The following is a 144,179-nucleotide window of genomic DNA, read 5'->3' as shown; positions in this document are numbered from 1 at the left end:
AGGGGCCGTAGGGGGAGTGGGGGCCAACTCCTACTGTAGATGTAGCAATCGACCACTGTACATACGATCCAGAACCAGGAAAGGGCTCAATGCTCGTGATTTCACTAAGACTAAGACAAGCTGTCGACTATTTGGTCACACTACCAGACATGAAAGAACACCTAGATAAAATATACTGTTTCATTAGGACGGGGGACCCGAGTGTATAGAACAGACCATGGAACACAGAAAGGTAGGGGTCAAGAACTACATCCTCCGTTTTATGATTAACTGCCTGATCAGGGAACAAGACGAAAAAGACGGAGCTGTAAAGCCAGGTTTGATAGAATGGAGTGATAACATAGATGCCGGTCGGCATGATAAACAGGGACAGACAGATAGCATGTACAAGAAAATACGAAAGGAAATATTAGCAATACACAGAGTAGAGTCTGACGAGAAGGGTGAGTCATCATCGAAAGAGTTAGAAAACGAGGCAAAGGTCAAAATGAATTATGTAGGCAAGGCGCGACAGTTTGACATGCCCAAGTGCCTCGACTACCGCAAACAGGGACAGGCTATAAAAGAAAGATATTCCCGTGAAAATCTATTCCAAGCTACTGAAAAAGCCCTGAAACGACGGATAGAGAGCGAGCGTTCTCACACCCCACACAAAATGGAATTGGCCCGGTCAGCCACCCAGTGGGTGTCCAATTCCAATTTATATAGCAATGATATAGTGGCTCAGACTTTCTTGAGCCTTCCGCCGAACGAACAGCGTTTGGCCGGTATTTACATGGTCCAACATTTAATAACGTTGTATGAGCATCAATATTCTGATCCCGGTCCATTGTATAAATTACTGGACGACATACTTCTAGAAAGATGGACAGGCCTGGGTACTGACTTAATTAACGTCATCCTGGATCAACAACATAAGTACTTAAATTCTCTGACCACATGCATGCTTCCCGCCCCACACCACGACAGAAAGCACCTATACATAGACAGACAGAACCCCCTACGAGAGGTACATCCCGTCAAAAATGCAAACGGTGAGCTTCAACGAGTGTATGTTTACACCCCCTTGACGAAATTAGAAATACTGGAAATGAAAAAGATGCTGCCCTGCCATGATAAAGACCCGGGGGGGTTTCACCGAGAATTAAAAGACATTCTCCGCATCGGAGATTATACGTACGCTGACATTCTGAAACTATTGAAAGTACTGTTGCATGCTGGTATTTATGAAAAGCTTAAGGAAAAAGACTGGGAGGTGGGAGAGAAAAAGTTAAGTTGGACAGAATTGGAAACAGAGGATAAAGCCAGGCTTCCGGGGGTTGGTCTTGGAGACAAAGCTAAAGAACTACCTGAACTCCTAATACAGGTTTTGCCGAGACTATTGATTACTAAAAAGGAAGACTGGGATGCTATTTCAGCCTGTAAACAGAAACCAGACGAGGACACAAGGGATTTCTATTCTAGATTCGAGAAATGCTTTGCCATTAATAGTGGCCTTAAGCCCAGTAGCGAATCATATCCTCATCTTTTCGTGAGCAAATTAGTAGAGAATTCCCTACCACAGATCAAGAATAGAGTACTGAAGGTTGAGAGTACTTGGCAAGCAAACAGCCCTTCACAAATGTTACAAATGCTACAATATCACCAGTACAGGATTAGCGAAGAGCAGGATCAAGAAAAGAAACGCATGAAAGAGACAAAAATGAACGTGCTGGTTGCCCAATCGGTACCGGCAAATACGAACAAAAATGGCACGACACTTGTTAAGGGGAATTGTAATTATTGCAAACAACCAGGTCGCTTTGTAAAAGATTGTGCTGTCCTGAAACACAATATAGCTACAGGCAAGACAAAAGAACGACCACACGTTCCAAGGCAAAATAGCACCCCACAGAACGCACAACAGACAGTAGCGAATTTTCCACCCCCACCACCGCCTGTTCATGCCACACAACAAATGTATCAGTACACACAGTCAGACTATCCAGAATACCAATCGTTCTCATGAAACAGCCTTGAGAGGGAAGTTGGCTTGCCCCTTATTGAGGTTCCGGTAGATCAAGAGGGTCCGTATCTACATAGTCGTGTATTGGGAAAGGACAGAAAATTTCTGATTGACACAGGGGCGAGCAGAACTACCATCAGCGATGACGAGGTTCCAGGGGCGCCCCTCTCGGGCTCACAGAATGTTTCCCTGGGATTTTCAGGAAAGCCTATTGTTATGAAGTATCGAAACCAGTCTCCCTAGGGGTCGGTCCATTGTCACGTACCACAGACTTGCTACTTACTAAATCATGTCCAGAAAACGTACTTGGTATAAAGACATTAAAAGAACTAGGAGCAGTTATCTGTTGTTCTCCGGAGGGAGTACGACTGTTCTTACGTGATTTTAAGGGACATTATGTGTTGAAAGATTTTGACCACAGACTCCAGAATGTACCACAGCACCTATGGGCACAAGGTCCGACTGACGTAGGTTACATGGACATAACACCACACCGTGTCACTCTCAAAGCAGGAGTAGTACTACCACGTATACGACAATACAAGTTACCACCTGAGGCCGAAGTGGCCTTATTGAAAATTGTTGACGAACTCATTGCACAAGGGGTGGTAGTGGAAACTGATTAGAATGTATGTAACTCACCTGTCATTCCTATCCTTAAACGAACAGACCCTAATGCACCACCAGTTTACAGACTAGTTGTTGACCTTCGAGAATTGAACAAATGTGTAGTCCCTCAATACCCAGTGGTCCCAGACATTTCCTCATTACTGACTGCTATTGATTCTGAGGCAACGTTCTTTACAGTCATTGACTTGAAGAATGCTTTCTTTAGCATTCCAATTCATCCAGACAGCCAGTATCTCTTCGGATTCAGTTTAAGTGGACGCAGCTTTAAATTTACGAGAGCTCCTCAAGGTTTTACAGAGAGTCCTAGCATTTACAGTCAAGCATTAAAAAGACAGCTGGACAGTATTAACATGCCAACCAACACTGCATTGCTCCAGTACGTAGACGACATCCTAATTACAGCACGATCAGAACCAGACTGCGAAAATGCATCACTGACGGTTTTGCACTTTCTGGCAGACAAGGGGCACAAAGTGTCCCCTTCGAAGCTACAATTCTGTGCACAGCAAGTGGTGTACCTTGGACACTTGCTGTCCAAGAGGGGAGACAGCTGACACAAGAACGCATTCAGTTAATTGCTAACCTTTCACAGCCCAAGACACAAAAGGAAGTGCGGGCCTTCATTGGCCTCACTTCATACTGCAGGCAGTGGATTCCCCAGTATGCCTATCTAGCCAAACCACTCATACAGTTGACAACACAGGAGGCAGCGTCTTCGACTGTCCTCCCTTGGACACAATAACATACCTTGGCATTTGAAGAATTAAAAAGAGCCTTATGTCAAGCACCAGTTTTAGCGACTCCTAGTTACAGCAAACCCTTTATGCTTTTCGTAACTGAATGAGATGGAACAGCATTATCTGTCCTCACAAAAGATCAAGCAGGAAAACACAAGCCTTGTGCTTATTTTTCTAGTACACTGGACCCAGTGGCCCAGGCTCTGCCTGCGTGCCTGAAATCAGTTGCAGCAACAGCCCTAGCCATAAGACAAAGTGACTCGATTGTGCTGGGACACCCCCTGATAGTACAGGTACCACATGCAGTGGAAGTTCTCTTGAACAGGACACAGACACAACACTTGACCGTAGCGAGACTGACAGGATATGAGCTGACGTTATTTCAGCCACACATAGAGATCAGACGATGCAACATTCTGAACCCTGCTACACTTTTGCCCTCAAGTACAGTAGACACTGCACCACATGACTGTGTGGAAGTAATGAATACAGTGACGAAACCAAGACAAGACCTGACAGATATTGCACTGCCAGACCCTGACCTGACACTCTATGTAGATGGTTCATGCATGAGAACGAGTACGGGAGAGTTAGTGGCAGCATATGCCGTGACCACTGCTACTGAAGTCATAGAGACACAAAGAATAGACACACTATCAGCACAAGCAGCAGAGCTCATCGCTCTGACACAAGCCTGCATAAGAGCCAAGCACTTGAAAGTGAACATTTATACAGATTCACAATATGCATTCGGCGTAGTTCATGACTTCGGAGTATTATGGAGGGAGAGAGGTTTCTTGACCTCTCATGGGGCTAAAATTCAGCACGGCCCGCTTATTCAGGCTCTGTTAGAAGCAATACATTTACCTGCAGCCATAGCTATCCTGAAATGCAAAGCACACACCAAAGTTACAGACACCATTTCCCAGGGTAATGACCTGGCAGACCGAACTGCTAAAGTTACAGCCCAGACACCAACAGACACGACAAAGACAGAGGTACCATTACTGACAAAAAGTATGACAGTCAGGGATCATTCACAAGATGTACTCGACATACAGACACATGCCACTTCAGATGAAATAAAGAAATGGACTGAACAAGGAGGGGTCCAGACTGACCAAGGTTGGATGACTAAAGGCAAAGCAACATGGTTTCTACCAGACTCGATGGTACAAGTGATCATAAACACAGCACATAGTCCAGCACACTTGGGAGAGAAGGCAATGTTAGACAGCTTACAGAATATCTGGTTTAACAAGCACCTACGTGCACCAGCGAAACAAAAAGTAAGAACATGTATGATCTGTTGCCAGTTCAATCCAGGTAAAGGCATTCCGGTGGAACAAGGCGGATTTCATCCTCCTGACCATCCTTTTGAGGTCCTCCAGATGGATTATATCCAAATGGACAGATGTAGAGGTAACAAGTATGTCTTGGTAGTTGTGTGTGCACTAACTAGATGGACAGAAGCGTACCCAGTCCCTGATTATACTGCTGTGACAACCGCCAGGCAATTGGTGCGAGAATTCTTCCCTAGATACGGATTGCCCTGTGTCATGTACTCAGACAATGGTCAGCCTTTTTCTTCTGAATTAATGAAACAAGTGTCCCTCCTGTTAGGTTATACTTGGAAGTTTCATTGTGTACGGCATCCTGAAGCAGCAGGCCTTGTCGAAAGGCATAATCAGACAATAAAGACGAAACTAGCAAAGATCTGTGCAGAAAAAGGCGTGGATTGGATGGTAGCCTTGCCGGTTGCCCTCTTTTACATGCGTATGGTAGCTCATTCCAGAACAGGCCTATCTCCGTATGAAGTGGTGTTCGGTAGACCGCCGAATATGTGGGGTACGCCTATGCCTAAGAAAATAACTGATGTTGACAGTAACATGCTGACAGATTACCTGGCTTCCTTGATGTCTGCACTACTCTCTTGTCGTTCACAGGTTGCCGCCGCCTTCCCTGACAACACCCAGGTCAAGGAGCACGCCATAGTCCCTGGTGATTTCGTCCTCGTGCGGAATTTTGATCGATCAAGCCCCCTTGAGCCGTGTTGGAAGACGCCGAAATTAGTATTACTGACCACGAGGACAGCCATCAAGGTCGAAGGAAGAAAAGGGTGGCTCCATGCCCATCACTGCAAAAAGTACTTTGGAGACTCTGGAACTTTGGTAAAGAACAATGACATTACAGACTTTGAGCCCCCTTTGCTAGAAAAGACTCCGCAGCAAGAGTACAAGTCCAAATTACGATCTAGAAAGTCAGACAGCGTTTAATTGTTTAAGTCCACTAGGTGGTGAATCGGTTAGGCAAGTTTCTGACATGTATAGGATCGCGGACCAGAATAGTAAAAAGAGCAAAATGAAAGAAAAATACTGCAAGATATTACAAAGTATAGTGACTCTGATTTTTCTGTCTCTTCTGTGCATCACTATAATCTGTATCAGCTTAATACTACATGTTTTCTTTCCTCCTATTGCCTCACATTTACACTTTTCCATAAATGACACTGTAGAGCATACATTTAGTGATCTGCCACCCCATGAACTGTCATATCGACTAGCCCTGCGCAACAATACTTTTATTCGGATGTTGCACCGTTCTCATCAGACCAGCAGTGCAACAGATTGCTGGGTATGTGGCCAACTCCCACCTTATCAAAAGACGAAGGGAGTTCTGCCCTTCTTCCCTTTTCCGTTGTCGCACAATGGTTCGTGCGGAGCATGGTTTGCCTTAATGTCATCACTAGACAGAACGTCCACAGTTTACCAGGGTGACTGGATATGGGGAAACTTGAATAAAATAATGAATGAGGCATGTTTTACAGACAAAGACGGTTTTCCCCAAAGGAAGGGGACCGATCTAGAAAATGAAGAGTACGAGCAAGGAAATGCTTCCCTCAGCTTTATGATGCTGAATGTTCAGCCCGTGCAAAATGCAGGTCCACCGACTATTACAGTCCTACCAGTAAAAGGTGATTTGTGCGTTAGAAAGAAAGGATCAGTACATATGGGACACAGCAAGTGTAAAGCTGTAGTCGAGTTTAATGATAAAGGAAAGTCTTCTTTCAAAGCATCTCGCCATACCTATTTCATTTGCGGTCAGACAGCCTATGTACATCTGCCCTTAGACTGGGGTGGGACATGTTATATAGCGTTCCTGCTGCCACCCGTCTTTCTGGCCCCATCCCATTATCATCGAGATTCACAACTAGAGCATGTTAGACACAGGAGAGAGACCGATTCCCCAGTGATTGATCAGACTGAGACAGCCTGGGAGCAATATACAGATTTCAATAGAGGATTCTTTTTCTTCATAGGTCCCGTCCAAAACAGTAAACTCATACGCAGGTTAACAAGAACTCTGGAAGCAGTTGTGAATGAGACTGCATCTGCCCTGGCTAACTTGACCCAGGAGCAGTCTGCCATGCGACTTGTTGTTCTTCAGAACCGCCTTGTTCTTGACGTCATCCTGGCAGATAGGGGCGGGGCTTGTAGAGTGATCGGCTCCAGTTGCTGCGTTTTCATACCAAATAACGCGCCATCTGTGTACACAGCAATAACAAGGCTCCACAAAATTGCTCATGATATACATCAAGACCCAGGCACATGGACTTGGTCCAGTTGGCTCTGGGGTGTAATATCGGCATGGGTATGGAAAGTGTTGTCGTTCCTAGGAATGATACTGCTTATGTTATTCGGCTGCTGTCTCTGTCTGCAGTGTGGCCCGGCGATTTGCGGCCTGTGTGCCACTGCCTGTGTTCCCCATCCACGTATACAAAAGATAAAAGATGAACAAATGATGCTGTATGATCAAATATACGGTCTCATGAATATAGATATGTCCTGAAGGGTACAGTAGGGGACAAGGAGGGAATGAGGAAAATGAAATTTTACATGGCCAATGTGTCCCCTGTGTGTACCCCACGTTTAGTGTATGTGCATGTCATCAATGCATTTTCCCTCTATGGCCTGCAATAATAATGCCTCTGCATTTCCGTCCCACATTAGGATGTCAGTTACCAAGTCTCCCATGAAAGAAACGTTAATTTTGCATTGAGGCCCATGTTGCCCATGTGTTTGCATTGTGCACTTTTTAAATCGAGATGAACCCATTTTGTGGCTCAGCCTGAGCCAGTCTCCGAATTAAGGTTTCAGGCCTCCAGACACTCTAAGGGCTGCAGCTACGCATCCCTGACCTTTGCATACTTTTGTCTAAGCCGAGAGGGGCCCAGCCCGGGGTGCCAAGACAGTATTTTGCACAACAGTTATCTGCTTGCTCTACAGAATCACATTCCTGCCTGGTGAAGAAGGTAAACAGAACCCGTCTGCAGAGATAGGGCCTAGCCTTTCTGTCTCCGTTTAAGTGATTTGCAGAGCTCGCATCCATAGAAAGCCCACGGCCCCCACGCAATGAACGAAGAAATATATGCCCACACTGGCTCTTGGTGATGAGCAACTTTTGCTTGAGCGACCTTTGCTTCAGATAATACATCTCCGGACCTAAGATATCAGATAATACCAGACGTGCAGGTTGTCCTGACACTGAAGGCCTCCCTACCAGACCGAAAGTCAGCTTCCCCCCAATTACACGTTAGTTACACGTCATGACCAAGTTGCGCACACAAGTAGGGTAAAGGTTCCAGCTGGCCATGCAGACCCCCTCCATGTATCCACCCACCTATGACTCACCTATGACTCCTCAAGTGAACGCCCACGTGTACGCCCTTATGCACGCCCACATGCTCTTATCTCTTTCTTTCTCTTGCTCTGCCTGGAGCTCTCCTCCTTCTCTATGCAATTCAATGTATAAATATTGTACTCTGTGAATAAAGTTTAGAAGACCCTTCCTGAACCTTAGTGGTGATGGAACCGATTCTCCCTTAACTCGAGTTACTGAAATAAAGCCCTTTTGAATCGGACACCACGGACTCTGCCTCTCATTATATGCATGACCCTTTGTTTAAGTATAGAAATTATGACAGGGTAATACTTTATTTACTACATAAATCTGGCGCCCGAACAGGAACAAATCCCCTTCCCCACGCGCCGGAGATGTAGGTCCAGTCCTTGCCCCCTTCTACAGCCGTGACGGACTTCAAAGTGTACACGCCAGCGGGACTTCCTGCTTACTCCCTCAGGCCCACGGAGGAGACGGACTGCGACCAGGCATCCACACGAGGCGGTGAGGATCGCGGATCATCCCAACCAGAGACCAAACCCGTGAGAGAGCAAGGTCCGAGGTTTCCGAAGGTCCACCTGTTCCGCGGCGCATGCGCAGTATCAAGTTTCCGAGGCCTTCAAGTTCTGCTTCCCGGTGAGTACCGCTATTAGGAATGCATAAAGATTAAAGACGGGTTCATTTATTTGAGCTCGGTAAAGACGTGTCCGTTCACACGAACACGGTCAAGATGGGTTTATTTGCGTGGACACGGTCAAGACGTGTCTCTTTACGAGACCGGTATGGTTGTACTGTATTCCAGTGCATAGAGTTAACTGTTTTCAAGTACATAGAGTTGAACTGTATCTGTTTTAGTGTTTTAGTGTTTTAGTGTGAATGATTTGTCTATTTTGTGTGTATTGTGTTTTCATTACGTTGGTTTCAACATGCCACTGTTTTCGAAATTACGTCAGATAGGGACTAGGAAAGGCATACTCGAAGAGTCAGTTAACATCCCGCCTAGAGACACACCTGGTCATTATATGTATAATAGGCACGGGCTAGACGCCATATTGTTTTTAGACTTATGGGTAGATTACACGAAGGATTTAGAGGAAAAGTACAGATGGCCTGCCTCGGGAACTTGGGATTCTGAATGCATTATGAGAGTAGAGGAAGCGCTATGGAAAAGGAAATCAAGACCCTCTCAGAAAGATGCCATTGAGTTATGGCGTAAAGAGTCACATAGGAGAACAGAGAAAGAATTCCACCAAGCATAGAGAAGTAAACAAGCAGCGGAAAAGGCCAAAGAAAGAGAACTGCGGGAGGAGGGGGAACGGGTCAAGGCAGAACAGGCTGATAGAGAAAGAAATGCCGTCGTTGCTGGTATTTATCCCGTCCTCTCAGAAGAACTAGCTAGAGTGACCCCCTCAGAAACACCCCGTAGGTCGCGAACGCCACCACCTGTACCCTACAGAGTACGTAGAAAAAAGCCGACAGCCTCGGAGGCTTTTATTTCCTCCTATCTAGAAGAGACCCCACCGGACTACGTAAACGCAGATTTCCCTCCGCCCCCATCGGCGGATCAGCTCCAACAGCTCCAGCAGGTCGTGAAAGACGACGTAGGGCCAGGGGCCGTAGGGGGAGTGGGGGCCAACTCCTACTGTAGATGTAGCAATCGACCACTGTACATACGATCCAGAACCAGGAAAGGGCTCAATGCTCGTGATTTCACTAAGACTAAGACAAGCTGTCGACTATTTGGTCACACTACCAGACATGAAAGAACACCTAGATAAAATATACTGTTTCATTAGGACGGGGGACCCGAGTGTATAGAACAGACCATGGAACACAGAAAGGTAGGGGTCAAGAACTACATCCTCCGTTTTATGATTAACTGCCTGATCAGGGAACAAGACGAAAAAGACGGAGATGTAAAGCCAGGTTTGATAGAATGGAGTGATAACATAGATGCCGGTCGGCATGATAAACAGGGACAGACAGATAGCATGTACAAGAAAATACGAAAGGAAATATTAGCAATACACAGAGTAGAGTCTGACGAGAAGGGTGAGTCATCATCGAAAGAGTTAGAAAACGAGGCAAAGGACAAAATGAATTATGTAGGCAAGGCGCGACAGTTTGACATGCCCAAGTGCCTCGACTACCGCAAACAGGGACAGGCTATAAAAGAAAGATATTCCTGTGAAAATCTATTCCAAGCTACTGAAAAAGCCCTGAAACGACGGATAGAGAGCGAGCGTTCTCACACCCCACACAAAATGGAATTGGCCCGGTCAGCCACCCAGTGGGTGTCCAATTCCAATTTATATAGCAATGATATAGTGGCTCAGACTTTCTTGAGCCTTCCGCCGAACGAACAGCGTTTGGCCGGTATTTACATGGTCCAACATTTAATAACGTTGTATGAGCATCAATATTCTGATCCCGGTCCATTGTATAAATTACTGGACGACATACTTCTAGAAAGATGGACAGGCCTGGGTACTGACTTAATTAACGTCATCCTGGATCAACAACATAAGTACTTAAATTCTCTGACCACATGCATGCTTCCCGCCCCACACCACGACAGAAAGCACCTATACATAGACAGACAGAACCCCCTACGAGAGGTACATCCCGTCAAAAATGCAAACGGTGAGCTTCAACGAGTGTATGTTTACACCCCCTTGACGAAATTAGAAATACTGGAAATGAAAAAGATGCTGCCCTGCCATGATAAAGACCCGGGGGGGTTTCACCGAGAATTAAAAGACATTCTCCGCATCGGAGATTATACGTACGCTGACATTCTGAAACTATTGAAAGTACTGTTGCATGCTGGTATTTATGAAAAGCTTAAGGAAAAAGACTGGGAGGTGGGAGAGAAAAAGTTAAGTTGGACAGAATTGGAAACAGAGGATAAAGCCAGGCTTCCGGGGGTTGGTCTTGGAGACAAAGCTAAAGAACTACCTGAACTCCTAATACAGGTTTTGCCGAGACTATTGATTACTAAAAAGGAAGACTGGGATGCTATTTCAGCCTGTAAACAGAAACCAGACGAGGACACAAGTGATTTCTATTCTAGGTTCGAGAAATGCTTTGCCATTAATAGTGGCCTTAAGCCCAGTAGCGAATCATATCCTCATCTTTTCGTGAGCAAATTAGTAGAGAATTCCCTACCACAGATCAAGAATAGAGTACTGAAGGTTGAGAGTACTTGGCAAGCAAACAGCCCTTCACAAATGTTACCAATGCTACAATATCACCAGTACAGGATTAGAGAAGAGCAGGATCAGGAAAAGAAACGCATGAAAGAGACAAAAATGAACGTGCTGGTTGCCCAATCGGTACCGCCAAATACGAACAAAAATGGCACAACACTTGTTAAGGGGAATTGTAATTATTGCAAACAACCAGGTCGCTTTGTAAAAGATTGTGCTGTCCTGAAACACAATATAGCTACAGGCAAGACAAAAGAACGACCACACGTTCCAAGGCAAAATAGCACCCCACAGAACGCACAACAGACAGTAGCGAATTTTCCACCCCCACCACCGCCTGTTCATGCCACACAACAAATGTATCAGTACACACAGTCAGACTATCCAGAATACCAATCGTTCTCATGAAACAGCCTTGAGAGGGAAGTTGGCTTGCCCCTTATTGAGGTTCCGGTAGATCAAGAGGGTCCGTATGTACATAGTCGTGTATTGGGAAAGGACAGAAAATTTCTGATTGACACATGGGCGAGCAGAACTACCATCAGCGATGACGAGGTTCCAGGGGCGCCCCTCTCGGGCTCACAGAATGTTTCCCTGGGATTTTCAGGAAAGCCTATTGTTATGAAGTATCGAAACCAGTCTCCCTAGGGGTCGGTCCATTGTCACGTACCACAGACTTGCTACTTACTAAATCATGTCCAGAAAACGTACTTGGTATAAAGACATTAAAAGAACTAGGAGCAGTTATCTGTTGTTCTCCGGAGGGAGTACGACTGTTCTTACGTGATTTTAAGGGACATTATGTGTTGAAAGATTTTGACCACAGACTCCAGAATGTACCACAGCACCTATGGGCACAAGGTCCGACTGACGTAGGTTACATGGACATAACACCACACCGTGTCACTCTCAAAGCAGGAGTAGTACTACCACGTATACGACAATACAAGTTACCACCTGAGGCCGAAGTGGCCTTATTGAAAATTGTTGACGAACTCATTGCACAAGGGGTGGTAGTGGAAACTGATTAGAATGTATGTAACTCACCTGTCATTCCTATCCTTAAACGAACAGACCCTAATGCACCACCAGTTTACAGACTAGTTGTTGACCTTCGAGAATTGAACAAATGTGTAGTCCCTCAATACCCAGTGGTCCCAGACATTTCCTCATTACTGACTGCTATTGATTCTGAGGCAACGTTCTTTACAGTCATTGACTTGAAGAATGCTTTCTTTAGCGTTCCAATTCATCCAGACAGCCAGTATCTCTTCGGATTCAGTTTAAGTGGACGCAGCTTTAAATTTACGAGAGCTCCTCAAGGTTTTACAGAGAGTCCTAGCATTTACAGTCAAGCATTAAAAAGACAGCTGGACAGTATTAACATGCCAACCAACACTGCATTGCTCCAGTACGTAGACGACATCCTAATTACAGCACGATCAGAACCAGACTGCGAAAATGCATCACTGACGGTTTTGCACTTTCTGGCAGACAAGGGGCACAAAGTGTCCCCTTCGAAGCTACAATTCTGTGCACAGCAAGTGGTGTACCTTGGACACTTGCTGTCCAAGAGGGGAGACAGCTGACACAAGAACGCATTCAGTTAATTGCTAACCTTTCACAGCCCAAGACACAAAAGGAAGTGCGGGCCTTCATTGGCCTCACTTCATACTGCAGGCAGTGGATTCCCCAGTATGCCTATCTAGCCAAACCACTCATACAGTTGACAACACAGGAGGCAGCGTCTTCGACTGTCCTCCCTTGGACACAATAACATACCTTGGCATTTGAAGAATTAAAAAGAGCCTTATGTCAAGCACCAGTTTTAGCGACTCCTAGTTACAGCAAACCCTTTATGCTTTTCGTAACTGAATGAGATGGAACAGCATTATCTGTCCTCACAAAAGATCAAGCAGGAAAACACAAGCCTTGTGCTTATTTTTCTAGTACACTGGACCCAGTGGCCCAGGCTCTGCCTGCGTGCCTGAAATCAGTTGCAGCAACAGCCCTAGCCATAAGACAAAGTGACTCGATTGTGCTGGGACACCCCCTGATAGTACAGGTACCACATGCAGTGGAAGTTCTCTTGAACAGGACACAGACACAACACTTGACCGTAGCGAGACTGACAGGATATGAGCTGACGTTATTTCAGCCACACATAGAGATCAGACGATGCAACATTCTGAACCCTGCTACACTTTTGCCCTCAAGTACAGTAGACACTGCACCACATGACTGTGTGGAAGTAATGAATACAGTGACGAAACCAAGACAAGACCTGACAGATATTGCACTGCCAGACCCTGACCTGACACTCTATGTAGATGGTTCATGCATGAGAACGAGTACGGGAGAGTTAGTGGCAGCATATGCCGTGACCACTGCTACTGAAGTCATAGAGACACAAAGAATAGACACACTATCAGCACAAGCAGCAGAGCTCATCGCTCTGACACAAGCCTGCATAAGAGCCAAGCACTTGAAAGTGAACATTTATACAGATTCACAATATGCATTCGGCGTAGTTCATGACTTCGGAGTATTATGGAGGGAGAGAGGTTTCTTGACCTCTCATGGGGCTAAAATTCAGCACGGCCCGCTTATTCAGGCTCTGTTAGAAGCAATACATTTACCTGCAGCCATAGCTATCCTGAAATGCAAAGCACACACCAAAGTTACAGACACCATTTCCCAGGGTAATGACCTGGCAGACCGAACTGCTAAACTTACAGCCCAGACACCAACAGACACGACAAAGACAGAGGTACCATTACTGACAAAAAGTATGACAGTCAGGGATCATTCACAAGATGTACTCGACATACAGACACATGCCACTTCAGATGAAATAAAGAAATGGACTGAACAAGGAGGGGTCCAGACTGACCAAGGTTGGATGACTAAAGGCAAAGCAACATGGTTTCTACCAGACTCGATGGTACAAGTGATCATAAACACAGCACATAGTCCAGCACACTTGGGAGAGAAGGCAATGTTAGACAGCTTACAGAATATCTGGTTTAACAAGCACCTACGTGCACCAGCGAAACAAAAAGTAAGAACATGTATGATCTGTTGCCAGTTCAATCCAGGTAAAGGCATTCCGGTGGAACAAGGCGGATTTCATCCTCCTGACCATCCTTTTGAGGTCCTCCAGATGGATTATATCCAAATGGACAGATGTAGAGGTAACAAGTATGTCTTGGTAGTTGTGTGTGCACTAACTAGATGGACAGAAGCGTACCCTGTCCCTGATTATACTGCTGTGACAACCGCCAGGCAATTGGTGCGAGAATTCTTCCCTAGATACGGATTGCCCTGTGTCATGTACTCAGACAATGGTCAGCCTTTTTCTTCTGAATTAATGAAACAAGTGTCCCTCCTGTTAGGTTATACTTGGAAGTTTCATTGTGTACGGCATCCTGAAGCAGCAGGCCTTGTCGAAAGGCATAATCAGACAATAAAGACGAAACTAGCAAAGATCTGTGCAGAAAAAGGCGTGGATTGGATGGTAGCCTTGCCGGTTGCCCTCTTTTACATGCGTATGGTAGCTCATTCCAGAACAGGCCTATCTCCGTATGAAGTGGTGTTCGGTAGACCGCCGAATATGTGGGGTACGCCTATGCCTAAGAAAATAACTGATGTTGACAGTAACATGCTGACAGATTACCTGGCTTCCTTGATGTCTGCACTACTCTCTTGTCGTTCACAGGTTGCCGCCGCCTTCCCTGACAACACCCAGGTCAAGGAGCACGCCATAGTCCCTGGTGATTTCGTCCTCGTGCGGAATTTTGATCGATCAAGCCCCCTTGAGCCGTGTTGGAAGACGCCGAAATTAGTATTACTGACCACGAGGACAGCCATCAAGGTCGAAGGAAGAAAAGGGTGGCTCCATGCCCATCACTGCAAAAAGTACTTTGGAGACTCTGGAACTTTGGTAAAGAACAATGACATTACAGACTTTGAGCCCCCTTTGCTAGAAAAGACTCCGCAGCAAGAGTACAAGTCCAAATTACGATCTAGAAAGTCAGACAGCGTTTAATTGTTTAAGTCCACTAGGTGGTGAATCGGTTAGGCAAGTTTCTGACATGTATAGGATCGCGGACCAGAATAGTAAAAAGAGCAAAATGAAAGAAAAATACTGCAAGATATTACAAAGTATAGTGACTCTGATTTTTCTGTCTCTTCTGTGCATCACTATAATCTGTATCAGCTTAATACTACATGTTTTCTTTCCTCCTATTGCCTCACATATACACTTTTCCATAAATGACACTGTAGAGCATACATTTAGTGATCTGCCACCCCATGAACTGTCATATCGACTAGCCCTGCGCAACAATACTTTTATTCGGATGTTGCACCGTTCTCATCAGACCAGCAGTGCAACAGATTGCTGGGTATGTGGCCAACTCCCACCTTATCAAAAGACGAAGGGAGTTCTGCCCTTCTTCCCTATTCCGTTGTCGCACAATGGTTCGTGCGGAGCATGGTTTGCCTTAATGTCATCACTAGACAGAACGTCCACAGTTTACCAGGGTGACTGGATATGGGGAAACTTGAATAAAATAATGAATGAGGCATGTTTTACAGACAAAGACGGTTTTCCCCAAAGGAAGGGGACCGATCTAGAAAATGAAGAGTACGAGCAAGGAAATGCTTCCCTCAGCTTTATGATGCTGAATGTTCAGCCCGTGCAAAATGCAGGTCCACTGACTATTACAGTCCTACCAGTAAAAGGTGATTTGTGCGTTAGAAAGAAAGGATCAGTACATATGGGACACAGCAAGTGTAAAGCTGTAGTCGAGTTTAATGATAAAGGAAAGTCTTCTTTCAAAGCATCTCGCCATACCTATTTCATTTGTGGTCAGACAGCCTATGTACATCTGCCCTTAGACTGGGGTGGGACATGTTATATAGCGTTCCTGCTGCCACCCGTCTTTCTGGCCCCATCCCATTATCATCGAGATTCACAACTAGAGCATGTTAGACACAGGAGAGAGACCGATTCCCCAGTGATTGATCAGACTGAGACAGCCTGGGAGCAATATACAGATTTCAATAGAGGATTCTTTTTCTTCATAGGTCCCGTCCAAAACAGTAAACTCATACGCAGGTTAACAAGAACTCTGGAAGCAGTTGTGAATGAGACTGCATCTGCCCTGGCTAACTTGACCCAGGAGCAGTCTGCCATGCGACTTGTTGTTCTTCAGAACCGCCTTGTTCTTGACGTCATCCTGGCAGATAGGGGCGGGGCTTGTAGAGTGATCGGCTCCAGTTGCTGCGTTTTCATACCAAATAACGCGCCATCTGTGTACACAGCAATAACAAGGCTCCACAAAATTGCTCATGATATACATCAAGACCCAGGCACATGGACTTGGTCCAGTTGGCTCTGGGGTGTAATATCGGCATGGGTATGGAAAGTGTTGTCGTTCCTAGGAATGATACTGCTTATGTTATTCGGCTGCTGTCTCTGTCTGCAGTGTGGCCCGGCGATTTGCGGCCTGTGTGCCACTGCCTGTGTTCCCCATCCACGTATACAAAAGATAAAAGATGAACAAATGATGCTGTATGATCAAATATACGGTCTCATGAATATAGATATGTCCTGAAGGGTACAGTAGGGGACAAGGAGGGAATGAGGAAAATGAAATTTTACATGGCCAATGTGTCCCCTGTGTGTACCCCACGTTTAGTGTATGTGCATGTCATCAATGCATTTTCCCTCTATGGCCTGCAATAATAATGCCTCTGCATTTCCGTCCCACATTAGGATGTCAGTTACCAAGTCTCCCATGAAAGAAACGTTAATTTTGCATTGAGGCCCATGTTGCCCATGTGTTTGCATTGTGCACTTTTTAAATCGAGATGAACCCATTTTGTGGCTCAGCCTGAGCCAGTCTCCGAATTAAGGTTTCAGGCCTCCAGACACTCTGAGGGCTGCAGCTACGCATCCCTGACCTTTGCATACTTTTGTCTAAGCCGAGAGGGGCCCAGCCCGGGGTGCCAAGACAGTATTTTGCACAACAGTTATCTGCTTGCTCTACAGAATCACATTCCTGCCTGGTGAAGAAGGTAAACAGAACCCGTCTGCAGAGATAGGGCCTAGCCTTTCTGTCTCCGTTTAAGTGATTTGCAGAGGTCGCATCCATAGAAAGCCCACGGCCCCCACGCAATGAACTAAGAAATATATGCCCACACTGGCTCTTGGTGATGAGCAACTTTTGCTTGAGCGACCTTTGCTTCAGATAATACATCTCCGGACCTAAGATATCAGATAATACCAGACGTGCAGGTCGTCCTGACACTGAAGGCCTCCCTACCAGACCGAAAGTCAGCTTCCCCCCAGTTACACGTTAGTTGCACGTCATGACCAAATTGCGCACACAAGTAGGGTAAAGGTTCCAGCTGGCCATGCAGACCCCCTCCATGTATCCACCCACCTATGACTCACCTATGACTCCTCAAGTGAACGCCCACATGTACGCCCTTATGCACGCCCACATGCTCTTATCTCTTTCTTTCTCTTGCTCTGCCTGGAGCGCTCCTCCTTCTCTATGCAATTCAATGTATAAATATTGTACTCTGTGAATAAAGTTTAGAAGACCCTTCCTGAACCTTAGTGGTGATAGAACCGATTCTCCCTTAACTTGAGTTACTGAAATAAAGCCCTTTTGAAAAGGACACCACGGACTCTGCCTCTCATTATATGCATGACCCTTTGTTTAAGTATAGAAATTATGACAGGGTAATACTTTATTTACCACAAACTTTTGACCCAATCCGTTCCGCTCGCGGATTTTGCGGGAAATTCGCGAATCTCACGGATTGCGAATTTACCGAAAACCTGCAAAATCCACGAGCGGAACGGATTTTCCGCTCATGCTTAGTAATTATTGTTTTGGAAAAGTTTGAGCATATGCAGTAAATCCACGTTTGATTTTATCGGAATTAGCTGGTGCAATAAAATCACATGCATCTGCAGAATTATGTGAAAACATTAGAATAGTTTTTTCAAGTATGCAGTGATGCCCCGTCCGAGTGACAACTCGCTGCCTGTCTGTGTGCCCACCCTAACTCTGTAGTCTACATCATGTCAGGCATACGTTTCCTTCCTGGGGGTCTGTGTGGGCTGACAATTTTAAGTTCTCCAATTAATAGGCAGCAAGCCGGCCCTAAAGAGGTCGCGTGCTCTTACAGCACACTATCATTTTTTATTTGAGTGACATTATTAGCATTGTGTTGTAAATAACGAAACACTGAAAGTTAGGTGGGGGCTGGCTTACTTATTGAGTGACCTGCTGCTGCCCAGCCATGATGTGCAGCACAGTGACTGCCTTTACTGCCAGTCTTCATCCAGGCAGAGCTGCTGCTGTCCACTCGAGTCACCGGATACTCCTCACCTCGGACGCCCCCCCACCTGCGGCGGCCGCGCTCGTCCTCCTTGTGGGCTGGCCAGCCCAGAGCTGACTTTCGCCGGCTCAGCTGGCAGGAGGTCAACTGCCGCTGCAGCCTGGTCGGGGCGCAGGCGGCCGCCCGCCTGTGCCGCAATCGATTCATGCGCCCCCCTGCGGCCGCGGCGGGCGGCCTGCCATCATGGCATGAGAGAGGCTGTCTCGTGAGCAGGCAGCCTGCACTCTCAGATTACCCCGCTGCTTTACTTCCTGTTCCGGACGTGAAGGCACTCTACCGCCGCACATCGGACATTTAATCCCGGCCCCCTGGTGACACGGTTGGTGGTTGGCTGCAGTATCGGACTGAGAGGGCAGGCAGCCAGGCCCCCCCTGCTGTGTCATGAGCCGCGCTGGTGCCACATCTGCACCATAATTTGCCGCATTCTGTTTCCAGAGCAACAGGCAGCTCCGGGCAGAGTGCAGTCGATACATTTGTAGCGCTCTCTCAGAGATGAGAGCTGCAGCAGTCTGTTAACTGTTTAGGAACACGACGGAAGCAGGCGCACCTCTCTCGGAGCAGCAGTGAGAGCCCGGGCACCGTGACAGGCGCCGCTGGTGGCTCGCCTGGTAGCAGGTGGCAAAATGCGTGACAATGCTTTTCAGTGCGGTGATGTGGATCACCGCACTGAAATGAGTGAGCGTCACACCTGTTGCGTGACGCTTGGCAGGACTGGCTCTTCTTGTAAAGATGCTCTGCCCCCACAGATGACACAGCAACCTTCTGGAGTCAGTATTGGTTTATTTATTCAAATCGCGCAGAGAGCGCCGAGCCTGCTGCCTCCCGCACTAAAACCTTTCGCGCGCTTACACAAGATGGCGGGTCGGCGTGCTACGCCATCGCGCCGACCCGAGCACTAGAGCACTAACTCTACATATCTCCCCCTTTTATATACATTCAACATAATATAGAGTCACTGTCCATCACCCATCTCATAGTCCCGAAATCTGGCTGGCCTCATCACGGCCCTTCCCCTTCTTGTACACCTTACCGGGGTGGATGTCACTTCTCTCCCGCTGGATCTTCCCGGAGTGTTTTCTCTACCTTCTTGACTGCTTCCCGCCTTCGGGCTCTCCTGTTACCTCTGTTCCTGCCGGGGCATCTCTTCGCTGGGTGATCTCACCGCCCCTAGCTCGCCCCTTATGTTTCCTTCATCGGTCTCTCCTTCCTCCATTGTCTGTTCATACTCCACCCTGCTTCTCTCCATTCCTTCCTGATCTTGATCCACAATGTCCCACTGTAGTATTTTGTTGCATCTCGCCATGCAGTCTTGGGACCATACGTTTCCGTCGCTCAGCAGGGCAGCCCTGTCATACACCTCCTTGACTTGGAGAGGTCTACTGTACTTGCTGTCCCCCTTTCTCTGCAGCACCGCCAACTTGACTCTCACCCATTCTCCTTCTTCTAATCCCGTGTCTCTCACGTTCCTTCTAGCATTGTAGTGTTGTGAGTACACTGCTTGGGCTTTTTCCAAATTCGCTTGAACCACAGCTGGTGACCATTTGCTGGTCACCGTTTTCTCCTTCCACGCCCTGTTGTCCTTCGTGAATGGATCTCGGCCCCTCAATATCTGGAATGGGCTGTACCCCGTGCTCGTAGGGGTGATACGATACGCCCATATCATTTGCCAAATCTATCTTTCCCAGTCCTTGTCTCTCATTATTGCTGCTTGTATGGATCCCATCAGGACACGGTTAAACCGTTCCACCAGTCCATCTCCCGCTGGGTGACATATAGCTGTGTGCTTCGAAACTATGCCATTTCTTTCCATGAATTTGGCCCACTTATCTGAAGTGAACTGTGGACCATTGTCACTCAGTATAAGTTTGGGGATCCCTTCCCTCAGAAAGGTGTCCGTGAGGAATTTGAGTACGGTTTCAGTGTCCATTTCTTCTTCCACTCTCATGTCTGGCCACTTGGAGTACCTGTCCATAAGCACACACACATATTTCTGTGTTCCTTGTCCATCGAGAATCGGACCTAAAATGTCAATTGATAACTCTTCCCACGGATTTGTGGGGGTGTCGAATTTGCCTAAGGCTGGCCTGAGTGGTTTTAGGGTCTTGTTCGCTTGTTGACATTGGGAACACTCCCTGTTCTGCTTGTATGTCCATGCCCGGCCACCAGTACCCTTCTCTGGCTCTCAATTTAGTCTTTCCGATTCCCAAGTGACCTTCGTGTAGTAGCCAAGTAGTCTGGGGATGATTCCTCTTGGTGGTATCACCTTGTCTCCTCTGTATATGAACACCCCCTTGTCATCTACCGAGAGTTCTTCTCTCACCTCATAGTGCCTCCGCAGGTTCCCATTCAGATGTTTTTTCTCGGGCCACCCACTCACTATGCATTTCACTACCTCCTGTAGATCCTGGTCTTCTCTGAAGGCTTCCTCCCATTCTTGGTTGCGGATGACCCTCTCATGATCCTCCATAAGAGCTACCATATCTTCCATGGTGTCCCAATCCTCTTCTTCTTTTTCCATCAGTGCCGCTCGGCTTAAGTATTCTGCTACCTTGTTTCTGTTTCAAGGGATGTATTCCACATCGTACCTATATTCTAGTAGCTTCAACGTCATCTTTGCAATCCTGGGCGTGGCGCTAGCACGTAAGTACCTTTACCAGAGGCTTGTGGTCTGTTTTTAGCTGGAATCTTGTTCCCCATAGAAATTGTCTGTATCTGGTCATAGCCCATACCACAGCTAGCATCTCTTTCTCTATGACGCTGAATTTCTTTTCTGTTTCACTCGGTATGCGAAGCTCAGCGTCTCCACCACTCCTTGCCCCCTGTCTTGCATCAGGACTGCTCCCAGTCCCTTGTCGCTGGCATCGGTGGTGAGGATTGTACTCCCCTGAGGGTCGTATCCCTGCAACGGTTTGGCCTGCACCCCCTCTCTCTTTATGCTCTCGAACTCTCCCTGGGCTTCCTCCGTCCATCTGAACACCGTCTTCTCCCGTGTTAACTGTCTCATATGGTGGGTCTTTGTCGCGAAGTGAGGGACAAATTTCCTATAATATTCGGCCATTCCTAAGAACGATCTGACCTCTTCCTTGTTGGACGGTGGTGGTGCTTCACGGATGGCCCTCACGTTTTCCGTCTTCGGGATGATTCCTTGTACCCAGATCTCATGTCCTAGGTAGGTCACCTTCTCCATTCCTAGCTGGCACTTCTCCCACTCTGCCGTTAATCCTCTCTCTTCCAGCACTCGCAGAACCTTAGACAGCTTGGCATCATGATCCATTCTGTCCTTACCCATCACCAGTATGTCGTCCTGGAAGTACTGGATGACCTCCATGTTCTTGAAGAGTTGATGCATCAATTTTTGGAATACCGCCGACGCCGACGCCAATCCGAACGGCATCCTACAGAACTGGTAGCACCCAAAGGGTGTGATGAAGGACGTGAGTTTCCTGCTCTCCGGATGCAGCGCTATCTGATGATAGGCCGAGGTTAAGTCGATAGTGGAGTACCACTTGATTCCTCTGGTCTTTGCCAACATCTCCTCGATACATGGTAGTGGGAACTTCTCCACCACGATGTTCTTGTTCAGTTCACTCAGGTCAACGCAGAGCCTGACCTTGCCGCTTGGTTTCATCACCACCACCAATGGTGCCAGCCACTCCGCGCACGTAATAGGCTCAATTATGCCTTTCTTCTCCAGCTCCTGAAGTTCGATTTGCACCGCTTCCTTCACCGCCAATGGCACATTCCTCACTCTGTGTGCTACCGGTTTCGCATCTGTTTTCAAGATGATTTTATGCGCAAACTTCTCCAGCTTCCCTACTTTCCCGCCGAATACCCTGGGGTAGTCTTCCTTCCATTTCTCCAGGTTCGGCCATTGTTCCGGTTCCGTCAGCAAGACTTGCACTGCTCCTCCTGGGTCCAATTTGATGCCTTGGTCCATCCATCCCAGCACCGACGGTCCCTTCTCTGAGACATACAGTTTGCAGACTGCACAGCGTCCCTCGAACTCAAACTTGAGTGGTCTAAAGCCCACCATGGATATGCGGTCTCCATTATACGATACAGGCCTTATGTCCAGCTTCTCCAGCTCTGGGCCCAGTTGTGGCCTGAACTTCTCATTCCATAACGCCTGTTGCACTATTGTGTAGGGTGACCCCGAGTCTGCCACTATGCTGATTGGTACTCCTCCGATGTGCATGCCCAACACTGGTTTGCTTGATCTCTTGGCGTCCACACCTAACACCTGGTCGTAGATGCAAAGGACTGTGTCATGCTCTTCATGATCGCTTCCTTCCTGGTCATCTAGCCCCTGGTCCACAAATTTCACCACATTCCTGGTCGCCTTCCTCCGACACACCTTCTCATAGTGTCCTACGATCCCGCAGAACAGGCACTTGGCGCGGAATGCCGGGCACTTCCTGTTGTGCGCTTCGTGCATCATGCTGCTGCACTGGTAACACGGGTTGTTGGCGCCCTTTGAATGGCCTCCAGGCGGCCCTGGATTTCCTTGCCACTTGTTCTGGCCTCTCTGTGGTGTCCCCTTTATCCTGTTTTCTCTCCAGGGTGTCTTCTCTTCAATTCTATTTACCATGGGCCTGGCTAGCGTTTCCTTTCTTGCCGCCTGTGCACACCGCCTCGCCAATTCTGCCTTTTTGACGATCGCCATTACTTTTTTCAGGGAGGAGTCCCCACTGGCCCACAACTTGTCCTGTACCGCTTTACTCGTCGTGTGCATCACTATCTGATCCTTTATGAATTTGTCGTGGAAATTCGCATATTTGTACGTGGACGCAAACTTCTTGAGTGCTGCGACATATTCATAGATCGATTCTCCCACTTCCTGTTTCCGTTGTTGGAAGTTGTATCGGTCTATTGAGACACAGAACGCTGGTCTATAATGTTCATTTAGTTCTTCTATCGCATGGGCATATACGTCGTCATCAGTATCCTGTCTCTGTTTGGGTATCAAGTTCTTGAACACCTCCAGCCCCTCCGGGCCCAAATTATGAAGCAGTATCCTCCTTTTCCTTCTACTTGTAAACGGTTCTTCATTCTCATCCTCCAACACCTCAATGTAGTTGGAAATATATTCCCTCCAGTCCTCCCACTTCATTAGGGGTTCGCCTGGTTTGGGTAGAAACGGTACGGGCGCTGTTGTGGAGGACGCCTGCGCACACATGGTTTCGCGCTTCTCTCCTGGAGGCGTATCCTCTTGTCCCTTGGGGCTCCCTGGTGTGTTTTCCTTATCCTCCCCTTCTCTTTTCGGGCGTAATGGAGTGCTTCGGGCCTCACCACCTTCTCTGCTCCCTGAGGTCGCCAGTGCTATTCTCCCGCTGGACACGCAACAGGTTTAGGTGGTCCTTTATCTTTGCACTTCCGTCCACTAATGGCTGTGTGGCAGCGTGCTCTGTCTGCCCTGCTGTCGTGGTTTGGTGGGTCTCCACTGCCCTTACCCTTCTTGCCTGGGCTTCCTAAAACTGGGCCACCCTGTACCTGTTTTTTCCGGCTGTGGGGTGCACTCTGCAGCCTGAGGACTACAATTACGGCCCTGCCGCGCTCTCTGCGCCGTGGAGTGCTGTAGAGGTGGTCTCCAGCGTTTGCTGTGCTGTGGTTGACACTACTGGTGTGTACACTCTGCACGTGGGTTCGTTGCACCTTCCTTCATGTTTTTGCTGGTTCCGATTTTTTTTTAATCTTATGATCCTGTTTTTGCTGGTTCCGATTTTTTTTTTAATCTTAGGATCCGGGCCTCGTCGCCATTGTAAAGATGCTCTGCCCCCACAGATGACACAACAATCTTCTGGAGTCAGTATTGATTTATTTATCCAAATCGCGCAGAGAGCACCGAGCCTGCCGCCTCCCTGGCTCCGGCACCCGCACTAAAACCTTTTGCGCGCTTACACAAGATGACGGGTCGGCGTGCTACGTCACCGCGCCGACCCGAGCACTACAGCGCTAACTCTACACTTCTCTCTACACATATCGTAAGTTGAGCATTTGCTAATGTCTGGCTTACTTTTAGTTTTCATGGACGCTTTTACTCAGGCCACATCTCTGCGCAGGCGCATTGATTGGCAGAGCAGTTTGCCGTCTCCTTTTGTACCCCACCCCTGTTAGTGCAGTTTACTTTAATGACTCTTAAGAGTTTCTTGGTGCTCAAATGGGTGTCATTTCGGATATTTATATGTTTATTTGCTTGATTTTTGCTTGCGAGAAAGTGTCACTCATAATCGTTGAAATGTCACTCATAATTTCACTAAAATTATTAAAATGTCACACATGGCAATCTGAAGCCTTGGCAGCTTTGAATATGAAAAAACACCCAAAACAGTGTTATTTTTGCTCAGGCAGCGTTGGAGATGCGGTCTGACAGGGCGCATGCGCAGACAGGCGCATCTGTGGTAGATGGGCGTGGCCAGCCGCGTATCAACACACTGATCAGGCGCATATGACCTTCTCTGTGCCAAGAGCGTGACCGCGGGCTGCGCGATCATACTGAGCACGCGCACTACGCACAGTTGGAATAATTAAAGCATGCGCAGACGAGCAATGTCTCTCTAGTGGGCGGTCGGCGCTCTATCATACCGCGCATGCGTAGGCTCGCGTAACTTCAGTTAAGCGCTTCTTCAGTTCAGCGCTTCTAGCTGGATCATCCACACTGAGCATGCGCAAAAGAAGAACTGTAACTAGGCGTGGTCTGGCTATATTCTGGCTAAATTCTACCGGCGAGCATGCGCGGATGGGGCTGTCTCCACATGCGCTTCTGTCTCCTCTACGCATGCGCGGAAGTTTAGTGTCTCCGGGATGTGTCTGTCCTCCTCTGCGCATGCGTAGGTCGTTGGTTGTGTCACGTGTAGGCGCCAGGGTCTCTTCTGCGCATGCGGCACCGAGGCTGATAGTGAAGTCTGCAGTCACCGACCCTGACCCTTCACTCTGAGGCCTCTGAGCCGAGACACCATGAGAGGCCGAGGAGAGCAGCAGAGCCCGGGGGAGGAGAGGAGAGAGCTGTGCCAGCAGGCCCCAGATGAGGTGAGTGCAGCAGGATGGGTGGAGAGGAGAGAGCTGTGCCAGCAGGCCCCAGGGGAGGTGAGTGCAGCAGGATGGGAGAGGAGAGAGCTGTGCCAGCAGGCCCCAGATGAGGTGAGTGCAGCAGGATGGGTGGAGAGGAGAGAGCTGTGCCAGCAGGCCCCGGGGAGGTGAGTGCAGAGGATGGGAGAGGAGAGAGCTGTGCCGGCAGGCCCCAGGGGAGGTGAGTGCAGAGGATGAGAGGAGAGAGCTGTGCCAGCAGGCCCCAGGGGAGGTGAGTGCAGAGGAAGGGAGAGGAGAGAGCTGTGCCAGCAGGTCCCCGGGGAGGTGAGTGCAGAGGATGGGTGGAGAGGAGAGCGCTGCAGGCCCCGGGGGAGGTGAGTGCAGAGGAAGGGAGAGGAGAGAGCTGTCAGCAGGCCCCGGGGGAGGTGAGTGCATAGGATGAGAGAGGAGAGAGCTGTGCCAGCAGGCCCTGGGGAGGTGAGTGCAGAGGATGGGAGATGAGAGGAGAGAGCTGTGCCAGCAGGCCCCAGGGGAGGTGAGTGCAGAGGAAGGGAGAGGAGAGAGCTGCGCCAACAGGCCCCAGGGGGGGTGAGTGCAGAGGATGAGAGAGGAGAGAGCTGTGCCAGCAGGCCCCGGGGAGGTGAGTGCAGGGGATGGGAGATGAGAGGAGAGAGCTGTGCCAGCAGGCCCCAGGGGAGGTGAGTGCAGAGGAAGGGAGAGGAGAGAGCTGCGCCAACAGGCCCCAGGGGGGGTGAGTGCAGAGGATGAGAGAGGAGAGAGCTGTGCCAGCTGGCCCCAGGGGAGGTGAGTGCAGAGGATGAGAGAGGAGAGAGCTGTGCCAGCAGGCCCCGGGGGAGGTGAGTGCAGAGGATGGGAGATGAGAGGAGAGAGCTGTGCCAGCAGGCCCCAAGGGGAGGTGAGTGCAGAGGATGGGTGAGGAGAGAGCTGTGCCAGCAGGCCCCCGGGGGAGGTGAGTGCAGAGGATGAGAGAGGAGAGAGCTGTGCCAGCAGGCCCCGGGGAGGTGAGTGCAGAGGATGGGAGATGAGAGGAGAGAGCTGTGCCAGCAGGTCCCAGGGGAGGTGAGTGCAGAGGATGGGAGAGGAGAGAGCTGTGCCAGCAGGCCCCAGGGGAGGTGAGTGCAGAGGATGGGAGAGGAGAGAGCTGTGCCAGCAGGCCCCAGGGGAGGTGAGTGCAGAGGATGAGAGAAGAGAGAGCTGTGCCAGCAGGCCCCAGGGGAGGTGAGTGCAGAGGATGGGAGAGGAGAGAGCTGTGCCAGCAGGCCCCAGATGAGGTCAGTGCAGTGGATGGGAGAGGAGAGAGCTGTGCCAGCAGGCCCCAGGGGAGGTGAGTGCAGAGGATGGGAGAGGAGAGAGCTGTGCCAGCAGGCCCCAGGGGAGGTGAGTGCAGAGGATGGGTGGAGAGGAGAGAGCTGTGCCAGCTGGCCCCAGGGGAGGTGGGTGCACAGGATGGGTGGAGAGGAGAGAGCTGTGCCAGCAGGCCCCGGGGTAGGTGAGTGCAGAGGATGAGAGAGGAGAGAGCTGTGCCAGCAGGCCCCGGGGGAGGTGAGTGCAGAGGATGAGAGAGGAGAGAGCTGTGCCAGCAGGCCCCAGGGGAGGTGAGTGCAGAGGATGAATGAGAAGAGAGCTGTGTCAGCAGGCCCCGGGGAGGTGAGTGCAGAGGATGGGAGAGGAGAGAGCTGTGCCGGCAGGCCCCGGGGGAGGTGAGTGCAGAGGATGAGAGAGGAGAGAGCTGTGCCAGCAGGCCCCAGGAGAGGTGAGTGCAGAGGATGGGAGAGGAGAGAGCTGTGCCCGCAGGCCCCAGGGGAGGTGAGTGCAGAGGATGGGAGAGGAGAGAGCTGTGCCAGCAGGCCCCAGGGGAGGTGAGTGCAGAAGATGGGAGAGGAGAGAGCTGTGCCAGCAGGCCCCAGGGGAGGTGAGTGCAGCAGGATGAGAGAGGAGAGAGCTGTGCCAGCAGGCCCCCGGGGAGGTGAGTGCAGAGGATGGGAGAGGAGAGAGCTGTGCCAGCAGGCCCCGGGGAGGTGAGTGCAGAGGATGGGAGATGAGAGGAGAGAGCTGTGCCAGCAGGCCCCAGGGGAGGTGAGTGCAGAGGAAGGGAGAGGAGAGAGCTGCGCCAGCAGGCCCCAGGGGGGGTGAGTGCAGAGGATGGGAGGAGAGGAGAGAGCTTTGCCAGCAGGCCCCAGGGGAGGTGAGTGCAGAGGATGGGTGGAGAGGAGAGAGCTGTGCCAGCAGGCCCCAGGGGAGGTGAGTGCAGAGGATGAGAGAGGAGAGAGGATGAGAGAGGAGAGAGCTGTGCCAGCAGGCCCCGGGGAGGTGAGTGCAGAGGATGGGAGATGAGAGGAGAGAGCTGTGCCAGCAGGCCCCAGGGGAGGTGAGTGCAGAGGAAGGGAGAGGAGAGAGCTGTGCCAGCAGGCCCCAGGGGAGGTGAGTGCAGAGGATGAGAGAGGAGAGAGCTGTGCCAGCAGGCCCCAGGGGAGGTGAGTGCAGAGGATGAATGAGAAGAGAGCTGTGTCAGCAGGCCCCGGGGAGGTGAGTGCAGAGGATGGGAGAGGAGAGAGCTGTGCCGGCAGGCCCCGGGGGAGGTGAGTGCAGAGGATGAGAGAGGAGAGAGCTGTGCCAGCAGGCCCCAGGAGAGGTGAGTGCAGAGGATTGGAGAGGAGAGAGCTGTGCCCGCAGGCCCCAGGGGAGGTGAGTGCAGAGGATGGGAGAGGAGAGAGCTGTGCCAGCAGGCCCCAGGGGAGGTGAGTGCAGAAGATGGGAGAGGAGAGAGCTGTGCCAGCAGGCCCAGGGGAGGTGAGTGCAGCGGATGAGACAGGAGAGGAGAGAGCTGTGCCAGCAGGCCCCAAGGGAGGTGAGTGCAGAGGATGAATGAGGAGAGAGCTGTGTCAGCAGGCCCCAGGGGAGGTGAGTGCAGAGGATGGGTGGAGAGGAGAGAGCTGTGCCAGCAGGCCCCGGGGAGGTGAGTGCAGAGGATGGGTGGAGAGGAGAGAGCTGCGCCAGCAGGCCCCAGGGGAGGTGAGTGCAGAGGATGAGAGAGGAGAGAGCTGTGCCAGCAGGCCCCAGGGGAGGTGAGTGCAGAGGATTGGTGGAGAGGAGAGAGCTGTGCCAGGAGGCTCCAGGGGAGATGAGTGCAGAGGATGAGAGAGGAGAGAGCTGTGCCCTCAGGCCCCAGAGGAGGTGAGTGCAGAGGATGAGAGAGGAGAGAGCTGTGCCAGCAGGCCCCAGGGGAGGTGAGTGCAGAGGATGAGAGAGGAGAGAGCTGTGCCAGCAGGCCCCAGGGGAGGCGAGTGCAGAGGATGGGAGATGAGAGGAGAGAGCTGTGCCAGCAGGCCCCAGGGGAGGTGAGTGCATAAGAGGAGAGAGGAGAGAGCTGTGCCAGCAGACCCCAGGGAAGGTGAGTGCAGAGTAAGGGAGGGGAGAGAGCTGTGCCAGCAGGCCCCAGGGGAGGTGAGTGCAGAGGATGGCAGAGAGGAGAGAGCTGTGCCAGCAGACCCCGGGGGAGGTGAGTGCAGAGGATGGCAGAGAGGAGAGAGCTGTGCCAGCAGACCCCGGGGGAGGTGAGTGCAGAGGATGAGAGAGGAGGGAGCTGTGCCAGCAGGCCCCAGGGGAGGTGAGTGCAGAGGATGGGAGAGGAGAGAGCTGTGCCCGCAGGCCCCAGAGGATGGGAGAGGAGAGAGCTGTGCCAGCAGGCCCCAGGGGAGGTGAGTGCAGAGGATGGGTGGAGAGGAGAGAGCTGTGCCAGCAGGCCCCAGGGGAGGTGAGTGCAGAGGATGAGAGAGGAGAGAGCTGTGCCAGCACGCCCCAGGGGAGGTGAGTGCAGAGGAGGAGAGAGGAGAGAGCTGTGCCCGCAGGCCCCAGGGGAGGTGAGTGCAGAGGATGAGAGAGGAGAGAGCTGTGCCCGCAGGCCCCAGATGAGGTGAGTGCAGAGGATGAGAGAGGAGAGAGCTGTGCCAGTAGGCCCCAGGGGAGTTGAGTGCAGAGTATGAGAGGAGAGAGCTGTGCCAGCAGGCCCCAGTGAAGGTGAGTGCAGAGGATGGGAGAGGAGAGAGCTGTGCCAGCAGGCCCCAGGGGAGGTGAGTGAAGAGGATGAGAGAGGAGAGGAGAGAGCTGTGCCAGCAGGCCCCAGGGGAGGTGAGTGCAGAGGATGGGAGAGGAGAGAGCTGCGCCAGCAGGCCCCAGGGGAGGTGAGTGCAGAGGATAGGAGAGGTGAGAGCTGTGCCAGCAGGCCCCAGGGGAGGTTAGTGCAGAGGATGAGAGAGGAGAGAGCGGTGCCAGCAGGCCCCAGGGGAGGTGAGTGCAGAGGAAGGGAGAGTAGACAGCTGAGGGAGGAGAGGAGAGAGCTGTGCCACCAGGCCCCAGGGGAGGTGAGTGCAGAGGAGAGAGCTGTACCAGCAGACCCCATGGGAGGTGAGTGCAGAGGATGAGAGAGTAGAGAGCTGTGCCAGCAGGCCCCAGGGGAGGTGAGTGCAGAGGATGGGTGGAGAGAAGAGAGCTGTGCCAGCAGGCCCCAGGGGAGGTGAGTGCAGAGGATGGGAGGAGAGGAGAGAGCTGTGCCAGCAGGCCCCAGGGGAGGTGAGTGCAGAGGATGGGTGGAGAGGAGAGAGCTGTGCCAGCAGGCCCCAGGGGAGGTGAGTGCAGAGGATGAGAGAGGAGAGAGCTGTGCCAGCAGGCCCCGGGAGAGGTGAGTGCAGAGGAAGGGAGAGGAGACAGCTGAGGGAGGAGAGGAGAGAGCTGTGCCACCAGGCCCCAGGGAGGTGAGTGCAGAGGAGAGAGCTGTGCCAGCAGACCCCATGGGAGGTGAGTGCAGAGGATGAGAGAGTAGAGAGCTGTGCCAGCAGGCCCCAGGGGAGGTGAGTGCAGAGGATGGGTGGAGAGAAGAGAGCTGTGCCAGCAGGCCCCAGGGGAGGTGAGTGCAGAGGATGGGTGGAGAGGAGAGAGCTGTGCCAGCAGGCCCCAGGGGAGGTGAGTGCAGAGGATGGGAGATGAGAGGAGAGAGCTGTGCCCGCAGGGCCCAGGGGAGGTGAGTGCAGAGGATGGGAGAGGAGAGAGCTGTGCCAGCAGGCCCCAGGGGAGGTGAGTGCAGAGGATGGGAGAGAAGAGAGCTGTGCCAGCATGCCCCAGGGGAGGTGAGTGCAGAGGATGGGTGGAGAGGAGAGAGCTGTGCCAGCAGGCCCCAGGGGAGGTGAGTGCAGAGGATGAGAGGGGAGAGAGCTGTGCCAGCAGGCCCCAGGGGAGGTGAGTGCAGAGGATGGGTGGAGAGGAGGGAGCTGTGCCAGCAGGCCCCGGGGGAGGTGAGTGCAGAGGATGGGTGGAGAGGAGAGAGCTGTGCCAGCAGGCCCAAGGGAGGTGAGTGCAGAGGATGGGAGAGGACAGAGCTGTGCCAGCAGGCCCCAGGGGAGGTGAGTGCAGAGGATGGGAGATGAGAGGAGAGAGCTGTGCCCGCAGGCCCCAGGGGAGGTGAGTGCAGAGGATGGGAGAGGAGAGAGCTGTGCCAGAAGGCCCCAGGGGAGGTGAGTGCAGAGGAAGGGAGAGGAGAGAGCTGCGCCAACAGGCCCCAGGGGGGGTGAGTGCAGAGGATGAGAGAGGAGAGAGCTGTGCCAGCAGGCCCCGGGGAGGTGAGTGCAGAGGATGGGAGATGAGAGGAGAGAGCTGTGCCAGCAGGCCCCAGGGGAGGTGAGTGCAGAGGAAGGGAGAGGAGAGAGCTGTGCCAGCAGGCCCCAGGGGAGGTGAGTGCAGAGGATGAGAGAGGAGAGAGCTGTGCCAGCAGGCCCCAGGGGAGGTGAGTGCAGAGGATGAATGAGAAGAGAGCTGTGTCAGCAGGCCCCGGGGAGGTGAGTGCAGAGGATGGGAGAGGAGAGAGCTGTGCCGGCAGGCCCCGGGGGAGGTGAGTGCAGAGGATGAGAGAGGAGAGAGCTGTGCCAGCAGGCCCCAGGAGAGGTGAGTGCAGAGGATTGGAGAGGAGAGAGCTGTGCCCGCAGGCCCCAGGGGAGGTGAGTGCAGAGGATGGGAGAGGAGAGAGCTGTGCCAGCAGGCCCCAGGGGAGGTGAGTGCAGAAGATGGGAGAGGAGAGAGCTGTGCCAGCAGGCCCCAGGGGAGGTGAGTGCAGCGGATGAGACAGGAGAGGAGAGAGCTGTGCCAGCAGGCCCCAAGGGAGGTGAGTGCAGAGGATGAATGAGGAGAGAGCTGTGTCAGCAGGCCCCAGGGGAGGTGAGTGCAGAGGATGGGTGGAGAGGAGAGAGCTGTGCCAGCAGGCCCCGGGGAGGTGAGTGCAGAGGATGGGTGGAGAGGAGAGAGCTGCGCCAGCAGGCCCCAGGGGAGGTGAGTGCAGAGGATGAGAGAGGAGAGAGCTGTGCCAGCAGGCCCCAGGGGAGGTGAGTGCAGAGGATTGGTGGAGAGGAGAGAGCTGTGCCAGGAGGCTCCAGGGGAGATGAGTGCAGAGGATGAGAGAGGAGAGAGCTGTGCCCTCAGGCCCCAGAGGAGGTGAGTGCAGAGGATGAGAGAGGAGAGAGCTGTGCCAGCAGGCCCCAGGGGAGGTGAGTGCAGAGGATGAGAGAGGAGAGAGCTGTGCCAGCAGGCCCCAGGGGAGGCGAGTGCAGAGGATGGGAGATGAGAGGAGAGAGCTGTGCCAGCAGGCCCCAGGGGAGGTGAGTGCATAAGAGGAGAGAGGAGAGAGCTGTGCCAGCAGACCCCAGGGAAGGTGAGTGCAGAGGAAGGGAGGGGAGAGAGCTGTGCCAGCAGGCCCCAGGGGAGGTGAGTGCAGAGGATGGCAGAGAGGAGAGAGCTGTGCCAGCAGACCCCGGGGGAGGTGAGTGCAGAGGATGAGAGAGGAGGGAGCTGTGCCAGCAGGCCCCAGGGGAGGTGAGTGCAGAGGATGGGAGAGGAGAGAGCTGTGCCCGCAGGCCCCAGAGGATGGGAGAGGAGAGAGCTGTGCCAGCAGGCCCCAGGGGAGGTGAGTGCAGAGGATGGGTGGAGAGGAGAGAGCTGTGCCAGCAGGCCCCAGGGGAGGTGAGTGCAGAGGATGAGAGAGGAGAGAGCTGTGCCAGCAGGCCCCAGGGGAGGTGAGTGCAGAGGAGGAGAGAGGAGAGAGCTGTGCCCGCAGGCCCCAGGGGAGGTGAGTGCAGAGGATGAGAGAGGAGAGAGCTGTGCCCGCAGGCCCCAGATGAGGTGAGTGCAGAGGATGAGAGAGGAGAGAGCTGTGCCAGTAGGCCCCAGGGGAGGTGAGTGCAGAGTATGAGAGGAGAGAGCTGTGCCAGCAGGCCCCAGTGAAGGTGAGTGCAGAGGATGGGAGAGGAGAGAGCTGTGCCAGCAGGCCCCAGGGGAGGTGAGTGAAGAGGATGAGAGAGGAGAGGAGAGAGCTGTGCCAGCAGGCCCCAGGGGAGGTGAGTGCAGAGGATGGGAGAGGAGAGAGCTGCGCCAGCAGGCCCCAGGGGAGGTGAGTGCAGAGGATAGGAGAGGTGAGAGCTGTGCCAGCAGGCCCCAGGGGAGGTTAGTGCAGAGGATGAGAGAGGAGAGAGCGGTGCCAGCAGGCCCCAGGGGAGGTGAGTGCAGAGGAAGGGAGAGTAGACAGCTGAGGGAGGAGAGGAGAGAGCTGTGCCACCAGGCCCCAGGGGAGGTGAGTGCAGAGGAGAGAGCTGTACCAGCAGACCCCATGGGAGGTGAGTGCAGAGGATGAGAGAGTAGAGAGCTGTGCCAGCAGGCCCCAGGGGAGGTGAGTGCAGAGGATGGGTGGAGAGAAGAGAGCTGTGCCAGCAGGCCCCAGGGGAGGTGAGTGCAGAGGATGGGAGGAGAGGAGAGAGCTGTGCCAGCAGGCCCCAGGGGAGGTGAGTGCAGAGGATGGGTGGAGAGGAGAGAGCTGTGCCAGCAGGCCCCAGGGGAGGTGAGTGCAGAGGATGAGAGAGGAGAGAGCTGTGCCAGCAGACCCCGGGAGAGGTGAGTGCAGAGGAAGGGAGAGGAGACAGCTGAGGGAGGAGAGGAGAGAGCTGTGCCACCAGGCCCCAGGGAGGTGAGTGCAGAGGAGAGAGCTGTGCCAGCAGACCCCATGGGAGGTGAGTGCAGAGGATGAGAGAGTAGAGAGCTGTGCCAGCAGGCCCCAGGGGAGGTGAGTGCAGAGGATGGGTGGAGAGAAGAGAGCTGTGCCAGCAGGCCCCAGGGGAGGTGAGTGCAGAGGATGGGTGGAGAGGAGAGAGCTGTGCCAGCAGGCCCCAGGGGAGGTGAGTGCAGAGGATGGGAGATGAGAGGAGAGAGCTGTGCCCGCAGGGCCCAGGGGAGGTGAGTGCAGAGGATGGGAGAGGAGAGAGCTGTGCCAGCAGGCCCCAGGGGAGGTGAGTGCAGAGGATGGGAGAGAAGAGAGCTGTGCCAGCATGCCCCAGGGGAGGTGAGTGCAGAGGATGGGTGGAGAGGAGAGAGCTGTGCCAGCAGGCCCCAGGGGAGGTGAGTGCAGAGGATGAGAGGGGAGAGAGCTGTGCCAGCAGGCCCCAGGGGAGGTGAGTGCAGAGGATGGGTGGAGAGGAGGGAGCTGTGCCAGCAGGCCCCGGGGGAGGTGAGTGCAGAGGATGGGTGGAGAGGAGAGAGCTGTGCCAGCAGGCCCAAGGGAGATGAGTGCAGAGGATGGGAGAGGACAGAGCTGTGCCAGCAGGCCCCAGGGGAGGTGAGTGCAGAGGATGGGAGATGAGAGGAGAGAGCTGTGCCCGCAGGCCCCAGGGGAGGTGAGTGCAGAGGATGGGAGAGGAGAGAGCTGTGCCAGAAGGCCCCAGGGGAGGTGAGTGCAGAGGAAGGGAGAGGAGAGAGCTGCGCCAACAGGCCCCAGGGGGGGTGAGTGCAGAGGATGAGAGAGGAGAGAGCTGTGCCAGCAGGCCCCGGGGAGGTGAGTGCAGAGGATGGGAGATGAGAGGAGAGAGCTGTGCCAGCAGGCCCCGGGGAGGTGAGTGCAGAGGATGGGAGATGAGAGGAGAGAGCTGTGCCCGCAGGCCCCAGGGGAGGTGAGTGCAGAGGATGGGAGAGGAGAGAGCTGTGCCAGCAGGCCCCAGGGGAGGTGAGTGCAGAGGATGAGAGAGGAGAGAGCTGTGCCAGCTGGCCCCAGGGGAGGTGAGTGCAGAGGATGAGAGAGGAGAGAGATGTGCCAGCAGGCCCCGGGGGAGGTGAGTGCAGAGGATGGGAGGAGAGGAGAGAGCTGTGCCAGCAGGCCCCAGGGGAGGTGAGTGCAGAGGATGGGTGGAGAGGAGAGAGCGGTGCCATCAGGCCCCAGGGGAGGTGAGTGCAGAGGATGGGATCAGAGAGAGCTGTACCAGCAGGCCCCAAGGGGAGGTGAGTGCAGAGGATGAGAGAGGAGAGAGCTGTGCCAGCAGGCCCCGGGGAGGTGAGTGCAGAGGATGAGAGAGGAGAGAGCTGTGCCAGCAGGCCCCGGGGAGGTGAGTGCAGAGGATGGGAGATGAGAGGAGAGAGCTGTGCCAGCAGGTCCCAGGGGAGGTGAGTGCAGAGGATGGGAGAGGAGAGAGCTGTGCCAGCAGGCCCCGGGGAGGTGAGTGCAGAGGATGAGAGAGGAGAGAGCTGTGCCAGCAGGCCCCGGGGAGGTGAGTGCAGAGGATGGGAGATGAGAGGAGAGAGCTGTGCCAGCAGGCCCCGGGGAGGTGAGTGCAGAGGATGGGAGATGAGAGGAGAGAGCTGTGCCAGCAGGTCCCAGGGGAGGTGAGTGCAGAGGATGGGAGAGGAGAGAGCTGTGCCGGCAGGCCCCGGGGGAGGTGAGTGCAGAGGATGAGAGAGGAGAGAGCTGTGCCAGCAGGCCCCAGGGGAGGTGAGTGCAGAGGATGAATGAGAAGAGAGCTGTGTCAGCAGGCCCCAGGGGAGGTGAGTGCAGAGGATGGGAGAGGAGAGAGCTGTGCCAGCAGGCCCCAGGAGAGGTGAGTGCAGAGGATGAGAGAGGAGAGAGCTGTGCCAGCAGGCCCCAGGGGACGTGAGTGCAGAGGATGGGAGAGGAGAGAGCTGTGCCAGCAGGCCCCGGGGAGGTGAGTGCAGAGGATGGGAGATGAGAGGAGAGAGCTGTGCCAGCAGGTCCCAGGGGAGGTGAGTGCAGAGGATGGGAGAGGAGAGAGCTGTGCCGGCAGGCCCCGGGGGAGGTGAGTGCAGAGGATGAGAGAGGAGAGAGCTGTGCCAGCAGGCCCCAGGGGAGGTGAGTGCAGAGGATGAGAGAGGAGAGAGCTGTACCCGCAGGCCCCAGGGGACGTGAGTGCAGAGGATGGGAGAGGAGAGAGCTGTGCCAGCAGACCCCAGGGGAGGTGAGTGCAGAGGATGAGAGAGGAGAGAGCTGTGCCAGCAGGCCCCAGATGAGGTCAGTGCAGAGGATGGGAGAGGAGAGAGCTGTGCCAGCAGGCCCCAGGGGAGGTGAGTGCATAAGAGGAGAGAGGAGAGAGCTGTGCCAGCAGACCCCAGGGAAGGTGAGTGCAGAGGAAGGGAGGGGAGAGAGCTGTGCCAGCAGGCCCCAGGGGAGGTGAGTGCAGAGGATGGCAGAGAGGAGAGAGCTGTGCCAGCAGACCCCGGGGGAGGTGAGTGCAGAGGATGGCAGAGAGGAGAGAGCTGTGCCAGCAGACCCCGGGGGAGGTGAGTGCAGAGGATGAGAGAGGAGGGAGCTGTGCCAGCAGGCCCCAGGGGAGGTGAGTGCAGAAGATGAGAGAGGAGAGAGCTGTGCCAGCAGACCCCGGGGGAGGTGAGTGCAGAGGATGAGAGAGGAGGGAGCTGTGCCAGCAGGCCCCAGGGGAGGTGAATGCAGAGGATGGGAGAGGAGAGAGCTGTGCCCGCAGGCCCCAGAGGATGGGAGAGGAGAGAGCTGTGCCAGCAGGCCCCAGGGGAGGTGAGTGCAGAGGATGGGTGGAGAGGAGAGAGCTGTGCCAGCAGGCCCCAGGGGAGGTGAGTGCAGAGGATGGGAGAGGAGAGAGCCGTGCCAGCAGGCCCCAGGGGAGGTGAGTGCAGAGGATGAGAGAGGAGAGAGCTGTGCCAGCAGGCCCCAGGGGAGGTGAGTGCAGAGGATGGGAGAGGAGAGAGCTGTGTCAGCAGGCCCCAGAGGATGGGAGAGGAGAGAGCTGTGCCAGCAGGCCCCAGGGGAGGTGAGTGCAGAGGATGGGTGGAGAGGAGAGAGCTGTGCCAGCAGGCCCCAGGGGAGGTGAGTGCAGAGGATGGAAGAGGAGAGAGCCATGCCAGCAGGCCCCAGGGGAGGTGAGTGCAGAGGATGGGAGATGAGAGGAGAGAGCTGTGCCCGCAGGGCCCAGGGGAGGTGAGTGCAGAGGATGGGAGAGGAGAGAGCTGTGCCAGCAGGCCCCAGGGGAGGTGAGTGCAGAGGATGGGTGGAGAGGAGAGAGCTGTGCCAGCAGACCCCAGGGAAGGTGAGTGCAGAGGATGAGAGAGGAGAGAGCTGTGCCAGCAGGCCCCAGGGGAGGTGAGTGCAGAGGAGGAGAGAGGAGAGAGCTGTGCCCGCAGGCCCCAGGGGAGGTGAGTGCAGAGGATGAGAGAGGAGAGAGCTGTGCCCGCAGGCCCCAGATGAGGTGAGTGCAGAGGATGAGAGAGGAGAGAGCTGTGCCCGCAGGCCCCAGATGAGGTGAGTGCAGAGGATGAGAGAGGAGAGAGCTGTGCCAGTAGGCCCCAGGGGAGGTGAGTGCAGAGTATGAGAGGAGAGAGCTGTGCCAGCAGGCCCCAGTGAAGGTGAGTGCAGAGGATGGGAGAGGAGAGAGCTGTGCCAGCAGGCCCCAGGGGAGGTGAGTGCAGAGGATGAGAGAGGAGAGGAGAGAGCTGTGCCAGCAGGCCCCAGGGGAGGTGAGTGCAGAGGATGAGAGAGGAGAGGAGAGAGCTGTGCCAGCAGGCCCCAGGGGAGGTGAGTGCAGAGGATGTGAGAGGTGAGAGCTGTGCCAGCAGGCCCAAGGGGAGGTTAGTGCAGAGGATGAGAGAGGAGAGAGCGGTGCCAGCAGGCCCCAGGGGAGGTGAGTGCAGAGGAAGGGATAGTAGACAGCTGAGGGAGGAGAGGAGAGAGCTGTGCCACCAGGCCCCAGGGAGGTGAGTGCAGAGGAGAGAGCTGTGCCAGCAGGCCCCAGGGGAGGTGAGTTCAGAGGATGAGAGAGGAGGGAGCTGTGCCAGCAGGCCCTAGGGGAGGTGAGTGCAGAGGATGGGTGGAGAGGAGAGAGCTGTGCCAGCAGGCCCCAGGGGAGGTGAGTGCAGAGGATGGGAGGAGAGGAGAGAGCTGTGCCAGCAGGCCCCAGGGGAGGTGAGTGCAGAGGATGGGTGGAGAGGAGAGAGCTGTGCCAGCAGGCCCCAGGGGAGGTGAGTGCAGAGGATGAGAGAGGAGAGAGCTGTGCCAGCAGGCCCCGGGAGAGGTGAGTGCAGAGGAAGGGAGAGGAGACAGCTGAGGGAGGAGAGGAGAGAGCTGTGCCACCAGGCCCCAGGGAGGTGAGTGCAGAGGAGAGAGCTGTGCCAGCAGACCCCATGGGAGGTGAGTGCAGAGGATGAGAGAGTAGAGAGCTGTGCCAGCAGGCCCCAGGGGAGGTGAGTGCAGAGGATGGGTGGAGAGAAGAGAGCTGTGCCAGCAGGCCCCAGGGGAGGTGAGTGCAGAGGATGGGTGGAGAGGAGAGAGCTGTGCCAGCAGGCCCCAGGGGAGGTGAGTGCAGAGGATGGGAGATGAGAGGAGAGAGCTGTGCCCGCAGGGCCCAGGGGAGGTGAGTGCAGAGGATGGGAGAGGAGAGAGCTGTGCCAGCAGGCCCCAGGGGAGGTGAGTGCAGAGGATGGGAGAGAAGAGAGCTGTGCCAGCATGCCCCAGGGGAGGTGAGTGCAGAGGATGGGTGGAGAGGAGAGAGCTGTGCCAGCAGGCCCCAGGGGAGGTGAGTGCAGAGGATGAGAGGGGAGAGAGCTGTGCCAGCAGGCCCCAGGGGAGGTGAGTGCAGAGGATGGGTGGAGAGGAGGGAGCTGTGCCAGCAGGCCCCGGGGGAGGTGAGTGCAGAGGATGGGTGGAGAGGAGAGAGCTGTGCCAGCAGGCCCCAGGGGAGGTGAGTGCAGAGGATGGGAGAGGAGAGAGCTGTGCCAGCAGGCCCCGGGGAGGTGAGTGCAGAGGATGAGAGAGGAGAGAGCTGTGCCAGCAGGCCCCGGGGAGGTGAGTGCAGAGGATGGGAGATGAGAGGAGAGAGCTGTGCCAGCAGGCCCCGGGGAGGTGAGTGCAGAGGATGGGAGATGAGAGGAGAGAGCTGTGCCAGCAGGTCCCAGGGGAGGTGAGTGCAGAGGATGGGAGAGGAGAGAGCTGTGCCGTCAGGCCCCGGGGGAGGTGAGTGCAGAGGATGAGAGAGGAGAGAGCTGTGCCAGCAGGCCCCAGGGGAGGTGAGTGCAGAGGATGAATGAGAAGAGAGCTGTGTCAGCAGGCCCCAAGGGAGGTGAGTGCAGAGGATGGGAGAGGAGAGAGCTGTGCCAGCAGGCCCCAGGAGAGGTGAGTGCAGAGGATGAGAGAGGAGAGAGCTGTGCCAGCACGCCCCAGGGGACGTGAGTGCAGAGGATGGGAGAGGAGAGAGCTGTGCCAGCAGGCCCCGGGGAGGTGAGTGCAGAGGATGGGAGATGAGAGGAGAGAGCTGTGCCAGCAGGTCCCAGGGGAGGTGAGTGCAGAGGATGGGAGAGGAGAGAGCTGTGCCGGCAGGCCCCGGGGGAGGTGAGTGCAGAGGATGAGAGAGGAGAGAGCTGTGCCAGCAGGCCCCAGGGGAGGTGAGTGCAGAGGATGAGAGAGGAGAGAGCTGTGCCCGCAGGCCCCAGGGGACGTGAGTGCAGAGGATGGGAGAGGAGAGAGCTGTGCCAGCAGACCCCAGGGGAGGTGAGTGCAGAGGATGAGAGAGGAGAGAGCTGTGCCAGCAGGCCCCAGATGAGGTCAGTGCAGAGGATGGGAGAGGAGAGAGCTGTGCCAGCAGGCCCCAGGGGAGGTGAGTGCATAAGAGGAGAGAGGAGAGAGCTGTGCCAGCAGACCCCAGGGAAGGTGAGTGCAGAGGAAGGGAGGGGAGAGAGCTGTGCCAGCAGGCCCCAGGGGAGGTGAGTGCAGAGGATGGCAGAGAGGAGAGAGCTGTGCCAGCAGACCCCGGGGGAGGTGAGTGCAGAGGATGGCAGAGAGGAGAGAGCTGTGCCAGCAGACCCCGGGGGAGGTGAGTGCAGAGGATGAGAGAGGAGGGAGCTGTGCCAGCAGGCCCCAGGGGAGGTGAGTGCAGAAGATGAGAGAGGAGAGAGCTGTGCCAGCAGACCCCGGGGGAGGTGAGTGCAGAGGATGAGAGAGGAGGGAGCTGTGCCAGCAGGCCCCAGGGGAGGTGAATGCAGAGGATGGGAGAGGAGAGAGCTGTGCCCGCAGGCCCCAGAGGATGGGAGAGGAGACAGCTGTGCCAGCAGGCCCCAGGGGAGGTGAGTGCAGAGGATGGGTGGAGAGGAGAGAGCTGTGCCAGCAGGCCCCAGGGGAGGTGAGTGCAGAGGATGGGAGAGGAGAGAGCCGTGCCAGCAGGCCCCAGGGGAGGTGAGTGCAGAGGATGAGAGAGGAGAGAGCTGTGCCAGCAGGCCCCAGGGGAGGTGAGTGCAGAGGATGAGAGAGGAGAGAGCTGTGCCAGCAGGCCCCAGGGGAGGTGAGTGCAGAGGATGGGAGAGGAGAGAGCTGTGTCAGCAGGCCCCAGAGGATGGGAGAGGAGAGAGCTGTGCCAGCAGGCCCCAGGGGAGGTGAGTGCAGAGGATGGGTGGAGAGGAGAGAGCTGTGCCAGCAGGCCCCAGGGGAGGTGAGTGCAGAGGATGGAAGAGGAGAGAGCCATGCCAGCAGGCCCCAGGGGAGGTGAGTGCAGAGGATGGGAGATGAGAGGAGAGAGCTGTGCCCGCAGGGCCCAGGGGAGGTGAGTGCAGAGGATGGGAGAGGAGAGAGCTGTGCCAGCAGGCCCCAGAGGAGGTGAGTGCAGAGGATGGGTGGAGAGGAGAGAGCTGTGCCAGCAGACCCCAGGGAAGGTGAGTGCAGAGGATGAGAGAGGAGAGAGCTGTGCCAGCAGGCCCCAGGGGAGGTGAGTGCAGAGGAGGAGAGAGGAGAGAGCTGTGCCCGCAGGCCCCAGGGGAGGTGAGTGCAGAGGATGAGAGAGGAGAGAGCTGTGCCCGCAGGCCCCAGATGAGGTGAGTGCAGAGGATGAGAGAGGAGAGAGCTGTGCCAGTAGGCCCCAGGGGAGGTGAGTGCAGAGTATGAGAGGAGAGAGCTGTGCCAGCAGGCCCCAGTGAAGGTGAGTGCAGAGGATGGGAGAGGAGAGAGCTGTGCCAGCAGGCCCCAGGGGAGGTGAGTGCAGAGGATGAGAGAGGAGAGGAGAGAGCTGTGCCAGCAGGCCCCAGTGGAGGTGAGTGCAGAGGATGAGAGAGGAGAGGAGAGAGCTGTGCCAGCAGGCCCCAGGGGAGGTGAGTGCAGAGGATGGGAGAGGTGAGAGCTGTGCCAGCAGGCCCAAGGGGAGGTTAGTGCAGAGGATGAGAGAGGAGAGAGCGGTGCCAGCAGGCCCCAGGGGAGGTGAGTGCAGAGGAAGGGATAGTAGACAGCTGAGGGAGGAGAGGAGAGAGCTGTGCCACCAGGCCCCAGGGGAGGTGAGTGCAGAGGAGAGAGCTGTGCCAGCAGACCCCATGGGAGGTGAGTGCAGAGGATGAGAGAGTAGAGAGCTGTGCCAGCAGGTCCCAGGGGAGGTGAGTGCAGAGGATGGGTGGAGAGAAGAGAGCTGTGCCAGCAGGCCCCAGGGGAGGTGAGTGCAGAGGATGGGAGGAGAGGAGAGAGCTGTGCCAGCAGGCCCCAGGGGAGGTGAGTGCAGAGGATGGGTGGAGAGGAGAGAGCTGTGCCAGCAGGCCCCAGGGAAGGTGAGTGCAGAGGATGAGAGAGGAGAGAGCTGTGCCAGCAGGCCCCAGGGGAGGTGAGTGCAGAGGATGGGTGGAGAGGAGAGAGCTGTGCCAGCAGGCCCCAGGGGAGGTGAGTGCAGAGGATGGGAGATGAGAGGAGAGAGCTGTGCCCGCAGGCCCCAGGAGAGGTGAGTGCAGAGGATGGGAGAGGAGAGAGCTGTGCCAGCAGGCCCCAGGGGAGGTGAGTGCAGAAGATGGGAGAGGAGAGAGCTGTGCCAGCAGGCCCCAGGGGAGGTGAGTGCAGCGGATGAGACAGGAGAGGAGAGAGCTGTGCCAGCTGACCCCCGGGGAGGTGAGTGCAGAGGATGAGAGAGGAGAGAGCTGTGCCCGCAGGCCCCAGATGAGGTGAGTGCAGAGGATGAGAGAGGAGAGAGATGTGCCAGCAGGCCCCAGGGGAGGAGAGGAGAGAGCTGTGTCAGCAGACCCCCGGGGAGGTGAGTGCAGAGGATGAGAGAGGAGAGAGCTGTGCCCGCAGGCCCCAGATGAGGTGAGTGCAGAGGATGAGAGAGGAGAGAGATGTGCCAGCAGGCCCCAAGGGAGGTGAGTGCAGAGGATGAATGAGGAGAGAGCTGTGTCAGCAGGCCCCAGGGGAGGTGAGTGCAGAGGATGGGTGGAGAGGAGAGAGCTGTGCCAGCAGGCCCCGGGGGAGGTGAGAGCAGAGGATGGGTGGAGAGGAGAGAGCTGTGCCAGCAGGCCCCGGGAGAGGTGAGTGCAGAGGATGAGAGAGGAGAGAGCTGTGCCAGCAGGCCCCAGGGGAGGTGAGTGCAGAGGATGGGAGAGGAGAGAGCTGTGCCAGCAGGCCCCAGGGGAGGTGAGTGCAGAGGATGGGTGGAGAGGAGAGAGCTGTGCCAGCAGGCCCCGGGGGAGGTGAGAGCAGAGGATGGGTGGAGAGGAGAGAGCTGTGCCAGCAGACCCCGGGGGAGGTGAGTGCCGAGGATGGGTGGAGAGGAGAGAGCTGTGCCAGTAGGCCCCAGGGGAGGTGAGTTCAGAGGATGAGAGAGGAGGGAGCTGTGCCAGCAGGCCCTAGGGGAGGTGAGTGCAGAGGATGGGTGGAGAGAAGAGAGCTGTGCCAGCAGACCCCGGGGGAGGTGAGTGCCGAGGATGGGTGGAGAGGAGAGAGCTGTGCCAGCAGGCCCCGGGAGAGATGAGTGCAGAGGAAGGGAGAGGAGACAGCTGTGCCAGCGGGCCTCAGGGGAGGTGAGTGCAGAGGATGGGAGAGGCGAGAGCTGTGCCAGTAGGCCCCAGGGGAGGTGAGTGCTGAGGAAGGGAGAGGAGAGAGCTGTGCCAGCAGGCCCCAGGGGAGGTGAGGGCAGAGGATGGGAGAGGAAAGAGCTGTGCCGGTAGGCCCCAGGGGAGTTGAGTGCAGAGGAAGGGAGAGGAGAGAGCTGTGCCAGCAGGCCCCAGGGGAGGTGAGTGCAGAGGATGAGAGAGGAGAGAGCTGTGCCAGTAGGCCCCAGGGGAGGTGAGTGCAGAGGATGGGTGGAGAGGAGAGAGCTGTGCCAGCAGGCCCCGGGAGAGTTGAGTGCAGAGGAAGGGAGAGGAGAGAGCTGTGCCAGCAGGCCCCGGGAGAGTTGAGTGCAGAGGAAGGGAGAGGAGAGAGCTGTGCCAGGAGGCCCCAGGGGAGGTGAGTGCAGAGGAAGGGAGAGGAGAGAGCTGTGCCAGCAGGCCCCGGAGGAGGTGAGTGCAGCAGTATGGGTGGAGAGTAGAGAGCTGTGCCAGCAGGCCCCAGGGGAGGTGAGTGGGGAGGTGAGTGCAGAGGATGGGTGGAGAGGAGAGAGCTGTGCCAGCAGGCCCCAGGGGAGGTGAGTGTAGAGGATGGGTGGAGAGGAGAGAGCTGTGCCAGCAGGCCCCAGGCGAGGTGAGTGCAGAGGATGGGTGGAGAGCAGAGAGCTGTGCCAGCAGGCCCCGGGGGAGGTGAGTGCAGAGGATGAGAGAGGAGAGAGCTGTGCCAGCAGGCCCCAGGGGAGGTGAGTGTAGAGGATGGGTGGAGAGGAGAGAGCTGTGCCAGCAGGCCCCAGGGGAGGTGAGTGCAGAGGATGGGAGAGGAGAGAGCTGTGCCAGCAGGCCCCAAGGGAGGTGAGTGGAGAGAGCTGTGCCAGCAGGCCCCAGGGCAGGTGAGTGCAGCAGTATGGGTGGAGAGGAGAGAGCTGTGCCAGCAGGTCCCAGGGGAGGTGAGTGCAGCAGGATGGGTGGTGAGGAGAGAGCATCACTGTGTCCCCATATAGAAAAAGGAGCTCTTTCTGAAGTGCCTTCTGATCGAATATCGGAGCAATTTCTTAAAATAGCTGGCTGCTTGTGAAATACTGCTGTCGTTTCCTGCAGCCTTGTCCAGAAATGCATTCCAATCACAGCTTTCCAGTTCCCATTTTCCTCTTTTAGCTGCTGAGATCAGCCCTCCATAACTTCAGCTGTTATATGGGTTGGGAGTGGGAGGCTCATTTTGCTCTGGTATTGTCCTGTTATTTATTGGCATGTGGTTGAACTGGTGACTTTGTTCATCAGCTTTGCACGGTCTGCAGGATATCTGTCTGGAAGCCTCAAACCTCTCGCGTTCTGTTGACGAAGCAGCCCATGCCATGTTTAATGCCAATATCTAATCCTGAAATGTTAGTCCTTAAAGGAGGAAGGGGCCCCATACTTTCCACCGAGGCCACTCTGGCTACTTGAACATCACTTCCTCATTGTTCTTTCAGATAGGTTTGCGGAATGTAAACACCACATACATATGTACATATTTATTCAAAAAGTGGTCTGAAAAATGGGGAATAGCTAAAACAGCTAAATGACGCTATAAAAGTATAAACCCATTACCCATACTGGATTAGTGTTTCTGTCCAGTAATGATGTGATTGTCATTTACTGGACATTTGTTTCTCTTGTGAAGGGATTCCAAACTGAGTTTGTGTTTGCTGAAACTTGTATAGTCCTGTGTTCTGTTTTAAGCGAGTTTTGGATTTCTCAAGTTGCTGGATTAGTGTTTCTGTCCAGTAATGATGTGATTGTCCTTTACTGGACATTTGTTTCTGATGTTAAGGGATTCCAAACTGAGTTTGTGTTTTCTGAAACTTGTATAGTCCCGTGTTCTGTTTTAAGCGAGTTTTGGATTTCTCAAGTTGCTGGATTAGTGTTTCTGTCCAGTAATTATGTGATTGTCATTTACTGGGCATTTGTTTCTCTTGTGAAGGGATTCCAAACTGAGTTTTTGTTTGCTGAAACTTGTATAGTCCTGTGTTCTGTTGTAAGCGAGTTTTGGATTTCTCAAGTTGCTGGATTAGTGTTTCTGTCCAGTAATTATGTGATTGTCATTTACTGGACATTTGTTTCTGTTGTGAAGGGATTCCACACTGAGTTTTTGTTTGCTGAAACTTGTATAGTCCTGTGTTCTGTTTTAAGCGAGTGTTGGATTTCTCAAGTTGCTGGATTAGTGTTTCTGTCCAGTAATTATGTGATTGTCATTTACTGGACATTTGTTTCTGTTGTGAAGGGATTCCAAACTGAGTTTTTGTTTGCTGAAACTTGTACAGTCCTGTGTTCTGTTTTAAGCGAGTGTTGGATTTCTCAAGTTGCTGGATTAGTGTTTCTGTCCAGTAATTATGTGATTGTCATTTACTGGACATTTGTTTCCGTTGTGAAGGGATTCCAAACTGAGTTTTTGTTTGCTGAAACTTGTATAGTCCTGTGTTCTGTTTTAAGCGAGTTTTGGATTTCTCAAGTTGCTGGATTAGTGTTTCTGTCCAGTAATGATGTGATTGTCCTTTACTGGACATTTGTTTCTGTTGTGAAGGGATTCCAAACTGAGTTTTTGTTTGCTGAAAATCGTATAGTCCTGTGTTCTGTTTTAAGCGAGTTTTGGATTTCTCAAGTTGCTGGATTAGTGTTTTTGTCCAGTAATTATGTGATTGTCATTTACTGGACATTTGTTTCTGTTGTGAAGGGATTCCACACTGAGTTTTTGTTTGCTGAAACTTGTATAGTCCTGTGTTCTGTTTTAAGCGAGTTTTGGATTTCTCAAGTTGCTGGATTAGTGTTTCTGTCCAGTAATGATGTGATTGTCCTTTACTGGACATTTGTTTCTGGTGTGAAGGGATTCCACACTGAGTTTTTGTTTGCTGAAACTTGTATAGTCCTGTGTTCTGTTTTAAGCGAGTTTTGGATTTCTCAAGTTGCTGGATTAGTGTTTTTTGTCCAGTAATTATGTGATTGTCATTTACTGGACATTTGTTTCTGTTGTGAAGGGATTCCAAACTGAGTTTTTGTTTGCTGAAACTTGTATAGTCCTGCGTTCTGTTTTAAGCGAGTTTTGGATTTCTCAAGTTGCTGGATTAGTGTTTCTGTCCAGTAATTATGTGATTGTCATTTACTGGGCATTTGTTTCTGTTGTGAAGGGATTCCACACTGAGTTTTTGTTTGCTGAAACTTGTACAGTCCTGTGTTCTGTTTTAAGCGAGTGTTGGATTTCTCAAGTTGCTGGATTAGTGTTTCTGTCCAGTAATTATGTGATTGTCATTTACTGGACATTTGTTTCTGTTGTGAAGGGATTCCAAACTGAGTTTTTGTTTGCTGAAACTTGTACAGTCCTGTGTTCTGTTTTAAGCGAGTGTTGGATTTCTCAAGTTGCTGGATTAGTGTTTCTGTCCAGTAATTATGTGATTGTCATTTACTGGGCATTTGTTTCTGTTGTGAAGGGATTCCAAACTGAGTTTGTGTTTGCTGAAACTTGTATAGTCCTGTGTTCTGTTGTAAGCGAGTTTTGGATTTCTCAAGTTGCTGGATTAGTGTTTCTGTCCAGTAATTATGTGATTGTCATTTACTGGACATTTGTTTCTGTTGTGAAGGGATTCCAAACTGAGTTTTTGTTTGCTGAAACTTGTATAGTCCTGCGTTCTGTTTTAAGCGAGTTTTGGATTTCTCAAGTTGCTGGATTAGTGTTTCTGTCCAGTAATGATGTGATTGTCATTTACTGGACATTTGTTTCTGTTGTGAAGGGATTCCAAACTGAGTTTTTGTTTGCTGAAACTTATATAGTCCTGTGTTCTGTTTTAAGCGAGTTTTGGATTTCTCAAGTTGCTGGATTAGTGTTTCTGTCCAGTAATGATGTGATTGTCCTTTACTGGACATTTGTTCCTGTTGTGAAGGGATTCCAAACTGGGTTTTTGTTTGCTGAAACTTGTATAGTCCCGCGTTCTGTTTTAAGCGAGTTTTGGATTTCTCAAGTTGCTGGATTAGTGTTTCTGTCCAGTAATTATGTGATTGTCATTTACTGGACATTTGTTTCTGTTGTGAAGGGATTCCAAACTGAGTTTTTGTTTGCTGAAACTTGTACAGTCCTGTGTTCTGTTTTAAGCGAGTGTTGGATTTCTCAAGTTGCTGGATTAGTGTTTCTGTCCAGTAATTATGTGATTGTCATTTACTGGACATTTGTTTCTGTTGTGAAGGGATTCCAAACTGAGTTTTTGTTTGCTGAAACTCGTATAGTCCTGTGTTCTGTTTTAAGCGAGTTTTGGATTTCTCAAGTTGCTGGATTAGTGTTTCTGTCCAGTAATGATGTGATTGTTCTTTACTGGACATTTGTTTCTGTTGTGAAGGGATTCCACACTGAGTTTTTGTTTGCTGAAACTTGTACAGTCCTGCGTTCTGTTTTAAGCGAGTTTTGGATTTCTCAAGTTGCTGGTTTAGTGTTTCTGTCCAGTAATGATGTGATTGTCATTTACTGGACATTTGTTTCTGTTGTGAAGGGATTCCACACTGAGATTTTGTTTGCTGAAACTTGTATAGTCCTGTGTTCTGTTTTAAGCGAGTTTTGGATTTCTCAAGTTGCTGGATTAGTGTTTCTGTCCAGTAATGATGTGATTGTCCTTTACTGGACATTTGTTTCTCTTGTGAAGGGATTCCAAACTGAGTTTGTGTTTGCTGAAACTTGTACAGTCCTGTGTTCTGTTTTAAGCGAGTGTTGGATTTCTCAAGTTGCTGGATTAGTGTTTCTGTCCAGTAATTATGTGATTGTCATTTACTGGACATTTGTTTCTGGTGTGAAGGGATTCCAAACTGAGTTTTTGTTTGCTGAAACTTGTATAGTCCTGTGTTCTGTTTTAAGCGAGTTTTGGATTTCTCAAGTTGCTGGATTAGTGTTTCTGTCCAGTAATGATGTGATTGTCATTTACTGGACATTTGTTTCCGTTGTGAAGGGATTCCAAGCTGAGTTTTTGTTTGCTGAAACTTGTATAGTCCTGTGTTCTGTTTTAAGCGAGTTTTGGATTTCTCAAGTTGCTGGATTAGTGTTTCTGTCCAGTAATGATGTGATTGTCATTTACTGGACATTTGTTTCTGTTGTGAAGGGATTCCAAACTGAGTTTTTGTTTGCTGAAACTTGTATAGTCCTGTGTTCTGTTTTAAGCGAGTTTTGGATTTCTCAAGTTGCTGGATTAGTGTTTCTGTCCAGTAATGATGTGATTGTCCTTTACTGGACATTTGTTCCTGTTGTGAAGGGATTCCAAACTGGGTTTTTGTTTGCTGAAACTTGTATAGTCCCGCGTTCTGTTTTAAGCGAGTTTTGGATTTCTCAAGTTGCTGGATTAGTGTTTCTGTCCAGTAATTATGTGATTGTCATTTACTGGACATTTGTTTCTGTTGTGAAGGGATTCCAAACTGAGTTTTTGTTTGCTGAAACTTGTACAGTCCTGTGTTCTGTTTTAAGCGAGTGTTGGATTTCTCAAGTTGCTGGATTAGTGTTTCTGTCCAGTAATTATGTGATTGTCATTTACTGGACATTTGTTTCTGTTGTGAAGGGATTCCAAACTGAGTTTTTGTTTGCTGAAACTCGTATAGTCCTGTGTTCTGTTTTAAGCGAGTTTTGGATTTCTCAAGTTGCTGGATTAGTGTTTCTGTCCAGTAATGATGTGATTGTTCTTTACTGGACATTTGTTTCTGTTGTGAAGGGATTCCACACTGAGTTTTTGTTTGCTGAAACTTGTACAGTCCTGCGTTCTGTTTTAAGCGAGTTTTGGATTTCTCAAGTTGCTGGTTTAGTGTTTCTGTCCAGTAATGATGTGATTGTCATTTACTGGACATTTGTTTCTGTTGTGAAGGGATTCCACACTGAGTTTTTGTTTGCTGAAACTTGTATAGTCCTGTGTTCTGTTTTAAGCGAGTTTTGGATTTCTCAAGTTGCTGGATTAGTGTTTCTGTCCAGTAATTATGTGATTGTCATTTACTGGACATTTGTTTCTCTTGTGAAGGGATTCCAAACTGAGTTTGTGTTTGCTGAAACTTGTACAGTCCTGTGTTCTGTTTTAAGCGAGTGTTGGATTTCTCAAGTTGCTGGATTAGTGTTTCTGTCCAGTAATTATGTGATTGTCATTTACTGGACATTTGTTTCCGTTGTGAAGGGATTCCAAACTGAGTTTTTGTTTGCTGAAACTTGTATAGTCCTGTGTTCTGTTTTAAGCGAGTTTTGGATTTCTCAAGTTGCTGGATTAGTGTTTCTGTCCAGTAATGATGTGATTGTCCTTTACTGGACATTTGTTTCTGTTGTGAAGGGATTCCAAACTGAGTTTTTGTTTGCTGAAACTCGTATAGTCCTGTGTTCTGTTTTAAGCGAGTTTTGGATTTCTCAAGTTGCTGGATTAGTGTTTTTGTCCAGTAATTATGTGATTGTCATTTACTGGACATTTGTTTCTGTTGTGAAGGGATTCCACACTGAGTTTTTGTTTGCTGAAACTTGTATAGTCCTGTGTTCTGTTTTAAGCGAGTTTTGGATTTCTCAAGTTGCTGGATTAGTGTTTCTGTCCAGTAATGATGTGATTGTCCTTTACTGGACATTTGTTTCTGGTGTGAAGGGATTCCACACTGAGTTTTTGTTTGCTGAAACTTGTATAGTCCTGTGTTCTGTTTTAAGCGAGTTTTGGATTTCTCAAGTTGCTGGATTAGTGTTTTTTGTCCAGTAATTATGTGATTGTCATTTACTGGACATTTGTTTCTGTTGTGAAGGGATTCCAAACTGAGTTTTTGTTTGCTGAAACTTGTATAGTCCTGCGTTCTGTTTTAAGCGAGTTTTGGATTTCTCAAGTTGCTGGATTAGTGTTTCTGTCCAGTAATTATGTGATTGTCATTTACTGGGCATTTGTTTCTGTTGTGAAGGGATTCCACACTGAGTTTTTGTTTGCTGAAACTTGTATAGTCCTGCGTTCTGTTTTAAGCGAGTTTTGGATTTCTCAAGTTGCTGGATTAGTGTTTCTGTCCAGTAATGATGTGATTGTCATTTACTGGACATTTGTTTCTGTTGTGAAGGGATTCCAAACTGAGTTTTTGTTTGCTGAAACTTGTATAGTCCTGTGTTCTGTTTTAAGCGAGTTTTGGATTTCTCAAGTTGCTGGATTAGTGTTTCTGTCCAGTAATGATGTGATTGTCCTTTACTGGACATTTGTTCCTGTTGTGAAGGGATTCCAAACTGGGTTTTTGTTTGCTGAAACTTGTATAGTCCCGCGTTCTGTTTTAAGCGAGTTTTGGATTTCTCAAGTTGCTGGATTAGTGTTTCTGTCCAGTAATTATGTGATTGTCATTTACTGGACATTTGTTTCTGTTGTGAAGGGATTCCAAACTGGGTTTTTGTTTGCTGAAACTTGTACAGTCCTGTGTTCTGTTTTAAGCGAGTGTTGGATTTCTCAAGTTGCTGGATTAGTGTTTCTGTCCAGTAATTATGTGATTGTCATTTACTGGACATTTGTTTCTGTTGTGAAGGGATTCCAAACTGAGTTTTTGTTTGCTGAAACTCGTATAGTCCTGTGTTCTGTTTTAAGCGAGTTTTGGATTTCTCAAGTTGCTGGATTAGTGTTTCTGTCCAGTAATGATGTGATTGTTCTTTACTGGACATTTGTTTCTGTTGTGAAGGGATTCCACACTGAGTTTTTGTTTGCTGAAACTTGTACAGTCCTGCGTTCTGTTTTAAGCGAGTTTTGGATTTCTCAAGTTGCTGGTTTAGTGTTTCTGTCCAGTAATGATGTGATTGTCATTTACTGGACATTTGTTTCTGTTGTGAAGGGATTCCACACTGAGTTTTTGTTTGCTGAAACTTGTATAGTCCTGTGTTCTGTTTTAAGCGAGTTTTGGATTTCTCAAGTTGCTGGATTAGTGTTTCTGTCCAGTAATGATGTGATTGTCCTTTACTGGACATTTGTTTCTCTTGTGAAGGGATTCCAAACTGAGTTTGTGTTTGCTGAAACTTGTACAGTCCTGTGTTCTGTTTTAAGCGAGTGTTGGATTTCTCAAGTTGCTGGATTAGTGTTTCTGTCCAGTAATTATGTGATTGTCATTTACTGGACATTTGTTTCTGGTGTGAAGGGATTCCAAACTGAGTTTTTGTTTGCTGAAACTTGTATAGTCCTGTGTTCTGTTTTAAGCGAGTTTTGGATTTCTCAAGTTGCTGGATTAGTGTTTCTGTCCAGTAATGATGTGATTGTCATTTACTGGACATTTGTTTCCGTTGTGAAGGGATTCCAAGCTGAGTTTTTGTTTGCTGAAACTTGTATAGTCCTGTGTTCTGTTTTAAGCGAGTTTTGGATTTCTCAAGTTGCTGGATTAGTGTTTCTGTCCAGTAATGATGTGATTGTCATTTACTGGACATTTGTTTCTGTTGTGAAGGGATTCCACACTGAGTTTTTGTTTGCTGAAACTTGTATAGTCCTGTGTTCTGTTTTAAGCGAGTTTTGGATTTCTCAAGTTGCTGGATTAGTGTTTCTGTCCAGTAATGATGTGATTGTCATTTACTGGACATTTGTTTCCGTTGTGAAGGGATTCCAAGCTGAGTTTTTGTTTGCTGAAACTTGTATAGTCCTGCATTCTGTTTTAAGCGAGTTTTGGATTTCTCAAGTTGCTGGATTAGTGTTTCTGTCCAGTAATGATGTGATTGTCATTTACTGGACATTTGTTTCTGTTGTGAAGGGATTCCACACTGAGTTTTTGTTTGCTGAAACTTGTATAGTCCTGCATTCTGTTTTAAGCGAGTTTTGGATTTCTCAAGTTGCTGGATTAGTGTTTCTGTCCAGTAATTATGTGATTGTCATTTACTGGGCATTTGTTTCTCTTGTGAAGGGATTCCAAACTGAGTTTTTGTTTGCTGAAACTTGTATAGTCCTGTGTTCTGTTGTAAGCGAGTTTTGGATTTCTCAAGTTGCTGGATTAGTGTTTCTGTCCAGTAATTATGTGATTGTCATTTACTGGACATTTGTTTCTGTTGTGAAGGGATTCCAAACTGAGTTTTTGTTTGCTGAAACTTGTATAGTCCTGTGTTCTGTTTTAAGCGAGTGTTGGATTTCTCAAGTTGCTGGATTAGTGTTTCTATCCAGTAATTATGTGATTGTCATTTACTGGACATTTGTTTCCGTTGTGAAGGGATTCCAAACTGAGTTTTTGTTTGCTGAAACTTGTATAGTCCTGTGTTCTGTTTTAAGCGAGTGTTGGATTTCTCAAGTTGCTGGATTAGTGTTTCTATCCAGTAATTATGTGATTGTCATTTACTGGACATTTGTTTCCGTTGTGAAGGGATTCCAAACTGAGTTTTTGTTTGCTGAAACTTGTATAGTCCTGCATTCTGTTTTAAGCGAGTTTTGGATTTCTCAAGTTGCTGGATTAGTGTTTCTGTCCAGTAATTATGTGATTGTCATTTACTGGGCATTTGTTTCTCTTGTGAAGGGATTCCAAACTGAGTTTTTGTTTGCTGAAACTTGTATAGTCCTGTGTTCTGTTGTAAGCGAGTTTTGGATTTCTCAAGTTGCTGGATTAGTGTTTCTGTCCAGTAATGATGTGATTGTCCTTTACTGGACATTTGTTTCTGTTGTGAAGGGATTCCACACTGAGTTTTTGTTTGCTGAAACTTGTATAGTCCTGTGTTCTGTTTTAAGCGAGTTTTGGATTTCTCAAGTTGCTGGATTAGTGTTTTTGTCCAGTAATTATGTGATTGTCATTTACTGGACATTTGTTTCTGTTGTGAAGGGATTCCAAACTGAGTTTGTGTTTGCTGAAACTTGTACAGTCCTGTGTTCTGTTTTAAGCGAGTGTTGGATTTCTCAAGTTGCTGGATTAGTGTTTCTGTCCAGTAATGATGTGATTGTCATTTACTGGACATTTGTTTCTGTTGTGAAGGGATTCCACACTGAGTTTTTGTTTGCTGAAAGTTGTATAGTCCCGTGTTCTGTTGTAAGCGAGTTTTGGATTTCTCAAGTTACTGGATTAGTGTTTCTGTCCAGTAATGATGTGATTGTCCTTTACTGGGCATTTGTTCCTGTTGTGAAGGGATTCCAAACTGGGTTTTTGTTTGCTGAAACTTGTATAGTCCTGCGTTCTGTTTTAAGCGAGTTTTGGATTTCTCAAGTTGCTGGATTAGTGTTTCTGTCCAGTAATGATGTGATTGTCATTTACTGGACATTTGTTTCTGTTGTGAAGGGAGTTTTTGTTTGCTGAAACTTGTATAGTCCTGTGTTCTGTTTTAAGCGAGTTTTGGATTTCTCAAGTTGCTGGATTAGTGTTTCTGTCCAGTAATGATGTGATTGTCATTTACTGGACATTTGTTTCTGTTGTGAAGGGATTCCAAACTGAGTTTGTGTTTGCTGAAACTTGTACAGTCCTGTGTTCTGTTTTAAGCGAGTGTTGGATTTCTCAAGTTGCTGGATTAGTGTTTCTGTCCAGTAATGATGTGATTGTCATTTACTGGACATTTGTTTCTGTTGTGAAGGGATTCCAAACTGAGTTTTTGTTTGCTGAAACTTGTATAGTCCCGCGTTCTGTTTTAAGCGAGTTTTGGATTTCTCAAGTTGCTGGATTAGTGTTTCTGTCCAGTAATTATGTGATTGTCATTTACTGGACATTTGTTTCTGTTGTGAAGGGATTCCAAACTGAGTTTTTGTTTGCTGAAACTTGTACAGTCCTGTGTTCTGTTTTAAGCGAGTGTTGGATTTCTCAAGTTGCTGGATTAGTGTTTCTGTCCAGTAATTATGTGATTGTCATTTACTGGACATTTGTTTCTGCTGTGAAGGGATTCCAAACTGAGTTTTTGTTTGCTGAAACTTGTATAGTCCTGTGTTCTGTTTTAAGCGAGTGTTGGATTTCTCAAGTTGCTGGATTAGTGTTTCTGTCCAGTAATTATGTGATTGTCATTTACTGGACATTTGTTTCTGTTGTGAAGGGATTCCAAACTGAGTTTTTGTTTGCTGAAACTTGTATAGTCCTGTGTTCTGTTTTAAGCGAGTGTTGGATTTCTCAAGTTGCTGGATTAGTGTTTCTGTCCAGTAATTATGTGATTGTCATTTACTGGACATTTGTTTCTGTTGTGAAGGGATTCCAAACTGAGTTTTTGTTTGCTGAAACTTGTACAGTCCTGTGTTCTGTTTTAAGCGAGTGTTGGATTTCTCAAGTTGCTGGATTAGTGTTTCTGTCCAGTAATTATGTGATTGTCATTTACTGGACATTTGTTTCTGCTGTGAAGGGATTCCAAACTGAGTTTTTGTTTGCTGAAACTTGTATAGTCCTGTGTTCTGTTTTAAGCGAGTGTTGGATTTCTCAAGTTGCTGGATTAGTGTTTCTGTCCAGTAATTATGTGATTGTCATTTACTGGACATTTGTTTCTGTTGTGAAGGGATTCCAAACTGAGTTTTTGTTTGCTGAAACTTGTACAGTCCTGTGTTCTGTTTTAAGCGAGTGTTGGATTTCTCAAGTTACTGGATTAGTGTTTCTGTCCAGTAATGATGTGATTGTCATTTACTGGACATTTGTTCCTGTTGTGAAGGGATTCCAAACTGAGTTTTTGTTTGCTGAAACTTGTATAGTCCTGCGTTCTGTTTTAAGCGAGTTTTGGATTTCTCAAGTTGCTGGATTAGTGTTTCTATCCAGTAATTATGTGATTGTCATTTACTGGACATTTGTTTCTGTTGTGAAGGGATTCCAAACTGAGTTTTTGTTTGCTGAAACTTGTATAGTCCTGCGTTCTGTTTTAAGCGAGTTTTGGATTTCTCAAGTTGCTGGATTAGTGTTTCTGTCCAGTAATGATGTGATTGTCCTTTACTGGGCATTTGTTCCTGTTGTGAAGGGATTCCAAACTGGGTTTTTGTTTGCTGAAACTTGTATAGTCCTGCGTTCTGTTTTAAGCGAGTTTTGGATTTCTCAAGTTGCTGGATTAGTGTTTCTGTCCAGTAATGATGTGATTGTCATTTACTGGACATTTGTTTCTGTTGTGAAGGGATTCCAAACTGAGTTTTTGTTTGCTGAAACTTGTACAGTCCTGTGTTCTGTTTTAAGCGAGTGTTGGATTTCTCAAGTTGCTGGATTAGTGTTTCTGTCCAGTAATTATGTGATTGTCATTTACTGGACATTTGTTTCTGTTGTGAAGGGATTCCAAACTGGGTTTTTGTTTGCTGAAACTTGTATAGTCCTGCGTTCTGTTTTAAGCGAGTTTTGGATTTCTCAAGTTGCTGGATTAGTGTTTCTGTCCAGTAATTATGTGATTGTCATTTACTGGACATTTGTTTCTGTTGTGAAGGGATTCCAAACTGAGTTTTTGTTTGCTGAAACTTGTACAGTCCTGTGTTCTGTTTTAAGCGAGTGTTGGATTTCTCAAGTTGCTGGATTAGTGTTTCTGTCCAGTAATTATGTGATTGTCATTTACTGGACATTTGTTTCTGTTGTGAAGGGATCCAAACTGAGTTTTTGTTTGCTGAAACTTGTATAGTCCTGCGTTCTGTTTTAAGCGAGTTTTGGATTTCTCAAGTTGCTGGATTAGTGTTTCTGTCCAGTAATTATGTGATTGTCATTTACTGGACATTTGTTTCTGTTGTGAAGGGATTCCAAACTGAGTTTGTGTTTGCTGAAACTTGTACAGTCCTGTGTTCTGTTTTAAGCGAGTGTTGGATTTCTCAAGTTGCTGGATTAGTGTTTCTGTCCAGTAATTATGTGATTGTCATTTATTGGACATTTGTTTCTGTTGTGAAGGGATTCCAAACTGGGTTTTTGTTTGCTGAAACTTGTACAGTCCTGTGTTCTGTTTTAAGCGAGTGTTGGATTTCTCAAGTTGCTGGATTAGTGTTTTTGTCCAGTAATTATGTGATTGTCATTTACTGGACATTTGTTTCTGTTGTGAAGGGATTCCAAACTGAGTTTGTGTTTGCTGAAACTTGTATAGTCCTGTGTTCTGTTTTAAGCGAGTTTTGGATTTCTCAAGTTGCTGGATTAGTGTTTCTGTCCAGTAATGATGTGATTGTCCTTTACTGGACATTTGTTTCTCTTGTGAAGGGATTCCAAACTGAGTTTGTGTTTGCTGAAACTTGTACAGTCCTGTGTTCTGTTTTAAGCGAGTGTTGGATTTCTCAAGTTGCTGGATTAGTGTTTCTGTCCAGTAATTATGTGATTGTCATTTACTGGACATTTGTTTCTGTTGTGAAGGGATTCCAAACTGGGTTTTTGTTTGCTGAAACTTGTATAGTCCCGCGTTCTGTTTTAAGCGAGTTTTGGATTTCTCAAGTTGCTGGATTAGTGTTTCTGTCCAGTAATTATGTGATTGTCATTTACTGGACATTTGTTTCTGTTGTGAAGGGATTCCAAACTGGGTTTTTGTTTGCTGAAACTTGTACAGTCCTGTGTTCTGTTTTAAGCGAGTGTTGGATTTCTCAAGTTGCTGGATTAGTGTTTTTGTCCAGTAATTATGTGATTGTCATTTACTGGACATTTGTTTCTGATGTTAAGGGATTCCAAACTGAGTTTGTGTTTTCTGAAACTTGTACAGTCCTGTGTTCTTTTTTAAGCGAGTGTTGGATTTCTCAAGTTGCTGGATTAGTGTTTCTGTCCAGTAATTATGTGATTGTCATTTACTGGACATTTGTTTCTGATGTTAAGGGATTCCAAACTGAGTTTGTGTTTTCTGAAACTTGTACAGTCCTGTGTTCTGTTTTAAGCGAGTGTTGGATTTCTCAAGTTGCTGGATTAGTGTTTCTGTCCAGTAATGATGTGATTGTCATTTACTGGACATTTGTTTCTGTTGTGAAGGGAGTTTTTGTTTGCTGAAACTTGTATAGTCCTGCGTTCTGTTTTAAGCGAGTTTTGGATTTCTCAACTTGCCGCTGACGGGCTGAAGGCGTTAATCTGGACTTAGAGTTGCTTCAGAGTGGGGGAGTCACGTCTACTTCTGGTATCTTTTGAAACTGTGAACACTTGCAAACGCTAGTCTGTGTGACAGAAATATGCGGCCTGTGGTGTGCTAGATTGAACTCTGTGCTCTGATGCTTGCTCTTCCAGGCCCCGCTGACGTTCTGCCATGTCGCCGCTTGTTTCTCTGACGAGGAGTGGGAGCTGCTCCAGTGCTGGCAGAAGGAGCTGTACAAGAAGGTCATGAAGGAAATCCAGCTGGCCTTCAGCTCTCTGGGTATGATGACCCTGGCACGCTTAGGGTACCAGTATGTACTGTACGAAGAGCCCTGCTCAAGATGTGCAGACATTTCTGAGTTTTTTATAAGAATAGATTACTTTATACTCCCTCATCATTCTGTTTCATGGTTTCATCGTTTATCATATTTAGATGAGGCATATCAGGCTGCATCCATGTTAGAATTTAAGGATGACCAGTTACTAAGATTTAAACCTTCAGTGTAGTCTATTCGGCGAATAGACTACACGGAAGGTGTGAATGTTTCCCGACGTGACGGTAGGAGACGAGTTCAAAAGACTCAATAGCTCCCTGATGACGAGGAATTAAAGCTCGAAATGCATTGGAGCGTGGAATATGGAGCGTAATGAAAATTAATAATGTTTCAAAAATATGGAAGATGATAAGATGAAAAGTGAAAGGAAAGTCACATGCAAATGAAAAGAGTTCATTAAAAGACCACAAGTGAAACAATTCAACGAAAGTTCTGTAATCATTTATACCCTCCAAAGAGGATTGATAGAGAATGCACATTGGGGATGCAACCAAAATGCTTTGGAAGCACTATTTAAAGAGAAATAAGGCACACTTTCTGCGATACCGACTGGAGATATATACATGTTGGAGCTCTAACACCACTCAAATAAACACACATAAAACAGCTATAACCTTAGTAGCTAGTCACATCGCTCTCCAGTTAACCTCCATGAATGGAATTCAAGAACCTCAAGCAGATGCTGGAGGGGTTGCGACTCAGCAGGGGCCTTGATTTATTTGCTACGGACTTGCACAAAAACTCAGATCTGGTGGGGAAAAGTTCTCAACACAACAGAAAAACTCTTTCAAGACAAAACTACCAGACTTTCCACATACATGATGGTTGGCTTACTGATAAACAATACTTTCCTCTTACAGTCCCACAGGGGTAAGCAAATCTTGCTGGCACTCCTAGCAGCGAATAAGATGGCGTTAGCACAGTAGGGGAGAAGACAATTCTGTCAACGCAGGATTGGCTGCATAGGGTAAAAAAGCACTCACTCTTTCTTATGCCACTGTGTGCTTGTACCCTGTCTGGCAACCCTTTCTAGACTGTCTCTAGTGTTCACTTCAGGTCAAATAACTTTATTTCGGCCACCAGGGCCACAAAAACACCAACAAAATTAAAATGAAGAATAATTAATATAAACATAGTTAAACAATGTTCAAACAATCGCTAACTTAAAAAAACAGATAAAAAAAACTAAAACAGTAATTTACAAAACGTGCATTTAGATAAAACAGTAAGTGGCAGCTAGTAAATAATACAGACAATTTCAGACAAGTACAGGGAGGGAAAGCACATTCCTTCTGATCACCCACATAGCACCCACAAATGTGGCAACAGCCGGAAGCAGTCTGCCCTGAGGATGCGAAGTGCAGCAGCGTTGTTGGGTTCACTTAGCAGCATGCATATGGGAGCTAGACAGGTCCTACTGGCGGAGGCATAGGCTGGACACAAAAAAATGTGCACAACATTCTCCTCTGCAGAATTATCGGCCAGTCACAGAGTCCCCCCCACCCAAACTCGTATGTAAGTGCTTACAAATACTGAAAACAGTAGCCACACAAAGTCCCAGTTAAGGCAGAAAAGTCCCAGGTCTCTTTGAATATAGAAATACGCAAATGACGCTCAATAACAATACACAAACTGTCCCTTTTACCAGGAATCAACATTTCCCTTGCGTATAATATATTGAGTTTTTATTAATACCAACTCCTAAAATGACTTTTCGACTCATTACCAATTAGCTATTTCGAAGGGCCGTGCTGTAATGGTCCCTCCCAAACAGTGATCCCATACGAGATGTATCCATGTTTTGTAACGAACATTCATTGCGAAACAATGAAACATGACACACTCCTGAGGTTGGATGGGAATGTATTCGCAAACGGGGTGTAGGCCCCTTGGAACCCTTTCTTCTTTATGATTGTAAAATAAAAGTTTGTTCGGTAGTAGGCAGTGGTCCACAAGATGACTAAAAACTCTCAGACATATTTAGCTCACACAACAAAACTTAGCATCGATAACCTGGAGACTGGCCAGGAATTGCAGTTTGGGGCCTGTACTTTCTTCCCTCCCATTTATCACTGGTATAGTTTCTTTCATTCTACTTTGACTACCTCCGAGTTCCTTCATAGCAATGCTTCTGCTGTATTTTGTCGCTTCACAAAAGCTTGAATTAATAATATTTCTCTTTTCATTACAGGCCCCCTGATTGCCAATTCTGTTTTTTCATTAAGACCAAAGGAAAAAGAAGACTTGTGCTCTAAAGATCATGAAGATGTAGAGAAAATCATCAATGTTGACCTGTCCACAAGTGAGTAAGAAAGAAAGAAACTTTTTCGATGGGATGTGATGGAGGGTAGGGTTCTTAATGACTAGGAGTGGCGTAAAGTATTGCGATATCCTGGGAAAACCTCCCGGAACACCCGACTGAAATATATACAATTTAATTATACCCATATGACCTACATGACACTGCATCAGCTCAATGTGACATATGTAGGGGAAGTAAGACCATGCCCCAGGTGTATGACCTACATGACCCTGCATGGGCTCAATGTGACGTATGTGGGGGAAGTAAGACCATGCCCCAGGTGTATGACCTACATGACCCTGCATCGGCTCAATGTGACATATGTGGGGGAAGTAAGACCATGCCCCAGGTGTATGACCTACATGACCCTGCATGGGCTCAATGTGACGTATGTGGGGGAAGTAAGACCATGCCCCAGGTGTATGACCTACATGACCCTGCATCGGCTCAATGTGACATATGTGGGGGAAGTAAGACCATGTCCCAGGTGTATGCATCCTGACGCCAACTTTGTCCATATGACTTGGGATTGCCAGAGGTAACGCCCTTACTGGGAGGCGGTGCTGGTTTAGATCAAAGGGGTTCTTGGTAGGGAGTTGGCCTTAACAATTCAATCGTGCCTGTTAGGTCTCTTCCCCAGACCGCCTAAACGCAAAATTGGGAATTGTTTGATTGATGCTTAGCTTAACGCAGGAACACGGTAGAGTGGAAGTCTGTGAGAGGACCGCGGATCTCGGCTTGGGATAGGGATGTAATAGAGTGGGTGGGAGCAGAGGGCAGAGCATTGATGTGGGAGGTAGCTAGAGGCGTGAGGATGCTCCCGATGGCCCAACAGTGGTGGGAAGTAGCAGCTGCATGGGAGAGGCTGCAGGAGTCGGGCAGTGACGAGGGAGGATCGATGGGTTGCCAGGCCCAGATGGTGGGACCCAAACGCTTGAGCCAGGACAGTCGTGAGCTGCTGCGGTTTGATGTTTAGCGAGGGATTGGGTGGACTTAGATCGCGCTCGTATTTGGTCAGATCTACGGTGGTTGGAGAGTACCGATAAGAGGGGGGGGGGATCCCCCGCATCAGCCAAGTTTGTTCTATTGGTGGGTTGGGATAGTCGTCAGCCTCACTAGTTGTTAGCATATTGCTGTGACCACACCATCTAATTAATGTGGCATTATATATTGTCAATGGCAAGTTATGATCCACATCAGGAACGGGCATGTACAAGAAAGATGGATGTTGAACAACTCTTTTATAACATTGATGAGATACTTCTATATGGATGGGACACGCGCCCTTGAATGTAGTCTGAGATAGCAGGTGCATTAGATTGTGTCTACCTCTTCTTTCTTGTTTTTAAATTCCTTCCTTTTCTCTTGATTGTATTTTAATGATCAGTTTCTACAAAATGCCAATAAAAATATATTTGAAAAAAATAAATAAAATTAGTTTAATAATATTTTAAAATGAAATATATGTAACTAAATGTATATAATAATATGTTTACTTAATTTGTTATAATAGTTATATATAATTTTAAATGAATGAAATGTTTTTCATTTAAATTATATTAGTGTTAATTTTAAATATATTTAAAGTTTATTATTTCTTTATTTATATATATATATATTTTTTTTTTCTTCCTGTAAATATATATATATTTATGACTGCCTTTTCATGGCGGTCCCACCGCCATGGGAATGCAGCTGGAGGGGGACTTTGGGGGCCACAAGCGTGTATATATATATATATATATTACCTACTGGCGTAGCCAGTAGGTAATATATATATATATATATATAACCTACTGGCGATAGCCAGTAGGTATATATAGTTAGGACGGGTTCCCATAGGAAATCCCCAACATTCTATTGGGAATAACTTTGGCCCTGGTTGATGAATCTTCGCAAATTTCTCAAAGAAGATGGCTCGCTCCGCTCCGCTCCTTCCCTGAAAATTTGGGGGGGGGGGTCGTCAAGTGGGGGCTGAGAAAAAAGGGGGGTCCCAAAACGTGTTTTCCCATGTTAATTTCCATAGGACCTTTAGACTCAGCTACAGCTTGAACCGCTGAAGGGAATTACACCAAACTTGTCAAAATGGTAGTGTCTGGTATGCAGATCACGCTTTTGGTTAAATGGTGTAAATCCCTCCAGTGGTTCCTGAGAAAATTAGAAGAGAAATCAATTATATATCTATAAGCGCGCACGCGTGCGCGCACCCCCGTGAATTTTCGGATTTTTTTGGGGGGGGGGCTTGGGGGGCTTCTGCCTTATATTTTCTTGTGTTTTATTTTAATTTCGAGGGTGCTCACCCCTCGTTTTACTGCCGAGATCACCGCCGCGGCCCGAGTCGCCTTAAAATGGCCGCCGCCTGGTTGTAGGCGGGGCCGGGAGGACGTGGTTTCCGCTTCCCCCTGCCTGGGGGAAGCCTTTGATGTCCGGACCGGTCTCCCGTGCCAAGGGGGAGACCGGTTAATGATGCGGGCTGGTGCAGTACTTGTGCGGGGCTCCCGTGTGCTGAGGAGCCCCCGCCTGCACCATTACTGATTACCGCTAGAAGAGCAGAGTGCTGAGCAGAGATACGGAGCTGCGGCAATCCGCAAGCTGCAAACCGTGAGTCACGCTGCTCCAGTCATCTAACAACAACCGAAAACCTGGAGCTGTTTCTTTTTTTAAACGACCAAGTGGCCCAACGGTCTGCTCATAAAACGTTACTTTTATGGCTGTTCGTTTCATGGCTTCGAAATGCAGACACTTATGAAGTCTATTAGAAGTGCTAGTGCAACCTATAGTCTTTGGGCATGTAAACCAATTTACGTCAACACGTGTTCCCTGTGCGCTACGGCCCAACCTACACTGTCTATAATGTAATTCCTCTACTTCTTCCAAAATAAAAATTGTGAGACCCCCAGCCTCCCTTCGGAGCCTTGTTTACACTAACGTAAAATATACACAAGCATTGGCAATGCCGATGGGTCCTTTTTTAAAGTGCTCCACCCTGCTTTCATCTTAGCATGCAACTCACTCTGTATTCACAAGGGGGCATCTCACCCTTCATTTATAGAGACCTCAATCCTACAATCACATAGGCACCACTCTTACACCGGACACAGTAGACACGCCCACCACTCCCTCTTCACTCACCATTTAGTCATGCATTACATACCGTGCTCTACAGACGACCATCATTGCCTATGCATCGCGGGATGTGCTTCGCCATCTTCCACACTACACACACTCCATTCACCCATCTCTCACTCATCACCCACTCACCATTCACACGGCACCCAGACTCCGCTCACCTCAAACCAGACACCACTCACCCTGCACTCACGCACTACTAAACACTACTTACGGTCCCTTTTCACTCACCCATTGCTAACCTTTCACACTGAATGCATCTGATATTTGTTATGACCATTTGCCGACATAGGATTTCAAAAATAACTGTCCTAACCGTAGTTGTAATTTGCACCTTCTGACACTGATTTTTCTATAATGCAACTTAATCTCGGGACAGCATTTCCATGTATAGTCTTAGTTGCTTGGGAAACTAAGACTAGAGCAATTATTGGTGGATTTATCTACTCAACCAGTAGTGGGGGGTGGTTTGGGGTGGGGGGGTTTCCTGCAGGCACTGTTGCCCAGTGCCCAATGGCTTGCAATGGAGCCCATGGCATTCACGGGAGTAACAGACTTTTCTAGCTGCAGCATAAAAGACAGCCTTCAAAGTTGCCTGACTGCTGTGGCCTGTTCCGGCCCTGATTGACGTTGCTTTCATAAGTACCTGTTGCCAGTCCGCAAACACCTGGCGTCCTGGAGTTAGTCCCAGCGTTCGGCCTGACAGCATCGCAGATCAAAGTCCTTTTCATTTCCCTGACGCTGGGCGTGGTAGGGACCTGCGTAGCCTTGCTGCCGTCTGAGAGTCAACCCCTTCTGTTACTAAAAGTGTGAGGAGTGGGCGTCTTTTGTACTCTCACCTTTTCCATTACTTGGCAACATCTCTGATCGGGCAGCTCGCATCAGGAGGGACATTTTTTACAAGGTAAACAGTATTTTTCACTACCCTTTATTGTGTTATCAAGATTTTATTAGAGGTATTTTTAAATAATGTACAACTTGAATAACTAGCGCAGCGAATTAAGACCAATAATGAAGAAAAAAAATAATGTCTGATAAACGTATGTTTTATTAAAGTAACCATAACGTAATTTTTTTTTTGGTATTAGCTTATTAGACATTCTGCGAATAAAATCAATTTCTTGAAAACAAACCAGGACATTTTGAAAGAAATATATATATATATATATATATATATATATATATATATATATATATATATATATATATATATATATATATATATATATATATATATATATATATATATATATATATTCACTAAAAAAAACATAGGTTTTAGGCCTTATATAGTTAGGAATTAACATATAAAAAAACAATTGAAATTCCTCCTATATATATATATATATATATATATATATATATTAGCATTTAAAAAACCAATGAAATTCACTGAAAAAACCAAAGGTTATACACTATATATAGTTAGGAATTAGCCTTTAAAAAACCAATGAAATTCACTAAAAAAAACCATAGGTTTTAGGCCTTATATAGTTTGGAATTAACATATAAAAAACCATTGAAATTCCTCCTATATAGTTAGCTGGACATTTTATTGATATAAAACCAATGAACTTCGACATATAGTTAGGTCCACTAACTATATATTTCGCGCATCCGCAATCCAATGCTGATGATGTCACATATTACATCATTCATGACATGGTCAGTGACATCACTGATGACATCATCCAGTGTCTGTGTGTTTTTGTAAAGTTTAAATATGTTTTACATATTGAAGAAAGAGAGGATGTATAAGAGTATGGATGAAGCATTTGATTGTATAAGTGAGTAAGTATGTGTTTGTATATCTGTGAAAATCTAAGCTGTTCTGTATTTAACTGTATAGATTAAGAAATCAAAGTGTGATTGATTCTTTACAGGACTGAGTAGGTGTGTGAGTAACTCCATGGATGAGTGGCAGTGTGTGAGTGTCTGCATAGGTGTATGCATGCATATGATAGTGTTGCAATGATGAGTGACAGTATGTACGAATGACCTTATGGGTGAATGAATGAATGTGCATGTAGATGTAGGAATTAGTTAGTGGGTATGTAGTAAATGGTATTGGTGTGTCAATAGTTTCAAAAATGATACTTTTTATTTTACACTAGGTGTATTAGAGTGTAAGGAGGTGCATTGTATTATCACATAGACGTAGGAGTTAGTTAGTGGGTATGTAGTAAATGGTATTGGTGTGTCAATAGTTTCAAAAATGATACTTTGTATTTTACACTAGGTGTATTGGAGTGTAAGGAGGTGCATTGTATTATCACATGAAGTATATCATTAGTGGTGTAATTATTGATGTTAAATGAGCTGTCATCAGTAATGTCATCAGTGATGTCATGAATGATGTAATATGTGACATCATCAGCATTGGATTGCGGATGCGCGAAATATATAGTTAGTGCACCTAACTATATGTCGAATTTCATTGGTTTTATATCAATAAAATGTCCAGCTAACTATATAGGAGGAATTTCAATGGTTTTTTATATGTTAATTCCTAACTATATAAGGCCTAAAACCTATGGTTTTTTTAGTGAATATATATATATATATATATATATATATATATATATATATATATATATATATATATATATGCGCTTTGGGGGCCACAAGAGCATATATATATGCGCTTGTGGCCCCCAAAGTCCCCCTCCAGCTGCATTCCCATGGCGGAGGGACCGCCGTGAAAAGGCAGTCGGAAAGGGTGCCTGCGCAGGCACCGCCCTCATAGTAGGGATAGGAGTCCCACCGGCACCCTGATGAGTTCCTTCAGCCTGTCGGAGGCGGTGGTCTTTCCCCCTCACATAATCACTCAGACCGCCGGCATTGTAATCCAGCGGTCGGCTCAATGGCCTGGATATTGGGCAGAGCACCACCGGCGGCCTGTTTGCGGTGGTCTGCCCGACATCAAAATGAGGCCCATTATGTCACCGACCCGTCTGCCCCTATGCCCCCTCAAAAGGGCCCCACAGTTTGCTATCTCAGTCTCTATTCTCCAGCTGAGAATTTTCGAAAACAAACAGGTTTCAGTCAGTCAGTCAAAAAACTTTATTTCGGCTATGCAGCCATAAAAGTGCATGATTATAACAATACATAAATTACAAATTTCATATGACCGACAATTGGCTATTAAAATGATAGTGCTAAAACCACAAAGCCTTAAGCAATGTGCTACAGTTTTATAACATATTTTCTCTCCCCACTACTACTCCAACCCTTGGTTAACCATCCTGTGCATCAGCTGTTGCTAGATTATCCTATAAGAAGTGGTATAAGGAGCATCTAAAACAATTGGAATATAAATAAGACATTTTCTGTAAAAAAAATAATTTAAAAGAAAAACATTAAAATTGATTAACAGAAAAAACAGCAATATCAAAACGATTTCCCTACTTAAAGATATCTGCAGATACAAATCACTGGCAGTTAAGAAGAAGACACTATGAAATGTTACCCGGCTCTTTACCCTTTATAATGCCTCTGCGTAGGCACCACAGTGCAATGTCGAGATTGCGACTACGAATAATAGGTGTGTCTCATATTTCAGAAGCCTTAAAACCTTGAAGTAGTTTCTAAGCCCCATGTTTCTAAATAGTTGGATGACCCACTTAGACCTAGACCTTCTCTAAGCAGGACTGAAGAGTGACATGGAGTTCTGTTTCTTCTGTCTGAGTGCACCCAGGACAATCTAGTTTGATGGCTCCCTTCCATTTATTTGTGAATGCACGCAGTGGAAGCGACCTGTGTCTAAATTGTAAATACAATTTCTTTGCCATGAAGGTTTGGATACTATCAAGGGCCATCTCCAACTTGTACTGCCGCTTGACATCCAGGAACCTGGAGGTCAGACAGTAAGAATTCATACTCTGGGACAGGTGGGCACATTTGAATTCTTTAAAGGCAAGGGTTAGGGATTTTTTAGAGACAGAGGAGCAGGTCTCTTCTGGTGTTAGCCACACATTTGCCCTTCCCATCGGGTAACATGTACTCCAAATATAGGACAACCAAGGTAAATTCCCAGCTCCCAGTATGGACACAACATCCTTCAATTCCTCCCTATATGTTTCTAACCCGGGCGTACTCCATAGGCGTAGCCAGAATAGAAGTGGGCGAGAGGCAATTGAGTCGGTAATGGGGCCAATGCCCAGATCCATCCTTAATGTGGTGAGGGGAGTGCTTTTGGGAAGACCCATCAGCTTCCTGATGAAAGTGTTCTCTGTTACAGATAACATATTGTTGGATGAACAATGCCCCCAAAGTTCGGCTCCATGGGTTGAAGCTCCCCTTGCTTGGGTCTTATACATTTTAGCTGGAGGGCCCACCACCTTTTGGGTGCCATTTTTATGTACTTTTAAAATGCCCCCTATAAACTGAGTTAATTTAAGATTGGCTTTCTTTTTTTGGGTCCCCCAATCCATCTTGTCATTCAGTGTGAGGCCCAGATAATCAAAAATGGACACCCTCTCTAAAGGCCTACCTTCCATTTGGGGGGAGGGCAGTTTCTAGTGTTGGCATGGAATACCATATATTTGGTTTTCTGGATCTTTAATCTCCAAATCCCTCTTCCTACAAAATTGGGTGAACTCTTCCAATACCCGCTGCATACCCATAGGGGATTTGGGCAGGAGCAGCGTATCGTCCGCAAACATTAAAGCTGGTATTTTGTGGTTCGCTAACCTTGGTGAATCTATGTCGTTCACTGCCAAGAGAGTTTCAATTAGATCATTTAGAAAGAGGGAGAACCGAGTCGGCGCTAGGACACTTTCCTGTCTCACCCCTTTCTCTGCAGGGAGGAAGCTGTCAATTCCCCTTTCTTACCATGTCTTATCCTCGCATAAGTACCATCGTGTAGGCGCTTCAGCTGGTCGCAAAGGTGTACAGGTACTCCCATATCAAGGAGTAGACCCCATAGCTGATCGCGGTTCACCATATCAAATGCGGGTTTGAGATCCACGAAGGTTAGGTAAAGACTGCCACCCTCCAAGATTACAGATTTCCAGTGAATCAATTGCAATCTGAAAATCTGCTAGATGGTCGAAGTTTTTGACCTAAAACCAGCTGGTAAAGGAGTTAGGATGTCCACCTCATCCATCCATGATTGCAATCGGCCTAGAAGAACCCGGGCAACTATCTTTTGGGCGACATCAATGAGGCTTATTGGCCGATAATTTTCCGGGTTCAGAGGGGAGCCTTTTTTGTAAATAGGAATGATTTCTGCGCCAGCCCAAGTTGGTGGGGGTGCCATACCTTGAAGGATGGCGTTAAATAAGACCCATAGGTAGGGTGCCCATACTGTTTGTTCATTCCTAAACAGATCACCAGGAATTCTGTCCAACCCGTGCCTTATTTGGTAGCAATTTTGCCAGTGCCAGAAGAACCTCTGCCAATGTGCAGAGAGGTGGAGAAGTGTTTAGGGGAATTGGCTCAATAACAGATACCCTTGCAACTTTGTCTCCATCTAAAGGCCTTGAATATAAAAGTTAAAAATGGGATCTCCAAGCTTCTTCCCCCAGATTTGGTTCGATCGCTGAGTTGCCTTCGGATTTACCAGTTTTTACTAGGTTCCAAAAGCCTCTCATATCTCTATTGTCTAAAGCTTTCTTAATAGCTTCCCATTTCTCAGTCTCCCACTATGCTTTGGCTTCAGCTATGGTTTTTTCATAGAGTGCCCTAGTTTCTTTGATTCATAGGTTGTCCTTATCCTTAATCCCTGATAACAAAGCACATTTTGCATCTTACATGCTTTGTTGTACCAGGGATGTTTCGGTTTAGGGTCAGACTTATTATTATTTTTCCCATTGTAGAAAAACTCCACCAAGTTTGAAAACAAATCCTGGCAATTCTTACCTAACGCTAGCAATGATTCGTGGCCTCGGCTATTTTCTGAGTCATCAAATGCGTTTTCTAGAAACTGTATAATTTGTTGGTAGAGGGAGGACATTTCTTCTTGTGATTGTGCAAATGTTCGCCATTGTACTCTCCTGCCCCCTTCAGTTGCAATTAAATTTGGGACAGAATGTGATACCATTCCATGGTCAACCTTGGGCTGGGAGCAATGGGTTGTGATCACTCTCACATCGAGGCTGGACCGCGAAGTCCAGAATTCTATGCCATAACTCAACCTCTACCAGGATATAGTCAATTATGGATGCCTGTCCCTGTTTATTAAAAGTAGGGTTCCCCGGACTGTCCGAGGGAAAGCGGCCATTACACGCCCTAAGCAGATGACTGAATGTAAAAGAGTTAAATTGAAGGACAAGGGGGGACCACCCCCTTATTGGGTAGCTATTACATTCTGGTATTTCCCAGACCGAGTCTTCCTCGCTAGTAATCGTCGTAGTTATACCGTTAAGGGGTTTGAAGTGACAATTAACGTCCCCTCCAATAATTACGTGTACAGACTCGGGTAGAGTGGGAAGGAAGGAAGCCAAGCACTCCGTCTGTGAGGTTTGTCCCTGCCTGACTGGGTGAGAATAAATATTAATAATAGTCATCTTTAGAGAGTTATCAAAGGAAAGGAGAACGCACAAGGTATTCGGGGAGGAGGTGTCTACCATCTTGATTGTACAACTCAACTGTATACCTGCCCTGAGGGTCTCCCCCTGGGCCCCTGAACAGCTGGCGCGCACTAAGCAACGTATCCTACTCTATACAATGCTATTGTTGACTATGTTTCCTGGAACAGACATAGCTCATGGGTATCTACATAGTCTCCCCAATCCAGAAGATCCCATTTAGAGGAGAGACCTGCTATGTTTCAGGATAAATTCTTAGTGTTTTGTGGTTCTTCGACTGTCCCAGTCTTCATGTGCGTAGGGCCCCGTCCTTGTGTGGGATGGTGGTAATCCCCTGGTGTTTTAGCAGGAGCTCCACGGATTCTGACTACAAATGTAGCCTCATCGTTTTTTCTTAAGAGGTTGTTCTGGGAGCACCAGGCTTTCACAATTTTGGAGCTTAACTAGCTGGTTATTCATAGGTTCCTGGTGATTAGCATAAGGGTTTAGTCAATCAACCAGGTCTAGGGGGCTAAAACTATTGCTGACAGGGATGTTAAACGGCGAGATGGTCTCAGGACCCTAACATGGGTTTAGTAGATTCTTAGTCTGTGGTCTCATTTCCCTCTTTTTGTACACACTTTCCATACTCTCTATCAAAGAGCTAGGAGGATAAAAATAGCCTTGGTGGAGTGTGTGAACACCACTTGTCTCCCTGGGCGGTCTCCATTCGAGAATGTGTTGGACCACCGGCTGTCCCTCAAGTTAATCAAAACGCTGTCACCCGGGATTTCTTTCTGCCTCTGTCCCAACCAGCTAACCCTGCGTGCAAATAAAATTTCACTGTGGATTCGGTGGGGGAGAGGTCTACGCTTGTTTAATCAAAAGATAGTTTTGTTTTTTAAATCAGGATATGACTCCCCACGACCTATCTCCAGCTGTGGGACTCCAGCTGGTATGACCACATAGGGAGAAGAAGCTGGGGGCAAATCTATATATGGCAAAGTGGATTTTTTCCCCTTAGGTTCGATTGGTGTATAGTCGTATTACCTCCTTTACGATTACTAGGTAAAAGGCGTTCCACTAACGGGCCAGGTATTGTTGCCATGTCCCTAGAGCCATAAGCATTGTCTGCAGCTTGGTTCACCCTATATGAGGAAGTGGCTTGGGCCTGGATTTGTTGGGTTCGGGGGATAGTTTTAAGGCTTTTGTTTGTGCTGTGGTTTTTGCCTTTCAGGGACAGGTAGCCCAGTTAGGGCAGGTGGAGTCACTTGATTTTGTTGGGGGACAGAAGTCTGGGCCAAAGAATTAACGGATCCAGTGATTTGCAAAATTGTATTAATTCTACTCCCCCAAGAATCTACTGATGAGGTCAAGTTTTCAATCCGTCTCGTTGCAAATTCTAACTTTATGAGGTGTTCAAAGTCGGTTTTAAACTCTTTTACCATGTTTGTTGCCCTTGTCGGTGGCTCCCTTAATTCTGAGCTATTTTCACCAGCTCCATGTCCCACTGGTCGATGATTTATCACCACCTCAGGGTTATGGTTCACATGTTTCCCTCCCTTATGATCTTTTTGTTTCCGGAGTGCTCCTTTCCTTTTAGCCCCCTCCCGTCATAAGTTTACTAGAACTTTCTTGTTTAGGGAGTGAGTCTGGAGTGGTCAGGAGATCAGGTGTTTGGAAAGAAGGGAGTGCTCCTGGCTCCAAAGTTTGTGGGGTTCTTGGAATCGTTGGTGTTATAGAGAGGCGTCTCTCGGTGCATGCTATCTCACTGGAGACTGCTCCTATTGCCTGTTGTAGCTTTATATCAATGGCTGTGGGTTCTTGGAATCGTTGGTGTTATAGAGAGGCGTCTCTCGGTGCATGCTATTTCACTGGAGACTGCTCCTATTGCCTGTTGTAGCTTTATATCAATGGCTGTGGGTTCTTGGAATCGTTGGTGTTATAGAGAGGTGTCTCTCGGTGCGTGCTGTTTCACTGTCGACCGCTCCTATTGCCTGTTGTAGCTTTATATCAATGGCTGTGGGTTCTTGGAATCGTTGGTGTTATAGAGAGGCGTCTCTCAGTGCGTGCTGTTTCACTGTCGACCGCTCCTATTGCCTGTTGTAGCTTTATATCAATGGCTGTGGGTTCTTGGAATCGTTGGTGTTATAGAGAGGCGTCTCTCAGTGTGTGGTGTTTCACTGGAGACCGCTCCTATTGCCTGTTGTAACTTTATATCAATGGCTGTGGGTTCTTGGAATCGTTGGTGTTATAGAGAGGCATCTCTCAGTGCATGCTATTTCACTGGAGACAGCTCCTATTGCCTGTTGTAGCTTTTTATCAATGGCTGTGGGTTTGGCAGTGGGGGTTAGCACAGGGAGGTTTTGCCTAGTAGTTGACCTTGTGGGCGTTGGAGTGCTCTTCCCCATAATTATTTAATAACTAGTCCTCCTCAATCTTATACACAATTATCTAGAACTATTCTGTTAAATAGAGCAATAACATTCAGATTTCAATTACTAGTGTCAATCACTGGCACAGCATACATGTAGTAACTCACTTTCACAGACACAAATTCCTGAAGTTCGTACCTTGATGCATTGAGAATCTCTGGAAACTAATAATATACATTAGATTAGCAATAGCACTTCCCTGGCCTCAATATCATCGACTGACATGGTATTTTAGATTGTGTGACATTCAGTACATGAACATTCCTTGTATCAGTTCCATTTAGCAAGCTGAGACAGGGTAATTCACCCTTGGCCTTGACTTAACACCCCCTGGACTGTCAGTGTGTGTTCTCCTTCCAGAGTTCCGGCACTGTTTTATGTTTCCTGTGTAACACAAATTGAGTCTTGGGCTTGTTGAAGATATTACTGACCGGGCAACCAGTATCGCTGTCCACTCTCATGATGGGTCTTCCTCTCGGCTGCTGCAGACTCTTTCTTTGAGATGCTTAGATAGACGCCTCTGGTGCAGTAAGGATTCAGGCTTAGTGATTGTTCCACATGCCTCAAAGGGCACTTCATTTCTGAATAGTTCTTCTAGCACTTCCTGTGTACAGCATAGGTCTAAGTGTGTCCCCACCCCAAATGAGCTGCATGGGTTTTCAGTCTTGCCGTTATGCATCACAATGTCACAGAGTTTGATTTCACCAAATGAAAACCGTACACTCTTTCAGAGAGGGTACTTTGATCTAAGGGGGCTGAAATCTACAGACCTATCCCTAATGGAAAATGGAATTGTCTCTTACTCTTCCCTCGATCGCTAGAAAAGCCAAGCTTTCCTGAGCAGGACACTCTATTCTAGACGTAATCACAGATCACATTCATATCCAGTCCTGATTATTGCTCGGATCGCAAATGTTTTGCGGATAACAGCTTGGTTCATGCTGATATGTTACCTCCTTTTGCATTCTTTGCAAATACCTTATGCAAAAATGTTATCCTGTAACTATATAATACTGATTCACCAGTACTGAGTACACTGTATTGATGTTTAGTTTTTTGATTCCTTATGCAGCATCTTTGGTGACGCTGTTCTCCCAAATGGCAGCTTCAATGTTTCAAGTGCTAGAATGTTTACAAGCCCTGTCTGAAACCTAATTTAGACTTTTGTCTGTCCATCTTATTGATTCAGCGAACAGGTAAGGCAAGTAGATTTATTGGCAGGGCAAGTAGATTTTTGTGCCATTTTGTCCTTCGACAAGTAGATTTTTTAAACAATTCCATACCCCTGCCATTGTCAACAACTCGGTTTGAGATCACAAATGTCTTCATTGTTTAAGTGGGGAACTTTTACTACCTGATGTTTGCCTAGAAAATGTTACTGGAGAAAGTATTCCTTTGGTAAGATACAGGACCTCTTTATGATTGAGTTTAAGAATGATAGAGGCATGGGAAAACTATATGTGGCAGTGAAGGGAGCCTCAGTTATAAGTTGGGTAGACCCAAAAAACCGTGGGGTCACCCTGAATCTCAACAGTGTAGAAGAGGTGTTATTGACCGATGATGAAGGTGAGGGCGTGTCATCCTTTGCGCAAGAGTCCCTGAGGTTTTCACAGGAAATGTTCGAGAATTGCAGGGGTTCACTCACAAGATCCCCTTAAAGGAAGATGCCAGACAGATCTGTCACACCTGCTAGAGTGAGAGGTGAGGTCAGTAATGAATGAAACAGACTTGTTGACCATGGAATAATTGAACCTCTGGCGTTGACTGAGTGGTTGTCTCCATCGACCTCACCTCAGGTAAGTTTGCACCCAGATAGCAAAAATGATACAGCTTTTATCACCCCTTTTGGTTATCGCTTCATAAGAATACGTTTTGGCCTAGCGTCTGCTGCTGCTGCTGTATTCCAGCTGTTGATGCATCACATTTTTAAAGACACCACTGGAGTTGTATATTTTCAGGATGATCTATTGGTGATGGGAACATGATGATAAGCTGCAAATGGTGTTGAAACATAAGGGGGTGACAGCAGAGTGCATTTGCTGTGAAATCTGTGACATACCGTGGGCATGAAGTGAGTGAAATGGAATCACGCATAAAAAAGAAATCTTGGGTCCATCGAGATTGCTCCTGCTTCAGCCTCAGAGGATGAAGTCAGATCCTTTCTGGGGTTGTCAGAATGTTCTTTTGTAAACAACTTTTGCGAGCAAGACTAATGGAATGAGACAATTGCTTAAGGATCGTACTGAGTTTGTATGTAATAATCAGTTGCAACAAGAATTGACTGCAGTCAAAGATTATGTATGTCAAGCCATCCCATGCAGGGTTTTAATCCCTTGGCTCGTTCTGTTGTCACCACAGATGCCCATGGAAAGGGGCTCAGTTCATGGCTTTCCCAAATTGACAAGAAGGGAAGTGAACCCATACTGTTGCTTACTTCACATTCCTTGTCTCCATCTGAGGAAAAGTTTTCAGTCGTAGAAAGATGGTGGCTTGTGTGTGGGCTTTAGGAAAGTTTAGGCAATATATTTGGTGGTCTGTGTTAGCCTTTGACTAAAATCTTAACGACTACTGAGGAGTTAAAAGCACCGCCATATGTAGTCCGAATGTCTCAGAGGCTCTTGGATTGTAATTATAATGTTGAGTACTTCCCTGGCATACAAAACAACGTGGCAGATTTTCTAATCAGGTCTCCCTTGATCATGGATGAACATGTAGGGGGAGAATAGGAGGACTATAGCGTAGGCTTTTCTGAGGTGATGAAGACTGTGCCATTTCTGTGGATGATTGGAAATGTTGTTTTACGAGGAGGATAGAATTTTATGTACAATCAAAGATTGCTGTCTAGATGGTTTGGCCAAGTATGAACTTTCTGGATAAAAGTTCCAAAAGATTTTGGGAAGTAAGGAATGAGTTGTCAGTTGATAACAAGGGGTGCTTGCTGCGAGGAGATAGGATAATACCTCTTATATCCTTGAGGTCCAAAGGTTTGGCCATCATACATGAAGGGCCTTTGGGAATGATCAAACCTAAGATACAAGTTAAAATGTACTTTTGGTGACCTGGTGTTAATGTGGAAAGATATATAAGGAATTGTATGTCCTGTGCTAATGTGGACAAGTCCCAAATCACATTCAAACCACTCCTAGGAGTTACGAGTATTCGCTAGGGTCTTTGGATAGCCATTGATATTCTAGGGATGGGTCTTGATTGTACTGGATTTCCAAAATACTTTATATCCCTTTTGGATTTGTTTTCCAAGTGGCCAGAAACATATGTGTTTACCATGGTTGATTCTCGTGCAATTGTATTTTTTTAAACGGGTGTTCCTCAGAGAGGGAATACCTAAGACATCGTTGACTGATATTGTATCACAGTTTGTGTCAGAGTTGTTGGAGCAATTCTTGTCCCCTCTATCATCCTCCTAGAACACCAAGTGAAAGGACACCACACAAGGGTTATGAAAATAAACAGGATATTTATTAAGATTCACAACAGCCCTGGACTCTTTATGAGGACAGGGTACTAAGCACAAACCAAATCTCTTAGGAAAATACTTCAAGTGCACAATTAAAACAAGTGTCCGAGGACACGGAAAGTTTAGTGGTCTCGGGCGGACCCGATAAGGCAAGTCGGAAGCGAGGGACTCAGGACCCTAGAGTAAAGAGGCTATGCAGGCACCGAAATGCCGAGTTACCTAGCCACAAGGGCTGCGGCTGCACAAGTCTTACAAGCGTCGGGGTCTTCGCTGACCGCAACATCCATTACAACGCATTCCATTACAACGCATGCCATTACAACAAATTCTTTGAAACTACCTTTACAACACATTCCACTACAACGCATACTACATTTACAACGCATACCATTACAATGCATACCATTACATTGCATGTATGGTAAGTATTGGATAGTGTAGGGGTAAAAATTACTATTCTAACTCCAGGGGGTGCAACAGTAGGGTAAGTGTTGGATAGTGTAGGGGTAAAAATTACTATTCTAACTCCAGGGGGTGCAACAGTAGGGTAAGTGTTGGATAGTGTAGGGGTAAAAATTACTATTCCAACTCCAGGGGGTGCAACAGTAGGGTAAGTGTTGGATAGTGTAGGGGTAAAAATTACTATTCCAACTCCAGGGGGTGCAACAGTAGGGTAAGTGTTGGATAGTGTAGGGGTAAAAATTACTATTCCAACTCCATGGGGTGCAACAGTAGGGTAAGTGTTGGATAGTGTAGGGGTAAAAATTACTATTCTAACTCCAGGGGGTGCAACAGTAGGGTAAGTGTTGGATAGTGTAGGGGTAAAAATTACTATTCCAACTCCATGGGGTGCAACAGGAGGGTAAGTGTTGGATAGTGTAGGGGTAAAAATTACTATTCTAACTCCAGGGGGTGCAACAGTAGGGTAAGTGTTGGATAGTGTAGGGGTAAAAATTACTATTCCAACTCCAGGGGGTGCAACAGTAGGGAAAGCGTTGGATAGCGTGGGGTAAAAATTACTATTCCAACTCCAAGGGGGTGCAACAGTAGGGTAAGTGTTAAATAGTGTAGGTATTCTATGTAATGGTATGCATTGTAATGACTGCGTTGTAATGACATGCGTTGTAGTGGTATGCGTTGTAGTGACATGTGTTGTAATGGTTGCGTTGTAATGGATATTGTGTTGTAAAAGTTTCGTTGTAAAGGTAGTGCATTGTAAAAGTTGCGTTGTAAGTGTTGTTTCCCTCATGAGCAACCCCTGCCTCGCACTGGGTAGCACCTAGGTGGTTCAGTGGGGACATCGGTGCCACATGTAAATGTAAATGTACATGTATTTATATAGCGCAAATCACCGACCCGGTATCTAAGCGCTTGCTTAGGGAACCCGTCCTGGTATTCCCCTGTGAGATAACCCCGGCAGGGTATCCACAAGGTGAAAGCCAGGCATCCCGCCGCGAGGGGCCGTTGTGGAGATTAAGCAAGCTATTGCCCAGAGTCGCAGAGTGTGAACCTGTGAGCCGAGTAGGCACCGGAGCGAGAATTATCTAGTCCGTGGAATTTTTGATCCCAAGACCCACCGAGGCGGAGAATTGAACCCTGGTCCAGGACCGATCTCAGCTTCCGGGTCTGCCGCCTCTAACCCCTCAGCCACACTTCTTCACATCCACATCTTGTGCTGCATTGCGCACCTCAGCGCGGTCTGCTTCTGGGCATGCCTCATGCCGACGGGGGAGTCCCGTGGTGTGGGGCTCCGGGGGAGTGTGCGGCTCCCGGCCCTCTGGACGCTGCTGCACTGTGTGCTGCTGGCCGGGGTCGGGCGAACATGTCCCCTCGCTTCGACTGCAGCAATCTTGTGCGGGCCACCTCCTGAGTGATCTTGCCTCGACTGCGGCGATCCTGTGAAGCCATCTGCTGGGTAGCCATCCGCCACCACTGCATCGTAAAGGTTAGGCTGAGTGGGCTGCTTCTCTCTGCACCCCCTGCAGCCCGGGAGCCCTTGGTGGATATCTGATAAAAAGGAGCGTGAAGGTTATGGAAAGCCTGGAGGGAGGAGTGTGTGATTCCAGACCCTCCCAACTCTGGTGTGGAAGGGTGAGCGTAATGGTCCGAGCACTACAGTGATCCACCTCTTGGTTTGCTATTTCCTCTGAGTCAGGTCACCTGGACAACATGGCTGCTAACACAGCTGGCCCCTCAAGCCTGTAATACCTGCCTCAGCCTAAGGATTGCTCCACCAGAACTTGGGGCACCGTGTGGAGCTGCCCTTCACCCCCTGCACTGCAGCCCTAAAATAATATTGTATGTCAGATTTCTCCCTTTTGTTTTTGAGCTTCTTCATAGTAGGAAGGCTTGGGCTACCTCACAACAGGCATCTAGCTGAGGCTACTTCATCAGTGTGATTTCCACCAGTCGCCAGCCTCCGCCTACTCTTTGCGTTACCTCTTCAATTGAAATGCTCTTTGGGCTACGTCGGTGGGATCTCCACCAAATGCCAGGCTCTGTTTTCTGTTTGGGCTCCCAATGCAGCTGAATGACATTGGGCAGCGCTCTAAATAGGTTTTCTACCAATCACAGCTCCTGTTTGTGGCTAATCTTCAGCTGAAAGCACCTGTGACAAAAGCGTAGATTTCGATGCCGGAACCCAGCTAGGTCAAAACTTGGTACTGTGGACCTACACTGCTACCGCGCGCTTACTATACTTCCATGCACATACTGTCACTCACAATGTCAAGATATTCTGTTTACCATATGCCAATACTGGCCTGATGTTTAATCATACTTCCATCTAATCCTGGTTTTGTCTACCTTACAACATTATTGGTTCGGTGCTTGAACCTGTGCACATCTACTGATTGTATTGTGCGACTGTATCATTATCCTATGTGTTTCACAGTGTTTCTGGACATATACGGTTTCTTAGGCCTACACGTTTTACTATACAACAACACTGTTTTGATGATGGCACACGCTGATGTACGAACTAGGCTCTTGTCCGCCTTTATTGGTTCGGTGCTTGATTGAAAAATATGTGCTTGCACAGCTCAACAAAAAATACGTCCAGTATAAAATAAATCATTGTTGGGGTGGAAGATCAACCTTTCCCGTTATTGGATCTTCCTACACTGATTATTATTTTTTTGTTAATAATTATGTTTAACAACTTGAAGAACAAAGAACCTGTTTCTCCCAACCATTCATTTGTGCTGTACTTCCTTTTTAATTGCTGGGTTTGCAGATATTGCATCAATTGGTTCCCCGAAAATTAAAACGGAAGATGACTCGTACTCTATCCATCACCTAGACTCCGAGAGCAGAGAGCGCATACCCAGCAATGCAGGTGAGTGTCTATCCATCACCTAGACTCCGAGAGAAGAGCGCATACCCAGCGGTGCAGGTGAGTGTCTATCCATCACCTAGACTACGAGAGAAGAGCGCATACCCAGCGGTGCAGGTGAGTGTCTATCCATCACCTAGACTCCGAGAGAAGAGAGCGCATACCCAGCGGTGCAGGTGAGTGTCTATCCGTCACCTAGACTCCGAGAGAAGAGAGCGCATACCCCGCGGTGCAGGTGAGTGTCTATCCATCACCTAGACTCCGAGAGAAGAGAGCGCATACCCAGCGGTGCAGGTGAGTGTCTATCCGTCACCTAGACTCCGAGAGCAGAGAGCGCATACCCAGCGGTGCAGGTGAGTGTCTATCCATCACCTAGACTCCGAGAGCAGAGAGCGCATACCCAGCGGTGCAGGTGAGTGTCTATTCATCACCTAGACTCCGAGAGAAGAGAGCGCATACCCAGCGGTGCAGGTGAGTGTCTATCCATCACCTAGACTCCGAGAGAAGAGAGCGCATACCCAGCGGTGCAGGTGAGTGTCTATCCATCACCTAGACTCCGAGAGAAGAGAGTGCATACCCCGCGGTGCAGGTGAGTGTCTATCCATCACCTAGACTCCGAGAGAAGAGAGCGCATACCCAGCGGTGCAGGTGAGTGTCTATCCGTCACCTAGACTCCGAGAGAAGAGAGCGCATACACAGCGGTGCAGGTGAGTGTCTATTCATCACCTAGACTCCGAGAGCAGAGAGCGCATACCCAGCGGTGCAGGTGAGTGTCTATCCGTCACCTAGACTCCGAGAGAAGAGAGCGCATACCCAGCGGTGCAGGTGAGTGTCTATCCGTCACCTAGACTCCGAGAGAAGAGAGCGCATACCCAGCGGTGCAGGTGAGTGTCTATCCATCACCTAGACTCCGAGAGAAGAGAGCGCATACCCAGCGGCGCAGGTGAGTGTCTATCCATCACCTAGACTCCGAGAGAAGAGAGCGCATACCCAGCGGTGCAGGTGAGTGTCTATCCGTCACCTAGACTCCGAGAGAAGAGAGCGCATACCCAGCGGTGCAGGTGAGTGTCTATCCGTCACCTAGACTCCGAGAGAAGAGAGCGCATACCCAGCAATGCAGGTGAGTGTCTATCCATCACCTAGACTCCGAGAGAAGAGCGCATACCCAGCGGTGCAGGTGAGTGTCTATCCGTCACCTAGACTCCGAGAGAAGAGAGCGCATACCCAGCGGTGCAGGTGAGTGTCTATCCATCACCTAGACTCCGAGAGAAGAGAGCGCATACCCAGCGGTGCAGGTGAGTGTCTATCCGTCACCTAGACTCCGAGAGAAGAGAGCGCATACCCAGCGGTGCAGGTGAGTGTCTATCCATCACCTAGACTCCGAGAGAAGAGAGCGCATACACAGCGGTGCAGGTGAGTGTCTATTCATCACCTAGACTCCGAGAGCAGAGAGCGCATACCCAGCGGTGCAGGTGAGTGTCTATCCGTCACCTAGACTCCGAGAGAAGAGAGCGCATACCCAGCGGTGCAGGTGAGTGTCTATCCGTCACCTAGACTCCGAGAGAAGAGAGCGCATACCCAGCGGCGCAGGTGAGTGTCTATCCATCACCTAGACTCCGAGAGAAGAGAGCGCATACCCAGCGGTGCAGGTGAGTGTCTATCCGTCACCTAGACTCCGAGAGAAGAGAGCGCATACCCAGCGGTGCAGGTGAGTGTCTATCCGTCACCTAGACTCCGAGAGAAGAGAGCGCATACCCAGCAATGCAGGTGAGTGTCTATCCATCACCTAGACTCCGAGAGAAGAGCGCATACCCAGCGGTGCAGGTGAGTGTCTATCCGTCACCTAGACTCCGAGAGAAGAGAGCGCATACCCAGCGGTGCAGGTGAGTGTCTATCCATCACCTAGACTCCGAGAGAAGAGAGCGCATACCCAGCGGTGCAGGTGAGTGTCTATCCGTCACCTAGACTCCGAGAGAAGAGAGCGCATACCCAGCGGTGCAGGTGAGTGTCTATCCATCACCTAGACTCCGAGAGAAGAGAGCGCATACCCAGCGGTGCAGGTGAGTGTCTATCCATCACCTAGACTCCGAGAGAAGAGAGCGCATACCCAGCGGTGCAGGTGAGTGTCTATCCGTCACCTAGACTCCGAGAGAAGAGAGCGCATACCCCGCGGTGCAGGTGAGTGTCTATCCGTCACCTAGACTCCGAGAGAAGAGAGCGCATACACAGCGGTGCAGGTGAGTGTCTATTCATCACCTAGACTCCGAGAGAAGAGAGCGCATACCCAGCGGTGCAGGTGAGTGTCTATCCGTCACCTAGACTCCGAGAGAAGAGAGCGCATACCCAGCGGTGCAGGTGAGTGTCTATCCGTCACCTAGACTCCGAGAGAAGAGCGCATACCCCGCGGTGCAGGTGAGTGTCTATCCGTCACCTAGACTCCGAGAGAAGAGAGCGCATACCCAGCGGTGCAGGTGAGTGTCTATCCGTCACCTAGACTCCGAGAGTAGAGAGCGCATACCCAGCGGTGCAGGTGAGTGTCTATCCATCACCTAGACTCCGAGAGAAGAGAGCGCATACCCCGCGGTGCAGGTGAGTGTCTATCCGTCACCTAGACTCCGAGAGAAGAGAGCGCATACCCAGCGGTGCAGGTGAGTGTCTATCCATCACCTAGACTCCGAGAGAAGAGCGCGCATACCCAGCAGTGCAGGTGAGTGTCTATCCATCACCTAGACTCCGAGAGCAGAGAGCGCATACCCCGCGGTGCAGGTGAGTGTCTATCCGTCACCTAGACTCCGAGAGAAGAGAGCGCATACCCAGCGGTGCAGGTGAGTGTCTATCCGTCACCTAGACTCCGAGAGAAGAGAGCGCATACCAAGCGGTGCAGGTGAGTGTCTATCCATCACCTAGACTCCGAGAGAAGAGAGCGCATACCCAGCGGTGCAGGTGTCTATCCATCACCTAGACTCCGAGAGAAGAGAGCGCATACCCAGCGGTGCAGGTGAGTGTCTATCCATCACCTAGACTCCGAGAGAAGAGAGCGCCTACCCAACGGTGCAGGTGAGTGTCTATCCAGAGAGCGCATACCCAGCGGTGCAGGTGAGTGTCTATCCATCACCTAGACTCCGAGAGCAGAGAGCGCATACCCAGCAATGCAGGTGAGTGTCTATCCATCACCTAGACTCCGAGAGAAGAGCGCATACCCAGCGGTGCAGGTGAGTGTCTATCCGTCACCTAGACTCCGAGAGAAGAGAGCGCATACCCAGCGGTGCAGGTGAGTGTCTATCCGTCACCTAGACTCCGAGAGAAGAGAGCACATACCCAGCGGTGCAGGTGAGTGTCTATCCTTCACCTAGACTCCGAGAGAAGAGAGCGCATACCCAGCGGTGCAGGTGAGTGTCTATCCATCACCTAGACTCCGAGAGAAGAGAGCGCATACCCCGCGGTGCAGGTGAGTGTCTATCCGTCACCTAGACTCCGAGAGAAGAGAGCGCATACCCAGCGGTGCAGGTGAGTGTCTATCCATCACCTAGACTCCGAGAGAAGAGAGCGCATACCCAGCGGTGCAGGTGAGTGTCTATCCATCACCTAGACTCCGAGAGAAGAGAGCGCATACCCAGCGGTGCAGGTGAGTGTCTATCCATCACCTAGACTCCGAGAGAAGAGAGCGCCTACCCAACGGTGCAGGTGAGTGTCTATCCATCACCTAGACTCCGAGAGAAGAGAGCCCATACCCAGCGGTGCAGGTGAGTGTCTATCCATCACCTAGACTCCGAGAGCAGAGAGCGCATACCCAGCGGTGCAGGTGAGTGTCTATCCATCACCTAGACTCCGAGAGCAGAGAGCGCATACCCAGCGGTGCAGGTGAGTGTCTATTCATCACCTAGACTCCGAGAGAAGAGAGCGCATACCCAGCGGTGCAGGTGAGTGTCTATCCATCACCTAGACTCCGAGAGAAGAGAGCGCATACCCAGCGGTGCAGGTGAGTGTCTATCCATCACCTAGACTCCGAGAGAAGAGAGTGCATACCCCGCGGTGCAGGTGAGTGTCTATCCATCACCTAGACTCCGAGAGAAGAGAGCGCATACCCAGCGGTGCAGGTGAGTGTCTATCCGTCACCTAGACTCCGAGAGAAGAGAGCGCATACACAGCGGTGCAGGTGAGTGTCTATTCATCACCTAGACTCCGAGAGCAGAGAGCGCATACCCAGCGGTGCAGGTGAGTGTCTATCCGTCACCTAGACTCCGAGAGAAGAGAGCGCATACCCAGCGGTGCAGGTGAGTGTCTATCCGTCACCTAGACTCCGAGAGAAGAGAGCGCATACCCAGCGGCGCAGGTGAGTGTCTATCCATCACCTAGACTCCGAGAGAAGAGAGCGCATACCCAGCGGTGCAGGTGAGTGTCTATCCGTCACCTAGACTCCGAGAGAAGAGAGCGCATACCCAGCGGTGCAGGTGAGTGTCTATCCGTCACCTAGACTCCGAGAGAAGAGAGCGCATACCCAGCAATGCAGGTGAGTGTCTATCCATCACCTAGACTCCGAGAGAAGAGCGCATACCCAGCGGTGCAGGTGAGTGTCTATCCGTCACCTAGACTCCGAGAGAAGAGAGCGCATACCCAGCGGTGCAGGTGAGTGTCTATCCATCACCTAGACTCCGAGAGAAGAGAGCGCATACCCAGCGGTGCAGGTGAGTGTCTATCCGTCACCTAGACTCCGAGAGAAGAGAGCGCATACCCAGCGGTGCAGGTGAGTGTCTATCCATCACCTAGACTCCGAGAGAAGAGAGCGCATACCCAGCGGTGCAGGTGAGTGTCTATCCATCACCTAGACTCCGAGAGAAGAGAGCGCATACCCAGCGGTGCAGGTGAGTGTCTATCCGTCACCTAGACTCCGAGAGAAGAGAGCGCATACCCCGCGGTGCAGGTGAGTGTCTATCCGTCACCTAGACTCCGAGAGAAGAGAGCGCATACACAGCGGTGCAGGTGAGTGTCTATTCATCACCTAGACTCCGAGAGAAGAGAGCGCATACCCAGCGGTGCAGGTGAGTGTCTATCCGTCACCTAGACTCCGAGAGAAGAGAGCGCATACCAAGCGGTGCAGGTGAGTGTCTATCCATCACCTAGACTCCGAGAGAAGAGAGCGCATACCCAGCGGTGCAGGTGAGTGTCTATCCATCACCTAGACTCCGAGAGAAGAGAGCGCATACCCAGCGGTGCAGGTGAGTGTCTATCCATCACCTAGACTCCGAGAGAAGAGAGCGCCTACCCAACGGTGCAGGTGAGTGTCTATCCAGAGAGCGCATACCCAGCGGTGCAGGTGAGTGTCTATCCATCACCTAGACTCCGAGAGCAGAGAGCGCATACCCAGCAATGCAGGTGAGTGTCTATCCATCACCTAGACTCCGAGAGAAGAGCGCATACCCAGCGGTGCAGGTGAGTGTCTATCCGTCACCTAGACTCCGAGAGAAGAGAGCGCATACCCAGCGGTGCAGGTGAGTGTCTATCCGTCACCTAGACTCCGAGAGAAGAGAGCACATACCCAGCGGTGCAGGTGAGTGTCTATCCTTCACCTAGACTCCGAGAGAAGAGAGCGCATACCCAGCGGTGCAGGTGAGTGTCTATCCATCACCTAGACTCCGAGAGAAGAGAGCGCATACCCCGCGGTGCAGGTGAGTGTCTATCCGTCACCTAGACTCCGAGAGAAGAGAGCGCATACCCAGCGGTGCAGGTGAGTGTCTATCCATCACCTAGACTCCGAGAGAAGAGAGCGCATACCCAGCGGTGCAGGTGAGTGTCTATCCATCACCTAGACTCCGAGAGAAGAGAGCGCATACCCAGCGGTGCAGGTGAGTGTCTATCCATCACCTAGACTCCGAGAGAAGAGAGCGCATACCCAGCGGTGCAGGTGAGTGTCTATCCATCACCTAGACTCCGAGAGCAGAGAGCGCATACCCCGCGGTGCAGGTGAGTGTCTATCCGTCACCTAGACTCCGAGAGAAGAGAGCGCATACCCAGCAATGCAGGTGAGTGTCTATCCATCACCTAGACTCCGAGAGAAGAGCGCATACCCAGCGGTGCAGGTGAGTGTCTATCCATCACCTAGACTCCGAGAGAAGAGAGCGCATACCCAGCGGTGCAGGTGAGTGTCTATCCATCACCTAGACTCCGAGAGAAGAGAGCGCATACCCAGTGGTGCAGGTGAGTGTCTATCCATCACCTAGACTCCGAGAGAAGAGCGCATACCCAGCGGTGCAGGTAAGTGTCTATCCGTCACCTAGACTCCGAGAGAAGAGAGCGCATACCCAGCGGTGCAGGTGAGTGTCTATCCGTCACCTAGACTCCGAGAGAAGAGAGCACATACCCAGCGGTGCAGATGAGTGTCTATCCATCACCTAGACTCCGAGAGAAGAGCGCATACCCAGCAATGCAGGTGAGTGTCTATCCATCACCTGGACTCCGAGAGAAGAGCGCATACCCAGCGGTGCAGGTGAGTGTCTATCCTTCACCTAGACTCCGAGAGAAGAGAGCGCATACCCAGCGGTGCAGGTGAGTGTCTATCCATCACCTAGACTCCGAGAGAAGAGAGCGCATACCCCGCGGTGCAGGTGAGTGTCTATCCGTCACCTAGACTCCGAGAGAAGAGAGCGCATACCCAGCGGTGCAGGTGAGTGTCTATCCATCACCTAGACTCCGAGAGAAGAGAGCGCATACCCAGCGGTGCAGGTGAGTGTCTATCCATCACCTAGACTCCGAGAGAAGAGAGCGCATACCCAGCGGTGCAGGTGAGTGTCTATCCATCACCTAGACTCCGAGAGAAGAGAGCGCATACCCAGCGGTGCAGGTGAGTGTCTATCCGTCACCTAGACTCCGAGAGAAGAGAGCACATACCCAGCGGTGCAGGTGAGTGTCTATCCTTCACCTAGACTCCGAGAGAAGAGAGCGCATACCCAGCGGTGCAGGTGAGTGTCTATCCATCACCTAGACTCCGAGAGAAGAGAGCGCATACGCAGCGGTGCAGGTGAGTGTCTATCCATCACCTAGACTCCGAGAGAAGAGCGCTCATACCTAGCGGTGCAGGTGAGTGTCTATCCATCACCTAGACTCCGAGAGAAGAGAGCGCATACCCAGCGGTGCAGGTGAGTGTCTATCCGTCACCTAGACTCCGAGAGAAGAGAGCGCATACCCAGCGGTGCAGGTGAGTGTCTATCCATCACCTAGACTCCGAGAGAAGAGAGCGCATACCCAGCGGTGTAGGTGAGTGTCTATCCGTCACCTAGACTCCGAGAGCAGAGAGCGCATACCCAGCGGTGCAGGTGAGTGTCTATCCATCACCTAGACTCCGAGAGAAGAGAGCGCATACCCAGCGGTGCAGGTGAGTGTCTATCCATCACCTAGACTCCGAGAGAAGAGAGCGCATACCCAGCGGTGCAGGTGAGTGTCTATCCGTCACCTAGACTCCGAGAGAAGAGAGCGCATACCCAGCAGTGCAGGTGAGTGTCTATCCATCACCTAGACTCCGAGAGAAGAGAGCGCATACCCAGCGGTGCAGGTGAGTGTCTATCCATCACCTAGACTCCGAGAGAAGAGAGCGCATACCCCGCGGTGCAGGTGAGTGTCTATCCGTCACCTAGACTCCGAGAGAAGAGAGCGCATACCCAGCGGTGCAGGTGAGTGTCTATCCATCACCTAGACTCCGAGAGAAGAGAGCGCATACCCAGCGGTGCAGGTGAGTGCCTATCCGTCACCTAGACTCCGAGAGAAGAGAGCGCATACCCAGCGGTGCAGGTGAGTGTCTATCCATCACCTAGACTCCGAGAGAAGAGAGCGCATACCCAGCGGTGCAGGTGAGTGTCTATCCGTCACCTAGACTCCGAGAGAAGAGAGCGCATACCCAGCGGTGCAGGTGAGTGTCTATCCATCACCTTGACTCCGAGAGAAGAGAGCGCATACCCAGCGGTGCAGGTGAGTGTCTATCCATCACCTAGACTCCGAGAGAAGAGAGCGCCTACCCAACGGTGCAGGTGAGTGTCTATCCAGAGAGCGCATACCCAGCGGTGCAGGTGAGTGTCTATCCTTCACCTAGACTCCGAGAGAAGAGAGCGCATACCCAGCGGTGCAGGTGAGTGTCTATCCTTCACCTAGACTCCGAGAGAAGAGAGCGCATACCCAGCGGTGCAGGTGAATGAACTCGTCTGCATGGATGCTCCAAGTCAAACAGTATCAGAAAGCAATAAAAAGAGATTCAATCTATCCACTCATATTGGTAATAGGCAGGATTAGTATGCCCTGGAGTGTGTCCCATTCATAAACTTCGAAAGGAAACTGTCCCTCCACCTGTTACAGCGCTGAAGGCCATCACCAGGGACTGAGTACATAATACCAGATGTCTACAAAACGTCCTAGGTCAAGAAATGGTGGGGAGAGATATGAGAAACAATAGCAATGAGGCTAACGTATGAAATAGATAAAATGCGAATATTGTATCAACAAATTGAACGTAACATATGGAACAACTTCAGCTTCGATACAGATTCTCATTTCTATTTCTGTCAGTTGCACTAAAAGACTAAAGTAGAGACTTACCGCCTGATTCATGTAGCAAAATTGCACTCGCAAAGGGCAAGATTCTCAGAATCTTGCCTTTTGCGAGTGCAATTTTGGCATTTGGGATTCACAATCCCAAATGCTAAAATCGCTAATGAGGAATTAGCAAATATGCGAGGATTAGCATTTAAGGAATCTCTATTAGAGATTCCTTAAATGCTATTCATGACACTTGCAAAAATTGCGATTTAGCAAAATTGGGCCGCTATTTACCGAGAGGTCAGACCTCTCGGTAAATAGCAAAAACATAGAAAAATGCTTTTAAAAGCATTTTTCTAAGTTGCATGTTGCACACACACATGTCCTTTGGACATGTGTGTGCGCAACACCTGTTCACATGTGCATTTTAGGGGTGCTACAGGGTGTCCTTTGGACACCCCTGGCACCCTTAAAATCGCTATCTGATTTGCGAGTAGCAAATTGCTACTCGCAAATAAGGGATACTCCCCATTCATTCCTATGGGCCTTTTGGCCCATAGGATTGAATGGGGAGAAATTCCTTTTTTTGCGAGTAGCAAATTGCTACTCGCAAATAGAGAACATGTAGGAATCGCTATTGATTTAGCAATTCCTACATGAATGCCGTTTTGCGTGTCCTCAATAGCGAGTCGCTATGATTCGCTATTAGGGCCACGCAAAACGGCCCGTACATGAATCAGGCTGCAAATGTAGGAAACCCCGATTTGTATTTGTCCTGGTACGAGTCACTTAATTTTCTTGTCATTGGCAAAAATTAAATCAAGGGTAAGTGGCAGTTTTATAGATGCCATTTAGGCTCTGCTGTACTGGATCAAGAACATTTTGTCTTTTATCCATCTCATGTTTTGTCATAGTCTGACCGGAATTACTCTGCCTTTGAAACAGATTGCTTACACATGAATATGGCATGTATTGAAAGAAGACCTCTTATTATGGACTCTGAGCCATTTAAGTTCTGAATTGATCACTGACATTTTTCGATGTTTAAAAACTCTTTTATGTAAGAATAGCATTCAGGCTACAAGGCCATTTTTCTGTGCTCAGTTTGAGTTACACTCAGTTGTATTCCTGGTTGGCGAATATTATATCTCGTCTTCGTCCTTACAATCAACTTACTCCTGCGTTGCTGGAATAGTTCAGTCTTTCTTAGACAAAGTCAAGAAGGCTTAAGTATAGATGGACCCAGAGGAACTAGAGGATCTTCATTGAAAGGCCTTTCTAATTTGACAACATCGATTGACTTTCAGCCAACAAGCTATTTTTGTTCTAGCGAAGGAATTACAGGTGAATGTTATCAAAATGTGTCCTGGCTCGACCATTTCTGGAGGAAGCGTGGGTCGGGTACAGAAACAAGATTGGCCCGGTTGGAATATTTACCTTCCGACTTAATCTCTGAACTGGAAGTCAAAAAGGCTCAGTGGGACAAGACTGCAGGCTGTACCTACAGAGAGCTCCACGGCAATGGATAGCTGCTGGACAAGGTTCTGGTGAAGCCGTTGCCTTTTGGCAGTAAATCTGAGACCCAGAGAAATTTGAATTCCGCACCCAGTGAAGCTCCCTTGCCAGCCGGATACTTTTGGCGCCTTTGCCCTGGGAAGATTTCTAAGTTCTGACTTAGTCACTTTTTTGGAGCTTGGATTCTTCCAGCGAGACAAGGATGCAGGCTCTAGCCGAAAAGTGTTCCACAAGGCCAGATACCATCCCGAACAGACTCTACTGAACTGGATTTGCTGCTGCAGAGGTTTTCCAAGTGGGAACAACCTGAATCCTCAGGCCAGCTGGAATGCCCTTTCGTCGAAACAGATTGACAGGTTGGTCCCAGCCCCACAGATGTCTTTAGATCCAAAAGGTTTCTGGGATCAAGTTTTCAGGATATGTTAGGTACACTTTGACAAAACCAAGGGTCCCAGGACAGACCTTGGGGTTCAAGACTCACTTCAGCAGTATCATCTAACCGCACGGACCAGGGCAGGTCCAGTTGGAACTGGTCAGCTGGGCAGTTGCAGTAAAGGCCTCTTGTAGCTTTTCATGTCCCTGTAGCTTGAACAGGAGGTCAGCTTCTTTGTCCTGGGTTCAAGGGGGACAGCAGGTTCAGTCTTCTAGGCTCTTCTCAGGTCCCAGACTGCAAGTTCAGTCCTCTTCTGGTTCTGATCTTCCATATGTCCAGTAGTGTTCTGAAAATAGGCATTTATACCCAGCACCAACCTGTTGGTTGGGGGTGGGATTGCTTCCCCACAGCAAGCAATCCCACAGTGCCTCTCTCTGCCTAAATGCAAGGGGACAAAACCTTTCTTCCCCTATGCAGAGCCTGTGTGCCCTCCCCAGAGGTGTGGGCAGGAAAATGAGCAATCCTTTCTCTGTGGTCCCTCTAACCCAGTTCTGGGGGTAATTGTTATCCCTTTGGAATTGAAGGCTGCCTGACTAAGGGAACACAGAAGTGCCATGCCAAGGTGTCAGCGGACCTTTGTCTGTGGTAGAGTAAGACTCTTGGAAATGAACTTAGTTCCTGGACAAACCTCAGATAGTCATTCTGCGATAGGAACAGAAACACCAACCCACACCCAAGACCGTTGTCCTGCTCAGGGAGAAAATGTCACACTTCATCACGGAGGCTATTCAACTGCCAGGTGAAAGCTGGAACTCATGCACATAGGCCTTCAGAGGCTTAAGGTGGTTAAAAGATAGCTTTCTAAAAGTACCCTTTCCTTATAATTGTTAAAAATTGATTCTACCATGAAATCAGATTTGAAATAACTACTAAACTGCCTTTAAATTAGATTTCTAGCTGTTTCCTAACTGAAGTTAGCTTTATTAAATGTGATAATGTAATTCAGTGTCTTCCTGTGGGGCGTGGCCACGGAGGCCAAAATGGCAGGCATGGATTAGATGAGCTCTGCGGCGCGATCCCATAATCTGCATTTTTATCCTCAACCCGACGGCCATCGACTCCTCTGATTGAACGCAGAAGCTGTCATCGGAGCTGGGGAACCAGCTGCAGCATGAGCGGCCTCCGTGGGTCCCGTGGACAGGTAGCTCTCAACAGCAGCCCGCTCTGAAGCCACGTGACCCATTGGTATCTGGGGAAATGCACGGCCTGGTTAGACTGTTGGCGGGCGGGGCTCGCTTCATCCCACCTCACAACTCCCTGCTCTGCACTCTCCCCTTGTTCGTCCAGAGAAGAAAACTTGCTGTATATTGGTCAGGGTCCCAAGGCCTCTGGAGCAGCGACTGCCACGGCCTGAGCCATTCGCCCCCTGTGGTAATTATCAACAAGTGGGGAACACCCCACATTGGCAGCATACATCTCTCTGGACCAGCAGGACCTTTCATCACGGCTCTGGGTGTGGGGCTGATGCAATTGTTTGACTCACCTGGTCTGCGCTTGTGTTGACAGTAGGTCTGGAGGCCTGTATTACAGGACAGCACAGGCTGTAGGTCCTGCATGACTCATTCTGGCCAAACGGCCCACATTACATAGACTCCAAATGGAATCTCTGCTTACCTGATTTTTCTTCACTGGGGCTCCCTTCTGGTGCACACCATCTGCAGGGGTGTACTAGTGTCTTTTACAGACCACTGTGGACTACACAGATGGACCGCTCCGAGGTGCCTGACCGGTATCTGTCAGGGACCTGACTGCCCTCAATCAAATATTGCGGGAGCCTTAACCTGATGACGCTGGCTGGAGGCCGCCGCTGTTTCTACCTTCCCTATAGGGCACAATACCAGACTGTTTCCATGACCTGTTGTGGCCTGTTTCTCCCCAGACACCATCTGCCGCTCTGGGCTTCTCTTGCTGTGGGGTGTCGCTGCCTGAGCTGGCACCCGCAAGCCAGCCTAAATCCGCAATACGCCACTGAACCCTTAAGCAAAGCTGAAACCACAGATGCAAAGATGTAACTCCTCCGATCCGGTGCCCAGCTCATACACTCATGACCACTGATGCCGCTGCTGGGTGTTCAGCAGCCTGCAGACTCCAATCTTGCCTCAGTTCTAGGTAAACTTGATGTGGTGCTTGCAGGAATAGATCCCTGGAAAATAAAATAGATGCTCTAGCTATAGATCTCACACTACTGAGAGATTATCATCGGAAACTCTAACACAGCGCTCACTTAAAGGAACAATCACTGGCAACTACCAAACACAGCACATGCAGTCCCACCTGCGTACACTATGCAAGGAGGTACGCACCCAATTGCAACATCTCATTCTGAGAAAGTATTTATGATACCTACTTGTGGTTCTAAAATAAACAACTATATATTTTTATGTACAAAACAATTGGCCTAGAGTTCAGTTCTCAAGTGTGTGAGACCATTTGCTGAGTGAGTGTGTACATCAAATGCTTTACACGGTCCTCTGGTACTGCCTCATTGCTCGACCAAGCTACCTCTTTAGAAGTTATATCTATCTTTAGCCTCTGCCAAACCTCTGGGGGCTGTGGACTCTGTGCACACTGCACCTTACTTTGGTCCAGTATATACCGAGCCACTTTCTTACAATGGGCGCCTTGCAGGTCGTTTCTGGCAGGGACTCCTTTTAGAGACAACAGTCTAAAGGCAGCTCTAAGCCACTTGCCCAGAATCTGCCCAATCCTACCAAAGGCAGCAACAGAGCTATCACCAGCAGGGTTGTAGAGGTTTCACAAGAGGCTCCTTTAGGGGGGATAAGCTCTAAGGGCAGAGACACCCCAGTAAGGAGGCTAACCCTATATCCCCCGCCCACACAGGACCTGTCGGTGGAAGTTTGCAGCGTTTTCTTCCCTGCAAAGAGATCACCCCTGACCATTGACTCTTGCCCGTACTGGAGCACGGTTACTGCCTAGAGCTCGTTGCCACCCGACCAAACATTCCCCCTCGCACCTACACCCTGAGACCGACACACCTTACACTGCTACACTAGGAGGTTCAGGCGCTCCTGTCCAAAGGAGCCATTGAGCTAGTGCCCATCGCCACCAGGGCAAAGGCGCCTACTCCATATACTTCCCCATTCCCAAAAAGGACAGATCTCTCTGCCCAATCCTCGCCCTCCACCCTCTCCATAGATACATCCTGCCAGAATACTGTCACGTGTGCAAGGTGAGTTCATGGCCATTCTTGACCTGAAGGACGCCTACTTCCACATCTAGATTCATCCATCTCATCTTTGCCACCTCCACTTCCCAGTAAGTGGCCTGCACTTCCAGTACTACCCTTTGGAGTCGCTACTGCCTGAGAGTCTTTACCAAACATTTAGCGTTAGTATTTGCTCACCTCCGAAGGAAGAGAAATCACATATTCCCCTACCTAGATGACTGGCTGATCAAGAACGCAAGCAGACAAAAATGCCTGACTCACACTCAGATCCCTCACGGTGCATGCCACAGAATCAGCACTAGGAGCCTCTAAATCCAGGCTTTTCCAGGGGTAGTGCTCACCTGAGTCGTGGCAAAGCCATCCACAGACCTCACTGAGTACAGGTGTTCAGCAGCTTCTGCCTCTTTGTCAGCCACTCAGTCTCCTTTTGTTCGCATGGTTTTGCATTTGCTAGGAATGGTGGCCTCATGCATTGCCAAAGTGCCACATGCCGGGCTTCATATGTGCCTCTTCAAGAGGCCTCTCAAGCAAGTGGTCACAAGCGGCGGGTCAGAGGGAAGATCTGGTGTTGGTAAGGGCCAGCACCCTTCACTTTCTGCCGCAGTGAAACTGCAAAAACCTTTTGCAAGGCGGTCACTTTGCAGACCCAATTCCGCAGGTGACCATCACAATGAACACATCGCTAGCTGGCTTGGGGGCCTATCGCAACAATATGAGAGTCCAATGTCTTTGGCCAATGTCTTTGGCCAATGTCTTTGGCCACCTCAATGCAGGCGTCTACACATCAACCACTTGGAACTGGTAGCCATTCATCTAGCACTCCAAGCTTTTCTCCTACAGATTCAAGGCAAGGTAGTTGTGGTGCATACAGACTAAACAACTTTGTTCTACCTTCATAATCAAGGAGACACATTCGCACCTCACCTGTCATCCCTAGCACAACAGATTTACAGTTGTACCATCTACCATTCACCTCCTGTCACAGGGCCTTCCGGAGTAGACAACAATTTTGCAGGCCTGCTCAGGAGGACACAGCAACAAGCCCACAAGTGGAAACTGCACCTGAAAGTCCTGCTTCATTACTTCCACATGGGGAGCTCCACAGACAAAAGACCTCAGCAGAAAACGCGAAATGCTAAAACTTCGCCGACAGGTTACTAAACACCCAGTCCGTAGGCAGTGCTCTGTGGATGAACTGGTAACGGATCTTTGCCTACGCTTTTCCTCATCTCCTCCTATTCCGTTTGTGGTGAGGAAGACAACCATGATTCTGAACCCTGCTAGAGCTATCCATTGTTCACCTGAGGAGCTCCTCAACAGGCCGAACTTACCTCCTCAAGACCAAGGCAAAGTCCGGCACCCAGACCCCAGGCGCCTCAATCTAGTGATTTGGTTCCTGAGGTCCTAGAGTTTGATTACCTTGGTCTGCTGCTGGAGTGCATGAAAATTATAAGAGAGGCTCATAGGCGCACCACACACATCACCACAACATCAATCTGTCATCCCCTCCAGTGACATTATTTGTAACTGCCTACATCTTCAAAGAACAGATTTGGGTTGCACATCCACCAGGCTACATCTAGCTGCCATTGCTGATATATGCAGAACAGAAAGTATTCTTTCCTCTTCAAAATCCCTGCTTTGAAAGCATTAATGGAGGGCTTTAAGATTGTAATAGCATCGCGGTTGCTCCCTTGTCCTGGTTTGGAACCTTAAAATTGTCCTTTCTAACCTCCAGGGACTCCCTTTCGAGCCACTGCATCCTTGCCCCCTTCAGTTCCTAATCATAAGGTTTTATCCAAAGTGCTCTTCCCTTTCCACCTTAATTCATCTATATTATACCCAGTGTTTTACCTCAACCTGACTCTATTGCTGAAAGGGCACTCCACACACTTATCGTTAAGCGGGCTCTATTGTATTACACAGTCAGGACCAAATCGCTGTTTGTTTGTTTTTGCCAGCCTGATAATTCCATCCCATGTCAAAGGCAGTAATTGGCAGACCTGCTATACTGACACTAAAAGTGCCCTACCTTCCCGCCCCAGGCCACACTCCACTCGCAAACAGGGAGCTACTATGGCGCTCTTGGGCAGTATTCCCTTTGATGATACTGTGGAGCTGCACTGTGGTCCACTCCGCACACATTTGCAAAACACTGTGGACGTTCAGGCAAAGTAGCAGGCTTGCGTTGGTCAAGCTGTCCTCAAGACATTGTTTCAGACCTTTGCACCGAGCTCTGTCTAGCCACCGCTTAAGGGTGTACTGCTGTACAGTCTTTGCACAATGAATAGAATATGTGCTTAGCCAGTAAGCATCTGTTCGATGCTTGTAGTGCTTTAGATTCACATGTGCCCACCCACCTTCCCGGAAGCCAGTGGGGGCTGCAGATATCTTTTAATTTCAATGTCTTTCTTTTCTACTTGAATGGTCACTTAACTTCTATACGCACTACTCCATACATACTCTCACCTGCTGGGCGAAAAGTAAATTAACAATGGAGTTAGTGACATGTCGGTGAGTGGCGCATTTACAGCGAGAGGAGTTACTGAAACCTCTGGACTCAAAAGCTTTCATCGAAGAAAAACAACTTGCAACATCTGACCCAAACACTAAATGGCAGGAGTATGTCCAGCAGGGGAATCTACAGCACTACATGCCAAGGACAGGTGCTTACAGGGTACGTTGCATTTTTGTTTCTGTATGTTACCCATATTTAAAAATACAGATAGGAAACTTGATGGTTTTCTGTCCATATTTATGTATAAAAATGAGTTCAAACTGAAAATTGGGAGCCCTAGTTATAATTATAATCCACAGTGATTGGGTTTATGCCTCTCTGGGATATTCACATATACCTGTATTCTTTTTTAGAATCGGCAGTTATTGGCATCATGACTCTGCAATATTCACACATGCAAACACACACGCTTACACACACACTTTGATCTGTTTTATAATCAGCAGTTAGTGGGTTTAAGACTGCAATATTCACACACACACGCATATACACACACACACACACTTAGCTCTGTTTTAAATTCAGCAGTTAAGGGTGTTTATGACTGCGATATTCGCACATACATTGATTTGTTTTATAGTCTGCAGAATAGGGGTTTAGGACTGTGATAGTCACACACAAACACATACACTTTAATCTGTTTTATAATCATCAGTGATAAGCAGGAGTGCTCGTGTTAATGCGTCTGTGGGATGTTCGCCTACTTGTAGAACAATTGTATAACCAGAACATAGAAGGGTTTCTGTCGCATGATGAGCAGTTGTGGTGTTCATGCTTAACTGGAATACTTGCCTATGCTTAGAACTGTTTTCTCATTTCAGAGCTTGTAGTCTGCAGTGGAGGTGCACCGGCTGGTGTTAATGCTGATGAAGAGACACACGCCAATGCTGTCCAGGCCTATCGAAGAAGAGAACGCTGGAGCAGTCCTTCAGGTGCAGACATTGTGCTATTTAGAATTGATTCAATAATCTGTGCAGAAGACAATTTAGAAGTGTTTTAAATCTTGTATAGTGAGCGAGAGCCAAGGTGTTCAATTGGACTACCCTTTTTAGCTCATACTTTTTTAAGGTGACTGATTCTGATTCTCACACTTCAGCCTTTAGGAACGACCCGCCTGTTAGTACCAGTGCTACAATATATGAGAGGTTTAGTTAAGTGACAGAGGAGCTAGGGGCCAGTTTATAATTCCAACAGATAGCAGGTGGGTTTACAATTGGAGACATGTTCCAGTCTCCTGGATGTGGCATCAGTGGTTTGTGCAGAAGTGTTGTGTGTGCACCCTGATAGTTCAGAGCGCTGCAATGTGAAAGCAATTGGTGGATAATGTTTCTGTTTAAAAGCCGGCATTACAACTCTTTATAATCTGCCTAGGTGTTTAGGGGCTGTACTAGATCGAGGTGTCCAATGTTGGTCTGCCTAGGCCAGACCTAACCAAAATTTGAAAATCCTAATGAGTATAGTAGGGAAATCTGGCATGGATTCAGCCCTCGCGGATCAGTGCTGCTCACCCCTCCTTCAGCTATAGGTGAAGGTCGCTGCTACAAAGAAGCAGTTGACGCGTTCTAGTTTGAAGAGATGAGATTTCCTGCTTTGTCCATCCTCACATGGATACTTCTGCAGGAGGGTTGTTCATGATGACAGTGACGCCTTTGAGGTATGGTTTTATTTGTTTACATATGGTTTTATTTGTTTACCCATAATAAGTGAGTTTTGACGTGTTGTGTGCATTCTTAAACATAACTGGGAATTCCAGTGGTTTTCCACGTTTGAGCCGTAAACACAACTTACCTTTTAACTGTGTTTTTTTTCCAGTGAACATAAATATATGCACGAAGCTCGGATCCTTGGACAACAACAGTGCTCACTCCAAGGTGCTCAGTTAATTTTTTAGTGCCCATTCACTATCCAATTTGGTGATGCGGTTGGCACTATGGCCTTGGTCATGGATGTCATTGGCAAACAATACGTCACCATATATATTTACACCAATGGAAAACATTTGAAACATACGATGTGTCCATCACACGAGCAACCAGGGCACCATCTTGGAGTGTCCCTGATTCACAGCGCCAGATTACTTCTCTCCATCTGGGGGTGATCAGTGTTCATGTCCCATACATTTTCCACTGCATACTAATTTTGGTTAAAAGGAGGACTGCTGCCAAATCAGTCAATGCATTAATAGATCTGCCTTGTTGAGAACACAGTGATGACTCTTATCATGCCCCCGTGGGCCAAGCCTGCTGCCTCTCTTGTAGGTGAAACTTAAGTTAATCACATCTTAATGGATTCAATGCCAGTCCATACTGCTGGCTCAATAAATATATGTGTGTGTGTATGTATACATGCACACACACGCATATATATTAATATATATATATATATATATATATATATATGTTGGGGTAATCAGAACCCACATATAATTCAAATGTGATCAGATATATTCTTATCGTACTAGATATAATGACTGGTATTGCACTTTATGAGATACAGCTTTCTCTTTCTATGCACTTTTGACAATTTTTTGCACTATACCTTAATCACTTAGCACTTTATCATACTATCACAGATACGCAGACAGAAACACCTATAGGCCTGAATTGTGGATATGAGAACTTTTCTGTCATTGATTACTATGGAATGGATACTCAATTGTATTTCAAACATGTGATATGATCATTAGTAAATAATTGACAGGTCTCTGATGGTACATTCGTATCTAAAATGGATTTAACCAGTGATGTTTCAGGTCTAGGAGTATTTATATCGGGATTTAACCAGTGATGTTTTTCGTTTTTTCATCTTTTTGGTAATTACCATTAGATGTAATGGCACTGACTGTGGTAGTATGTTGTCTATATCTATCAAGTCACATGACTCACCATGTCACTGTGAGGGGGTGGTCACTGTTTGTAATTGGCATTTAAAAAAGCATTCAGTTTGATGTACTTGTTGCAGCGTGAACAAGGGCACATCCTGCCAGAAACGCGTAGCTGCTTTCTGTTGTTCAATAAAAAACAACTTTGCTGATGTGACGTGGTCCGTCTCCTTCCTGTTTGCTGGTGTGCTGTGTGGTACGAGAAACACCGAGAGATCCAGAGGAGTCACGTGTTTGATAGATATATATATATATATATACACATTAATAGATCTGCCTTGTTGAGTAAAGGGATGACTCCTATCGTGCCCTAGTGGGCCAAGTCTACTGCCACTGATGTAGGCAAAACTTATCTCAATCGGTTAAAAAGCTGTTTCCCATGTTATTCACATTCTAATGGATTCAATGGCAGCCCATACTGCTTGCTCAAAATATATATATATATGTGTGTGTGTGAATATATATATATATATATATGTATATATATATATTTATTTATTCTTTACCTCTGGAGCGGTGCTGTGTCCTTTCGTTGAAAGCTGAAGATCAAGGTGTGCTATTTGAATAAATATATATATATATATATATATATATATATATATATATATATATATATATATATATCCATTCCGTCTGGCCCAGATGCGGAGGCTCTCGGGCGCTCTAGGGCGGTGCACGCGAGGCGCAGCAGGACCCGCTGCGAACAAATTATTCAGCTTTTCCCAAGGGAAGGTTTTTCCTCGTGCACTCCCGTGTGTTAGAATCAAAAAACCACACCGGGTTTAAAGTTGATTAGCAATTTCTTTCTTTATTTTCAGCATCCAGCAAAACCTAACGCGTTTCGGTCTCTACGGAGACCTTGCTCACAGGTTAGTGTGTTGTGGGAACAGTTCGTATTTAATAAACAAAAGAGAAAAGGGGTAGAACCCAATAAAGTTACCTCACTTCCTGTTTGTACCATAGGTATTTCTGGGACATGTAGGTTTTGTTAATTAACGAAAAGCAGCAAAACGTTGATTTATATCTATTTAAACAGAAATTAACACAAAAGGGACGACCCAGTTAGTGTTGATCATGATTGCATTTTGGACATATTAAATTCATAACCTTGCTTAAACAAAATCATATTTGAGCCCTCAAGTGGGCAGACTCTATATGCACCAATTTCATTATTCACATATACTACTGAAAAGACAGTTATTAAAATTTAAATCATACGTGTTCAGACATTTCATGTCAAATGAAGTCTGGAAAAAACCAAAATTGGTAAGGCCCTCCAGTGGGCAAAGGCCATTATACATCTCAGTTCATACATCAACGCTGCACTGTGCTATCTGACTACATATTTTCACATGTCCACGATAGAAAACAAATTTTAAAGAAGAAAATTAATGAGTTTATAAAGAGTCAGCATCAGTTCTTGTCTGATAAGTATGTCAAAACCGCTTTACAGGTGGCAATGCAGTTCTTCATCCTGATTGTGCCCAAACGGGCTCAAAGTTCGAAAGTTCATGATATGTTTGGACTCCTTTTGCCTCAACACCAGTTCGCGATCTCCACCTCTTCGATTCGGTCCAACACTTTCGATTCCATAGAAAATTAAGGACTTCCAGTCACCCTTATGTTCCTTTTCCATGTGTCTAGCCATGGCATTACTGCGATCAGAATTGATTGTCGCACGGACATGCTCCAAAATCCGGAGTTTCAGTTCTTTTTTGGTGCTTCCAATATATTTTTGGGAGCATGGGCACTCAAGGGCATATATAACAAACTGAGTTTTACAATTAATTAATTGTTCAATTTTCCATGTTTTTTTGTTAGCCATCTTTATTTCTTTGGTTGTCTTTGCGATGCAACATACTTTGCATCCTGAGCATTTGTAAAATCCTTTCGGTCTGTGCCAGGCCTCTGTTTTTTTTTGATCCTGAAAGTGGCTTTGAATCAGTTTGTCCTTTAAATTCTTTGCCCTTCGATAGGTTACATTGGGGTGATCACTAACAATTTGAGATACTGTAGGGTCCATGTGAAGAATATGCCAGTTTTTTTTAAGAATCCTTGTAATTGCTTGGTTGGCCGTTGAGTGGGTGGTGATGAAGCGTATTTTGTCTGGTTCAACCTCTGTTGATTTTTGTTTGTCCATCAGTAAATCAGTTCTATTAATCATAGTAGAACGATTAGAGGCAATTTGTATCCAAGTTGGGTTGTATTTTCTTTTTAAGAATCTGTTTTTTGCTAAGTCTTGATGTTTTTTCCAGTCGTTTTCATTTGAGCAGATTCTTTTAATCCGGAGGAACTCTCCGTACGGGATATTTTGTAAAAGGCTAGGTTGATGAAAACTTTGCGCGTGTAGGACCGCGTTTGTCGCTGTACTTTTACGGTGTAGTGTGGTATGTAATACATTGTCTTTGACAAAGATCTCCGTGTCTAGGAACACAACCCTCGAGTCACTGATTGTATAAGTAAAGTGTAAACCAAAATTGGAATTGTTCAAAATTTTGAAGTACGTTTCAAATTCCTCATTTGTTCCTTCCCAAATTAGTAGCAAATCGTCTATATATCTTAACCATGCAATGGTTTTTTGGACTGCTTGGTCATTTTCCGATCTCCATGCCCATGTCTTCTCCCATTGTCCCATTGTAAGGCAGGCATACGACGGGCTAAAAGAAAAGCCCATCGCGGTGCCTTTTGCTTGTCGATAAATTTCATTTCCAAATAGGAAGATGTTTTGCTCCAGGCACATCGAGATCATCTCTAGCAACATGTTATTGTGATCAGCGAGTTGTATACTTCTGTCCTTAAGGAAGGCTTTACATGCTTCCATACCAATTTTATTTTCAATGTTGGAATATAGCGATATTACATCCATTGTAATTAATTTGTACGTCGGTTGCCATGGAGTGTCCTGTAATCTTCTTAGCATATCGCCCGTATCCTTTATGTAGGATGTTAGGCCCTTTACATAGGGCAAAAGGAATACGTCAATATAGTTGGCAATGGGTTCCAATAATGCCCCTTTGGCAGAAATTATGGGTCTGCCTGGTGGTCTAGTGGCGTGTTTATGAATCTTCGGCAAGAAGTAGATTGTTGCCATTTTGGGATGTTTGGTTTGTAGATATTTGTATTCATCAAAATCCAGTAGTTTTTGTGAAAACCATAAATCTAATTTTGTGTCCAATTCTTCTTTTAGCTTAGGTAGAGGGTTGGTTTTCAATGGTTCATAGTATTCTTTGTTTTGGAGTTGTGAAAGAGCTTCCCGCATGTAAGCCTCCTTGTCCTGAACAACGACATTGCCACCCTTATCAGCAATTTTGATTTCGATAGTATCATCCTGTTGTAGTGAGTTTACGGCCTGGCGTTCTTGTCTGGATAGATTGTCTTTAATGAATGGTGTATTTAGATGGTAGAGATCTTTTACAACACATTCCTGAAAAAAGTCAATTTTGTTCCCGGGCGGGAGTTGTGGGTAGAATCTGGACTTAGGTTTCATGTTGGAGATTCCAGCTCCTAACTGTACACAGTATGCTTGTACTTGTCCACCTCCTTCCTGGGGTGCTTGGCTTAGTTCCATAAGATTAAGAAAATGTTCAGCATCTTCAATGGGAGTTTGTAAAGTCGGTTGTATAGTTGTTCTCCTGTAGTTAGCCATATTTGGTTTGTCAATAAATAGTTTAGCAAGTTTAATCTTTCTTATAAACTTGTAAAGATCTATTCTGGTTTCGGCTAGATTCATGCCACTGGTGGGGCAGAAATTCATGCCACGTTTGAGGACTTGTAGTTCCATGTCATTTAGTTGTTTTGATGATAAGTTGATCACTTGTAATTCTTGATTCTGATAAGTGTCATATTGGGTGGTATCAATGTTTGTTGTATTTAAATCCGTTTCTAAGACTTCGTCGTTTTCAATTAAACATTCCATTTTTTCCTCATGTTGCGTGTCATGGTTCCTACGCGGTCTGGGCCAGAAGCTTGTGCCGTATTTTCGTTTGCCTCTCCTTGTTTGTTTTGGGGTGTGCTTCCTCGTCCTCTTCCCCTCCCTCTTCCTCTTGGGTTTGTGTATCTGGGGGGGCCCATTGTTTTTTCCCAAGTCTTTTGGTTGAAAGCCAGTTTTAAATCGCCTAAAAAAGAATTCCTCGCTCTGGCTTCTCTTTGTTCTTCTTCCCCCCCGCTGAGGCTTGGTTCAGTTGAAACAATGGAGGAGACAGAGGATATACTTCCAAATTCACTATTTCTGAATCTTTCATATTTTTTGGCGTAGGTGAAAATACGTCCGTCCTCATAATCTTCCTTATCTCTTTGAAATTTGGTTTGTTTTCGGATTCTGACACTTTCCTCGTGTTTATCAATAAATTTTTCCAGGTCCTCTTTGAATTTTTTCATTTCAGGATTTAGATCTGTTGTGGCCAGTTCTTTTTCCAGATCCTTCAGTTGTTTAGTAATTTTTTCCAAAGCTATTTCTACATGTTTTACAAGAATCTCCATTAATCCTAGTGAAGATTTCAAAATGAATTCACCCCATTCTGTTAACAGTTCATTGCTAGTGTCTTGGTGGCTTGGCATGAGGTTGATGCGTAATCCACGCGGTATGCGTTTCACATCCAAGTATTTTTTCAAGGCTGCAACCTCCCACCACTTGTTAATTTCTTTTTTTGACAATTTTTCCCATGCACGTAGTATATTCCTTACATCCGATTTACGTGCGCCGGCTCCATTACTGGTGGTAGCTACATCATCCTCGAAGCAGGTTTGTATCAAAGTTGTTCGTGATGCCTCTCTTTTATCCATGTTTTGCTGGAAAAGTGAATTTTAAGCTGATTTCAACAGAAGTTTGTAAGAGTTGTGAATTTGCACACGGCCCCTGCAGTCACTGTGAAACTAAAGTCAGTTTCATTTACACTGTGATTTCAAAAGGATCTCGTTCCCCGAGTTTCGTGTCACTCGTATAACTTGAAAGCAGTGAAGTTGACTAATCAGGAGACCAACCGACTGTTCTGTAAAGGTGCAGAGTAATGTTAATGCGTTTTAGGCGGAAACACGCCCAGGTCGCTTACCGGCAGCAGGGTACTTCGGACAGACTCGCTCCCCTCCGGAATCGCCGTCTCCCGTTTCCAGCCTGCGCCAGCAGGTCCCCTCTCGTGTTGCTTCGCACGCTTATCTTCTCCAGTTTGTTGATGTCGGCGTTCACCCGAGCCTTCTTGTGAAATCCATTCCGTCTGGCCCAGATGCGGAGGCTCTCGGGCGCTCTAGGGCGGTGCACGCGAGGCGCAGCAGGACCCGCTGCGAACAAATTATTCAGCTTTTCCCAAGGGAAGGTTTTTCCTCGTGCACTCCCGTGTGTTAGAATCAAAAAACCACACCGGGTTTAAAGTTGATTAGCAATTTCTTTCTTTATTTTCAGCATCCAGCAAAACCTAACGCGTTTCGGTCTCTACGGAGACCTTGCTCACAGCTTTCTGTTGTTCAATAAAAAACAACTTTGCTGATGTGACGTGGTCCATCTCCTTCCTGTTTGCTGGTGTGCTGTGTGGTACGAGAAACACCGAGAGATCCAGAGGAGTCACGTGTTTGATATATATATATATATATATATATATATATATATATATATATATATATATATACACATTAATAGATCTGCCTTGTTGAGTAAAGGGATGACTCCTATCGTGCCCTAGTGGGCCAAGTCTACTGCCACTGATGTAGGCAAAACTTATCTCAATCGGTTAAAAAGCTGTTTCCCATGTTATTCACATTCTAATGGATTCAATGGCAGCCCATACTGCTTGCTCAAAATATATATATATATGTGTGTGTGTGAATATATATATATACTTTTTGAGCACTCACAGTAAAGATATTAATTGTCTATCTTACTACGTGATAGCCTCGATTCCCAAGCTAAGACGTGGAGGCAACCGTGAGCTCAAACTCAGGCAATTGGAATCACGAATGATCCTCGAATTCGACAGTAAATGGCCTAACGGGCTTAACATTACTGAGGATCTTCGTCACTTTCTAGGAGTTGCTCTTTAGTAAACAGTACCTTGGTTTCTTTTCCACTAGATAGTCAGGTTCCCTGTTATCAAGTGGGTCAAATCTTCTAAGTCCAAGCAATTTATGATGGTGCCGAATTCACTAGCTGTATAGTTGACCAGTCAAGTTCCTTGTTGGTCAACTTACCATTGATAAATGTAACTCCTTACCTTCCTCTAATATTGTAAATATTGTTATATAATAATTTAGATACACGTGTTTTATCAAAAAAATGAAAAAATATTTTTGTACACTTTTTATCACTGTATTTTACACCGGGTATTTTTAGCAACTATGAATTTTACACATGGTGGTTTTATTAAGTATCCATTGTTTTAAACTTTTGTATGAGATTTATATAGGTTCATGTTCCTATCTCTGACTTTATGCATTTATGCAATGATGACAAAAGGTACTTAACAACATGTGGATTCAGCACTTTATTCTCACCTACCTCTCCTCCCCATGCACTTTATCACTCTCCACCATTCGCAGACTTGGAACCAGTCCAAAATGTAAATATTGGCACCTTCAGCAATCCTACAATTCCCCAGTCACTACAATACTGTATATAGACATTTTAACGGTTATGTATATAAGGATTTATCCTGTTATTAATTTTGTGATACCGTATTCATCAAATCTGCCTACAATCTTGGTTTTAAAACATGACATCCCATTGTATTTTATATTAATTTGTATGCAAATAATATATAATATACAACATAGAAATGTGGTTTGTTTGAAAACAAGGGAAAACTGTAGACTTGGCAGTACCTCTCTCCTCAAGATGCGGGAGTAAAATGTTTTTTATGTCTATGCAGTTGCATACCATGTGACAGGGCGGGCCAATTGGGTGTGCACAGCAGTATAAAATTAAAAAGTTGAAACTGGTTAATTTGCATGTGAACAAGGGCTTTTCCAGCCCGAAACGCGTAGTGCCCTCTGGCTTACCGGCTTCTCTGCAAATAAAAGATCCTGTGCAGCGCATTCTGTGGTCCGTCTCCTATGTTCCCTCGCCGGTTCGACGTTGGTTGACCAGGAAGTGGTCTTTGGAGTTTTTTCGGATATATATATATGTATATATATATATTTATTTATTCTTTACCTCTGGAGCGGTGCTGTGTCCTTTCGTTGAAAGCTGAAGATCAAGGTATGCTATTTGAATAAATATATTATATATATATATATATATATATATATATATATATATATATATATATATATAAAAAAAAAACATAGGTTTTACAGAAGTTATAGTTAGGAATTAGCATTTAAAGAACCTTAGAAATTCACTGAAAAAAAACATAGGTTTCATGGACCTTATAGTTAGTTGGACATTTCACTCATATAAAACCAGAGAAATTCGCCTGTTCTGGTTAGTTGAGCTAACTATAACTCGCATGACCGCAATGTACTGCTGATGATGTCACATATTACATCACTCATGACATGGTCAGTGACATCAATGATGACATCACTGATGACATCTCACATCCAGTGACTGTGTGTTTCTGTAAAGGTTAAATATGTTTTATATATATATATATATATATGCCAAAGTGTATTGAAGAATGAATGCATTTACAAATACCTTAAGAGATTATTTAGTAGGTGTGTGATTGACTGTATAAGTGAGTAATTGAACGTGTCTTACTGAATGCATGGGTTAGTGACTAAACAGTGTAAAAATCTGTGTTAGTCTCCGTTGGTGTGTAAGCAACTGCATGGGTTGCTGAATAACTACATGAGTGTCTATATAAGTTATTGATTTGTAGTCTGAGTATCTCTATGAGTCCCTGGGTGTCTGTGTGGGGGTGCGTGGAGGGGGGTGTTTGAGTCTGTGCATAGATGTCTAAGTGGGTGATTCAGTGGTTGCATGGATTATAAAGTGCATCTGGGAAGGGCTGTATGGGTGAGTTAGTGTGTGTATGGGTGTGTTGGTGAGTGAATGAATGTCTCAGTGGTATATCTGTGAATAACTACATATGTTTTAAGGCACTATATGTGAGTGTTGGAGTATATAAATGAGTATAAGTGACACTAAGTTATTTGAAGAGTGTGTGGCTAAATAAGTGATTCTATCAGTGATTGTATAACACAGTACATATGTGTTAGTATCTGTATAAATAAGTGAAGTAGTATGTCTAAAAATAACAAAGTTGGTGTGTATAACTGTATACATGAGCAAATAGGTATGTAGTTGATTCTTTGCTTTACTAACTAGGTGTCTGAGTAACTCTATGGATGAGTGGCAGAGTGTGACTGCATGTATAGATGTATGAGTGCATATTATAGTCCTGCATTGATGAATAACTACCAGTGTAAGTGATTATATGTCTGTGTAGACCTAGGAAATAGTGAGTGGTATGTAGTATATGGCATTCTTTTGTGTACGGTTTCAAAAATAGTACTCTGCATTTTAGAATGCGTGTGTCAAAGTTTATAATAGGGAAGGTGCACTGTTAAAAGAACCTAATCATTAACATATCCAAGGAAACACTGACCCATTGTCAAATAGCCACACTACAACGTGGCACGTCATTTGTACCAACGTATCAATCAAATGAGCCTGAAACCGAAGCCAGCTTATTTAAAGTCATGAGGAACATCAGACTTAAACATTTTTTCACCAATGTGGCCCCCGAGTCCACAGGAGAAACTGGAGACACTCATATGGGCTTAAGGAGCAAAAGCTCATTCATGGCACCAGTTAGTCACAAAATATTTGACTCCTATGAGACCATCACCATGAACGAAATTAAGGAACTGTTTGAGAAACCTGTTACAAAAACACCAATTTTACCATCAGAGAAAGGCAAGCGATCAATCAAATTGTCAACAATCAGAATATAGTTTGCTGCAAAGCTGACAAAGGAGGTGCACTCGTAATAATGGATTCAGACTTCTACCAAAGGAGTGTTAGTGAACATGTACACAATGTTGATTTATACATGAAACTACCCCAGGATCCAACAAGGGAATTTGCTAAAATATTAATAACCATTGTGGAGAATGCCTGCTCAATGGGTGTGATCACTGATAAGGACAAAAAATATTTGATACAAGAATACCTGTGGAGCCCCAATTTGCATATTCTTCCCAAAATACACAAGGATTCTAAAAAAAACACTGTTCCGTCCAATTGTGTCTACGAAGGGATCCATCCATGAACCAATTGGAAGGTACTTAGACAAACATCTACAACCAAAAGTTAAACAATTAATTACTTACATGTGCGACACAACAGATTTCGTAACCAGATTAAACGGCACCACTTTGGATCCTACCATGACAATAACTTTATTCACCATCGATGTATGTGTGCTCTAAACATCCAATCCGCACAACAGAGGCATAGAAGGAATTGAATTGTTTCTAATCAAACACAACATCAGACAAGAATTAAAGATCTTCCTCTTAGAACTACTTCAATACACCTTAAATCATAGTTACTTTACCTGGAACAACGACTTTTTCTTACAATTAGCCGAATCATCTATGGGCAATTGTGCGGCTCCCAGCTAAGCTAAATTGTTTATGCATCGTCTGGAACTGGACAACATCTTATCCAACCCGAGATGGAATGAGAAGATCCTGAGATTTTGGCGCTATATTGATGACATCTTTCTCATATGGAAAGGGCCTCCAGATGAGATTAAGGACTTTATTACATTCATCAACAATATAGACGACCACATTCAAGTCACACATTCGGTCAGCACAGAAAGTATTTCATTCCAAGATGTAGTAGTGATATGCAAAAACAACAGAATTGAGACAGATGTATACACAAAGAGTCGAGACAGAACAATTCTTTACATTTTGACAGCTGTCATCCGATGTCCTTAAAACGACATCTGCCGTATTCTCAATTGTTAAGAATAAAAAGAATCTCTTCACAGGCCAGTACATACGTGGATATTCTGAACAAAACGCTCGCAAAATTCAAGGAAAGGAATTATCCAGAAACGGTTTCGACCAGAGCAAAAAAAAGGGCAGGAACAATCAATAGATCTGAATTACTAACAACTCGAGCAAGGGAAACAACCAGCAACTAACCAGTATTTGTGTCCAAATTTTCAACCAGGAGTTATAAGGTAAAGAAAATCATACAACTTTTTTTTTGTGTCCTGAGGACCTCAGGACACAAGTGGACTTCATCCCCAGAGCAGCAGTGCGCCAGGAGGTGCGTGTAAAAAGGGGGCGTTGCCCCAGACCACTCTCAGCAATCCATCTGTGGGACTTCCTAGAGACAGCAGGAGGGCTAGTTGGCCCCCAGGGACCCTCAGGAGGCAAGGGGACTTCATCCCTCAACCAAGAGCACTCCAGGAGGTGCGTTTGCAGAGTGGTATAGAAAGGGGGCATGGCCTGTGTCCACCTCTCAGCAATCCCACTGTGTGGGGCTTACTGGAGGTAAGAGGTAGGCTAGTTGGCCCCTAAGGCCCCCAGCAGCGAAGGGGACTTCAATCCCCATCCAAGAGCACGCCAGGGAGCGCGTTTACAGAATGGTGGGCAAAGGGGGCGTGGCCTGCTATGAGAACTTAGCAATCCTGCTGTGTGGGATGTAATGGAGGTATTAGGAGGGGTAGTTTGGCCCCCAGGACATCCTTGGGAGCCAACTACTTCATATATTACTTCCAGTATGCCCCACCTAGTGGGATTGCTAAAACGTCTTAGGAGGCCATGCCCCCCTCTCTTCATCACTCTGCAAACGTGGCCTGGCAGACTACGGGATGAGGGATGAAGTCCAATTTACTCCTGAGGGACTCTGGGGGCCAAGAAGCCCTCCTGGTGCCTCCTGTAAGTCCTACGCAGCGGAATTCCTGAACACTGATCGGAGGCCCAGCACCCTTTCTCCACCACTCTGCAAACGTGACTACTAGTTAAAGAAGTGTTTGCGATGTAATAGGTTTTGCATTTGCGAGAGTTCGAGCTATTGGCGTAAATGTAAAAGTTTTTTACTAAAGTTTTTTGGAGTGGATGTACGTTGTGTGTAGTGGAATCATGTGGTAAGTTGTGCGGTGAAATTATGTGGATAGAAAGTATGTGGTATTTAGTGTATAGGAATTATGTAGAGTGGGACTGTGTTATAGAGAGTAATTATGTGGTATGATAGTCTTGTGTTGTGGACTGGTAACCTCAGGTTTAGTCTTCCTCGTTTCCATACTCTCTCAACTATGAACTCAGTGAGACAAAAAAAAGGAATCAATGAGGAGCACTTGTGGGCCTAGTCAGAGGTATGAGCAGGACCACTGGAATTATGCAACTGTTTGGCTGCACCGACTTTCGCACAATTATACATTTTCCGCATTAGCCACATAATCTATCGTCTGCTCCCTAATCTACAGATTTGAACACAAAAAACCTTGTTTCTAGCTCAAACAGCTCAAATGTTACCAAAAATGCAGCAACAAGTGTTAGAGCGTGTTGGAAGGCCCTTTGCATACCTAGAATGGTCACCTGTTACTTATTGCTAAATGTGGGTATTAAATTGGCACTAATGGTGGGCAAGCCACTCTTGCCTCTTTCTGTACCTCTGTTGCCTCTGTCTGCACTTCTCTTGCTTCTTTCTGCACCCCTCTTGCTTCTTTCAGTACCTCTGTTGCTTCTTTCTGCACTTCTATTGCCTCTTGCTATACCTGTGTTGCCTCTTTCTGCACTTCTCTTGCCTCTTTCTGTACCCCTCTTGCTTCTTTCTGCACCTCTGCTGCTTCTTTCTGCACCCTATTGCCTCTTGCTGTACCTCTCTTTCTTCTTTCTGCACCCTACTTGCCTCTTTCGGCACCTCTGTTGCTTTTTTTCTGCAGATCTCTTGTCTCTTTCTGTACCTCTCTTGCCTCTTTCTGCACCCCTGTTCCTTCTTTCTGCACCTTTCGTGCCTGTTTCTGCACCTCTCATGCCTCTTTCTGTACCTCTGTTGCTTTTTTCTGCACTTCTCTTGCTCTTTCTGCACTCTTCGTGCCTCTTTCTGTATCCCTCTTGCCTCTTTGTGCACCTCTCCTACCTTTTTCTGTGCTCCTCTTGTCACTTTTTGCACCTCTGTTGGTTCTTTCTGCACTGCTCTTGCTTCTTTCTGCACCTTTTTTGCAAATGTCAGCCTCCCCCATGCCTTTTTCTGCACCCTTCTTTGCTATTTCTCCGCCTCTCTTGCTTCTTTCTGTACTTCTCTTTCTTCTTTCTTCACTGCTCTTGCTTCTTTCTGCACCTCTCTGGCATATTTCCGTACCCCTCTTACCTCTTTCTGCACCCCGTTCCCTCTTTCTGTTCCTTTCTTGCCTGTTTCTGCGCCTCGCTTGCCTCTTGCTGTACCTCTTTGGCTTCTTTCTGCACTTCTCTTGCTTCTTTCTGCACCCCTTTTCCCTCTTTCTGTACCCCGTTTGCTTCATTCTGCACCTCTCCTGCCTCTTTCTGCTCCCTTCTTGCCTCTTTCTGCATTTCTGTTGGTTCTTTTGCGCTGCTCTTGCTTCTTTCCACACCTCTCTTGCACATTTCTGCACCCACTTGCCTTCTTCTGCACTTGTCGTTTCAACTTTCTGCAGCTCTCTTGCCTCTGTCTGCACACCTGTTCCCTCTTTCAGCACCTTTTTCCTGTTTCTGCAACTTTTTTGCCTCTTTCTGCACTTCTCTTGCCTCCTTCTGTACCTCTGTTGCTTCTTTCTGCACTCGTATTCCCTCTTTTTTCACCTCTATTGGTTCTTTCTGCACCCTTCTTCCCTTTCTTGTGTCTCTCTTGCCTCTTTCTGCAGAACTCTTGTCATTTTCTGCACCTCTTTCTGTACCTCACTTGCCTCTTTCTGCACTTCTCTTGCTTCTTTTTACACCTTTGTTGCTTTTTTCAGCAATTCTTTTGCCTCTTTCTGCACTTCTCTTGCTTGTTTCTGCACCTCTCTTACGTCTTTCTGCACCTCCGTTGCCTCTTTCTGCACCTCACTTGCTTCTTTCTGAACCCCTCTTGCCTCTTTCTGAACCCCTCTTGCCTCTTTCTGTACCCTTCTTTCCTCTTTCTACACCTTTCCTGCCTGTTTCTGCACCTCTCTCGCCTCTTTCTGTACCTCTGTTGCTTTTTTCTGAACTTCTCTTGCCTCTTTCTGCACCCTTTGCGCCTCTTTCAGCACCTCTGTTGCGTCTTTCTGCACTTCTCTTCCTTCTTTCTGCACCCCTGCTGCCTCTTTTTGTGCCCCTCTTGCCTCTTTTTGCTCCTCTGTTGGTTCTTTCTGCACTGCTCTTGCTTCTTTCTGCACCTCTGTTGTCTCTTTCTGCACCTCATTTGCTTTTTTCAGCCATTCTCCTGCTTCTTTCTGCACTTCCCTTGTTGTCTTCTGCACCTCTCTTGCGTCTTTCTTCACCTCTGTTGCCTCTTTCTGTACCTCATTTGCTTCTTTCTGCATCCCTCTTGCCTCTTTCTGCACCCCTTGGATCTCTTTTTGCACTCCTGTTCCCTCTTTTTGTAACTTTCCTGCCTGTTTCTGCACCTCTCTTGCCTTTTTTTGTACCTCTCTTGCTTCTTTCTGCACTTCTCTTGCTCTTTCTGCACCCTTCGCGCCTCTAGTAAGCTTATTCAAAAGTGTAAAAGTACTCACAAGTGTACATTACCTTTGTGAATTAGGCTGTATATCTCTGACTCCAGTTGGGGCAGACTCAGGAGTTTTATGGAGTGATATTAAAAAAGCACAAGCATAGTCAAACACTGAAATGAGCATGTGGCTTTGTTTAGAAGGGGTCGGTTGATTTGCAATGGGGGGTTGACAGCACAAGTGGGTTGGGCTTGGTTTGTCTGAGTGGTTTGTTCTGTCTGCACATTAGAGGGCAGTAATGTTTTGCTCTAGGTGGCCTATTTGGGTGTCTCATTGTGCTTGCATGTCACAAGGTGGGAAAGGCTTCCTCTGGGTGGCCTGTTCGATTGGCTTGTTCTGCAGTTCTGCACCTTAGGTGGCGGCAGTGGTTCTCTCTGGGTGGCTCGTTCAGTCTGCATGTTATAAGAAAGCACAGGCTCTCCCTGGGAGGTTCATTCGGTAGGTCTGCATGTTACAAGGTGGCAATGGTTCTCTCGGGGTGGCTCGTTCTTCCTACACATTACAAGGTGGCAGTGGTCCTCTCTCGGCACCTATGTAGGTGCTTAGTTCTGCAGGTCTGCACATGTTACGAGATGTCAATAGCTCTCTCTGGATGGCTTCTCTGACTGGCTTCCTGTCGCTCCACGTTACAAAGTGGTAGTGGCTCTCTAGCTGATCTGTCTCAGTGGTTCCTTCTGCAAGTCTGCACATGTGAGAAAGTGGTGATGGTTCACTCCTATTAGCCTGTCTGGGCAGTTTGTTCTGTCTGCACCTGTTAGGCTCATTCTGTAGCTTTCGTGGGTGGCTTCATTGAGAGCTGAACTCTTACCCATTTCCCTGCTTTTTTCACAGTCTATGTCTGCCTGCAGACAAAGTATTGTCCTCTCTCCGGCTCCATGCTGTTATTGCCTCAACATAAAGAATGCCTAATGTCTTCACTGCTTACCCTTACAACTCTTTAATCAGTCAGTCAGTTGTGATTCTACCACCTGGTACCCATGGTCCAGCCACAAAGTGCTTGGTTGTGTATACAGAGCTTGCGCTCTTACTACCTTTCGATACACTCCTGCTGTGGAAATGATTGATGCACCATTTCCCTTCTAGAAAGCTAACATTCGTTTATTTCAATATTACAGGAAATGGATCGATGAAGAGCAACATGAGTACCTCTTTTCAATATCATGAAAAACATGCAATTTTCAAATCTGTGGCACAAAAGAGGAAAGTAAACATGGTCCAGAACATTTCTGAGAGAAGACATTCCAATAGCCAGATGCCACCAGCGAGTACTCAAGAACAAGGAGGAGAGAAAAGTGCAGATTGGCCAAGAGCTTGCAGTGCTCTGCAGAAGTCGACACCCTACGAGTGGAGATTAGACAAGAGCTGTGAGAGTACAGTGAAAAACAACAGTGTTCTCTGTGAATCAACCACACCGCAAAGTAGCAAACCATGCACACATGCTGACAGTGGGCAAACCAGCCCGAAGAGCTGCTATGTACAATATCATCAAGAACACAGCTTAAAAGGAAGATATGCATGTACTGAATGTGGTAAAAGCTTTGGAGCAATGTCAAATTTGCTCATACATAGGAGAATACATACAGGGGAGAGACCTTATCATTGTACCGTGTGTGGAAAAAGCTTCAATCAAATAGGAGCTTTCCATAGGCACCAAAAAATGCACACAGGAGAAAGACTGCATCGGTGCACTGTATGTGGAAAAGGATTCAACCGAAAGGACTACCTGCAGGTCCACAAGAAAATACACCCAAACATGGTAGACGATTGTGAGTTCCATCTAGTGGAAATTATGTAAATACCAAAGTGTGGACCATGAGCGAATTAGGGAGCACATGGAGTTGTTATCGTCGTTTTACCAATGCATAAAAAAGAGAGTTATAAGAGACATCCACATAGAATTAAAGACAACTACACATATATGGCTCAGAAGAAGAAATTATATTGCAACTGATTGTCAAGTCTTCCCCACAAATAGTGAGAGGAATAACGATGGCCAGTGATGATTGCAGCATCTGGTCTAAACCGTGAAGTGTATAAATCGTTCTAGATGTGTTGTGGCACATTACGTTGATTTTGTAACCGAACTTAGAAATTGAGTCTATGAAAGGGATAGGTATGGACCCCATAAAGAAGCTAAGTGTTAACAATAATCTGGATTTAGTTTGAGAGAATAGTAACAACCCTTGTCTCTTGATGAAGGTCCTGACCTGGTAAATAAACAAAAGAAGCTGAGTGTAGAGTTGCCATCCCAAGACTACAGTGTGTGTTAGATGTACATTACCAGAAAAACGTCAGAGAAATGAGAGGAAGGAGGTGGGTGGAATGTTATAGGTACACCTAAAAAACAAGAAAGCAGATATACATCACTTCCTTTACAAAAACACAGTGAGTATAGGTCCATCATCGTAGGTTTGGAAACAGGCTTTTACTCATCAAAGAGCGAAATGCGCAGTCAATTTTACAGTATTGCGTAAAAAGAACAGGCAGTGTGCCACACTTCTTAAAAACCTGGAAAAGACGTATACTTGACTCCGTCCTTGGAGGTTATGGCTCTTTTATTCCAGTATCAAACAAAGTACCAGATATCTTTTAACCCACTAGTGCAATCCATCTCCACACAATAGCTAGATCTCACTCTTAGCATGGGTATTAAGGGGTCTGCCGGCAGCTGTTCTACAGGGCTGAGTCTATCCACAGACTGCCACGCCCACTGGCTAAAGTGTAGACACTAGAAATGGCCGCCTGCCACTTCTTATAGCACTAGAAACTCCTGGAAACACAGCTAATATCTATGGCAGTTGCCCTGCCCACTCACATGTGTCCAAGTCTTATGTGGTAGTCCTAGAAGCTTAAACACTTACTGTTTTAGGCCATGGGCATTGTTTTGGGAAACAGCGCTTCTGTCCAGCTGTTGGACCTAGGTGGAGCCACCAATTCAACTGAGGCAGCTCCTATAGCCAACTTGTCGTAAAACGAGGATAGTGGAAGATAGCAGTTGGTGTTGCCTTCCATTGGTATCTTGGAGCTGGATTTGAAATCAAGCTGATGGAGTCTAGAGACCTTCTGATGAAGATCTTGGTACTAGGAGAAAGTCTTCTCATCAGGTGACCACTTGGCAGAGGACAAAGACCGCAGATGTGGTCCAGGAACTAAGTGATGCCTCAAAGAGGATGTGAGAGTAAAAAAAGAATTGTTTGTGAAGTAGTATTGATGTAGCAGGGAACATTATTTGGAAAAAAGGTTAATTAGGAACTGGTTTAACTAAAGGACAAAACCTGACATGTGACAACAATGACTATAGGGAAACAAAGTGCATGGTACAAAAATATAGACTTTATTTTATTAGTTTATGGCAATTTCTTTATAGTTATTATAAAAACATTTTTACTTTGTTGCAAATTTTGCAGTGTGCGTGCCTCCACTATACATGTGATGGTTGATCAACATATATATACACATCATTAGATTCTTAGTGCAGTTCAATACATTTCAAAAGAAATTATGATTTGAGAACTGTATGGAAGCTTGTTTCAACACACTATACATAAAAACATGGCTAAATATGACATCTACGCGCGTTTCGGCTGAGGGCCTTCATCAGGGAGCCATGTGAATGTCCAAGTGAACCTGGATGAAAATGGTGCAGATTCTCACAGGAAAGGGAGTCAAATTTGTCTGAAATACAGGACTGTCTGTCTTGAGATGTAGGTACTTTATTAAATGTTTTACTCGTTTTTCCTTTGATGGGGTTTTCTGGTATTTATGTATCCAGTGGGATTTGAGGGCTGCTGTGGAATTGGTCCTACACAATTGAAGGGCTATGAGCTCCTGTCGCCAATGAGGTAATGTGCAGATAATCTTTAGGTTATGTTCAATAGTTCTCCAAATGGGGGTCTGTGGGCGGCTCTGCAAGCGCTGACAATCTTTGGGTTGTGTCCACTAGTCCTTAGATGGGGGTCTGTGGGCATCTCCACGAGCGCTGACAATTACCGGACGGGTGCCGTCATGACGGTAGTGATTCGGAAAAGTTCTGATAGAGGGATTTCGTTCGCCTTCCAATGAGGGGATCTGCCGACGTCTTTGCGGATAAAGCCAGGTATGAGGGAACATACCACGGGCAGTGTATGAGGCAGTGCAGATTATGTGACCTCAAGTTATCTTTGGGAAGAGAGGCTCTGTGCACAAAACCTTGAATACATTGTTAATCTCCAAAAACCTTAACATTCAATCCAATATTGCTGCAAAAATGACCGAACAGACTATATAGTAATTATTCCCTCCCTGAAGTGAGATGCTGTCCGTCAGCTCTTTACAGACCTGCAATGGCCACCTCCTCTTAAAGCGATCCAGTTCAGAGCCCATGATGTAAATTAGGATAGCTTACCAGGAGGCGCTGCTGTTTTAGAGAAGGTAACAAGGTACCATTGGTGAAACCTGGGACCGATTGAAGAACCAGAAATCTGGAGTCCATCAATACTGAGGCAAAGATATTGTTGGTCTGCACTTGTAATCACTCCCATGTCCAAGCAAATGGAGGGCTGTCCATGCAGGCAGCATTTCATCTCTCTGGGCCTTCGACTGCCCTGATCATGTCCTCCACTTTGGCCCGGCTCTACAAGTCGAGCCTTGTCGGGTTTTGTTGTTTCTTGTGGTGGGTGTAAAGCGGTGAGTTTAGTGTGTATATTTTTTATCTTCACTGCCACCCATCAGTCATGGAATCTGCCAGGGTTCACTTCGGTCACCATTGATATTTAGTTTTAACATCAGTTCATTAAAGGATCTGTTTAGATACCAAATGCCTAAATTCCTTTCATAGATTAACAAACTCATTTGCAGATCAAGTGCCCTTAGGATAACCTTCTGTTAGAAAATGCATTTCTAAGTTCAACAGGGAACCCTTAACCCTTGGGAGGCCATAGCCACATCTTGGTTCTCGCTCCTCATTTCTTCTGTGGGGACTCGTCCAGCTCCACCTTTCGAATCTCTTTGCTTGCAGTCCTTCCGCCCCAGAATAGGCAGCTCAACAGGGTCTGAAGATGCACTGTCTGTCGAGTGGCTCTCCTGCCAGTTGTGTATGTGCAAGCTATGATGGTCATGAATAAGAAATATGGGTAAGTGTCCCCCTGTGCTAAGAGGAAACTGCTGGCGCGTCGGGCTGTTTGTTAATTGTTTTACAGAAATCACTCCCCATTTTTATGTAAAACAAAATAAAAAATTCTGATGGATACTTTTAGCTGCAGATTCTTCGCCTCTGGAACCCATCCAAGCCCCAGACTGGATCTGGAGACTTCTTCTAGCAATGCTCCTGTGCATCAGTAGGTGGCGCAGTATGGCATTGCGGCGACTCTATACTACCCTAAAACTGACAGAGAGAAACAGCATATATGTGCCACTCCCGCGCATAGACGTTAGTTCCTTTCATTCTGCACCCTTTGTCACGGATCTGAAGCTCCACTCCAGTCTTCCTGCAGTCACAATGAGCAAGGGAACAAAGTCCCCACTGAACACCTAGATTACAGCAAGCAGATGTCTGACATGGACCTGCACAAGCTGCGTCTGTGGAGCTTGGGCTCTGATCAATTAATCAATCAAACAGGCGTTTGTTAAGCACTACTACTCACCCGTAAGGGTCTCTAGGCGCTGGGGGTAAGGGTGTGCAGGTTCCAGTCTATCAAGGAGGGGATCCGTCGAAGAGCCAGGTTTTGAGGTTTCTTGCGAAGATGGGAAGCAATGTTGTCTGTCGGAGGTGGAGCAGAAGAGCATTCTAGGCTCTGGCTGCAAGGAAGGAGAAGGAGCGGCCTCCCGATCTGGTATTTCTGGTGTGAGGGACCACCGCGTAGGAGAGATCATGAAACTGCGTCACTTGACAAGTGACCTTTATGCACTCAAAGTTGATTCGGAAGCTGAAGCGAAACTATCAGAAGAGGTTGAGTTAATGCATTGGTCCTGCTTCCACTTCAAGTCACGGCCTGATGGATGGCGATGAATGTGTTGACTGAGATCCTTCAGCCATGGCCAGCTTCATCTGAGCCGTTCTTGAAGCCCTTACGGATGCTCGTCTTGATACATGTTCTAAGCCATCCTCATGCCCGCCAGTGGTTTGACCTAACCAAGCACCGTAAACCAGAAAGCTTGATTGTTCAAACTTTAACAGACAAGGTTAATCAAAATTAATTTCCAACCAATCATCCCGATAGGTAATCCAAAAACCTTGATGCATTCATAAACAGAATATTTTCTTCAGCTAATCTAGCACCCAGCTCTATCAATGGAGTTTGCTCTCTTGGTAAGTACACCTAAGCCTTGTGGGACATGGCTAGTGAAATCATGATGGCGTCCCAGCGGACCTCGGGCCTTGTTAGCCCAAATGGTCCATGATGGTCGGAACGCAGGCAAGTATGCACTCTGCTCTCACCTGGACACTAGGGAGCGCAATGGCAGGGTCATTGGAACGGGCGCCTTGCTCAGAAGGCACGCCGGGACGAGGTTTGTGGAGACCTGCAGCATCCCTAATTGACATGTTCTTCAATAGCTCCAGACTTTTCATAGACGGGGCTTATACTGCCCTGGCGTGATTCAAAGACAGTTGTGCAGCAGCACAATCCCTGGGGTTATTGATACTAGCTAAACAGTCCCCCGCCAATAGTGAAGCCCTGGGGGTATAATGCCAGACCTCCCAGTGTGCACTGCAGCAACCGTCCCAGCCCTGTCGATGCCATGGGCGTGGGCCTGGCAAAAACCACTCAAACCAGGAGGGACCGCAATCCTCCAGTTCCTCTTTGCTTGCTGAGCGGCTACCAAGCTGCTTTAGTTTGTCCTCAGGCTCATGCGTAGCTGACCAGTAGAAGGCAGAATACACCATTTCCACCCTGACTGGAACCCATCATGTCAGACAGGTGGGTCTTACACATTGTTCAAAGAGGCTGAGCCCTACCTCTCATTTCCTCCCCACTCCATCTTCTTTCAACACCAGAGCAACTTTTAGAAGAGCACTCCACAGTCCTGGTTCAGGAAGTCAATCTTCTGTCGTCTAAGAATGCCATGGAGTGGGTAGCAGAGTGAGAGAAGGGAGAAGGATACTGTAACTTCCTCATTCCAATGAAAGATTGAGGCCTCAAACCCATGGGGGACCTCTGCCCTCTGGATGCTAACTCTGGTTCAGAACCTTCAGGCTCTGGCCTCAGGAAACTAGACGGTGTCTTTAGACTTACAGGACATATATTTTCACATTCCCCTTCCGCAGTCTCACTGGCGTTACCTGTGGTTCAAGGTGGGCCAGGAGCTTTTCCTTATACTGTGCTCCCCTTCAGCCATACCTTGGTACCTCGGGGAACACAAAAGTGATAGTAGTGGCAACTGCCCAACTTCCGATGTCAGGAGGACACATATTCCAATGCCTCAACAGCTGGCTGCTGAAGGCCAACGCACCACAGCCAATCGCAGACCACCTACGGACAATGGTCATACTCCTCACTTTGTTGGGTTTCACCGACAATGAGTCGAAGTCCCACCTGAGCCCTGAGCAGAACATTCCATTCATTGGGGCAGTTCTGAAGACTGTGGCATTTAAAGCCGGTCCACTGCAGCAGGAAGTCCAGAGCATTCAGGATATGAACCCGACCTTTAGGGGTCAATCCTGGGTTTCAGTGCGGATGGCTGTGAGGCTCCTTGTGTATCCTCCTTATCCCGAACGCCAGCTGGCACTTATGGGTCCTGTAGGTACATTCTGACTAGATTTATTTGCCACTATCAAGAAACTAGTGTCAGCAAATCTATTCCTTGCAGTCCTGACAAGATACTCAGTAGTAGTCCAGCTGCAATGAAAGGAAGGGCATCTGGATGTATTTACACCTCTACTCCTCTTGCCTCAAATTCTAAGGAAGATCAAGACAGACCCGGCCGAAGTCACTCTCCACGCCCTGGGCTGGGATCGGAGAGTGCGGTACCCAGAGCTCCTGAGTTTGAGTATCTATCCTCCGATGCGGGCTCAGATGGACCTCCTGCATTTGTTTTGCCAACCACGGTAGTTGATACCATTCTTGTGGCCAAATGGCATTCTACAATGTCTATCTTTGCGGTGCACTGGGAAGAAAGAGTTGCTTGGTGCAGTGCCTGAAACATTGTCTCCTTCTAAACTGGTGGGTGTTCCCTTGCGTGTTCGTTCATTAGTCCAGCAAGGCCTTGAGATGGGCACAGCGAAAGATTGTCTGTCTGCTCTTTTACCCTTTCTGTGTTTACTTGACCAACTATCTTTAATTCACTGGGTGTGTTGCGTTTTATAAATGGTTTGATTCACGCTTCCCCCAAATCATTTGTGAAGCCTCACTGGACCCAAACTTGTTCTTGGCTCTAGCATCCAACCTGCCAAGCCCTAACTCAATAAATGAATAATCACAAATGCGAGCAATAAATGGGCAGGTCAGTACCAAACCATCAGTCATCTATATAGCTTTCAATGTAGCAGCCTTCAGACGTCCATCAGAAAGGCTGTAAGTGCCCTTTGGGCGAGAACAAGGACACCAACTCTACATGACTGCCTCTGTTGATTATGCACTATTCAGGAAGTGGAAAAGATTGCTTTCTTGCTAACCGGGAATCCTCTGATTTTGACACATTATGGGCCCCTTTTCTAGGTCATCTCGCCACAAAGTTCAGGGAACTTCCACCCCCTGATATCTCGGGATGCTTAGAATCATCCCAACACAATCCACTTAAATGATACGCGTGAGAGGAACGGACTAGCTACAGTGAGCTCTCAGAACATGAAGGCATAGAGAGGAAACCAGGAGATGCAATTAAAATCTAAGAGAGTAATTAGACAGAGGTGGGGGGGACAGAAGAGTGGGTGTTATCCAGGTTAGAAACAAGGGGAGGAGGAAAGATCTTCTTTTATTGCTTGACAAAAGCCAGTTATTGATGCCAATTCCGCGTCAGCCTCCGGGATGTAGGCATTTAAGCTGTACTTTGAAAATTTATTATACTGATTTGTTATATAAAGATCCTGCAGAGGTGGTTAAATGAAACAACACTTAGTCCCCAACATGAGAAAATTGTGTTGACAAAACATTAACAAAGTGTGTTAGCATCTCTAGTTCACTGGAAGAGGCCGCTCTTCCATAGCAGGGAGGGTTCAGGTAGACTCACCGGCCAACTTTGGTCAGCTTCACTTCCACATTTTTTTAAACTATAAACACTTTCATAGATGCTTGTGACTTTTCAGGTCATTTAGCATACTTTATGGAGTGCAATATTATTCTGTTGCAGATTGATTTGCTTTTGATATCTAAGCACAATAGCCTAATAAATTATTTTATATTCAGATATAAAGGGTCTGGCGTCTTAACATTATTACTCTAGTGGATTGAATGTGTTGCTTCGCTTGTCTGATTGAGAAGTCCTGTACTCGGATTCTGGTATCAGTGGTTCGAGAACTGGTAACTTTAATGAAGTAATTCTTTATAGTTTGTGTTTGGTTTTTATGAGTGGAATTTTAGTCCCGAACCATAGCAAGAACTAGAAGTACCCATCTCATTCTCCTCTGGACCACATAAGTAAACCTATCAGACAAGCTAAAATTGAAATCAACTTTACTCTTTCTGTGTGCTCAAAGAACCACCATATCTTTTCTAAAAACAGACAACATACATTTCAAAAACCTTCTTCAGTCTTTATTTCCCGTTGTAGGCTTGAAGAATTTCCTATTCAGACCCAACAATCTGGCACATGCATCTACAATGTCATTTGAGATTCCTTATTAGCGACAAATAAGGATTCGCTAGTAAGGAATAGCAAAAGGCTATGCATGTAGAAATCACTTACAAAATAGCGATTCGTAAACATTCCTTAATTGCGACTCACAAATTGCGAATCGTAATTAAGGAATTCCTCCCCATTCATTCCTATGGGGCTATAGGCCCATAGGAATAAATGGGAAGACATTCTCAATTTGCGATTCTCAATTAGACAATCGCAAATTGAGAATGCAATTTCAAGGGTGCCAGGGTGTCAAGAGGACACCCTGTTGCACCCTTGAAATCTGCATATGAGTACATCTTGCACACACACTTGCCCAAGGGCATGTGTGTGTGTAAAATGGAACTTTGAAAAATGCACTCTAGTGCATTTTTCAAAGTTTTTGCAAATTACCATGACGTTCAAGTTCATGGTAATTTGCGCCCCCGATTAGCGAAATCGCTAGTTTTTTTACTTGAATGCATTGCATTTAAGGAATCTCAATTTGTGATTCCTTAAATGCAATGGCAATTTAAGTAATCACAATTTAGAGATTACTTAAATTGCGATTTTTGCATTTGGGATGATGCATCCCAAATGCAAAAATACCTGTCACAAAGGGGCAGATTCTGAGAATCTGCCCGTTTGCGACCGGTTTTTGCTGTGATGCATGCGGGCCAATGTCTTTTCTTTCAGGCAATTAACTTCTTATGGGAAAATGCACAAATATGCAGTCTCTGGCTCAGCAGATTTAAAGCGCTAGTGTGCTGCATTTAATCTACATGGTGATATAATCATTTGTGTATCACCAAGTAGTGACTTCATTTGATCCTATTAAAATCTTTGTTTCCATCACACTTCAGAACTACAAAAAATGTGCTTCAATTTTGCTTTCCTAACTGCTGAATGTGTATAGTTCATTAACAGGTATTTAATGGCCTCCTATAGTCTTTCCTTTCAACACTCTATACCCCACTGAGAATGTCAGATTCCCTTTACTTCTCTGACTGCAGAGTGTGTGGTTTGAAACACCCATTCCTCCCCATGTAAAAACATGCTATTTAAATAAGCAGCAATTTGTCAGACAGCTTGACATCTGACCGATGTCTTTGAAGTGCAGCAAAAGGGACACGATAAATACAGAATTTAAAGGCATCTTTTTAGTTGGTCTTCCATGCAAGCCACAGTTTAAGAATCGCTGACCTAGACTGTATTGATTCCCCCCCCCCCAGCCCGCATGCATCCTTTTGCAACAGCCCAGTTAGCAGGGGAATCTCTATTGGTTTACAAGAATAGACTGCTGTAACCTTGGACAGGTGGGTCCTGGACCTGGGGCAATAGAGGGTGCACCTCAAGTTCATTGAAGCCCCTATCGGGCTCATCTTGTAGACGGTGCACCAACTCCTCAGTCTGCTGTAGAGGGTGCACTTCCAGTTTATTAAAGCCTCTATCGGGCTCATCTTGTAGACGGTGCACCAACTCCTCAGTCTGCTGTAGAGGGTGCACCTCCAGTTTATTGAAGCCCTGTTGGACCTGGGCCTCTTGGCAGGGTCATCCCTAAACTTTTTGCCTTCCTCCAATACTCTCTCTGACCTATTTTGTTTGGTTTAATGACTCTGGGCCCTTTACCACTGCTGACCAGTGCTAAAGTGCATATGCTCTCCCTACTGAAAATTGTACATGTGATTGATGTCCATGATTGGTGCATTGGATTTACTGTCAGTCCCTAGTAATGCGCACTAAAGAGTGCCGGGGCTTGTAGATGCCAATACTGCTGGTGGGCCTGCAGCGCTGGTTGCGCCACCCACCGAAGCAGCCGTAAAGATGTGTCTGGGAACTGCGACCGCAGAACCCGCGTGCGGTCTCGTACTGCCACGCTAGCTGGGCGAGTGCACCCACTTGCCAGCCTCGAACCTTCCCTTGACTACATATTAGTCACCCCTATGGTAGGCCTGCGGGCAGGGTGCGTTGTAGGTGTAAGGTAGGACAAGCCCTGATGTGTGTGGCATGTCCTAGTAGTGACTTACAACCAAAACCGTATCTCACTATTGAAGGCTACCTGCTCCATTAGGCCAGACTGAGCTGCCGGAATTATTACACCCTATAATCCCGGCAGGCTCAAGGAGCATGGTAGCGAGTCATGTTTAGTATGCCTGAACTCAGGATGATAAAATATTTCTTTTAGTAAAGTTTATTTTAGTATCCTGGGTTTGCAAATGCTACTTTTAGAAAGTTAGCATTTGCTTGCTTAACCATTTCAGCCCGCCTCTGCTGGTATGTGTATCCGACTGTCTGGGACGTGTGAGTGACAGGGCTGGGAGGATGACAGGTGGTGAATGCGCAGATTACACCTTAGTGGGAGGTAGGAGTGCCTCTTGACTCGAACTGTAGCTGTGCTCGGCCACCACAATGCTGGCTCCACCCTCCTGGGGAGCGGCGGATGACTCGGCCGGCACCTGGCCCAGGAAGGGCGAAGCCCCCATCAACAAGGTACTCTGGCCGCCCCTGTCCGCACAATGCTGGCTCCACCTCCTGTGGGGCGTCTGATGCGCCTGCCCCTCACACTGAAAGCAGAAGCCGGAGTACACCCACCGGGGTACTCAATGACTGAGAGTGGCTATGCAAAGGCCCCCCTGGCCTGCGAGAACAAAAGAATTGGCCTATAAAAGAAGGAGCCCTGCTCCTTGAAAATTAGATCCTGTTTGGGCCACAGAAGGACTCTGCCCTACGAGAAGGACCGTGAGAGACAAGGAAGGGTGCTGACTCTTGCCTGTGTCTGGTGCCTTGCTGCCGAAGGAGAGGAAGAAGAAAAGACTACGAGAAGACTTTTGCTTTACTTTGTGCCAAACTCTGCTAAAGAGATCTCCAAGGGCTTGCTGTGAACTTGCCCCGTGACCAGCGCCCCAGGACCAGTGGGCGCTACCCCCTGAAAGAAAGCGACTGCGGGTGCTGGCCATCGCTGCAGTACCCGCAGTCGCCTCCAAGGCAACGACATCCACCTGACCACCGTGACCGGGGCCCAAAGCAACAGCGAAAGCAAAGTGAGGACCAGCCGCCGCTGGCCCGAACACCGTGACCGCAACTGCACCGGGAGCCCGAGAGCAAAGCAAAGGAGGACCCGTCCGGTCCGAGCTCTCGAGTTGACTGCGCAACGAGCAGCCACTCACCTGCAAAGACGGACAGTTGCCCTGTGAGAATCCGCAAGGTCGGTAGCCTGCCCGACAGCCCAGCTGTGAGCGCACAGCTGCACCGGCACTTGGCTGGGTACGTCCTGCACTTGGGGACCGTACTGCCACTTGCCGCCACCGCACAGCCCCCGCCTCCAGGGTCGGAGCGAACGACGAGAAGAGGACCCTGCCGCCACAGAACACCGCTGCCCCGGATGACCCGTGAACTGCTCGGCTGAGAGCCGCAACGAACAGCGACCCCGGGAAGGCAACGCGACGTGGGACAGATCCCCTGGAAGCCGCCTGCTCCACAAGAACTTTTGTTGACATCGGCCTGAGGGCCCTAAGAGAACGCTTAAAACTGCTAGAAAGAACTGTGGTAACCTGAACTGAGTAACTTGCAACCGTTATCGTAAAGTACGTTGACTGTATTCACAAGCCTGCTTAAAATCTATATAAAGATATATATTTTTACAGAATACAGTCTGGTCTCGTTGTGTGGTGGGTTGGTTGTAAAGGTGTACTATTGCAAGTGTTTAACCTATATGCCCCAAAGATTAGCCTACGACTGCTTAAGCCACACTACCTAGAGGGTAAGCAGAGGTTGTCTGGAAGGTAACCCTCAGCCCTGACGAGGAAGAGGAGAGTCCCTGCTTGTCGCTAGTGCTGCACTGCGCCAACTAGAGACTCCCCCTTCCTACAAGCCCCTATCGGGCTCATCTTGTAGACGGTGCACCAACTCCTCAGTCTGCTGTAGAGGGTGCACCTCCAGTTGATTGAAGCCCCTATTTGGCTCATCCTGTAGACGGTGCACCAACTCCTCAGTCTGCTGTAGAGGGTGCACCTCAAGTTCATTGAAGCCCCTATCGGGCTAATCTTGTAGACGGTGCACCAACTCCTCAGTCTGCTGCAGAGGGTGCACCTCCAGTTTATTGAAGCCCCTATCGGGCTAATCTTGTAGACGGTGCACCAACTCCTCAGTCTGCTGCAGAGGGTGCACCTCAAGTTCATTGAAGCCCCTATCGGGCTCATCTTGTAGACGGTCACCAACTCCTCAGTCTGCTGTAGAGGGTGCACCTCCAGTTTATTGAAGCCCCTATCGGGCTCATCTTGTAGACGGTGCACCAACTCCTCAGTCTGCTGTAGAGGGTGCACCTCCAGTTGATTGAAGCCCCTATTTTGCTCATCCTGTAGATGGTGCACCAACTCCTCAGTCTGCTGTAGAGGGTGCACCTCAAGTTCATTGAAGCCCCTATCGGGCTAATCTTGTAGACGGTGCACCAACTCCTCAGTCTGCTGCAGAGGGTGCACCTCCAGTTTATTGAAGCCCCTATCGGGCTCATCTTGTAGACGGTGCACCAACTCCTCAGTCTGCTGCAGAGGGTGCACCTCCAGTTCATTGAAGCCCCTATCGGGCTCATCTTGTAGACGGTGCACCAACTCCTCAGTCTCCTGTAGAGGGTGCACCTCCAGTTCATTGAAGCCCCTATCGGGCTAATCTTGTAGACGGTGCACCAACTCCTCAGTCTGCTGTAGAGGGTGCACCTCCAGTTTATTGAAGCCCCTATCGGGCTCATCTTGTAGACGGTGCACCAACTCCTCAGTCTGCTGTAGAGGGTGCACCTCAAGTTTATTGAAGCCCCTATCGGGCTCATCTTGTAGACGGTCACCAACTCCTCAGTCTGCTGCAGAGGGTGCACCTCCAGTTTATTGAAGCCCCTATCGGGCTCATCTTGTAGACGGTGCACCAACTCCTCAGTCTGCTGTAGAGGGTGCACCTCCAGTTCATTGAAGCCCCTATCGGGCTCATCTTGTATACGGTGCACCAACTCCTCAGTCTGCTGTAGAGGGTGCACCTCCAGTTTATTGAAGCCCCTTGCGGGCTCATCTGGTAGACGGTGCACCAACTCCTCAGTCTGCTGTAGAGGGTGCACCTCCAGTTCATTGAAGCCCCTATCGGGCTCATCTTGTAGACGGTGCACCAACTCCTCAGTCTGCTGCAGAGGGTGCACCTCCAGTTTATTGAAGCCCCTATCGGGCTCATCTTGTAGACGGTGCACCAACTCCTCAGTCTGCTGTAGAGGGTGCACCTCCAGTTTATTAAAGCCCCTATCGGGCTCATCTTGTAGACGGTGCACCAACTCCTCAGTCTGCTGCAGAGGGTGTACCTCCAGTTTATTGAAGCCCCTATCGGGCTCATCTTGTAGACGCTGCACCAACTCCTCAGTCTGCTGTAGAGGGTGCACCTCAAGTTTATTGAAGCCCCTATCGGGCTCACCTTGTAGACGGTGCACCAACTCCTCAGTCTGCTGCAGAGGGTGCACCTCAAGTTTATGGAAGCCCCTATCGGGCTCATCTTGTAGACGGTGCACCAACTCCTCAGTCTGCTGTAGAGGGTGCACCTCCAGTTCATTGAAGCCCCTATCGGGCTCACCTTGTAGACGGTGCACCAACTCCTCAGTCTGCTGTAGAGAGTGCACCTCAAGTTTATTGAAGCCCCTATCGGGCTCACCTTGTAGACGGTGCACCAACTCCTCAGTCTGCTGTAGAGAGTGCACCTCAAGTTTATTGAAGCCCCTATCGGGCTCACCTTGTAGACGGTGCACCAACTCCTCAGTCTGCTGCAGAGGGTGCACCTCCAGTTCATTGAAGCCCCTATCGGGCTCATCTTGTAGACGGTGCACCAACTCCTCAGTCTGCCGCAAGTCCGGATTCTCTTGCTGCAGAAAGGAGACCCTCAAATTTATCGCAAAATAAGTAATTTTATTTCAAGTCGTTTCTTGTTGGGACTAGTTTACGAGATGGACATTCACTTCTAGAAATGTACCAGCTCAAAATGTACCTGTGTCACTTTACAGGACATTCTGCAGCTTGAGAAGCTTAGAGAATTTACATTATATTTTCAGGGTGCATCATTGCTATTAAATCATTAAAATCGTGAAGGACTACTTAGAATGCCCGGTTTCATGCCTTTTCGCTCATATAGTGCTAATTAATTCCCAGTTCTGAATAATCACATTTAAAATACATGCGAGGCATCACTGAAAGATTTTATTTAACACAAGTCACCAGCGCTTCCCTTACCTTTACGATGTGCCCATCAAAGTCAAGAGCTTCCACGGAAGCCTACGTTAGGCTTTTCTGAAGTATGGTGGCTCACTCTGAACATCGACAACCCGTTTATCACAATCCATCACTCTCGTTCGGCTTGCACGCGATTATGTACTCTGCAGTATGAAAGCTTACCCTTGATCAGAACTGATCTTCCAGCTCCATTCCTCTGGCTTTAGTCCTTAGGTCAACAGCTAAGGTTTTCATTAATTTCCCTCTGGAAAGAATATTATTGTCCATGCTTATTTGTTTTGCCTCTGAAAGCAACCTCTTCAGGAGTTGGTAATCAATACATACAGATCACAGGATCCTTAAGCGGAATGGGTCTTAAGACCCAAATTGACATTTGCTTCCTCAGTGGGCCCAAAGATGCACAACAGTTATTGGATTTAAATTCTAGCTGCAAGGCGCATATTTAGTGATTACAACTGATGTAGCTATGGATAGAGGTGCTGTCCCCTGGAGGAATCCCTCCTCCAATGTCAGCTGGCACCTCCATTGTGCATCTATGTCCCTCCCTGTACTTGGATCCGTGTGTCTGTTACTTTTCTCCTGAAAAAGCATATCCAATGCACTACCTTATTTATCATCCTGTACCTCCATCAATATCTTTAGTCTACATATACTTACCTTCTTTATACATCTATATACTTTCAATGTACTTATGGAGCTATATATTTATAACTTTCTTCTAATTTGGCATTTCCAATACACTATCCTATTTCTCAGCCTATACTTATCTCAATATATCCTCTGGCCCAACCTTCTGACTCATCTCAAACCTCTTTCTACTATTCATTCCAGTGCACTACCCTATCTGTCACCGTATACATCTATCAATATGTCCTCTACATCCACTCTCTCATTTACCCCAAACACCATATCACTACTATGATCCCCAAAAATAACCCTTTCTAGACTCTCTCCTACTCTACCCTCCGTGCATCATCTGACACCTCTTTTACTGTACCGATCCCCCAACACAAACCTTTCTAACCCCTTCCCTCTGACTCTTCCCCTCCAAAACCCCTTTTTACTCATCCAAAAGCCCCCTCCTACTACTATGACCTAAAAATTGAAATAAAAAAAACCTAAAATCATTCACTTTTCTATCCCGCCACTATACTTTTCAATCAAAATAACAGACTAACATGTACTCTTCTCAAACTTCATTTTCACTATACTAATTCACCACTAATCCTTTATGGGTTCCAGAGTAGCGTGCTACTCACCTATAAAGTGTTTCAACACCCCATCAGGGTTAGAAGTACTATAAAAATACAAACCTTTTTACCTTTTCTACCCCTCCCCAACACTTCTCAATCCAAATAACTGACAAACATATCCACCACTCAAATTAATTTCATGTTTCACCATACTAATTCAACAGTTATCCTTATAAATTCCAGAGTAGCGTGCTACTCGCCAGAAAAGCACTTCAACACCCATCAGGCGTAACAGGTGCTATATGAATGCAAAACTTTCTTACCCTTCTATCCCTCCGATATCCTTCCGAATCCAAATAACTCACTAATATCCACCACTCAAATTAATTTCATGTTTCACCATACTAATTCAACAGTAATCCTTATGGGTTCCAGAGTAGCGTACTACTCGCCAGAAAAGCACTTCAACACCCATCAGGCGTAACGGGTGCTATATGAATGCAAAACGTTCTTACGCTTCTATCCCTCCGCTATCCTTCCGAATAAAATAACTCACTAATATCCACCACTCAAATTACTTTCATAATTCACCATACTAATTCACCACAAATCTGTTATGGGTTTTCCGAGTAGGGTGCTTCAACACCCTATCAGGGGTAACAAGCGCTATATAAATACAAACCTTTTTTCCTCTTCTATCCTTCTGCTATCCTTCCGAATCCAAATCACTCACTAACCTATCCACCACTTTAAATTTACTTACATGTTTCACTATACTAATTCAACACTAATCCTCCATGGGTCCCGAAGTAGCCTGCCATGTGCCGAAAAAGCGCTTTGATGCCTTGTCAAGGGTAGTAAGCACTATACAAATGCAATTACAATACAATTATCAAATCACCGCATCATTATTAGAATAGGAGTTGTAGGAAGCTGGCTTCGTATATGGTGCACACTCATTCAAGTATAGCACCGTGCACCAATCCAGACAACCCTTATGGTGTTTTAGTCGTTTAGCCAACCTTAGAAAGCTCTCCAAGTGGTAGCTGTGGAGGGCAGCCTGAGGCTAGGAAGAGTGTAGAGCAGCTTGTTTAGCCAGTATCTAATCTTATAGTGCAGTTTAATTGACAAAGAACCACACAGTGTAGTTATAAAAATTGTTATTTATTACAGACACTCACTAACCCAATGCAATATCTCCTACCCGGAGATATAATTACAATACACACAATAATTCGAGTATACGACAGGTAAGTAGCACGAAAATACAGTGGGCTCCAGGGGGAGACCAAACCATATATAAAAGTAGTGGACTGCGACTAACGACCAAAGTCGGGTGTGGACCCAGAAGACTTAGGAGTGCTGGGGACCAAGGAACCACCCGAAGTAAGGACCCAGGAACCCCATGGAGGCCATGTGCTAAGTGGATACACAACTGCTTGCTCAAGGTAAGTCAATGGGGAACTTGCAGTTGTAATTCTTATAAAAAGGACCCTTCCCAGAGGACTTGGAAGACACCCCATGGAAGATGGACAGTTAGACAACTAGATGTTCTTAGCAAATAAGGTGGAAGAGTCTGGAGGAATCCAGGGGTGGATTCAAGAAGAGTAGAACCTGCAAGCAGAAGGGGCAGAGTCTAGGTCACTCAGGAGTGACCGGGGGGCATGGATGTCGAGTGACCACCAATGTCGGCTGTTGCAGGAGAGTTGACAGTGCCCTTGTCTCTGCAGCTATGTGGACCAGCTGAGGATGACTAGGAACGCTGTACGAGCAGTCTCACATCGGATTGTCGATATCCAGGGGGTCGGTGTCCAGCGGGAGCACCAATAGGCCTTAGCAACAGCAAAACGTGGAAGAAGACAAAAAGGTACAGTGTCGGGACCAGCAAGGTCCAAGAGACTCACCACATTCAAGTAAGTCAGGGTAGGCCCCGAGCAAGCAGGGGAACCTACTGGAATCAAGGAAGACCCTCGACGGGCCTGAAAATCTCTGGAGAGCCTTAACAATGGCCAGCCGACACAGGGACTTCATTCCGGTGGTGTTGACGAGGGATCCTGGCCTCAGACTCAGTTTGAAGACAGTGCAGGCCTCGATGAAGTTGTAAAACAATCATCTGTGTTACCGACCCGGTTGAAGATCAGGATCAGCAATCAATCAGCTGTGTTGTGGTGCCTGCGGATGCATCGGAGTGACTCCTTCACTCCAAGGGAGATTCCTTTGGGTGTTTTTGGGTGTCCACAGGACCTGGAAGGGACCTGTATGGGGCGCAGACACTGGCAGTGCAGCAGACTTGCAGAACGAACCGATCAGGAGCTGATGGAGTCTTCCCGGTTGCACTCCCCATTCCTAAAGCAAAGTTCAATGTGGTCAGTCCGACGTGGTCAGAATGTTCAGACGGTTGAAGAGGACGCGGAGTTTGATCTGAATTGAATCCCACAATGAATCTAGCGACCCACCCTCATGTAAGCCCTTAAGTACCCTAAGGAATGGGTTGGGATGATTCAGGGGTCCTTCCCAGAGGAGGGGCTGGACAGTGGGAAGGATACTCCCATGTCCTTTGTCCAGTTTTGCGCCAAACTGGTTTGAGCTGTAGTGCTTTGGTGCTACAGCAGGCCGCAGGGAGTCTCATGGGTGCAGTGAGGAGGGCAGGCCTCAGGCAGTCTCAAGGGCGCAGGGACTTTGGAGGGCAGGTCGTACGGCGTCTCATGTCTGTAGGGCGTCTCATGTCTGTAGGTAGTCTCATGGGTGCAGGGAGTCAGGAGGTGAAGCCGCAGCAGTGAGGAGGGCAGGCTGTGGGGAGTCTTGTGGGTAAAGGGAGTCAGGAGGGCAGGCAGCAAGGAGTCTCATGGGTGCATGGAGTCAGGCCGTGAGGCCGCAGCAGTCAGGAGGGCAGAACGCAGGGATTCTCATGGTTGCAGTGAGGAGGGAAGGTCTCAGGCAGTCTCAAGGGTGCAGGGACTTTGGAGGGCAGGCCTCAGGCAGTCTCAAGGGTGCAGGGACTTTGGAGGGCAGGCCATAGGGAGTCTCATGTCTGTAGGGAGTCTCATGAGTGCAGGGAATCAGTGGCGAGGCCGCAGCAGTGAGGAGGGCGGGAGTCTCATGGATCCAGGGACTGGATCAGGGCATGAGTCAGGGGTGGACGCCATCCACCCCCTTTTTTCACAGGATGGCTGCCAAGAAGTTGGGCCCCACTGAAAAAGATGCTGACTTTGTCCCGGTGTAATTTGCAAACACCTGGACAATTACAGCAGCGCCTGCTCGTTATCTGCTTTCGATCCGCAACAACCTGCAGGGGATCGGTGGAGCTCTCTTATTTGTGACTCCTGCAAAGCCCATAACAAAGGCCGAGTCTGAGGGGAGTATCAGGCCTCCTTTTGTTTGAGTCTCCTGGCTGGCAGCAATCAGGACCATCACACCTTGAAGGAAATGCAGCAGAGGGGAAACAAAGGCTCGCACTTTGGTAGCACTTCACACATACTTAAGAGGCAGCTTTTCAGTTTGCTCAGGCTCTGTTCAGGAGACATGCATGCACAGTTAGAACCTCAGATGTGTTGGTTTTTCTCAGTATTTACACACAATAAATAGCATTTATATAGCGCTTAATAACTCTGAGGAGGTGTTGTAATAATTTAAATGTCACTATTTTTTCTTTTAAAGCACTATGGCTAGAGGAAGCTTTACGCTGACAAAAGGCTCTATTGTTTTTTTGTGTAGCGTACAAAAGTGTGACTCTTCTGCCTAAATCAGGAGGGTTACCAAGTATACTTGAAATGTGTTCCAATGTACTCATGATACGCCTGCTAAACATGTATGTGAGGGCTTCAGATCTGATGTCACTTCCTTAAGATCTGATGTCACTTCATGTGATGCCACGCGCTTTGATGCCACCTCCTGTAATGCCACGTGCTGTGATACCCCTTCCTGTGATGCCACGTGCTGTGATGCCATGTGCTGTGATGCCACTTCCTGTGATGCCATGCGCTGTGATGCCACTTCCTGTGATGCCATGCACTGTGATGCCACTTCCTGTGGTGCCACTTCCTGTAATGCCACATGCTGTTGTGTCACGCTCTGTGATGCCACTTCCTGTGATGCCATGTGCTGTGATGCCACATGCTCTGATGCCACTTCCTGTAATTCCATGTGCTGTGATGCCACTTCCTGTGATGCCACGTGCTGTGATGCCACTTCCTGTAATGCCACGCGCTATGATGCCACTTCCTGTAATGCCACGCGCTGTTGTGTCACCTGCTGTGATGCCCCTTGCATACTGGTTAACTAGGTTAGTCCCCCCACTTCTTTTTAGGTCTTGCTCTCGAGACCTATTGTCGTCGAGATGCTTCTCAAGCGAGACAGACCGGGGCACGCTCGACAATTCTGGTTTGTGGACGCGCACGTAAGACGCGCCTGCCACAAAGCGTGCACAGCTGGCTCGAGTCAAAAGTGTGAACGCGCGAAATTGCAGTGCAGTATGAAACCAAACAGGCCTTGGCGTTTAGAGCTTCATGGCCTACCTGGTGCTGTGTTGTGTAACACGCCCCAGCCACACATCATGTGTCAGGCTGTGTGGACAGTCTAGTCACATTATATAATCACACCGCCCAGACCACCACCAAACCCATCCTTCACTCTCCCTTACAGCTACGCACGTTTATATTGACAACAATAAACTATAACGCCCGTCTGACTGCCCCATCCTCACCCTTTAACTGGCTGGTACTGAAAAAATGACTGTACATACAAATGAGACATTTTTAGATGATTGTATTTTTCTCTCCTTTTTAAGTTACTATGCATTATATATACTCTTCGCCTAACCCGTGAGATATACAAATTTTTCCTGTGTAAAGCACTTATACATGCCTTGGGATGATGTCCACTCTATGCAAAACAATTGACTAAATACTGCTCTGTTATTCTATGCATGACACCTGTCATACGTGTCGTGTGTCCCTATACACTTTAACACAATTACCGAATATTTACTCCAACCCCAGCAGCTTGATAATAGGCAGCCCTCCACTCCGGTTGCTTCTCACCTTCCACCCCTGCCCCAGTCCCCCCCCCCCCCCCCCCCCCCCAGCCATGGCCCTCCCCGGGCAGTGCTGCCCCTGCCCCAGGCGTGCGCTCAACTGCGTAAGTCTGCGCCACGCCATTGCCCGGGGCGCGGCTGCACCTGCTCCTGCACGTGGGTGTTCTTCAGCTGCTCGCGGTCCCGCTGGTCCAGCTGGTGGTCGGAGGGCAGCGCCAGGGAAGAGGTGTCCATGTTGGGCTGCAGAGCCGACATGAGGAAGGTGCCGCCAAGCTGCGCAGCACCCATCGACCGGAGCACGGTGAACCCTGGAGGCGCCGCCACGGGGCACGAGCCGCAGACCACGGCAATGTGCACGTCCACAATGCGTGCAAATCTCTCCCACCCCCCCCCATTCATACAGCAAGCTGCCCATTGTATTTTTTTATTTATGCATTTTAATATAGCGTGGACTGTACCCGAAGGTGTCAGAGCGTTTCACAAAAGGAACAGAACTGATATAAGAGAACAATACAAGTTAACAATTCGCAAAAGTTACATTACATGAGGCAAAAGTGACAATCGTGAGTGAACAGTACAAAGTACAAGTGGTAGCAAACGGTGCATTACAAGAGGAAAAAGTGACATGTGCAGGTTACAAAAGCGTACAAAGTACAAGTAGAGGTATAATACTGCAATAAATGGAGGACACTCAAACACAAGAACAAACGTTACATAGGCAATGGTGGCACTTGTGCAAGTATCGAGAGCAAACAAAAAGTAAGAGGTAGCAAACTGTGTGAGCCGGTACGAACAAAAAGCAACACCACTTCACCTGCATGTAAGTGTAACACAAATATGGCTTGTTGTGATACCTTCCAAGTAATGCAGACCAGTGCGCGAGCAGACTTTGGTCTGTGAACGCGCTTCCCACGAGCAGGTCTGTGAACGTGCTTCACATGAACAGCTTTTGCGCGTTCATTCAATTTGAGTGCTCCTCTCCGGAAGACCTGCTGCGTTAATTATAGGTCCTTTCCGGGAGAGGTGCTATTATTTAGCAGCGTGGGGCGCCTGTTGGCATGCTGTTTTAATGACTTTCTTTTTATTGGAATGCATCCTGTTTCTCTTGCTCTTTTTTAAGATAAATGGAATGCTCCGAAATAGTTCTTAAATCGTTCCTTTTCCTTTAAATGCCATCACAGAAGACCTTTCAGTTTCATCAACGCCAGGGTTTTTTGAAAAGGACAATGATTTCTTTTTCACAGAAATGTCTTTGTTCTCACTGCATTAGGTGTCTACTACGTAAAGTCACATGGTGTAACCATATGCTTCCTAAAATGTAGCTTAAATTGCCTCCAACCAACTTCCTGTTCTGATGTGCGTTTTTTTCGCCCCTTGCTGCGCTCGTCCGCTCGGGAAACTTCCTCCCTGCACCAACAAATAAACAGGACTGGCAAGCAACTACCACAAAGGGTGCACCCACATCGGAACTTTTTATTTAAACAAAAACTATATTGAAAATATCTTCAATGGTCAAAACCATGGAAGAAGGACTCATGCGTACACTAGTTTATCGCAATAATAGACAAACATGAAGGTCCCTTGCAGTCTACCAACTAGTGCTCAGCACTCACCGTGGATGTGCTGTCAGAACTTCACCTGCCGCTGACTGATTCGTCGTCATTTTTTTTTTTTCCTCTGGCTTGTTCCAGCATGTCAGCCATATAGGCCCCGCCTTCTTGCTTGCCGGCGTCTTTTTTGATTTACTCAGTCGTCATCTCGATGCTTCTGGTGAGTCTATTTCCAACATCGATTGCCCTTTTGATTTGTGCACAGGCCTCAGTTAATTTTTCCTGCTAGGCCTCCATAGTGCTTATGGTTTTGGCAATCTGCTACGTCCCCTGACCTCCCGGTATTTTGCCCAGCTGTTCTCGAGCTCCGCACTCCCACCTTAATTTGCCAGGTGTCACACCGCGAGATTATAAACACAATACAGCATTAGTACTTACATTCACACGGCTCATTGACTGAGTTTTGATGTTTTTTAAGCTGCTCTCTTCCCTGCTCTTTCTGCTATGCTTAATTGTGTCCTGCGTGCCAATTGGTATTGGTCTTGGCCTTGAAGGCTCAGTATTCCTGTAACCCCACATGCATTTAGTGCTTTTCTCTTTTCACAACACACAGACCCAATGTTGCATGGTCATGGTACACGCCGTACTTACGTGGGCTTATGATGTTTTGTACCTCATCACAAAATGAATGTCTCTTATTCACGGAAATCCACCTGTACACGGTTGTGCTTCACACAGTGTTTATACAGGATTACTTTAAATTACCCTATTCACTAGCGTTTCCCTGGTATTTTATCACCTTCAGGGGGTCTGACATTCAGGGCGCAGGGTTTTGATAACATTAATAATGCGTTTTCCAACCCAGTTACCGAAGCCTTCCCTTTGTTTTAAGGTTTCCGCCCATTCTGGTTATTTCTCCTCTCACTCATAAGGCCTGTGCGTTTGCTCAATCCTCCAAATAATACTCTGCACCCATCTGCTGTTTTCGTGTGCCTCTGTTGCCTGCTTGTGATCGAGTTTTCGTGTGCCACGGTTGCCTGCTTGTGATCGGGTTTTCGCGTGCCACTGTTGCCTGTTTGTGATCGGGTTTTCGCGTGCCTCTGTTGCCTGCTTGTGATTGGGTTTTCATGTGCCTCTGTTGCCTGCTTGTGATCGGGTTTTAGTGCGCCTCTGTTGCCTGCTTGTGATCAGGTTTTCCTGTGCCACTGTTGCCTGCTTGTGATCGGATTTTCGTTTGCCTCTGTTGCCTGCTTGTGATCGGGTTTTCGTGTGCCTCTGTTGCCTGCTTGTGATTGGGTTTTAGTGCGCCTCTGTTGCCTGCTTGTGATCCGCTTTTGGTGTGCCTCTGTTGCCTGCTTGTGACCCGCTTTTCGGGTGCCTCCTTTCCCTGCTTGTGATCCGCTTTTTGTGTGCCTCTGTTGCCTGCTTGTGATCGGGTTTTCGTTTGCCTCTGTTGCCTGCTTGTGATTGGGTTTTCGTGTGCCTCTGTTGCCTGCTTGTGACCCGCTTTTCATGTGCCTCTGTTGCCTGCTTGTGACCCGCTTTTCGTGTGCCTCTGTTGCCTGCTTGTGATCGAGTTTTCGTGTGCCACGGTTGCCTGCTTGTGATCGGGTTTTCGCGTGCCACTGTTGCCTGCTTGTGATCGGGTTTTCGCGTGCCTCTGTTGCCTGCTTGTGATTGGGTTTTCGTGTGCCTCTGTTGCCTGCTTGTGATCGGGTTTTAGTGCGCCTCTGTTGCCTGCTTGTGATCAGGTTTTCCTGTGCCACTGTTGCCTGCTTGTGATCGGGTTTTCGTTTGCCTCTGTTGCCTGCTTGTGATCGGGTTTTCGTGTGCCTCTGTTGCCTGCTTGTGATTGGGTTTTAGTGCGCCTCTGTTGCCTGCTTGTGATCAGGTTTTCCTGTGCCACTGTTGCCTGCTTGTGATCGGATTTTCGTGTGCCTCTGTTGCCTGCTTGTGATCGGGTTTTCGTTTGCCTCTGTTGCCTGCTTGTGATTGGGTTTTCGTGTGCCTCTGTTGCATGCTTGTGACCCGCTTTTCATGTGCCTCTGTTGCCTGCTTGTGACCCGCTTTTCGTGTGCCTCTGTTGCCTGCTTGTGATCCGCTTTTGGTGTGCCTCTGTTGCCTGCTTGTGATCCGCTTTTGGTGTGCCTCTGATGCCTGCTTGTGACCCGCTTTTCGTGTGCCTCCTTTCCCTGCTTGTGATCCGCTTTTTGTGTGCCTCTGTTGCCTGCTTGCGATCCGCTTTTGGTGTGCCTCTGTTGCCTGCTTGTGATCCGCTTTTGGCGTGCCTCTGTTGCCTGCTTGTGATCCGCTTTTGGTGTGCCTCCGTTGCCTGCTTGTGATCTGGTTTTGTGTGGCTCCAAATGCAATTGGTGTCACATTTGGGAGAGATTAGGCTATTGGCATTGTAAATGACAATGCCATTTATTTATACAGACGCGGTCGCTCCCCACGCTGCTCCCCGCCCTGCCTGCCGTGCAGCCTGGTATCGTAGCGCATCACCGCGGCTATTGCTGAATTAATTTGCTCATTTGAATTGCTGCATTATTTTGCCCATTTATATAGTAGCGCTAGACTGCCTTGACTGCTAATTCATTTTAATCATTGGGACATCGTAGCGCTAGACTGCCTTGACTGCTAAATCATTTTAATCATTGGGACATCGTAGCGCTGTTTCGTTTTAGGCTGCCTGCCATTTTGTTGTTGTTGTTGTGCCTCCCTGCCTGGGTCTCCGCCCGCTCCAGCCTCCCAGCTGCTCCTCCCTCGCCCCTCCCCCCTCCACTTGCCACTTATGACAGATGCCTTTGCGCGCAGCGGTTGCGCCCCATGCGCGCCGAAGGTGCGCCAAAGGTAAGCCCGTCTACGCCCGTCCGCGCCTGGACCGCGCCCAGCGCCAGACCCCCTGGTCCTCGCAAAACCCACTCCACCCTCATAACGTATGACGCCGCTACCCTCTTTGCCCTTAACCCCGGACGCACTCCACAATGCTGCGAAACTACCCCAGGACACACCCATGGACCATTCACCTGCCACTCCTGCAAGTTCACCTGCATTAGGGCCCACACCAAATCCACTTCCTCCAATCACAGCTCCGACTCTAAGCACCTGAAGTGCGTCCTGCTAAACACTTGCTCGATCCACAGACACGCCACTGAACTCTGAGACCTACTCGACACTACATCGCCGGACGTCGCCTTCCTTACAGAAACCTGGAAGAACGCCTCATCAGCGCCCGACATCGCCATAGCCATCCCGGTCGCTTACAAGATCATCCGAAAAGACCGCACCAACCAAACAGGAGGAGGCATCGCCATCGTCCATAAGAACACCATCCGAGGCACCCTCATCTACAGACCACCAGGAACCTGCACACAATTCAATGGAGACATCACTGACTTCATCAGCCCACATGCCCTCACATCCGAGAACTACATTCTACTGGGAGACCTCAACTTCCACCTGGAAAAGAAAAATTACAGAAACACCACCACCCTTCTGGACAACCTGGCCAATCTCGGACTCAAACAACTTGTTGACACCCCTACCCACTTAGCTGGACACACGCTCGACCCTATCTTCACCTCCAGCAAACACATCTCCTTCGGCCACACCACAGCTCTCCATTGGACGGACCACAGTTGCGTTCACTTCAGCTACAAAAAGACCACGACCCACAACCCCCCACAACCCATTCCTCGAAGAAACTGGAACAAAGTCACCACCGAACAGCTCTTCACATCCCTTAACCAAAACCCTCCTGCCATATAATCAAACCCAAACCAAGCTGCCACCAAACTGGAATGGAATGGAATGGATGTGGATTTATAGAGCGCGAATTGCTGCCTGAAGGCGTCCAAGCGCTAGAATAACCAGGGACCTGCAGAGGGGCCTAACTGGGATTAGTGGGGCAGATTAAAAAGAAAAGTTTTTAACTGTTTCCGGAATGTGGGCAGATTGCAATTGGCTCTCAGGTGCAGGGGGATCACCCACAGCGCTGACGAATTAGCACCCTTAAAAAACCACCAGATCAAACAAGGTAGCAATAAAGCCCCCTGGTTCAACGATGATCTTAAGAAATCCAAGAAGTTATGTCGTACCCTCGAGAAAACCTGGAGAAAAAACCAACCACTGACAACCTGACCACTTTCAAGGACGCCACCTGCAAACACCACCAATTGATCCGATCCACCAAGAAATCAGCATTCAAGGATCAACTTAACAACAACGCCCACAACAGCAAGGAACTATTCAACATCGTCAAAGAATTTACCAACCCCACCGCCGGCACCAACGACATCACTCCCTCCCAAGACCTCTGTGACTCTTTATCCTCTTTCTTCCACAACAAAATCGCTGACATACATAACAGCTTTGAAAACCAGCCCGAAGAACAGACCACTCCACCCACCTCCGAACCAAAACAGCACTCTCACAACCTTTGCGCCTGGAACCCAATCACTACTGAAGACACCATCAGCCTGATGAACTCCATCCATTCAGGTTCACCAACCGACCCATGTCCCCACCACATCTTCAACAAAGCAGACTCCATCCTCGCACCCCATCTCCGCGATGTCATCAACTGTTCCTTCAACTCCGCCACCTTCCCGGAAAGCTGGAAACATGCCGAACTCAGCGCCCTTCTTAAGAAACCCACAGCAGACCCCTCTGAACTTAAGAACTACCGCCCCATTTCACTCCTCCCATTCCCTGCCAAAGTCATTGAGAAAGCCGTCAATAGTCAGCTCGCCGCCTTCCTTGAATCCAACAACTCCCTCGACCCTTCACAATCCGGTGTCCGAGCCAAACACAGCACCAAAACCGCCCTCATCGCTGCTACAGACGACATCCGAACGCTACTGGACAACGGAGAAACAGTTGCCCTCATCCTACTTGACCTCTATGCAGCCTTCGACACAGTCTGTCATAGCACCCTCATACAACGCCTCAACAACGACGGAATACAAGGAAAAGCTTTGGACTGGATCATCTCGTTCCTCGCCGGAAGAACCCAGAGAGTCCGCCTCCCCCCATTCAAATCAAAGGCCACCGAAGTCATCTGCGGCGTACCACAAGGATCATCACTCAGTCCTACCCTCTTCAACGTTTACATGAGTCCCTTCACATCCATCGCATGACAACACAACCTCAACATCATCTCCTACGCAGATGACACCCAGCTGATCCTCTCCCTCACCAAAGACCCAAACACCGCCAAAACCAATCTACACAAAGGAATGAAAGAAGTACCGAATGGATGAAGAACAGCCGCTTAAAACTAAACTCGGACAAAACGGAAGTCCTCATCTTAGGACCATCCCCCTCTGCCTGGGACGACTCATGGTGGCCACCGGCCCTGGGTACAGCACCCATACCTACAGATCACGCATGTAACCTGGGCTTCATCCTAGACTCCCTTTCGATGAACAGACAAGTCAACGCCGTCTCATCTTCATGCTTCAACATCCTACGCATGCTCAAAAAAATCTTCCGTTGGATCCCCACCGAAACAAGAAAGCAGTCACCCACGCACTGGTCACTAGCCGACTGGATTATGGAAATACCCTTTACGCCGGAACCACAGCCAAACTACAGAAAAAACTCCAACGCATCCAAAATGCCTCAGCCAGACTCATACTAGACATCCCCCGTCAAGCTCACATTTCCGGCCACCTGAAAGACCTCCAATGGCTCCCCGTCAACAAGAGAATAACGTTCCGTCTCCTCACCTACGCACACAAGGCTCTCTACGACCTAGGACCCGAATGCCTCAACTCACAACTGTCCTTCTACACACCCACCCGCCAACTACGATCATCCAATCAAGCCCTCGCCGCAATTCCGCGCATCCATAGATCCACCATGGGAGGAAGATCCTTCTCCTACTTAGCGGCCAAAACCTGGAAATCTCTCCCCACTCACCTCCGCCTTACACAGAAACACCTCTCCTTCAGAAAGCAGCTAAAAACCTGGCTTTTCGATAAGTAGTGTACCCACCCTCCCTCAAGCGCCTTGAGACCCTCTGGGTGAGTAGTGTGCTATACAAATGCCTGAACTTGAACTTGAACTTGAACTGTTTTCAAAGCCAACACATAAATAAAAATGTTGTCATTTACAATGCCAATAGCTCTAACTTTGGCAAAGGCGAGACTGTTGCATTGCAAATGCTTGTTTAGGTCTTGTGCCCTGGACTGGATGTTGCATGAAAGCAGCAGTGGTGAATGACTGCTGAGCCTTCAATGCCCGTCTCTGCGTCGAAGCCCAGGGGCGCGGGCAGGGATCTGAGCGCCTGGATGCCAGCGTGAACTCTGGAGCTCCTGGCCCTCGCCTGCAGCAGCGCTCTGCTGGGACATCACAACCCACAATTATGCATTTTTTTTTAATACACTGTAAACTCCAATCTGCTCTCAATGCTTCGCCCCTCAGGCCTCATCCCTCACAAATCACATTTTTCTCTTTTTTAATTTTATTGTATTTATAATCAAATAGAGAAAACTATTTTTGTTTACTGAAGACGGTTGTCTTTGGATGTTGAATCCATGCAGCGTCATCCCTGTGATTCTATTACAGGACCGGAGGCTTCAGATTATGCTTCTCTTATCTTTACTGCAAAACACAGCAGCCAATGAAAATGCATATTTTCTTTACAAACAGTATAAACAACTACATTGCCCATGATGCCCACACATTAGCCACGCCTCCATAGTCCATAAGAACCGTCTGCGTGGTCCCATCATCCTCTTTCTTTGCTGCTCATAGCAAGGGATAAGTGCACTTTTGTTCCCTCCCTCTGCTTTACGGCATGTTGTTTGGTATATTTACTGATTGTTTGGTATTTTTACGGACTGATTGATCTCTGTTCCACTTACTGTTATAATCTTGAATCTATTGTGAGGGAAAGGTGCATTAGCGGGCGAGCGCTTCGTGGTGAGCGCGTCTCTCAGCCCGCTTCATCCTGCATTCCTTGATTTACTTCCTTGGGTACATTTCTGACCCGCGCCGATACAAGGCGCGCTGGATTTGCGGTCGTTGGCTGGGGCAGACCGATACCTTTTCTCTTCACGGAGCCTTTGTTCCCGGTTATCTTCCCCCCAGTAGGCGCGCGCTCCTCGCACAGGCACAAGGGCTTTCCTCATCGCCCTGTAATGCCGCAAGCACCGTGTGGCTCTCGGCGGCAACGCGCTTCCCAATCAAGCTGATTTGGACTGCTTTTGGGCTACTTTTCAGTCGTGTCTTGGGCGGCGCGTTTGCAGCGCGTATTTCCCCTTATTTTAAATGCAAATCGTGACGGTTATCGCTCTGCCTGCATATCACCTGCCTCAGGTTGTAAAATTCTGGCCAGAAGAGAGTGAGCATACGCTCTTGATACATTTTGGTTGGCCTGGGTCACTGACCTTCTAGACTACAGCTTTGCTGAGGGGGCTTATAGGTGCAGTGTGTTGTGTGCTAGTGGGCTACCCCCCCCATTACCCCTCCTGGTGGCTGTGAAATAGACTGTCAGAAATTCAATTGAACTTTATTCATACTTCTAATTGCTTCACTCCACCCTTTGATTATGGATGAGTGGGTAAAGTACCCAGATATAATGATGAGGAGGAGGCGTGTGACGGACAGCAGGAGGCTGTTTTAGAGGACAATCTTGTGGAGGCATTGGACGCCTCGGTCCAGTCCTCTCTTAACAGGGCGACGGAGACCACGGTCCGCAAACTGTTCAGCAAGCCCTAGCGGCAGCCCTGCGCCCTATCAGGAAGCAGCTAGAAGGCTTCACCAGGAGACACGGCTACGATAAAAAGCCTCAGAAGAGAAAATCGGAGGCTTCTACTTCTGGTCAGGGCACATCCAACCCCCAACAATGGCCAAATGCACAGGCTCTTTCCGCGTTGCCCGCCAGTGGGGCGGATGATCATTCCTATGCAGAGCCAAAGCTAAGCTTAAGGCCCACACCGACACAGATACCACCACAACCAACACCGGCGCCGACACTGACACCTCAGAGGAGCCTCCCCCACCAAAGAAGGCGAGGACTACTCTTCCGTCACTGGCGGAACCTCTGAACACCCCGTTCACCTTCGACCCTTCCGAGATTATGCACCCAAGGTCATCGGACTGGATACCTCCCCCGCGGTTTCTGCCTATCTCCATGAGAACCTGAGGAAAGGTTTTCCAAGGGAAGTGTGTAATCGCCTAAAGTCCGAATGTCCGCGCCCTGAGCTGCCGGACAAAGTGGCGGAGACGTCCGAAATTGATGCAAGCCTTCTGACATTCCTAAAGAAATTCTCAAAGGATCCCAAACGTGGCATCAACCGCGCCTGGCGTGGGTGCCAGGATAAAATGCTGGATGTTGTGGGCCCTTTGGCCAAGATACTAGAGATGGCCTGGGCGGCCAAAGAGAGCTCTACCCCAATAGACCCGGATATCCTTGCTGTTTGGACTCAACGGGCCATCTGCCTTATTGGCAACGCCAATTGTGCAATATTGTCGGAGGGACGCAAGTCACTCCTGATCAGGATGGACAGCAATCTTACGGAGCTGGCGGATGCAGAACCCGGACCCCTAGCGGCGGGACAGCTCTTCGGGGAGCGCTTCGTCAAAGACGTTTCAAAGTATGTCAGTACATTTACTAGCCTGGATAAAGTGCAAACTGGGATAAAACGAGTCTTCAACAGAGGTGTTTTTAATCGGGCGGGCGAGGCGGGGGCCGCTCGTCAGGCCGTGGATTCCAACAAGGTTCCCAGAGAGGCGACTTTGGTCGCGGGAAAAACGACTGGGACTCCACACGCGGAGGTACTTTCTGTCCATCCCGCAGGAGATTTAACAGAGGGTGATTCCAGTCCGGCAACAGCAGGACGATCTTAAAGGCCCATCAATCCACAGGTGAGTGTTGTAGACCTTTCTCTTCTTCCTTTGGGGGGTCGTACTCAACACTGTCTGCGACAGTGGCAGGACCTAACTCAGGACGCCTGGGTGTTGCAAACCGTCCAGGGTTTTCAGTTAGAGTTTTACTCTCGTCCTTTTCAGTCAAATCTCCCAGCAGATCTCCATTTTTCCCTACAAGATCGCAGTTTTATAGACGAGGAGATTGCAGGATTGCTGCATAAGCACGCGATAGCACCGTGCAACGAGGGGCCTCATGGCTTCTGCAGCAACATCTTCATTGTGCAGAAGAAAAGGTGTGGGAACAGGCTTGTTCTGAACCTCAAAGATTTCAATCAATTTCTAACGTACAATCATTTCAAGATGTAAGGAATCCATCTCTTGGAGCATTTATTGCAGGAAGGAGATTGGTTGGTCAGGCTGGACCTCAAGGACGCATACCTCTCCATCCCAATCTTCCCGCCACATAGCAGGTTCCTACAGTTCAGGTGGAACCGCCGATGGTATGAGTATTTGGCTCTTCCTTTTGGGCTTTCCTCAGCTCCTTGGTGCTTCACCAAGGTGATGAAACCAGTGGTCGCTCATCTACGGGAGCGAGGAATACTTCTAATAATTTATTTAGACGA

The 144,179-nt window shown here is 48.1% G+C and overlaps 1 protein-coding gene across 1 annotated transcript; it reads left to right on the top strand.

The window, feature by feature from the left end:
- Positions 1–25,637: 25,637 nt before the first annotated feature.
- LOC147737070 (uncharacterized) lies at positions 25,638–115,443 on the top strand. The gene is made up of 6 exons (XM_086922734.1): positions 25,638–25,709; positions 56,895–57,021; positions 59,268–59,378; positions 78,162–78,263; positions 95,255–95,365; positions 112,037–115,443. Exons 1-6 carry the CDS (start codon positions 25,638–25,640, stop codon positions 112,714–112,716), a joined length of 1,203 nt encoding a protein of 400 aa, XP_086778860.1. The 3' UTR covers positions 112,717–115,443.
- The last annotated feature ends 28,736 nt before the right edge of the window (positions 115,444–144,179 follow it).

The sequence above is a fragment of the Lissotriton vulgaris genome, chromosome 1_1 (genome assembly GCF_964263255.1).
Source record: "Lissotriton vulgaris chromosome 1_1, aLisVul1.2, whole genome shotgun sequence".
In the NCBI taxonomy this organism is placed as follows: Eukaryota; Metazoa; Chordata; class Amphibia; order Caudata; family Salamandridae; genus Lissotriton; species Lissotriton vulgaris.
The sequence above is the reverse complement of the archived record's forward strand: the minus strand, read 5'-3'. Positions and strand labels throughout refer to the sequence as shown.

Excerpts from the sequence above, each read along its gene's own strand:
- LOC147737070 (XM_086922734.1), top strand. The coding sequence starts at position 25,638 with ATGAGAGGCCGAGGAGAGCAGCAGAGCCCGGGGGAGGAGAGGAGAGAG. Across the intron at positions 78,264-95,254 it reads GCGCATACCCAGCAATGCAG|AGCTTGTAGTCTGCAGTGGA; the intron begins GTGAGTGTCTAT and ends TTCTCATTTCAG. Across the intron at positions 95,366-112,036 it reads ACGCTGGAGCAGTCCTTCAG|GAAATGGATCGATGAAGAGC; the intron begins GTGCAGACATTG and ends TCAATATTACAG.